The following is a 140,757-nucleotide window of genomic DNA, read 5'->3' as shown; positions in this document are numbered from 1 at the left end:
GCAGCTGCGTATGAAGTTTTCCGACAGCAAGTATTTTTATGAACCTTGGCCAAAAGGCAGCAGGTAAAAGCCAACAAAATGCACGCATGACTGCAGCGAAAAACTTGGCTCAAAGCAAGTGGAAGAGTTGCAAGGGATGAGTGTGAGTGGTGGGATTTATAGTAGCTGTGTTTAAGCCAAGTTAAGAGCTGCCTTTTTAGAGTACGGGAAGTTGCCAGCCTATAGGTAGCTGCTTTAAGCCAGCAGTACTCTCTGACTTTGGCAACAAAATCAGCTGTCAGCTTTTTAGCATAATCTCAGTGTAAGCCTTTAAAAGACAGCTACAATCATGAAATCAGTCAACTGATTTAATTAGCCAAAGAAGTGTGAGAGATAGGTTAGAAAATAATTTTAAAATTTAAATTAAACAAAACCGGGAGAAAGTTAGAATAAAATTTAAAATTTGAATTCAAGCAAGGAATATAGAACTCTGAGAAAAATCAAGAATAAAATTATCAAGATTTAAATTCAAGAAAAGGCGGACAAACAAAAATAAAATTTAAAAATTTTAAGTATACGAGTATGTTAAAAAAAAGGGATACAAATTGTGAGAAAAGCTGAAAATAAATTTAAAAATGTTTATTCCCGACTTGGGAGAAAGTAAGGATTAAATTTGAAAATTTTGATTAAAAAAAGGGAGAAAAACTCAAGAAAAGGGGGAAAAACTCAAAGTAAACTTGTTAATCATTGTCAGACAAAGTACACTCAAAAAAAAAATAGTTACTTTACTATGACGGAATGTTGCTTTAATGTAAGCATTATTCTTGAAGTGTTTGAGCCATTCCAGTTCGATGGCAATTCATTAGATTAATGGCGCTAATGGGCTGGTAAACATTGCCGCAAACAATGCTCGAACAATATCAACAACAAGAGCAACAACAACAGTAACAGCAACAGCAACAACTTTATTGTCAGCATCGACAGAACGCGCCAAATATTAATAATATTAGCAACCAAACAAATTTGATAAGCAGCTAAACAGCAGAAATTAATGAGGCCAAGAGAGGGAGAGAGAGGGAGAGGAAGAGGGAGACAGAGGAGCTGCGAGTCATCAGAGGCAACAACGACCACCCGCAGCGACACTTCTCAACCCTCGAACTGCACCCCTTTCCCCTCTGCCTCTCCACACACAGTTCACACTGCAAACAGTCATGGCTCATGCATATTCATTCATTAACTGGGCTAAAACAGCTGCTGGCATTTAGCAACAAAAAAAGAAAACAGCGAACTCAACTCGCTCTCAACTCTTCTATTCCCTGTTCTATATATAGTCAGCTCCTATACATACATACATATACTTTTAGCAGTTGTTGTTGCCTGATATTTATGCTGCCATGTGTTGGCCTTGTTTACGCGCCGTCATCTTTGTGTTTGGTTTGGAATTTGAAATTTGGTTTTTCCTATTTGTTTGCATTTCATTGACGCAAAGGTGTTGCTCGTGAAACGAATTTGCAAGGGAAATTAATTCATATGCTCGCTGCTGAAACTGTTGCGCGATGTCCTTGGCAGTGAGAACACAGCATAGAACATTCGAAGTTCAGGTAGTAATACGCATTTAGATCCAATGTGGCCATCTATCATCAAAGTGCTTGTAATGCACATTGTCCCACGGGACGTATGCGCAATGTTCGGCACTGTTGGCGGGGGTTGAAATCAAAAAGGGGAAAGAGAGTGGGCCATGGGCTACCTAAGAGCTTTGAGCATCCAGCCAAATCGCTTCGCACAACAGCAGCTGTTACAGTGTATACGGGAAAATACATAACTTATTACTCATACGCATTGTGCGCCCACTTATGCAGATGTCTAGCTAAAACAGCAGACTCACATTCTCCTGCTCTTTGTTTACAACTCTCTTCAATGTGCGGGGGTGAATTAAGTATTCATGCAGTCAAATAAATATTTGAACTTTGTTCTAAAATGCGAGTATCTGTCTTAAGTTTACAGCCAAATGTTTTGTTTTGACATTCAAATACATATGAGAAAAATCAGCAAGAATTGCTTTCAATTTATAATAAAAACGGATATTATTATATATTAGCAGAACAAGAACAATATATAGCAAGAGTAGTTTTAATAGCCTTTTTAAACACTTATAAGTTATAACTGCGATAAATACGGCAGTATTTACAGCAATTCAGTGTTGCCAGCTTAGCTTATTTATTGCCAGATCGAGTATATTTAAAAATGTTTAAAAGTTTTTTTTTTAATTAAAGAAATACAATTATATGACAATATTTTGTATATTTAGCATTTAAATACAATGTGTTTAAATAAATATAAAGTGTTTTTTGACATCTATATATTTAATTTTTTCTTTAACCAAATTTATTTTTGAAAATTCTGGCAACACTGCAAATCTTATAAGTAAATAAACTGCAAATAACATTTATTAAAAATATGTTTTCATGCTATTTGGCCAATTTTTATTAACCACAAGAAAAGCTATGCATAAATGTTGTCTAAAATCAAAGGAAAATCTTTTCTAGTTGAGCTATTTAAATGTACTCTTTATTTTAAGATAAACATCAAGGTTACTGACCACAATTCGACCACAAGACCATCCATATTTCTGTTAGTTGAATATTCGAAATACCAGAGAGCGATTTATCAAATTAAATTCACAGCATGAACAAAAGGGATGAAATATGAAAGCATGTCGAAGAAACGAGGGGGAAAATTGAGAAAACAATGCAAAAACAACAACATTCATAATTAATAGCAACAACAGACAAGAGCTGAACATTTTGTTTAACTTATAAATTTGTTAAAACAAATCAAGCCCAAAGATACGAGTAAAAGATAACAAAATTGCCAAGGCAAATTTTGAATGAATATCGAGTGTGATGTGAACGAAAAATGCCGAGATATATGAGAGCAATAAAATAAAGGTAAACACATGCAGACTGAACAGAAACATTTATGAGTTTTATGAAATTCAAATGACTGGCAATCTAACAGATACGAAAGTATCTCTGACTTGCAGGTTAAGCTGCGAGCAGAAGCTGAAGCTGTAGCTGGCTGACTTACTAATTTGCGACATGATCAAGTTAACCAAGCCAATGACAAACAAGCGGCACAAACAGCCCCCCAGACATTAAGCGAAGCAACAGCAGCAAGCGGCAAGTGAAAGGAGGCAGGAGGCAGAAACAGGATGCAAAGCAACAACGGCAGCTGCAGTTGTTGTTGCTCATAACGATGCGCCGTGGGGCAAAGTTAACCCCACCTGACTCGGGCATCGTCTCCTGACAACTGCCAACTGCCAACTGCCAACTGCATTATTGTACTTATGAATGCATTGTGCAAAAAAAAAAACAGCTGCATTTCTTGCTGCTTATACCCTGTAGCTATTTAAAATTGCACAGCAGGAATTCAAGCAATTTTAAAATACCTGCCAATCAACATATTTTAGCCTGTAATTCAACAAGTTGTTCTTAAATTAAAATATATATATATTTTTACATATTTTATAAAATTTTTTAAATTTTTTGTAAAAGGAATTTACAAGTTCAGCACTCTTTATTGTTTGGAGCACTTCCAATGGAATTTAAGCAAATATTTCATAATGAACTGTTGTAAAAAGGGTAACTGCCAGTACAGCAGTGTTTTTTCTTTAGTGTTATTTTTACTGCTTACACCTTCTAGGCATAATATGCTTTATATAAAGCAGCAGTATAATAGCAGAATATATACTTGTAAAAGGACTTGAAGTTTATTTATTTATTTGACGTGTAGCAAACGAAGGCTGACGATAAATAAAATAAAAATTTAAAATAAAATTAAAAACAAGTATTATATATTATTTAAATCTATTTAATTATTTGTTTTTTATACCTTATGTTAATTAAAAGCTGTCGAACAAAACTATTTTAAAATGTAGCAATATTATTTCAAATTAACAATAAAGTTACTTATACTAAATTAAAAAATATGATTAAATTAAAAGTTTAAGTACAAATAATATATAAATATATTTAATTTTAAGTTGAAACTTATCTATGCAAGCTTAGATATAAAATAAATTTTAAAAAAGTTAAAACTTAAAATTAAAAGGTAAAAATGTTAAAAATTCAATAATAATTTTCTCTAGTTTAAAATCAACTGCACTTCAGAACAAGAAGAGAATTTGTTAGGTAAATAATATACATTTCAAAAATGTTGTTTTCAAATTGAATTAGATTTCTTTTCAAAAATGTTATAATAAAGCTGGGTATTTGCCAGTGCAGTAGATTCTCTTCCTATGCTTTTTCCATTGTTTCGTTTGTTTGTTTGTTTGTTTTGTTTGTTGTGGCTATGTCTGTTGCTGTACTCTCTGGACGATGGTTTAGGTTTGGGTTTAGGTTTAGGTTGCTGTGCATTGTTTTTGCCTGTGTTTGTACATTGCTTTGGCTTTTGTTTGTCCTAAGACCATTATCCTTTATGCGTTCCATATGCTGGGCACAATGCACTTGCCTTGTCTCTGCCTTCCCTTTCCTTCTCTGTCAGGCAATCTCTTCCTTTCTGTTGGCAATCTGCATATGACTCTGCATATTTAGCTTGAGGTCTACGACTGTAGCTTGCTTAAAGCAGCAACAATAAGAATTTAATTAAAATTAAATTCACTCACTCTTTCCCCAGTGTTGGTAAATTGCACTTAAGTGCACACACGGCGGCTGTCAATGGGTGTCCTCTTGTGTCCTCGACAGGACACTGAAAATGCAACTGCAACTGCAGCTGCAACTGAGAGCAAGGTCTGAGACACATTCTAGCCTCGACCATGTCAAGTGCTGATTTGGCATTCAGCCAGCTATAGTTATACCCTTTCCCCGCCATATCCTCCCATCATGAGTCTGTCCAAGTTGAAGGCAGTCTAAAGCTGAAACTGACTCGTCATTGATTTTTGTTTTGCCATTTTCAGCACTTTTTGCCCATGTTGCCAATGGCATTTAATTCATTCGCTGTCTGACCCACTGACTGACCTACTGATCCACTCACTGACACCCGGAACCGTTCTTATTTCTCATTTATATGGCCAACTCATTTGCATGCTTGCCAACAAATTTCATGTAAACAAACCAAATAAAATTGTGCAGTTTATTGTCGATTTTAATTTTGATTTTGTTTAATTTTCAGCTGCGAATTTTTATTGACTCGCCACAAATTTGTGGCAGCCACTAATTTCCTAGTTGGCCTGCATTCAAGTTAGACGTCACGCGCGTTGCCAACAGTTCAAGGACATGGCCCAAAGGATCCTCTCGAACTCCTCTTAACTTGCCACATGTCAAAGGCAGGCAAAATGGGAATTAAGACTCTGTCTGGGATTAGACAAAAGCGCCAAAGAAACAGATTGGAATTGTGAAAGTGAAAGTCGAAGTCGAAGTGGAAGTGAAAGCAGTGTTCAATCTGTGCGTGTTCTGTGTGCCAAATGAGCCACAACATTCCCCTCCCTTCGCTTCTATCTTACTTTCCCCTCTCTCAATGCTTTATAGCTAATGAGGCAAAGCCAATGTTGTTCTTGTTATTGTTGTTGCCGCTGGTCAGGCAAAATTTCATGAATAAATTAACGCACTCAACAGCTGATTGGATTTGTTCTTTTAAAGCCCAATACCATGCAACATTCAATTACTAATTTTAGCATTTCCTAATATTATAGTATAGTATTTCTATTGAATATGTTATCATTGAGTAATGACTGTTGCTGCAACAACATGACATGCCACACAACTAATTAGTGGCGTGTTCTGCCAAATTAGTCACAGATTAAATACAATGGCCAGTTAGATACAGAAAATCCATTGATTCGAATAGCAGGCAAATCCAACAGACAGAAACAGGTGAACAACCAGATGATTCTCAGTATTTGAAAGGGATACAATTATGAGCAAGATGGATTTGTTATAAGGGAAATATACTTGAAATTAATGAGAAAATTAAGCATTTTATCAATGTCTGATTTCATATTGCATAGTTAGGGTTCCACTTAAATAGCTGTAAGGTATTTTAACGTAAGCTGTAGTGGAATTACATTCAATAAATTAACTCCTATTAAATATTCAAGTGGACAGTAAAATAATTGGATTTTTTGTGTTAAATGCAAAACGAATCATCTAAAAAAAATTATTTGTTAAGTGGATGGAAAAAATGCTGTACTAATAAAGCATCGTCACTGTCCACTTGATCCATACTTTCCCTTGACACTTTATCGAAAATTTCAAACTCTCATAACTTTGCCAAAACTTAACCTATTTGCATGCGGAATATCACTTTATTCATTATTTGATCTCTAAATTGACGCTGCATCAAAATTTGAGTAACTTAAAAAATTTAATTTTTTGGTCATCACTGTCATATTATTCCATACCCTTGCCTTGACACTTTATCAAAAACTTCAAGCCCTTACAACTTTGGCAAAATTTAACCGATTTGCATGCGGAATATAATTTTGTTCATTATTTGGCCTCTAAAATGATTCTTCATCAAAATTTAATTCACTAAAAAATTTCATTTTTTTTCCATTTTTTCCATACTTTTGCCAAGAAAACTAAGTAATAAGAAATGGTAGCAAATAATTCCGTAAGTAGTGCTTTTTTAGTTCAAAACTAACTAACTATAAACTAAGGTATGAGACTTCCCACTTTTCTAGTGGCTTATAAAAATTGTTCTCTAAAAGTTTGCGTACACATTTACATGTATTACTTAAAGAAAAAGTTCATTTGTTGCCTCTTCAATTCCGAACAAGTTTCTATATTTAATAATTATAAAAAGCTTTTAACAACTAAAAATAGTAAAATTAAAAAAAAACACTTTTTAGTTAAAAGAGTGTTTAAGATCGTGGGGATTAAATAAAAAACTTTAGCCGACTGTAGAAGTTGATTCTATAAAATAATTTAATCTTCGTGTAAGTACAATTCAAGCAAGTCTTATCCTCACTTTTAACACAAACATTAAATTGCTTTCGGCTCTCTTACTGTTTGACTATTTTACTAAGATAAAATACTGTATTTAAGCTTTGCTGAAAGTATGAAATTGCAGACGCCTTTTGCCAACTTTTATCCCAATTGATGCACATTTAGTTGGTCAAAACTTTTAGCTCAACTTGCCACACCTGGCAGCACAAACACACAGATACATACAGATAACGCATATGTATATGTAGTACAACTGAATAAAGCTTTGTAACCTAATACCCAAAATATTCATAGTCGGCTGAAACACACACAAAACCAAAGCAGGTAAAGCCAGTGCTGAAAATGGCAGTCGCAGCGGATAAACTTTGTGTTTAACTAATTGCTGCTACTAACCGCAGACAGTGCCACGCCCCCACTGCCACTCATGCGCCTCCCTGAAACCGCTGAGCTGAAAGTGAAACTGGTTTGGTTGCATTTTTTGGCAGCGTGCAAACTAATTTACTAGCTCATTACGTATACTTAATAATTTATAGAATTCATATTAAGCATACGCAAAGCTGGCCACAAGCGCTGAGCGGCAGCAACACACTCACACACAATATTACGTGCCACAACTGACATTAACCAGGGCTGACAGCAAACCACAGCAGAGACCCTTGTTAAAAAAAAAATTTGGTTACGCTTTGGCCTGAAGCGTTAGGAAGAAATGGTGCCACATGTAGCAGCAACAACTTGCAACAATATTAAATAATTAAGTGCTTTGCTACTGCAGCTAATGAATAAAACAAATGCCAAAAGACTGAAACCACTCAACCACCCACAAAGCAACAACGCAGTCAACTTGACCCACAGCTGAAATGAAGAATGAGAATTTATGTTATGTGCGGCATTTTGGCATACCTGTTAAGTATGCAGCTCTTTATACTTCTTTAGCTCCTTTTCCAGTTTCTTTTGCTTCAGTTTCTCCTACTGCTGCTGCGTTTCCTCCTTTGATATGATTATTTATTTGTACATTTTATATGGATTGAAGTACGGCCTTGCAACATTTGTTTTTCTTTGCTGCACGCTCCAATGAAATGCGCGTTTAAATGAAAAATATCTCAAATAATTATAATAAATACTTTATGGGGTCTTTCCCCATTCATGACACGCCCCCTCGCAACGCCACGCAAAGTGTTTTCTTATTTGTTGCTTTTCTGTTTGTTTTTTTGGGCTGCGTGAAAACGGCAAGACTTTCCTTTTTCCACACACACACACACACCCGCGCGTTCTTTGGGAAAAGGAGAATTTAAATTCAACTGATTTCTTGCTGTTGTCGCTTCAATTTTGTTGTGGTTGCCGCTTCGGCTTGACAGCAATTTTTCTTTCTTTTTTCTTCATTTTTGTGGCTTTGCAGTTTTTTTATCTGTGTCCTTTTTTATTGTTATTTTTCATTTATTTTGCAATGTAAATTGTAAATGCCAGCTGCAAAATTAACGCGTATTTTAACAGCATTTTCGTGTGAAATGTCAAAAAATTGCTACCATTTAAGCTCTGGCCTATAAATATTAATCATACGCATCGTTGGACTTTATGACGTTGTTCTCGGAAGCAACCTGAATGTCGCAGCAATTACGCAAATCAAATTAATTAGTTGCTTATTAGTTTGACCCACTGTCAGCAGTAAATTGCAGCCCAGCAAAAAAAAAGGGCAGAAGGTGAACTTTGACACCAAATGAGTTGCAATTTGCATACGAAATGGAAAGCACATAAAATCGCAGACAGACAGACAAACGATTGTTTTGATTGTTGGCTCATAAACACGCCAAAAGCCCATCAATACACACTTCCCTAGCCTCTTTCCCTTATCTTTTTTCTAGCTCAAAACAGGCAATCAGGCATGTGGCTTCAAAGCGAAATCAGCGCAAATCGAAGCCAAATTAAAAATGCAAAAATAAAGCATAAACAACAAATCAAAGAATGAAAATTGAGCGATGAGAATTGAGAACTGACTGGTTTTGATTTCGCGCCCGGCAAATGAAGCGCAAAATTAGAAAAATGTATAAAACAAAATACAAAAAAAAAAGAAAATAAAAATAATAAAACAGAAAAAAAAATGTGAAACAATTTGCTGTTTCGATTTGTTGTTGCTGCCACTTGAGCCGGAAGTGCGTCGAGCAGCAACAATGCCGCAGGACCTTAGAGGATGCAGCAAAGACAGCCCGATAAGCCAGCGAGCGTAAGGGAGAGGGAAGAGGAAAGAGTGAGTGAGAGGCAGGTAGGCAACAGGATGTAGGTTGAGTTTCAGTTGCCATTGTTATGACTGCTGTAATACGCTTTGCTAGCAGATTACAATGTCTGATTACTTTGTTATTAATAAATACAAAAGCGTGCAATACACACACACAATCACACTCACACACACACACACACACACACACTGGCTGAGCGACTTACACACACAGCCCGCGGCCAACGGCGCGTATACGCGTTTTTATTATCTATTCTATGTGCTGTGGCATTGTACTCAAAACGTTTATTAATAAACTGCGCTGTGTGTGTGTGTGTGTATTAGTGTGTTGTGTGTTTGTGGTATCTACATGTTTGTAAGACCGTCAACACATAACAAACAACAACAGAAACAGCGAAAGGTAAATGCAGTTTTGTTGCCAATGTAAATATACAATAAATTGTATTCAATTTCTAAGCCACAAATATAATATTGCTATTATTGTTTATCAATGTTATGTTCATGTTATTGTTGCTTTTGGCATTGAGACGATTTGTGTATTTAATGTAACATTTAATTTGATTTCGTATGCAACATTTTGCACAATTTAATTGCATTTTAATTGCTTTTGTGAAAGTCTAAAATGGAATTCGAAGTTTCAATTTAATTGAGCGTAAAATCTTTTTTGATTACTTATACACTTCTTGCAGTGAACAATTAAGCGTCAAAAGTTATGCGTTGAAATTATTATGAAATTTATTTTACATTTGTTTTAAATCTTTATTTAATTTTCGTTTTTTTCTTAATTCGGTTTTATTACATTTTAATACACAATTGTTTATCTTCCATTTAAAGCAACAAATTATAGTTTTTATAATGCAATGTTTACACTTTTCAATTATTGTTTTTTTTTTAAGTAATTATGAATTTATTTTTTTTTTTATCAATTTTATTTAACTGTTTTTGTAATATTTTTTTTTTATTACATCTTACATCTTACAATAATATTTTAACATTTGTTTTAATTATTTTAGTTGCATTTGTGAATTTTTAAAAACATTTGTATTTATTAAATGCTTTGTTTATTTAAATCATTTAAATATTTCTTAAGTTTTTTAATTTTTTGCTCTTTTTGTTTGCACTTTCAAGTTGTTCAATTTACTGCTCTTAATTTATAAACAATTTGCTTGATCATTTGTCATTTTCTCGGCTCACTTCATGCCGCACAATGCCTACTTCCGCCCCTCTCAGAGGGAAGGGGGCATTTTTTTGGGTATATCATTTGTATCTATTGCCAGTTGATTTGTTTCTGGTTCTACCTTTTTTTCAAATGCCACCCGTAACGGCTTTTCACTTTTTACTGCGTTAACGTGTTCGTTGGTTTTTGCCCGTTTGGTTTGCATTCGCTTTCGGCCACGTTGAAACCGCAACTGAGTTGAATTTTCCGAAGCGTCGGCCTTTTATGCGTTTTTCCTGTCGTCTTCGTTGAATATTGAACGGAAAAGCGACGCACACGGAAAGCTTACACTGAAAGCTTTCCACATTCAACCAGTTTGTTCAATCTTTCAATGTGGCATGTTCAATTGCCACTGTTGCTGTTGCGACTGTTTACAGGTGTTTGTTTTGGCCCGAATTCGTTTTATGGCGGCCATAAACAGCCCGAGGGGACTGCAGTAAAAGCTTATTTCCTTGTTTTCCTTTTATACTTTTTCTTTTATTTTCCATTTCTTGTTCGTTCTTTTTTTTTTTTTTTTTGGTTACGGGTCGCTAACCGCAACACTATGCTTTTGTGGTAGCTGTGTTGCAGAAAACTGTTGCCACTTGTTGCGCACCCTTCAACTTGCCCCAAAGTAGGCACCTGGCAACTTGTAAAAACTTTCCTAAGACTTTTTTTTAAAGTTTGATTGTAGATTTATAAAATTTATAAATAATTCAAGAGCTGGCAGCAAAAGGCAATTTATACTTATGACTTGACAATGACTACAGAAAAACTAAAGAAAACTCATCTATTCGGGAAAATAATGCAGTTGAAATACTCTTTAAGAAATTGTTAAATAAAATTTTAAAACAAATTAGGGTTTTTGTACTCCAGTTAAAGCTTTATTCAGGATAGAAAAATATTAGATTAAAGCAATCAATATTAAGTGAGGAGTTAGAATTTTTCATTTATAAACAAATTCTATACTCTAAAAGAAACAAAAATTCTGATCAATCAAAATTAAATAAAAGATTAATCATCGTTTCAGAGTAGACCTAGTTAATGCTACTTATAGACCAGTTAAAGCCTCAGTCAGGACGTTACACACTTAACAACAAATTGACAATGGCCAGTTTAAATTGACATTAAAAGATGCTGAAAAATTAATGGAGCAATCGGAAAATTGCTGAATTATTGAAAGAAAATGGAATGGGACAGAAGGGTAAAAAACGGAAGGCAGAGAGTGGACTCCAAAGTTGGCTAATCAAAATATATATGCGGGCAGGGAACAACAAGGAAAACAATAAAAGGGACGACATTGTGTCAACAAGACGCAAGGCGCTCGTCCTGTTCTGTGTGTCCTGACAGGCGCAAGGATTGAAAATTGTAAGCGACAACAGACAAATCAATTGTGTAGCCACACAAGCAAAGGAAGACAGCGCAAGGACGACACGAAAACCATCCTGAATCCTGATGATGATGATGAGGAAGCTGTTGCTGCCGATATGGATGTGTGTGTGTGAATGTGAGTGTGAGTGTGTGTGTGCGTGTGTGAATGTTGATGGGAATGAGCATGAGGAATCAGCGGCAGGAGCTTGAATGTTGTGTCTTGTGTGCGTGGTCGACGTGCGGCAAACAGAATGAAAACATTTTTCTAATTTCCTGTCATCAATATCAAATGAAATGTTATAACCACGCCCCCACACGCGCCCCCTTTTGATAGCTTTCCCCGCAGACAGACAGCTATCTAATTGAGTTGCTGCCACATTCAATGTTGCAAGTGTGCGAGTGTCGCGAGTACACTGATAACAATTCGTCGTCTTAGAAAAATAATTTTTATTTCTTAAGACAGTTTAACATAAGAAGAAAAATAAAATAAATTAATTTTTATAATAAAGATGTTTTTTCTTAAATTAAGAATTATTATCAAAAATTTTACACTCTCATAACTCAGCCAAAACTTAACCGATTGTCATGCGGAACATCATTTTGATCATTATTTGGCCTCTAAATTGATTCTGCATTAAAATATTATTAATTTCAAAAATTTATTTTTTTGGTCATCACTGTCATATTTTTTCATAAATTTCCATACCTACCCCTTGACACTTTTTCAAATATTTCAAACTTTCATAACTCAGTCAAAACTTAACCGATTTTAATGCGGAATACCATTTTGATCAGTATTTGGCCTCTATTTTGATTCTGCGTCAAAATCTTAATTATCCAGAAAATTCGATATTTTGGTCATTACTGTCATATTTTTCCATACCTACCCCTTGACATTTTATCAATAACTTCAAAGTCTCATAACTTTGCCAAAACTTAACCGATTTTCATGCGAAATGTCATTTTGATCATTATTTGGCGTCTTTTTTGATTCTGCATCAAAATCTTAATTACTTAGAAAATTAAATTTTTTGGTCATCACTGTCATATTTTTCCATAAATACCCCTTAACATTTTATTAGAAACTTTGAACTCTCATAACTTTGCCAAAACTGAACCGATTTTCATGCGGAATATCCCTTTGATCATTATTTGGCCTCTAAATGGATTCTGCATCAAAATATTATTCATTTAAAAAATTAAATTTTTTCTTCATCACTGTCATATTTTTCGTAAATTTCCATACATACCCCTTGACACTTTTTCAAATATTTCAAACTTTCATAACTCAGTCAAAACTTAACCGATTTTCTTGCGGAATATCATTTTGATCATTATTTGGCCCCTACATTATTTCTGTATCGAAATTTTGAAAGAAACTATAATTTTTTATTAGTGTATGTTTAGGAATTTTCTTTATTGCAAGCCTTCAGCTGAGTAAGAATATGTTATGTGTGGTGCGGTTTGTGGTGCGTTATTTTGGTGTGTGTGTAAAAATAAACAACAAAAGTTGGTTAACAAAATTCGTGAGTTTTGGCTTGCTTAGAGGCGCAGTCGGCGAATGGCGCGATAATGATAACCATCATCCAACAAGGCAGCGGACTCCTCGCTATGTGGCAACGCCTCGGCAACCACCGCATTGTCATCGAGTGGTGGCAAGTAGGCTTCAACGGGTGCAACATTGAGAGTCAGATCTGGCACGGTCTCTGGCGTTTGATAGTGATAACCATCATCAAGTAAATCGCCAGCTCCTTGAACAATATCCTCATGTGTCTTCAAATCAAGAGGCGCCTCTGTTTCCGGCTCCGTTTGCTCTTGTTGCTGTGGCGCCTCCGTAGGAAGCTCTGTGGTGGTTGCTGCCTCATCTGTGGTGACCTGCTCTGTGGTTGCCTCTGTTGTTGTTGTTGCTGCTGTTGTTGTTGTTGTTGCCGGAGGCAGATACTCGTTGCTCAGTTTTGGCTGCTCCACAGGTGGCAAGTAATCGCGTGGCGGCTGCAACACATGCGACAAGCTGGCCGCATGCTGCTCCACTGGCGGCAAGTACTCGTGACTCGGCAGAGGTGGCAACACCACAGGCGGCAAATACTCTAACGGCAAGTGTGAAACATCTCGTTGCTGTCGCAGTGTTGCAGCATTGACGCCAACAACTGTTGCCAGCAGCAGCAACAAGCCAACGGGTTTCATATTCAAATGCTAGGCAGTCAAAGTCAAGTTAAAGATACAGCTACACAATTGAAGATACAGATACTTACCATCTTTGAAAGCTCTTAAAATTGGAGTTGTTGCTACGTTTGTGGGGCGTTGCGTTATGATGTTGCTGTTGAAATATCGTAAACTATTTATATGAAAAATTAGCAAGCGATTGCCAGCAAAAGTTCGAAGCCAAAACGAACGCGAACATTGCAATCGAACCGGAATCTTAATTTTCGGTTTCAGTTTCAAATTCAGTAACAATTGTTATTGGAATTGTTGTTTATCTTTCATTAAACACACTTAGCGACACCTTCCGCAATGTTGAAGCGGCATCTTCAAACCTGTTGCAAGTTTTTAAAGCGATCGTCGTGTTGTGTTCGATGTTCGATTGCTCGATTGCTCGATTGTCCGACTGCTCGACCTCTAATCGCATTTTGGCCACTTCAATGCCATGGTCATTGGCATTTGAGTGAAGACAGTGACTAGAGATGGGTATTATTATGATAATATGAGATATTTTATGTGGGAAACGATATTTAAGTAAAAATTATGACTGTTTTAATAATTTTTAGATATGTTTTGACGAAATATTGATTTAATATTTATGTAAATGATGTAAAAAGTAAAGAAGGAAAATTAGACCAATCAAAAAAAGTTATTTTATTTTGGAAAATAAGTTTTGTTTTTAATTAAAAATATATCTGCTTGGATTTTATTGTCTTATTTTATTTTTAATTTATTACAGTATTTTTACTATATTTTGTATTTATAAGAAATTTGTCAATTAAATTATTTAAGTTGTATATTTTATGTGCTTTTTAATTTTATAAAATGTTTTCTTTATTTCGATTATTTAGAGTACATTAATTCTAATATTTATTTTATATTATTTCATTTACCTGATTGATTTATAACGATCCAATCAATGGGACATGGAAAATATATGTTCCAATATGATATTCAATGCGATATTTTTCCTACATTAATATCGATACTTTAATGCTCATACCCATCCCTAATTCTATCTCCAGCATCTGTTTATCTATTTATCTTTTGCCTTTGCTCTGTTTGTCTCTGTTATTATGTATTTTGTTTGTCTATTTGTTTTACCTGAAGAATATTTCGCACTCAATTTAAAAATCTGTCAATATTACTTTAATTATTGCTGTTGTTGTTGTTGTTGTTGTTGGTATTAGTGTTGTGTGGTGCGAGCCACATTCTACAAACACGTCGCTGATCTCTGAAGACCGCAGCGAACTCTTAAGACTATTTTCAATGTCTAGCAAACAATTGAAATTAAAAATTCAATTTCAATGTCAAATGTAATTTTGGTGTGCAAGGCCCAAAAGAGACAACAATTACAGCATGTTGAATGATGCAGCACTTCTTTGACTCTCGGCTAAGAACTGTCGATGCGTCACGAGGCGACTCTAAATGCAGCATGACGTGGCAATTAAATACTTATCACACATACGCCACGTTGTCTCTTTCACTCGCTTTGTGTGTCTCTTGCTAAGCGGCTTAAGGCAACAGCAACTAATGAAAATCAAAATCATTTTCCAAGAAAAGGGCACAATGCACACATTTTAATTTCAAATGCAATAAACCAATTTAAGCTGTCGCAAAATCCGTTTGTGCCAATAAAAATATTAGTTCTGCACACACAGAAAAACACAGTCATTGATCAATAGAATCTACCTTTTACTACATACAATTTCTCATCAACTTATATAAATATATATATATAAATCTATATATCTTTATCTTTGTATGATTTCCGACTTTATTTTCAGCGCGTGGCGAGCAAACAAACAAACAAAGCTGAAAACAAAATATATAAAAAAAAAGTAAAAATAAATCCAAATGAAAGCAAAAGCGTATACCATTTTTACAGTACTTCAACATCATCCCTTCTTTCCCCCTCTTCCCTCTTGGCACTCACGTTTCCTGCACAGCTCGCAACGTAGTCAAATTCAATGTAATATCTTCTTCTTTTCTCTCTTTTTTTTTATTTTCGGCTGGATTAGTAGAAATTGAAAATGCTGGCGCAAAACCGAAACCCGAGTTGAAATTCTCTACCTGCCGCTAGCTGTCTACCTTCTCTACTCCCTCTTCCTTTCTCTCTCTCTCTCTTATTGCTTAATAGAAAAGCAAAATATTTAGTTTGGAATTTTAACTAAATAAGCGGCGCTTTGGCATCGACATGGATGCTGCCACAGATTTATAAGGGAGGAACAACAGCAAGGGGAGCGAAAAGCGGGGGAAAACAATTGAGAAGGCTGAAGTTCCATTGATTCCGAATCGAATCGAATTTTACAATAAAATCCGCGATGAGTAAACAAGAAATGTTTGACCAATTGCAACTGTGACCAGCTGAACAACAGAAAAATACCCGAAATGTATGCAACAAAGGGGGGGAAAGGGAGGGGAATATGGAAAGGGGGGCTTTGTGATGCACATCAACAGAAAGAGCAAATATGCAGACATTGTGAGCGGTGAAAATCAAATAAGAATTTGTGAGCCACTATGTTAATATGCATTTGGATCTAGATCAATATTTTTTAAAAAATTGCAATCTAATTTTTCTTAGTATAATTCCCTTAATAAAACTTATGTAGGCCATTTGTTGAATAAATATTATGTTTAATATTTACTGAATTTATTAAAAGTTATAGAAATTATTTAAGCACTTAAATAATAATTAGTTAAAATTACCTTTTTTACATGCCGTGTTATTTTAACTTTTTAGGCAAAATCTCATCAAATTTTAATTTTTTCTTTACAGTACATAATATTTATAATTAGTTATTTTTAAATATTAGTTTAAATAACCTTTTTTACATGCCGCGTTATTTTAACTTTTTAGACAATATCTAATCTAATTTTAATTATTTTTTAATTATGCGCATTCTTTACTAACTATTTTTATATATTCAAAAAAAATTATATTTATTTTTTCAATTATATACAATTATATTTATGATAAAACATTGCCTTATATTGTATATATATTTTATAGTTATTTCGAGTAGACTTACATTTAACTTAAATTAAATGTTGTAATCCTGAACTAAGATAAATAATATGAAAATTGTCGTAACTAAATAAATAAATAAATAAGTTTATAATTAAAATCAAGCTCTTAAAGCAACAATAATTATTAAATACAATTACTTAATGTAATTACTTGAGTCACTATACAGCAATAACTTTGATAATTACAATTCCACACACGACAATTGACTGGCTGAGTTGTCAGTTAGATAAGCTAGATATTATCTGGCCACTAAGCAATCTCACCTGTGATTTGCATTGTCCTCAGTCACAGGGATCATTTGCATTCACAGCGATAACTGTGAACATGTACTCCTTGTTATATTTGTGGTATGTTGTGCGAGTGTAAGCCAAACAAAATGTAATCACTTCATGCAATATGCAACAGTTGTGGGGCAGTCAACAAACAGGCAGCAAATTAGACGCAGTTCACCTGACTGTCACCTTAACACATTACGCTCCAATTACGCGTCCAGCTGCTCACCGAGAGGCAAGAGGGTAGAAGGGCGGAAAGGGGTGTGGCATGTGGCATGCGGCACGCGTGTACTCTGTGTATAAAAACATATGTTTGTTTGTGTGTATCACTTTCTGCATAATAAAATCAGTCGCAGCTTGTCGTTGAGTAGTTGACTGTTGATTCTCTCTCACTCACTCTATCTGCCTCCTCTGCCTCTGTCTCTTTTGCGACTTAAGCTGCTGCCACACAAAGGGGCACAAAATGCAATGCATACTAAACAGTGAGGACAAGAAGTTTGTGCCTCGTGTGTTCAGTTATGCAACAGCTGCCACATGAGTTGCATCCTCAGCTTAAGTCAAAAGCTATTTGCATGCCACACACACACACACACACACACACACACATACAAAGCTTAAGCTGCCTACATAAAAAAAAAACCGCGTCACATGAAATTTAATTACAACTTAAAGGTTTCCCAGACTGACGAGCCAAAAAAGACCCTAAAAAATGGGACCTAAATTTTCTGGCTGCCACAGCTTATTTATTATATTTCAGTTGGCGTTGATTTGCCGAGCTTCCCTTTGCTCGACCATTTTCTCGACCCATTGTCAAAGTCAATTTAATTGTCTCAATTACGCGCTAAACGCCGCATCTGACGACAACTTGCAACCCGTTAAGCCGTAAACCTTTAAGAACTCCGGTCCGGGAGCCCAAATCAAGCCAAGGTCAGGCCAGGCAGTGCTTGAGAAATGGCAGAGACGCAGAAACTTCATTGAAGTCTTTGCCACCTTCAAAAAATAATCAAGTGACTTACTAAAAAGTTAACGCAATTTTGTGGCAACTTCAAAAGTTTCCACTCAACTCTTTTGCCCCCCTCTTAAGAATTTATTAATCGACTGTTATTGTCGTTGCCGCGCACATTTTTACGCTCAGTTGCATGCAATTCGTGGGCAACGGGACACCCTGTATTTGAGCGAGAAATGAGCTTTAAACTGTGACGCATTTACTCAGCTGCTGTGCTATGCGGCGTATACGTAATTTACTTGCTGTTAATTAAAAAGCAACAACAACAGTGCACACACAGCTTAGTTACACCCACACACACATATATATATATATACATAGCACAGTTCAGCTGTCATTTTGATAATTTTACACTTATTTGCGCTTTATTTTCGACGCCAAATAATCTAAAATTCTCCAGCGAAAATTGAGCAACTCATGTAAATTTTTTATAATCAAAAGGCAGTTTTAATAGCAGCAAAAGGGCTGAAAATGTAGACAGGGGAAAAATGTGTAGCGTGCGTTCACAGCAAAATTGTGTTGTGCAAATATAGGAAATTGTGCAAATATTGAACGGAAATATCCTGCGGCTTTGGGGGCATCCTATGTGGCACGTGCTGCCAGCATACGTGCAGCAGTGGGCGTGGCCTGATAGAGGGGCGTGATTGAAAGCCGCGTGGAGTGACTAAATAACTGGCAGCTGGGCAACTTTAATACCCTGCAGTTTGTATGTGTTTGTAAGTAAGCTCTTGACCGCATGAAACGCTCATTTTACTCCTTTAAGCCACAAAAGCTTTGCCCAGGGTCGAGTGTGTGTGTGTGTGTGGTTGTGTGTGTGTGTTAATGCTAGCGGTTGACGTTTATAATTTTACACCGAAACTAATTATATTAACTTGAGAGCAAAGGCGCTCAACGGAATCAGTTTATGTAATGCATATGTAAGTGCTTGCTGCCTGTGTGTGTGTGTGTGCGTGAGTGTGTGTAGATGTGTATATATGTGTGTGTGTGTGGTTGCGCTTTTGCTGCTACATAATAACAACAATGGCACTTGAATGTAATATCCAATTAAGCTCAATTTAATGCGCAGCGAAGCAAACACAAAGAAGTTCAACTCCAAAGTGGACATGGAGTACAACCTAAGAGTAGAAATAAATAAAACAGGGAGTGGAAGGCATTTCTGGAATGGGTCATAATTGGAACTACAAGACAACGACAAGCATGCTCTGAAAATTGCCCAGACATTGCTATTAACCATTATATAAGTATTTATTGTATTGTCTTTGCAGGCACAAGGTAATTACACTGCTAGAAATGTGCAGAAATGTGGCCGCATATCCTGAAGGCACCCTGTACCCACTCTGTAAACACCCGATAGGCACTCTGTATACTAAAAACCGATTGAAAAAAATTCCAAACTGTCTGAAAAGTTCAACAAGCGGCTTTATTGTTATGGTTAATAAGCCACGGCCACGTTTTATCTTTCTGTGAACACCCTGTATGTAGCCTGTGAGCATCATTGCTGTTTTTGATGTAGAGTAGATGCATATTTTTTGATAAAAGGCTATCCTTTGACTTTAATAAACTTACTTGCACCCTGTATATGCCTTTAAAGACCGTTGGGACACCCTGTAATTATTGTGTTTCACCTCTTTACGCGCTCTCCTAATAAAAGTTGAACATATGGTGGTATGGACACATTCTAAAACAAAAGAATACTTAAATTATAATATATTTTAGACAGCAAGTATGCCGTAGACACCCTGTATACACCCTGTAAAGAGCGTACGTCACTTTGCAAACTAATTAAATCGACAACTGGTGCTAGGCTACAATTTTAATTGAAAGCCATTTGGCTTCTAACAACTACAACAAACAAACTGACAAACAGTCAAACAAACAATGAGAGAGAAAAAGAGCTAGGGAGAGAGAAGTCTCACTCTTCAGCTTGCCAAGTGTCGTCCTGTATGTCCTCGCTGTCTGTTTGCCACTTAAATTGAATTCGAGGCAAACGCCGCCGCACGAAACTCATTTAAGCGGCACGGCAATTGTTATTGTTGCTGTCAATTGTTGTAGTTGGCACAATTATTTCATATTATGTACCAAAAAAAAAGAACTAAAGCAAGAAAGAGAGGGAGAGAATAGCGTGAAAATGTAAATGCAAACAAATGGCGAATAATTAAAAGTAATTGAAGACGAAATAAAAGTGAAATTTCAGACGTCTGCTTGATTTGGAAATGGAAACCTAATTAAAAAGCATAAATCGTTGAATACCCCCAGGAATTCACCTTTCTTCCCCTCAACTTTGCTGCTGCTCAACTAATTGAAATGGAGTCATTATCCTGTCTGTGTCCTGTCCATTGAACTTTGCTTAAGAAATAAAAGAAAGTGTGCTTGCAGCTTGCAGCTTTCAAGATATTTTGAATGTAAATTGTGAATTAAATAGTCACAGCAAAGCAAAGTTGCCTCAACAGGTCAGCCAAGGGTCGTGCTACCCCTCCCCCTTCATTCCCTCTCTGAGTCCTTGCCTTGCGCAAAACAAACAGCACAAATAAAGCAAATAAACAGACAAATACATACACAAAACTGACGAAACGGCGAAGCAAACAGAAATCAAATTGTTATTGTTATTGCTGTTGTTGTTGTTGTGCTTGTTGTGGTTGTGGTTGCTGCCGCTGTTGACCCTCGTTGTGCTGTGACCGTTTTTAGTTGGCATTCCTTGGCATTTGTATGCTTATTTGTTTTCATTCTCATTTGTTGTGGCAGCAGCTTCTTTCGAATGTTGCAACGCAGCAACATTTTTAGCCCCTGTTGCAGAGGTGTCTGGGGAAATTAACAGCGCCTCAGGTGCGGCCACATGACCCTGCCACCTCCCCCCCCCTCTCCACTTTCCCTTTTGATTTTTAATGAAATATGACTTTGTAAGGCGGCAACAGTCAAACCATCAAAGTCAACCGCAAGCAGTAGAATATTGCGCATACGCAACGTTGAACAGCGTTTGAAAGGCAAACGAGACTACGAAAAATTCCATAAGCAACGAGTTAATTATTACAACTGACTGCACAGCTAATTGGAGTACCGTTAGAACATAAGGATTAACTGCCAATGGCTATATCCTTTGTACTCTACACTCTCTTCATCATTGTTTTTGTCATATTTTCAGCATTTTTATTATATTTACTCTCTGCATTATTGCCATTTGCATCAACGCACTTCCGAGCTGTTCCACAAATAGACTGGATAATAACAGGACATTGTCCTTGTCCTTGCTTCACTCCACTTAAGCCTCTTTTCATAATTGCTTAGCTTCGATTTTCGTTTTTATTTAACACGCATTTTCCGACTGCGTGAACTGAAATTGAATTTTAAATATGCATAGACACAACACTTGAGCCGCTGGGCGGCGGCAGGTGGGCGTGGCTCTCATAGAAGCCTTGGCAATGCCATCGATTTTCGTCTCCATTCGATTCGACTCGTTTCGGCTTTTAAAGTTTATAAATATTTATGATCCCTAAAACATTTTCGTTTGCTTTAACGCAGAAAACTAAATGTACTCAGTTTATTGGAACTGCGTTGCATTATGAATGCTGCAAGGTGTGTTGCATGCGGCATACTAATTTTAAAAATGGCGTTCTTCTTTTTCTATTAAAATTTCACTTTGGTAAGCAAAAAAAACATTTTGAAAGGTAATTTTAATTTTGACTTAGCTATATTAAAAGTCAATAAACTACAATACTTATTTATTTTCAGTTATTTAACTGCCAAAAAATATATTAAGCTGTTTTTTATCACTTTTCAGACTTTAAGTGACTTTAAGAATAATTCGTGTCAACTTAAAAATACTTGCAGATATGCAAATCACATCAATCACTTCAATCAATCAAATGTGCTACACAGTCAGATATAAATTTATAAGATTTTGCGCCTAGGCAAAAGCGTAACCGGAAACGGAAACGGTCTGATGGCATTTGCTGCCTCACAATTTTCAATCGCAATTTTTGCTATTTATTTTCACTGACAGCTGTTGAAAGGGAAACGTAACGAGTGGGGGAAATACTTATGGATTTATATATTATGATGTCAGGTTGTGTTATCATTGCTCTTCGCTCCTAGCTCATCAATTTTTCAATAGCTCCTGTCAGCCTAAAGTGACTTGTGGCACATTAGCTGTCAGTCTGTCTGTCAGTCTGTCTGTCTGTCTATCTGACACATCAGCAGCAAATTTGAGGCGTGTTAACAAGCCGTGGCTTAATTAAAGCTTTCACTCTAACAGGTAAATCTCAGTTTGGGGCTTTAGACTTATGTGACATTCGAAATGGATTTAAATGGAGCTGTCAAGTCGTCAGACAGACTAGTGAAAATTTATAGCTCAATTAATGAGTTGAGCAGCGTCAACGCTGCGTATGCGCAATGCGACAAATTGAATGATGGCAAATGCATGTCCTTAACAAATTTGTTGGTCCCAAAAAGGATTTTCATGTAGCAGCTGTTCTCGCGTCTCTAAAGAAGCAATTTAAATTTCGTAAATAGATTTTGGCAATCGATACGAACGGAAAACGTAAAAAAAGGCGCATGGAAAACCCTTTTGTTGAGTTGTTTCTTTTGCGCTCCTTCTTTGCTTGTGCCTATTTAATATATATAAATATTTTAACTTAATAAATGCGGCAGCAAGCTGTTTGGCGCCTTCGGAAACTGCCTACAACTTGGACAAGTGCTGAGCACACAGAAGCTACGAAATTTACATAAACTTGGACAGCAACTCAGTTCAATTTCTGTTCAAGGATTTGTTTTCGTTTGGCTGTCCTTTCGCAAACATTTGCAACTTGTAGTCAGCGCCGTGGGCGTCACAGTTCTTTGAGCCAGGGCTCAGTTGGTTAAAGAGTTGGCCAAGACAGCAAAATAAAGGAGCGTCTAAAAGAGCAGCTAAGGTTAACTCTACAGCGGATAATGGTCGATGAGCTTTTGGGAGCTTCTTTAAGCTGTTGCCCTTTATCGCTTCAACAGCAACAACAACAACAACAACACAAACTTATCGATAGACAGTTGTCTGCCACACTATGCGAAACATGTAAATTGAACCTCAAACTGGCAACACAACAACAACAAAAACAACACACAAAGTTTTGTTGCCCGAAAATGCCTAACAAAATAGACATAAAGAAATCGCTTTTTAAATAAAATCACAAGTCAAGAGCCGCACAAAAATCAATGAGGCACGCACAATTTATGGCACAACAGATTCAGTGTTGTTGTTACTGGTAGTTATACCCCGTACAATACTATAGAGTGAAAAAATTGAAGTGCTTTGTATTTACTTTTGATTTATTAACTGAAAGTCAACAAAGGTTGTCGAGGCCAGACATAATTCTAAGAATAAATTTAAACAAAAAACTTTTAAAGCAAAGAGAAATTTTTAATTTTTTGTTAAAATAATTCAAATATTTTATAAAATAAAACTTATGTGTGAAAAGAAACATAAGAAAACAAAAATTAGAAAATTTACTAAAATTTTGTGCTTTTTTTGTGTTTTTTTTAATCAATCTAGATGCCGCAAAAAAAAATGTACACTTCTATATAACTGTCAAAACTTCAAAGAATTTTTTGTTTTATATTTACAAAAAGTATTCAATAACTATTATAAATAACTGTAAGAATAATAATCAATTTATATTATTATATTATATTATTATTATTATTATTATTATTATTATTATTAATATTATTATTATAGAATAATGATAAATTTTTATTAAAATTAAGAGTGATAAAAATATATTATTTTGTTGATGTATAAAAAAAAATAGAAAATTATTATTATTATTTTAACAAAAATTCTCAAATAAGTTTGATGGAATAAATGCTGTTAAATAATTAAAAAAAAAGTGATTTTGTTACCTATTCCTAAATGAGGAATACTTAAAACAGTTTTGTTCCCTAATTATATGTGCTTCAAGCAGATGCACAGGGTATCTGCCAGTCCTGTTTCAACTGTACTGTCTGTACTCGGCTTGTACTATAAATTATTCTCGCGCTCACAAGCCTAGACACATAAAATATTGCACACGAGTGGCTTTTAGGAGGGCCAAGAGGAAGACTAAGCAAATGCCAAATGAGATGCTCCAAGCAGCAACAAGTCGCAGTGGAAAGAGGAAAAAAAGTGTAGCCTACTTTCAGGCAGCATAAAGCGCAAATGTGCGTGGCGAGCGGAAGTTGTTGCCGCCTTTTAGGCAGCCAACAAAACAGATAAAAAATAAGAGAGAAAGAGATAGATCGAGAAAAAGAAGAGAAAGAGAGAGGAACAGACATGGAATGATTTACTTGCAGCTCTTACGCGTTTATTAGATTACTTGGAGAGTTATGGTGAGCAGCTAAATGGAGAGAGGGGTTAGTGGAAGAGAGAGAGTAGAAAAAGAGGGCTAATCTAAGAGGGTGTTATATGTAAAAGAGTGTTGTTGTGTATTTTTAACTAAACAACAACGTGTTATTTCAGCTTAAAGCATGGCAGCTTTGGTTGCTGCCACAGCCACGCCCACAAGTCAGCCCACAATTGTCATTTGGCTTTATAAATTGATACAGTTCATTAACAATGCAACAAAAGCCGCAGCAAAAAGCACGATGTTCTCCTATTTATTTTGCCGAGTGTCGAATTCAATTTACAAATTGGCTGTGGTGTGAATGTGTGTGTATAGGTATACAGTCAGTGAAAAAAGTTTTCGACAAAATACAAGTGCACACAATTGTTCTTTTATTTTCAAAAATTGTTAAGTTCAATAAAAGTTATTTTTCTATTTTTTCATAGAAGAAATAAAATAAAAATGCATAAAAAATATATATTTTTGAAATTGATAAGCTTTTTGTTTTGTCAAAATATTTTCTTGAGCAACTGTATGTGTGTGCGTAATTATGCTTATGACTATTTAATGACTTTGCTGTGCATTGTATTTAAATTCCGATTTTCGACAGCAGTGGAAAAATGTAATCAATAATTAATTTTCGCAACAAGTTTCTGATTGCAATTTGATAGCTGTGCAACCAATTCTGACAGCCCAGAGTCAAACAGATTTGCAATGCATATTTGAAAATGTTTTAATTAGTTTAAATTTTAAATGAGTTGTTTACCAGACAAAGAGAAAGAACAAAAAATCATTTTAGTATTTAAAATAGAGGCCTATAAATAAGCGTAGCACTTCCGCAGCACTTGATATTCAAGTTGACAGCAAATTAACACTTCAACACTGAACTAAACTACTTGGCCAAAATCAGACAAAAAAAGATGGCCAAAAAAAAGAAGGCAATAGACGCTAGAAAGGTCAAGCAGTTTGGCATGTTCCTCTTGACATTGCAGGCACAACAAAATATAAAACTAATGCAAAGGCAAAAACTTGATAGACTTTTGGCTTAAACAAGTGGCACTTCAATGCCCAAGAAAAAGGCCAACAACAAAAATGTGTGTGTGTGTGTTGTCATTTTATTTTTTTTGAAGATTTTTAATTAAGTTTGAAGCCAAGTCGAAGTTGGAGACGCAAAAGCAACATTGAAACTGAAGCTGAAATTGAAATTGAAACTGGAGTGCTGTAGACTCAAGTGTTTTCAGCTCCAAAGTTTGATTTTGGCTATAAATTCAGCGGTTTGCCAGAGCAAAGGCATCAAACAGTCCAAGCAACTTTTAATTGCAAGACGCAAAATCCCAAAAAAGGAGAAAAAAAATCAACAAGAAAAATGGTTAGCAGGATTGTAGCAACAGTTGGAGTACGGAATAATTTCATTTTTAATTCTTTGCAGAAAATCTTCTCGCTTGGAGGTATGCTCACTCTTTCCGCCGTGGCCAGCGCCGCTTTGGCTGCTCCTCAGGGCTCTGCCCGTCTGACTCGTGATGTCTCGGAGTTGCTGGATGCCAGTGTGATGGATTATGTGCCACCGGCCACGGAGTATTTACCTGCGGATGCTGCCACCGAGTTGCCGACTGCTGTGCGTGGCGATGATGGCTACGAATATCGCACGGTGCGTCGCCTCAAGCTGCGTCTTCGCAATCGTCGGGATGTCTCCCATTTGAGCGCACGCTACTTGCCACCGCCAAGCAACAACTACTTGCCACCAGCTGTGGTGCCAACACCAGCAGCTCCTGCTCCTGCTGACGACACCGAGGAGATTGTCTCCGCCGTCGAGCCGAAGCTGGCCCGTGAGTATCTGCCGCCCGTTGAGGAGGCTGTGGTTAGCACCGAGGCACCTGCTGTCGAAACGGAAGCACCAGCTGTCCAGGAGGAGCTGCCGCAACCGGAAGCCGATGTCCGTGTTGTGGATGTGCCCACAGCAGAGCTACGTGACGATGGCTACCACTATAAACAGCCGGAGGAGATGCCCGCTGAGCTGAAGGAGGCTGCCAAGGATTACTTGCCACCTCTAGGTGCCGACGTTATGGCCGAGGGTCCCGCCAATGGCGAGAGTGCTGTCCTCACCAAGGATGGCTATCAGTATCGCGCCATCCGTCGTTACAGATTCTGATTGAAATGCATCCCAAAGGCATTTCCTTTTCAATTTTTGAATTTATCTTTTGTTGATGTTTTTTCTTGAATAAAATAAAATCTTTTGCAATTTGAATTATTTTTATTGGAAATTAAAAGAGTTTATATAATAGTTTTAGTTTATTTATCTCCATTAATCTTTATAAACATTAATGACAACGTGATAGAATTAATGTTATTATAAATAAGATTATTCTTTTTTGATATCGATAAAAAGAATAAGTAAAGTTAAATATTTCTTTATTAAATTATACATCACACATATATAAATATTCTTTTAGAAGTACAGATAATATAACCTATATTCTGCTTTTCTCATTGCAAAATATTTATTTAAGGTTTAAGTAATACAAGAATAATTAAAATGAATGAAATATACAAAAATAAATATACTGAGCTTAATCATATTTTTGCGATCCAAGTATGCTAATATATACAAAAAATTAAATATAAAAAACTGCAGAAATGATTTAAAGCTCACTTTAACTTAATATACGATATATTACAAAAAAAACCTTTAATAATATATCATACATAATCTCGTTCCATATTCAATATTCGTTAAAATTCCTCAGCAAAGTTGAGCATACTTTTTTAAAATAAAATCAGAGTTTTTTCAGTTAATTAAATCGGCGAAATAAATAACGAAACGAGCATGCAGAACAGCTTTCAATAAATTTATAATGAAATCGACTGGAATTCGATACTAAAAAATAAGGAATAAAATATCACACACACTCGTAGCTTCCGTAATAAAACCAATTTCCATGTAATCTGAATTTATTTGCACATAACAAGAACAAAAAAGTGTTTTATCTACCGTATAGCAAAGTTTATTAATCATTTTGATAACTTTCAGAGTAGTTAACTTTTATATTTAGCACTTTATGTGCAACTAGTTATAGTTGTGGTAGTTTCACATTACGTATACGCAATGTGTGCAACGTATTTACGTTTTCCTTTGCTTTCACTGGCACTTGTTACTTAGTTTTATTTTTGGGACTAAAGTTTTTGGTAATAAAAAAGAGTCTTTAAATGGAGCCGCCAATTAGTGCAATTTCCCCTCTCTACTCCCCACTGTAATTCGATCTGTGAATCATGTCGCAGATTCAGGGATATTTTATATACAAGCGCCAGGACTCAACTGCCACATGTTGCCATGGTCGCCTTAAAGGCTTAATTAATGCACTTGCGCGTTAATTCGACTCAACAACAACAGCAACAACAACAAACACAACAACATTAATTCAGCACTCAAGATAAATTACTTGGCTTATTGCCGCTTGCCTCAGTTGCCTCATCTGCTGCTGTTGCAGTTGCCGCAAAAAGATTCCCAAAGAGAGAACACAGATAATGGAAAGCTTAACGTTTTCCGCACATTCCCCCCTTCCTTTTCCAACCCGCATTGGCTGCAAGTTTTAATTATGAAATCAATTGCATGAAATTCAATAAAATTTGCGCTTTTTCAAAGTGCGAAGAAAAAACCAATTGAAATTGGCGTTGTACAGATTTCAGTACTCAATTTGTAAGTAATAAAAGCCACAAAAGTTAATATATAACAAATACACACACACTCAAACAGAGACAAAGTTATTTATGTCGAAATAAACGTTAAACAACAGAAGCGAAATACAGAGAGAAAGAGTAGAATTGACAATGAAAGAGGCAAGTTGGTTACAGTTAGGGTATAAAGAGAGTTGTGGGAAGAGAGGGAAGTAGCAGAGGGGTACAATCTAGAGAGGGGGACAGCAAAAACTGCCACTGACAGCCCGCTTATTGCATATTAAATTGCGTGTGTCGCAAAAATGTCAGAACAACAACAGAAATCAAAGCAACAAGCAGACCAACAACAATGAACAACAACCAACAAACAGCAACAATGACAACCAGCAACCAGCAACAACAACAGCTAAAACATTTTCAGCAATCATTTAAGAACTAGCCGGAAGGACTTTTGCAATTGTATGTGTGTATGTGTGTGCCTTAAAATATATTAATAAAATTATATAAGTATATAAAATTGGCTATTTGTCTGAAAATTGTTTAAAATTGTATTTGTATTGTGTGCGGTAATTCCAGCAATCGATTTCTGTGGAATTTCCATTGCATACTTTCAGGCGAGCTCTTTAAAGTGCTGGAAAACGCTGTGAAAACGATTTGCGGAATGTCAACGTTTGTCTTTCTTTGACAGCTTCAGTTATTCAACTTGTGCATATTTTGATGAAATTAATTTCTGCATTATAGTCTCAGCATGTCACATACATGAGTATTAAAAATTCACACACACACACACCTATGCAGCTCTTTAAAATGAACAAAAATCACTGCAGGCGTTTTGTGTTGTGGAAGTGTGTGTGTGTGTGTGTGTGTGGGAGTGGGAGTGTGCTCGTTATTCTTCACCAGCTTTTTAATACTAAAATTGTTGCACTAACAGCGGTTATTTAAGTTTTCTTAGCTCTTTTGTAACGCTATAGCTTACTGATTTATGTGAACTTATCTGATCAATTTTTATTGAAACTTGGTACACTTAACTTTTTTCTATAAAAGCTACAGCATATTTAGTCAATTCTTGTTTTGCTATGTAAAATATAATCTTATCAAATTTCACCAAAATCGATCCACTTATCATATAAACATAATTGTTATGGCTATTTTAGTTGACGTTTGAATATTTTCTTTGGCTTAGAAGATATCCTAAGCATATCTAAATAATTGTATGAGCTGAATATCCTTATTAAATTTGATCACTATTGATTAGAACACTATATCATATAAAAAAAATTATTAATAAATAATTAATCACAACATTCACAAAAACTAATATTAAAAAATAATTTTTCTATGAAAAACTTTTGTAATTTAACAGATATCTAAATTAATATAATTTCTTAAGACATTTTCTCAATAAATTAAAGCTTAATGTTATAGAACTGCTGTAGGATCTTTCTTAAAAAAACTTTACTTAAACCGTTTTAACTTAGGAAAAGTTTCATTAATCTAAAGAAAATGAATTTATCTTTCATACATAGGGTATCAGTTGTTTATCTTTAGTAATGGCTATATTTTTGTTTTTACGTCCTGCCGCTTGAGGTCGCTTTAGAGCTCTATAAGCCGTATACGCGAGTACTTACGGTTTAAACATGCTTTGTGCTTTAAAATACGTTTACGAGACACTTGAGCATCGCCTTTGATGGTTGCACGTTAATCAGTGGCATGCATAGGACTATTTTGCAACCTGCCACATGGCGTGGCAGCTTTGAGTTTCCCACTGTCTGCCTGCTAATTGGATGCCAAAAAATAGCAGCATACAAAATAAAGAGATAGCAATAATTTAGCATAATTTTCACAGGTCTTTTAGCTTGTTGCAAAATGTCTATGTTGCGCTGGAACTTGCCACATATTTTGTCGCGAGCGGCAAGCTCATTTAATGGGGAAATGTAAAGTAATTGACATTCAAAAAATATTTTTAAAATAAATATATTAAAAAAGAGCATATGCAGCGACAAATATTGTTAATATCAACAAACATTTTAAATTAATTAAAATGAGAGAGAGAGACAAAAGCCAAAAATAACAATAATAGCAAAAGGTGTTTTGTTGTTGTTTTTTGTTTTTGTTTTTCCCTGCTCCTTCCTTGCTGCAACATGTGGCATGCTACAGTTGCTGTTGCTGTTGTTGTTGCTGTACAAGTACATAGCCTAAATCCAACCTCAAATTACACAATTTTGTGGTCTACCTATTAATTTATAACGAACTGACTGAAACTGTAGCTTTAAAGGTGCCCAAAAATGTGTCGAAATGAAAAATTGTGTGTTTGCTCTTGCCACATGAGTGTGGCAATGTGTGAGTGTGTGTGTGGCAAAAGAAAATGTTATTTATGCTGTGTGAAAAGCAGAGCTGAAGTCAACATAGTGCAAAACCAATATCTCCTTCAATTTTAGTCCTTAGTCCTGTCAATATGCAGATGCCTTGTAATTTGGACAGTTTTCATTATTTTGTCGAATTTTTGAGCCGCAATTAGTAACCGTAACTGGATTTCAGCTCAGCCAGCTTTGGTTGACCAATTATGTAATCAAAAACCTTGTAAAATTTTAACTGAACATTTTCTTTGTTATGGCCGTAAGCCAACAGGCTGTTGTTGGCCAGGCCCAGAGTGAGCCTAGTGAAAGCCTAATAATTAACCATTTACCAGTGCGAACTTCAAAGCCAAGGCCAGCTTCTATTTGCACACACACACACACACACATGCAGCAGCAGCAGTCTTGGCTCAGCTTACAGGGAATCTGTTACCTGTTAACTGACATTGCCTTTTGCCTTTTTGGCCAAAAAGCATGCCTTTTAAAGGCGCAGGAACCAGGAGTTTTATGTGGCAAGCAGCAACCTTCATTTGCAGCTCCACAAAATTGCTTATTCATAGCTGACTGCCGACCAAATGAGCGGCCATTAACTAAATCCACGACTGAAACTATTCGCCCCGAAATCCTTATGGCCAAAATGAACCCAGGAATGGAATGGAAACAACTCTGCAACAGACAGGCAACTCTAGGAGCATTGGCCCCATTTCAGCATAGTTCTGGTTGTACTTTTAATTAGAGGGTATATTAAGTTTGTCCAAATGAAAATGGTTAGAAATGGTTAGACAGACTGTATATAAAGTTGATAATTTTCTAACTACTTATCGCATGTGTATTAATGTTTATATTAATTAATTTTTTTTTATTTAATGTCGACTAAAATCTGTATACTGTAAAATGAGAAAATAAGATTTTAAATTAGTAATTTTATTATTCTTGTTATTCTGACTCAAATATTTTTTATCTGAATCGATAAAATGATGATATCTCTATGTCCATTCAGTTTTTCATTTAAACTAATCTTTAGTTTTTTATGTAAATTTTTAATATCCAATATTCCGAATTTATTATAAGTTTCTTTTATTTTCAGCCGATTACTTTTATTTCGCATAAACTTTAAATTTTTAATTTAAACCAATTTTAAATTTAATTAAAAATTTTTAATCATTTTTTCTAATCTGTTTTTTTAAGTATATAATTTGGTATGAAGGCTTTTAAGATGCAGATTATTTAAAGTTTAGAACTAGTCTCCCTTCCCCGAAAGTTGAATAATAAAATGAATTGACAAGCAGGGTGTACTGCAGTCGAGCACACTCTCCCAAAATCCTTCCTACTTGTTACACTTGAGAATTGTAAAGTTTTGTGGTAAATTTTCGCGTTAACTAACAGAATCTGAGTATGGCTCGATGCCAGACACGCCCATTGTTTTGTTTTTTGGGGGGAGGCAAATAACAAAGCTGATTTATTCACTTGTTTCAACTCGGCGGCGAGTTCATAAAGCGGGAGTATTAACCTAATGAAAACGCTGCTGGATTGACCCTAAAATGGGACCAGAGATAACAACTTGCTTTGGGCATATAAACACGTACGCATAGAAGCCCTCTTCCCTCTTCTTTTTACCCGCCTCACGTCTAAGTAACTATAAAGCACTTTGGGTTACAACCTCCACCCATTTTCAGATACAGACAAATTTAGACACAGGCAGAAAATGGAGTCAGGTTTACGCTCACGTGGACTTGGACCCTTGTTGGGGGTTGAATGGAAGGTTGGGTGGCATACGGGTCAAAGTTGAGGTTGCCTTGACAACGTCCAGGCGAACAGCAGCAACTACGAAGTGAAATAAAAAACGCATATTGCGTAAAATTCGATGTCAAAAGGTGGGGCAAAGTCAGGTGCTTGTGCGGCACTTATGAGTGGCACTTAGTCTGCTCTAATACGCATCATTAGAACATTTAACAGGAAGCACGTGACGGCTCAAAATGGTTGTCCAACGTCAAGAGTCAACGCCTATGCAAAAGTCACAGTTTTCCCAATCTCAAAAGATTTGTCAAGTTAATTCTAAACCCAATTTTGCCATTGAAACCAAATACGCATAAGCCTTTAAGGCTAAAGAAACAAATGTATTGAATTTAACGAGGTTTTCTTGCTAGCTAATTGGCCAAGACTTTCAAAATCCAAGCTAAGGCGTATTTCAATATGTTTTCACATATATTTCATATTCTTTCCTCTCACATTCATCAGCATTAATCTTCATTTGCATTTAAAAAGACGCGCCAAGCTTCACAGCGTTGCCAGATCAAATGTACAACAACGCGCATTCTGGCAGTCACAGCGACGGGATTTGTTATACATATCGATACCTTCGCAAGCGATAGTCCGCCTGCAGCAATAAATCGAAATCCCATTTGAATTTAAGCAAATACTTAGCAAATTTCAATCCCAAGCAACAAAGATTGACAAAGAAATATACGAACTTTTTCTGAGATTCATTTAATTGCATTATTTAGAAAGCTATTTAATTTGTACACCTGTAGTTAGCTAGAACAACAGCTGTCTTCGCGCCGAACTGATGCGTCTGCAATTGACTGGCATCCTTAGCTAAGCAGTAATTCTCTCCTGCAACCTGTTCCCATCCCAGAAATGACAGCAGCGCTGTCAATAGAAGCAAACGCATGACTGCAAGAGAGGAGAAAGTGAGCAAGAGCACAAAATTCAATTGGTGCAGTCTTTTAATAAAAACAAAAAGAGTAAAACTGAGGAAATAAATCGGGAAAGATGATAAAAGACACTCCGACAATAGGAATACCCATTGCATACCTTCAGGAGCTTGTATTGATAACAAAATTACATACAGGTGTGTTCTACAAATCTCTAACAGCGCTAAAGCAACCCAAAACCAATGGTGTTCTATAAGAAACCATTGCTTTCAAAGGTCTATAAAATTCTTAAGAAAGAGAGACAATATTAAATATTTAATAAATTGAATTAAAATATTTTTAAATTGAATAAAATTGTATAAAAAAAATAAGTTCGAAAATATGATATCTCTAAAATTTTAGGAGCAACAACATTTTGAACGGTTGTTAACAAAACATTTCTGTTCAAAATATTTAGAGATTTCAGGAAAACACCTGATAAAAGGATCTGCACCACGAAAAGGAAGGCGGTGCTGTAAAGTCTTTTACAAATTTCCGATTCTGCACATAAAAATACATATGGAAAGGATCGTCAGATTCCTCAACTCCGACAACAACGCCTGTGATATGAACTATACTCAAGTTAAGTTATTACAGAATTTGCATACCTGGTTTAAGCACTTTAACTTTATTTTAAGGATTTTTTAACCGTTTCGCGCAAACACTCTTCCGCACTCCCTTACACTCACTCAACCGAACGCGATCGCGTCCGCTGTTCAACTGACCTGACAAATGGGTGGCGTACGCATATATAGTTGCGGTCGGCCACCTAGGTTTAAAATACATCGCAATACCGACAGCTCGATTTTCGCGGAGGCGATTATCGAGTACTTATGCTTGATCGAGTACTTCACTCGATCATAAATTGTTCTATCGAGTTGATTTAATCGATTTTTATGAAAGATCGACAGCTCACGGGAGTTGGTTCATCATAGTTAATTTGCAGAACTAAGTGATCGAAGGGTCTGTTAACCGGGGACTGCTTGTTTCAATATATATAAAAGCACTTTAAAAAAATTACTTTTTTTTATAGTTGTTTCGTGCAACTTTCCTATTCCTAACCCAAAAAATGTCGCCACAAAAAAAAAGATGAACATTTTCTTAGATTCGTTTAATTACATAGTTTATAAAGCTATTTAACTGTTACATCTGTAATTAGTCGTCACAAGCAGAGTTTAATAATTAATTGTGTAATTAGAAAAAGGTATGTGTAGATTTGTGTCTTAGCATATCGCTGTGTGGGATGTGTGCTTGTTAAAAGTAGAAAAATTTACAATAATCGCAAAAAATACTCTTTTACTCGCGGCCATATGCAAAATGTTTTCTTTGCTTCTTTTTTTTTGGTACCAACTTTGTACATTACATATTAGAAAACTAAACAATGCAACAGCGACTGTTGCAAGATCATTAATGCATTAAGTAAACAATGGCAGCCATCAGTGTAGTGGCCAGGAACGAAGTCTGTCCGGCAATCGCTCCAGATCGGCAGTAGTATTCATCACAGTTTGCCTGTGCTATGGTCTTGTACTTTTCTAACACAGCCGACCAGTTGCAGAGACCAACTTTGCACCAATCGAGCTGCACGGCATTCTGATTGAGGAAGAACACGACCTTCTCCTTCTCCAGATCCGCGGGACATTCGTATTTCACAGCCACAAAGTTGGCAGCAAATGGACCCAACAAACTTGTTTTCCAACGGCGACTTGTCATCGAATTGTAGTTGTCTGCACGCAGTGGAACATCATCCTTGTTGATTCCCAGCGCGGTTAGCAGCGTCTGCAATCCCGTCGAGTGGGCAAAATAGGCCACAACATGGGGCGATACTGGACTGCTTAGACGGGTCAACATATCCTGCACGGCACGACAGTTAAACCGTGAATTGTCCTCAAAGCCATAACCCGAGCCATAGTAGTACTTGAGATCCTCGGCATATTCCATCACGGTCACGTGCTCTGGAAGGAAGGCGGCACACCAGACACTCGTGCGATCCACTTGCCAGGCCTGCTCATAACGGCACATATCGAACATCAGCTTGATGTCCTCCTCGCCCATCATCTTGAAGCTGCAAGGATAAAGCATTAATAAGGATCTGCAAGAGTCTTTGGATAGCTATGGAATTTTTAATTTCGCATTTTGAGCATTGTCCTCCAAATTAATGGTACTACAACATTTTACGAACACTTATTCTTTGTCAAAGTATTTAAAATACAATATTAATTATTAAAAAAAAATGACGCATTTAAAAAAAAAAACTAGTTTGCTATCAGATTTTCCGTTTTTTTGCGTTCTTAAATTTTTTCCAAAATTTAATTTGTTAACTACATTTATTTTCAAATTTCCCAATTACAAGTTTTCTAGTTTTGTCATAGTAATTTTTTAAATATGGCAAATATGTTTATATAAAACGTACCCTAAGCGGCGAGCAATATCCGACATGGTTTGATTCCACAAGTTACTCGAGCGATATTTATGGTACTCGGAACCCACACCCTTGTAGTTCTTGTCCTTGAAGTCCTTGCAGTAGTCGTAGGGACGCAGCAGCAAATCCTCATCGGGTATATCAGCTGCGGCGGCCAGCTTACTCTCCCCAAAAAGACCCTCGGAAAAGCCCTTAAAACTCTCCATGGTGCGCTGTGTGTCCGTGTGACGGAACTGCAAGTGAGATATAATATTAGAGAGGGTATTACATTATATAGGGTATGACTAACCAGATAGTAGGTATCGTTGTACCTACTGGGCAGCACTGTGGGATAATAGCGTTGATATAACTTCGCTGTGCCGCGCAGATCGTCATAGCCCTGACGGGTCAGATGCTGCTCCATGTCCTCAGTAATACTGGCATTCCATTTCCACATCTTAATGGCAATCAAATCCTCTTGACATAGAGCATCCGTATCCGGTTTTGTCCTCAACTCGCGATAGTTCCTGACAATCAAATCACGCAGCTGAAATAGGGCAAATTACATTGGCATTAAAGAGGTATTTATTTATTCGTAAGTAATAATAAAGAAAATGGGCTTTTTAAAAGATTTCAGTTAAAAGCCTCCACAATTTTGGAGAATGCTATCTTTTGGTTGGTTTAAACTTTAAAGGCTCGAACAACTTCAAAAGTTCTTAACTTTGGCAAGACTTGACCGATTTTCAAGCGGAATATCATTTTGATCATTATTTGGCGTCTATTTTGATTCTGCATCAAAATCTTAATTACTTAGAAAATTCGATATTTTGGTCATCACTGTCAAATTTGTTCATACCTACCCCTTGACACTTTATCGAAAATTTCAAACTCTCATAACTTTGCCAAAATTTAATAGACTTTCATGCGGAATGTCATTTTGATCATTATTTGGCGTCTTTTTTGACTGTGCATCAAAATCTAAACTACTTAGAAAATTTAATATTTTGGTCATCACTGTCATATTTTCCATACCTACCCCTTAAGACTTTATCAAAATCTTCAAACTCTCACAACTTTGCCAAAACTTAACCGATTTTCATGCGGAATGTCATTTTGATCATTATTTGGCGTCTATTTTGATTGTGCATCAAAATCTAAACTACTTAGAAAATTTAATATTTTGGTCATCACTGTCATATTTTCCATACCTACCCCTTAAGACTTTATCAAAATCTTCAAACTCTCACAACTTTGCCAAAACTTAACCGATTTTCATGCGGAATGTCATTTTGATCATTATTTGGCGTCTATTTTGATTCTGCATCAAAATCTAAACTACTTAGAAAATTTAATATTTTGGTCATCACTGTCATATTTTTCCATAAACACCCCTTAAGACTTTATCAATAACTTCGAACTCTCATAACTTTTCCAAAACTTAACCGATTTTCAAGCGGAATATCATTTTGATCATTATTTGGCGTCTATTTTGATTCTGCATCAAAATCTTATTTACTTAGAAAATTCAATTTTTTGGTCCTCACTGTCATATTTTCCATACCTACCCTTTAAGACTTTATCAATAACTTCAAACTCTCACAACTTTGCCAAAACTTAACCGATTTTCATGCGGAATGTCATTTTGATCATTATTTGGCGTCTATTTTGATTCTGCATCAAAATCCTATTTACTTAGAAAATTCAATTTTTTGGTCCTCACTGTCATATTTTTCCATACCTACCCCTTAAGACTTTATCAAAATCTTCAAACTCTCACAACTTTGCCAAAACTTAACCGATTTTCATGCGGAATGTCATTTTGATCATTATTTGGCGTCTATTTTGATTCTGCATCAAAATCTTAATTACTTAGAAAATTCGATATTTTGGTCATCACTGTCAAATTTTTTCATACCTACCCCTTGACACTTTATCGAAAATTTCAAACTCTCATAACTTTGCCAAAATTTAATCGATTTTCATGCGGAATGTCATTTTGATCATTATTTGGCGTCTATTTTGATTCTGCATCAAATTTAATTATTTTTGTAAAAAAAATTATTTTTCTCTATATCATGGGTTCGATGCTAAGGGTCCCCCCTTTGAAATTTAGAAAATTGAAAATTTTAAATCTCAAATTATCACTTTTAATCAACTCCTTATATCGTTGTATGTATAAAACAACACTTTAAATTTGATTCAGAGACCTTTCATTTTTTTGTAAAAAATCATGTCGAATCGGACAAAAATTTTGGGTTGTAAAGAGATTAGATCAAGGGTTCGACCAACTTCGAACTTGCATAACTTTGTCAAAACTAAACCGATTTTCAAGCGGAATGTCATTTTGATTTTGGTTTGGCATCTTAATTCATTATGCATTCAAATTTTATTAATATTGTTCTAATAATTTTTTGTATTATTTTAAATCATTTTAAAATAAAGCTTAGCTATAAATCTAAATAGTAAGAAATTTTTGATTTAAATTTAGAGTTTGGATGATAATCGGGAAATAAGAAAGTTGACTTACTTCTTCCAATCGCGGAGCCTCCTTGATGGTGTTTGCCGTGGGCAGTCTGGTGCCATGTCTATGGAATATCCACATCTTTTTGGGCTCACAGTTGGGCACCTGATACTGCTTGTCAATGTTGGTGCTCTTGACAATCTGATAGGCCGTCTTCGAGCTGAATTGTCGCGTCTGCAGTCGCTCGGAATCCTTGCCAAAGCAGTAATCATTCTCCGCTGCATCAATCTGTTCCCATCCCAGCAACGCCAGCAGCGTCGTCAATAGAAGCAGACGCATGACTGCAAGAGAGAGAACAGTGAGGAAGGACATGAAATTTAAGTGGCCGAGCCTTTAGTCGATATCCTTGAACTGTCGTCCGAGTTTTTCCCAGTGTCATATGTGAGACAGGTGGGAAAAGGGGGAATGGGGAATGGGGCGTCAATAGGTGTGGCATTTAAATTGCTCTGCCAGCGTCTGCCAAGGAGTTGACTCAAGACAATAAAGGAAGGGCCAGTCCCTTGACTCTGGCGGAAATTCTGACGAAATTTCCGCATAAGGAAAATGCCAACACACATTCACACACACACACACACACACACACACACACACACACACAAATACACACTGCCATAGAAATTAGGCTAATGATTTTGCGACTGACAAATGACTGCAGTTTTATACCAGCTTTACCTGCTGTCCTTAGTCATCATAAGCGCCACCTCGAATTGGGTCAAGATAGTCAAAGGGGGTTGATCATAAAAACGCATGTAATGGTTCAATTTGTAGCCCGCATCCTAAATTGATTCATCATCAATGTCTCCCCCTTCCTTTCAATGTTGACACAATGCTCATTTAATTGACAACTTTGATGTGTGTGTGTAATTCAAAGCAAGCCAAGAGTTTATTCAACTTTACAAAAAGTTAATTTGTGTTAAATATGAATTTCAAGAAATTGTTAACTTCGTTAAGCCCGACCAAGGGTCAAAAAGAAATGGCCATGGCCTTGTAAGTACTCAAAACAAGTTGACACCTAGACTTTCAACACATGCCACGCCCACAGTGTGCCAACAGCCGCCACATTCGGTATGGCAGGTCTCCTGACACTTATCTACTTCACCGACTGGCGCCTTGTCACCAACTACATTCCCCTCTATAACACCAAGTACCCGAAGGAGCCGCAGAAATGAGGCAAGCAGCGGTAAGTGCCACAACATGTGGCAACATATTCTATTCCAAATGTATATTCTAACATATCTCCCTATCTTTTATTTCAGTTTCCCTTGTTTTCTAATTTTTAATGTCTCCTACAATTTGTTATCGTTTCGTCCACGTTTTATTTGGCTTCTTCTGAAGGTCTACCAATTGCACAAATAAACAGTCGGATTTTTCCAAAATATACAAGAACTGACGCGTATGTCTTTTAAGAGAAAATGCATTTTGGAACCGCAATGCAAAAGTAAATAAATTGTTGCTAAATCAAAATAAACAAATTGAACACAACAACAAAATGCTTGTAATTTTAATGCTTACAAAAATAGCACAATATATGGATTAGATCGAAGTGAAAATACTCTGGGTAAAATGTATTGAGTGAAAAAAAGTGAAAACTCTATAAAATAAATTAAAATTTATATGATATACAAAAGGTATCCGCTTAGTATTATGATATATCGTAACTACAGCAATAAGTAGCAACTGTACCAAATTTCAACACTTTTTATCTAAGGAGAGCCGAGTTCGCATAGCACAAGTGTACTAAAAGCTGATTACAATGAGCTTAGCTTATTTATTTATAATGATATCAAAGTAATATCTTAAGTAAAGCAAAGAGCAGCAAGTGTACCAAATTTCAAAAATATTGATTCAAGGAAATCTGAGTTCACAGAGCACAAAAAGACTAATTGATGATTATAATGAGCTTAGCTTATTTATTCATAATGAATTCTAAGTAATATCTTAACTAGAGCAAGAAGCAGCAAGTGTACCAAATTTCAGAATAAATTATTCAAAGAGAGCTGAGTTCACATGGCTCCAATGAACAAATAGACCATTATAATAATTTCAGTTTATGTATATAGAAGAAATCTCCAAGCTGTTTAATATTGCCTATGGCAAACAAGCTACCCTATATTAACAAACACTTGCAGGGTATGCAAATAGTCCGTGTTGAGGGCACATCTGCTGCGGCAGCCTCACATCTCCTGTCAGCGTATTGTTGTTTACAACTTTGCATCATCTTCGCTCAACGCTGAATGCAATTGTGCAACTTGTTGCGCCAGTGACGTCAACATGAGGCATGACAGAGGTACAGACTTGGAAAGAGGGATAGGGACTGCGAGGGGGAGACGCCCTAAGTGCTGCTGGCAGTTGCAATTAACTTAAGCAATTTTCTATTTTCAATTACGCACAGATCGCACAATCAACAGGCAGCTGTTTAACCGAACCCCCCTTTCTCCCCTTTGGGGTATAAAAACTTCAAGGCCATCTGCTGATCTTGCCGATCTTGCAATCTTTTCCACTTTTTTATATTGAGAAGTGAATTCCAAGAGCGTCGCATCCATTAGATACATATTCCAGTGGGTGGGGTTGCTTATGTAATTGCACAATGTAAATTCGCACGCTACCCCCTGCCCCTCTTAACCCCCTACTCGCTTTTCTTTAACCCCCAAAACCCCTTTAAGTCGTTCAGTAGTGCAATTGAATGCGTCGCCTTTGTTTTCTCAATGTGAAATTAAAATTCCAATTTGACTGCCGTTGCCAGTTTGCTTAGCTCAGTTTATCAAACCACCCACCACCCCACCCGAGGTCCCCTAACCCCTATCATTCCAACCACCAGTTTTTCAAAAACCGTATTTTATTTTTAGTTATTCGAAATTTTATACATTTATTTTATTTGATTTATGATTTTATGTATGTTTTCATTCTTTCGCATAACGTACGTGACATTCGCTAATTTCCCGACTAGTTTTTCTCTGTTTTTCAGTAATTTGAAAATTGTTGCCCTCGTGCCGGTTTTCCGCGCGTGTTTTCTCAAGCGGCAAGTAAATCAAATACAGATTTTCAAAATGCCACATCAAATTTGCGCACTTCATAAAGAGGTTTGGCTATAGAAATGGAACTGCCCAGTGTCCAAAAACCCAAAATAAAAATTAAAAGTTCAAAAATACCCTGTACGCAGCACAAAGATTATATTGAGCGTCTACATAAAAATTTAAATAAAAGTTAAAACAATTTTAAAGTTTACTTGGTAGAAAGTTGCAGAGAAATTAAAACAATATCTACTTATAAATATTATTTATAGACCTTTCTCCTCAAGTGCATAATACCCTATTATCAGTTAGATTTACTGGTCATTAAAAGTCATATACAATCATAATTTAATTGATTTGTTCTGAATATGCACAGATTGACCCCAAAACAAACTCCAATCTAGATAGATCATTGAACTGTGCTCTAAAATTTTGCAGCGTTACGCCATGTTGCAGTTGCTTCAAGTAATTTTTGCTGCCAAAAGGTGAATGACAAACACGCAACAGGCTGGCACGCGTTTCGGGCGCGTTTTGCTGGCGTTTTAAAAACGCCAAGTGTCAAGAAATAACTCGTGAATTGGCAAGAGATTAGAAAAATCATTAAATATATAGCTAGCACTATCAAAAGTTGTGAAAGGTGTTTGATAAAAGACGACAAATGACAAGCTGGCAGTTGACAGGCGTTTCTCAAGCGTTTTTGCTGGCGATTTTAAACGTAAGATTTTTAAAGATAACTGATACATTATTGTGTTGTGGTCAAAACGATTAGATGGTATTCAGAAAATAGTGCTAGCTAATATAACTGTTAATGTCAAATAAGCCAAAAATGTAAACAAGAAAACAGGCGACTAGCGAGCGTTTCGGGCGCGTTTTCCTAGCGATTTTAAAGGAGATTAGCCGAGTAAAAGCGGCTCAATTGACGAGGGACTGCCAAAAATCGCAGCTAGTCTTTAGAAACTACTTAAGTATGTTGTGTGATATTGAACATTACTTTGCACATGAGTGCAATGCATATTAATTAGCGGAAATATGCAAAGGAAAAAGAAAAGAGGAAGAGAGGAAGTGGAAAAACGGAGACTAACTGACATTGCACAGTGGCCAAATTAGCATAGTAATGATGCTCCAAGAGCAATTCACAAACATGGAAATACACGCAATAAAGACGAGTCTACCGACGGATCGGAGACTCCGGACGGAACAGTCTCTTATTTTCGGGGCGATGTCTATGTCTAGACTCAAAGTTAAAAATTCGAATGTGTCTGGTTAATATTCAAGACGGGGGACAAAGCAACCTTTGGGAATCGATGGAGAACTTTGTCTTGCGCATTTTAAATTAAAGACTGCGTCAGAAAACATTTCCCAAATGATCAGTTTGATCTTCGGTCCGAGCATTAGACATTTAATTTATCACTTGTACGAGTATTAACATTGATAGGCCCGGCAAGAAGAAGAAGAAGAAGAAAACCTTCCCCCCCTTTGCCGCTTTTCCTCACCGACGCGCTCTTTCTATTTTAAATTATGTGCATAGCTCTGACCTTAAGGGAATTTACAGAAAAGATAGCCGAAAGTGTGTGAGAAAGGGAGGGAGGTGTTGAGAGAAGAAAGTGAGGAGCATAGAACATTTCCCCACACATATTTTGAGTGCTGTTTGGAATTTTGTAAGAGCTCTTTCAGACACATTGGAATTCGTGTTGATATTATGACTAGAACTTGAAATATATTTTGGCAAACAAAGCTGCCTGCGTGTGGAAAATACTTAAAAATAATCAAAGACAAAACAAAAAACAAAAACTACTTTTGACCGGGTTGTTTTTTGGATTGTGCCCAGTCTTTGCCATGATATTTGAATATTAAGTAATCCACATTAAAAATGGAAAGCGCTGTCGAATTGTTTGACATCAAACACTACTTTTGGCAATATTCAAAAAAAGATCTGAAGCAAGCTATACCAGAAACAGGAGGGGGGTATTGTCTTTTGGTTAAGGTTAAGTGCAACAACTGCAACGGGGCCAAAAAATACTCAAATCATAGCATCAAGATCCGGCAAATTTTTGACAAATTCTGCAATTTATTTAATATAGCTGAGCTGTGTGGAAATACTAAATATTAAATAGTAAATATTAATTATATGTATGAATGACGACAAAAATGAAAACTATGGAGGCTGTCCACACACATATCAATAGAGCTGAAGAAAGCGAAAATTAATGTTTCTCAGCTGCGAGAAAAGCTGTCAGAATAAATCTTCTCAATTTGCAGGTGTGCAAGGAATCGAAAGAAATTATTAAGATATTTCAAATTTAGTTATAAGAGAGCTTACATAGCAATTTTCAGCACTCTAACTTTGGTAGTCTCTGAGTTCACAGAGGTAGACCTGAGCAACGATACTATGTAAGCTGTTTGTTAAGATATGTAAACACTGTAAAGGTGCGAAGTTGTCTGTGACTGCCTATTACAAACAATTGAACAATATTTACTATTTTAACTCATCTCTACTGAGTACAGGGTATAGCTAGAAATGACAGAGTGGAACCTTTCAAAAACGATTAAGAAAAAGTAAATAAAATCTAAAATAAAAATAATATATATATAGAATATTGAAAGGAGAACGTAACGAAAAAATTGACAAAAATGAATTTATTAAATGAGCTTAAGACAGAAAAAATTGCTTCTGTATATATAGCGTTTATAAATATTTTCTTTTAAAAAGATTTTTTATACAAAAAGACACGCTTATTAAAAATAATCTTGAATAGAGGCAAAGTCGTTCTTACATCTTAACTAAGTACAGGGTATAACACAAAATTACAGAGTGGAAATTTTAATGAGCGGCAAAGAAAAACAAAGTCAATACACGGGCCTATAACCGGTTTTTTCCAGCGCCTACACAAGTTGTTTTTCATTTCAAACAAATTTTCAGTTTGCCGTTGAAGTTGGCCCAAAAGCGGGTCGAGATCAGGTAGACCAGGTAGCTTAACAAACGAAGCGTCAACAAAAAGTACGAGAATGTGTGTGACATTCTTCAAGTTACATATTTGGTTGACTTTGGATTAGCATGAGGACGGCATTATTTAATGAGCCACAAAATGGAGCGTGTTTAATTAGTTAAGCTACCTATCTAAATCTGTTTATGGTGCGAGTCGCGTGCCACAATCCCAGAGGCGAGTCATAAATCTCAGAACTGTTTACCGGGTTTGAGTTTGCGAATACCGGAATGTTGTTGGTTAAAGCTCCTAACTTATCTATAGTAGGTGTTTTAATTGTCCGAGCATTGTATGATGTACATAGTTAAGTATTTGATTTGAAGATTGCAAGTGGGTTTAGTGAATTTGTTAATTCATTTGAGTGCCAGCTAATTATTTTGATTGCGAGTCAAGTTTGGCGCGTTTAAAAACGCGTGCAAAACGCAATCAGTTATTTGCAAGATTACTTTTGTTGGCTGGCTGGAAAGGGGGTGGAAAGAGGGGTATACCTTAAACCAGCTGTCAGTTGGCAATTGTTCAACAATGTTACGTCAACATAAGTCTCAACTATTTAGAACCAATTGTTTGGCTGTCCTAAAGCCGCAGATCAGTGAACTCAGAATGGGAAGACGCGACTTTATTTGGATTCAAAAGTTTCCAAGTCAGAATCGGTTCTCACGCTGCGTGGCTAAAACAAAACAAGCAGATAGCAGAAAGAGGAGAAACAGCGGAATTAAACGATTCCCAACTGATTAATGTGGCCTCCCATCAAATTTCAGCGATTTTCATTCATATGCAAAACGTTGGAAAACTCTTAAACAGGTATTGAGGTAAGCATTTTGTTGAGCTCATCACAAAAGTTGTTTTCATTATTATTGTTGTTGTTGGCTAAATCAAATGTCATGTCAATACGATTCTAAGGCGTATCATGTTTATTATATAATAATTTCTACACGATTATAAACATAAGTCAAATAAAAAAGCACAAACTGGTTTTATTTTAATTTTTCCTTTTTTTTTTTGGCTTACTGCAACAAATTTATAAATACTCGCAAACAAATGTCGTTTTACGTTTTGTGAATTAATTACAAATTACAAAACAATAGATAGCAAACATATATGTATAAATTAATGGGTAATTCAATTAAATTGTTTGCACTTGGCGGCTGATTGAAATCATTAACGGCAAATTAAATGAGAATAAAAACAACGACACAATTATAGAAGTTTTAACTGTTATAAATAATGTTATGATTATGATTAAGTATGTAAGCCCACACAGACCTATTGAATATTTGAAATGCACTTGAAAAAACGTAGTTTGTTTAATGAATTTCTTAACCGTTTCGCGCACTGGCTAAACGGTAAACTGTTGAAGTTGAAACGGTTAAACAAAGCGCACTCTCTACACTGAACCGCACGCGAACGCGTCTGCTGTGAAACTGACGCGACAAACGAGTGGCGCAAGCGTTTATAGCCTGACGTGCTGAGAGAGTGCGAGAGGAGAGAGCAAGCAACGAGTGGACGCTCTCTCGAAGAATGTTTTGTGTGGGAGAGTCTGACGCAAGCAGCGACGCGACGTCAGCTGCAGGATTCATTGCAGTCGCAGTCGCAGTCGACGCTGAACTATTGTCTTGATCCTAAATGCAAAGTGCGACCAGACTATTAATGATAATATATTAAGTATATATTAATTAAATATAATTTTAGCGCTGATAAGTGAACAATGGCGTGAGAGAAAGGCAGACAGACATATCAGTCTAGCCTTACAAATGCTATTAATCACAGAGATTGTCAATATTATATGTAATTTGTTTGAAGGCACTTCAATAATTATCACAGATTATTTTCTGCGTAATGGTTGATCGAGATACTTTGGTACTTGAAATTATCAGGAATTATAAATTTTGGCTTATTCGACACTTGAAAAGTGTTAGCGTCATAGGCGCTTCTATATCTATCAATATATAAATATAAGTGTTTTGGTTTGTTTAGGCAAAGGCGTCATTAGGTAATTCCTTATCCGACTCCATGCGTAGGAACTGCTCCAAGGCGAGCTCAAAATTCCAATTGGCCTCCTCTTGTACAATACGTGTACACCATCTGGGACGCAGGCCAGTTATCTCCTGGAATAGCAGCAATTTATGCTCCTTGACATCCACAGAGTCCTCTTCATTCTCATCCTTGACTGTAGCTTCATTTGGCAACTCGGAAAACTTAAAGGCATCCCTTTCCTGTTTCTTTGTGGGATTCATGATGTTGAAGCGCTCATTAATGATCTTCATACGACGCACTCTCTTGCCAACACCCTTAAAAGTAGAAAAGATTTTAGATATAATGTTGAGTTAAGAATTCACCTACTCACCAATCCTTCCGCTTCCACTTTAAGCACAAATTGTCTACTGAAAGCCATTAAAAGATCAGGCTCATCGCGCATTAATCCTGTCACATTAATAATGGCCAACTTGGCGTTGTAGTGCATCACATCCGTCTGCAGCGAGACATAATCATGGGTAACAACTGGCAGCTGCATGAGCACAGCTATAATATCATTAGCACCAACATTTACTCTGCAGGTGTCCAGCGAGTTCTTTAAGAGATTTCTGCTATGATAATTGTACTTATTGATACGCTTGAAGAGCTCATTAGATGGACGATTACAACGGTTGATGTCATAGCTGGAAGTCAGCGTAAATAGGGATTTATCTGTATAATATTTCATCATATTGACGCGTTGATCCAACTGCTCGAATTCACGTAGAAAAGGTTTCAGAAATAGTTCGCCTGTTAGCTCATAGGCAGCTGTATCGCATAGGAAATCTTTCTGGGGCGCCAATCCTGGTTTGCTATTCAAATCGACATCATCTAGCTTGAGCAGAGTTGGAAATATTGCCTTTACCGCCTTGATATACTCGCTGGGCAGACTATACTTTCTGCAAACGGGATTTCCATGAAGACGCAACGATTTCAGCGGCACATCTCCAAGTGAACTTATTTCCGAGAGGTCATTTATCCAGTTTTGACCCAAATCCAGAGCTTGAAGACTGCTCAACAATGATAGCGAGCGTAAATTATTGGCACTGACAATCTTATTATTGCCGAGACGCAGATCTATGCAGTTTCCCACGAACTTGCGTGAGGACATCCTCAAAATGCTGCTGAGCACCTTGGGAGAGCTCAAAAGGACAGTCACATTCTCCAGGCCATCTGTCTGCTGGAACTGCTCCAAATTGAGCACTCGATTAATGGCATTGAAGCGCTTTTGCACTGCCTGCTCGATGCATTGCTTGGGGTCGATGTGACCCTGCTTAAAGGTGCTCACATTCATGCGCAGATAGTAGGGAATGGTCCGATCGTAGTTGATCTCCTGCACATCGCCACTTGTCACCAGCTGCGGTATTTTCAATTGCAGATTTTGCATCTGCACCAGATGCTCGATCTGATCAAAGCAACTGCGCACAAGAAAACGATGTTCACCACCATCGAACTGCAAATGGAAAAGATTGAAAATATTATAAGATTAATAAATCATTCTAATTTCAAATATCTTTTATAAAAAATCAACGAATAAAATTGAAATATAATAGGGCTATCAAAATGAAAAATTGTTAAGCAAAAAGAAAGCATCAACTCGAAAGTTAAAAATAAGAACAAGTAAGAAATCCAGAAAGCAAGCAAGTAAAAAATCTAGTTCATTAATATTAAGATTAAATAGACTTGATTTTCCTATAAGTAAGTAACATCATTTTTTAATTAATTTTCGAGCTATTTTCAATAACGGTTAAAATTTTAAGAATAGAAAATAATTGTTTTTTTTGCTAGTTAGTTTTAGATTATCTCTTGTTCTTTTTCAATAAATTTAATAACAATACTAGGCAAAAGTGAAAAATCTTCATCAAATGTTTTTGAAATCGCTCATTTTTCGAGACATATCTTTTTATTTAGTGCTGCTTTAATATTGTCTTCTTAATAATATATTTTTGAATACATTTTTTAAATTTTTAATTCGTAGCAACAAGTTTTTTAGTTCTGTAAATCTATTTTTTCTAAAAATTTCTTTAATTTTTATATTTTTAATAAAATTTCTTATAGAAAATTGTTCGTACAGCTCACCTTGTAGTAGCAGGGATAAAACTCGCTTTGGCCAGGATCCAGCGAAATGGAGAAATAGTCAAAGATCAAATCCTTAGTAAACTCGCGCTGCGTATCAGGAATCTGTACATAAAGATTGTAAAATATAGTTGATGTAACAGCAAAGTAATCAATTAAGACCCACCAGGAATGCATGCCAGTCCAGACTGTTCCTAAACTGAGCTAGCGTCGACTTATTAGTCCAGTCAATCCTAGTGCCATCGCACTCCACATCCACCTCATAGTTTAGTGGAGTGTAAGTCTTGTACAGCTTGTCGAAAGGAATTCCATCCTGTAAAACACAAGTCAGTTAAGTTATCAGTACCAATTGCTTCAATACCTACCACAATTTGAAAGTTTTTTTTCAAGGGCTCCAAGCAGTCGGGATACTGTGACTTTTTGGTTATAGGATTATCAGCCAGCTTCAGTTGCTTAGCGCGAACACGCTGCAGATCCGTGCAAAGACGCACTGCAGAGCTAAGCTGCAAAATGGGAACAGTTAAGCATTAAGAGAACACTTTCAAACTGACGGCAACTCACTCGATTTCCACTGAGATCCAGCATTCCATAGTCAACATCACCAAAGAGTTTTAGTGGACCCAGGTCACTGATTTGATTCTGGGCCAAATTAAAGCCGTTAAGAGCACGACGACGATCGTCGTTGTTGTAAATGGTTGTGCACACAAGTTGCAAGGTGGCCAAATTGGATAAACGCACAATGACATTTTTGAAATAAGGATTGGCAGTAAAGTTGCTTAAATTTAGCACACCTCGCACACCTTCAAAAGTCTCCAGACTGTCCATGAGACGATCGATTACCTGTAATCATAAAGCATTTAACTGTTGTTCTCAAAGATAGTTTGGTTTCTCGGAATATCAAAATAAGGGCTCAATTTTCTTAATCCTATTTTTACTACGAAAAATTTCTAGTTCTTTAAGATATCTAAACCAACCTGACAGAATCTACATCTGGGTTTATCTTATACATCCTGACCAAATTTGGTTTAAATCGGTTTACTATATCATATAGCTGTCATAGAAACGCTCGATCAGAAATAATGTTTTAGTATGAAAAACTTTTATGTTTCTTGAGATATCTTAACCAATCTGGGCATCAAATCTTCGGCATGCCAAACACCAACTAAATGCCTATACACAGGGTATCCTGCTGTCGAGTGCGCTCGTTTACCTGTGAAATGATCATAGGTGGCGAAATTTGACTGCGATTGTAGGCAGCTGCATTCAGGGAGACGGACAGGTTGAGTTCGCTGCCGGAGGACACCTTAATGCTTAGGCGACGTTGGAAGAGCTTGTCCAGCGCTGCTTTACAGGTCCTGGCCAGAAAGGTGTCCACATGATGACCACTCTGCAAAAAGTCAACAGAATGAAATTTAAATATGAAACACAATAAATTAAATAACTTAATCTCACCTGATAGTTTACGGGAAAGAGCTCCTCACCTTCCACAGCTCTAAAGAGCGCATCCACTATTAATTGTTGCGGATTTGCACTAAAATTAAGAGCACCTTCATGATGTACACAAAACTCGATCCAATTCAAGCCGGGATTCCCGTCATACTGTTTGCACTTGTAGTACTTCTTTGAATCCCTGTAGTCGACCACAATGGGTTGCGAACGATCGCCAAAGTCGATGATGCGTGCCTGTGCTGCATTTAATCCATTAATAATATGTTAATTTTTAATTTAAATAAACAATACTCACAGCGATGTCTATTGGCGTGCATTTTAACCACCTCTGTTGCCAATTTAGCTATTTTATAGCTAGATCTAGCTGTTGCTCGTTATCATCAAAATTAATCAGCTGCTGAAAATCACAATTTAGGAATACCCTTTTAAAATGCAGCAATCGATAGCGAACTGCAGCTTAAAATGTCGCTAGTATTTCGATACATTTATCATTCTCCAAGAAATACAAAATTTATGAATTAACACATTATTTATTATGCTTAATGTCTAGGAACCCAGAGTCTTGCTCTCTTTTGGAGATAATTAAAATTGAAATTACTTCTTGGCTGTCTTCTTCTTGGCGCTGCTCTCCTTTTTGCCCTGATATAGACCCGTATAATATCCGGACATGTACCAGGCTGTCAGCATGGCAACAAAGTCCTGATCCGGCTCGGCATCCATGCCACCGGATGGACTGAACATGGGCGGCACCAGAGGCATTGGCGGCATGGCCAATCCGCTCAGGCGGGAACCCGAAGACGACGCCTGTTTTCCTTTAGCCACAGTGGACTTCTTGAAGGTCTTGGAACGTTGTGCCTGTGGTGCATCCTCCACATCTGGCTGATTTGCGGATTGTTCCACCTGTTCGCGACGCGCCTTGCTACCCCAGGATGGCAACAGATCGGATAATAGAATCTCCTGCTCGTTCTCATAGCCCACATAGCGCAGCACACAGCTGGCTTCCTTCTCATCAATGGACACAATAGTTCCCTCGTAATCCAGTCCATCTGTGTATGTGGCGCGTGCAAAGTCGCCCACTTTGAATGACGGAGGAGTTTCCTCCAAAAGTTCCATGTCGTGTTTTTCTTCTTCCTCACTTTCCTCACGGCGGTTTGTCGAGTCCGCAATGCGATGAGCCAACGTTTCCCGGGTTAGGCTTACCGAGTCATCGTACGCCTTGATCAATAGGCTATCGTCCCATTTATCTTCTTTATCCGCAGACATTTAAGTTTAATTCCTCTCAATTGGTTTTTGAAATTCACAAATTGCATATGCTTTGGCGTCTGCAATCGATGCTATCGATACATGCATGGCGAGCAACAGAGTTGCCAACTTCAACTTTGGGATGCTGATATTTTGAAAATATTATTATTATTTTGATATGAAAAATTATTATATTTACTTGATATTTTAGACATGTAAATATAATTTAATTGAAGTGCATATCAATTGTTTTTTGAAATGCACAAATTGTTGCTATCGATGTTACCGATAAGTAAATTGCCTGTAAGAGAGCTGCCACTCATTACAAAGCACCTTCGCTGTGATTGGTAAAAAGAAAGAAGAGGAAGCGCAAAAACGAAAATCATTCTCAATTCGCTGCTTGTGTTTTTGTTTCGAATCGTAATTATTGTGTAAAAAAATGGCTACAGTTGAGACACTCTACAAGGAACTGACCGTTGAGTGGGCAAAGCGGCCGCCAAATACGCCCAAATGTGGCCAGTTGCTGGATCAGCTGAAAGTGGCGCTGGTCAAGTTGAGTTTTCTGCCCACCGACGGCGCCGATGCCCTCAACTCCAAGAAGCAGTTGTTGTTGGCGCGTTCCGTGCTGGAGATTGCCGTGGAGCACAGTGTGCTCAGCAAGGATCTGCTTGCATTCGAGCGCTACATGTCACAGCTGAAATGCTACTACTACGATTATGCGAGAATCATCGGTGAATCGGACAACAAGTATAAATTGCTGGGACTTAATCTCTTGTATCTGCTTTCTGGGAATCGTGTCTCTGATTTTCACACCGAACTCGAGCTACTCTCGGTGGACATAATACAAAACAATCAGTACATTAAGCCGATTCTGGCGCTGGAACAATATATCATGGAGGGACGCTACAACAAAATCTTCCAGGCCAAATCCTCAATGCCCGCCGAGGTCTACAATTATTTCATGGATCTGCTCGTGGAAACTGTGCGCGATGAAATCGGTGCCTGCATTGAAATGTCCTACGAAAAGATATCGGCTAAAGAAGCCGCCAAACGTCTGAATTTGAATGTACCCAACGAGATCAAGGCATTTGGCGAGAAGCGACAATGGAAACTGGAGGGCAATGGAAACTATAGTTTTACAGATCGCAGCATTAAACCGAAGGAACTGCTGCCATCTGAGGAGCTGGCCGAACAGGTGTTGAGCTATGCCCGCGATCTGGAGATGATAGTTTAAGTGCTAATCATTGTAATTCTAATAAATAATAAAGTAAATCAACAATAGTTTGTGGAAATAAGTATTTAAGCGTTGCCAGATGTGCGCAATTTCGTATAGATTCTCAATAAATTGCATGCTTTTGCTAATGATAGCTTGAGCAACAAAATCATTTTAAATTTAATAAAAAATAAAGTTAAAATCAGCAGCAATACAGTTTTTATTTATAAACAATTTTTTTTTATAAATCTGGCAATAAATATGCAAGCGCTGCCAGACGTGCAGATATATCGCTTACAGCAATGTGTTTGTGCAAAGCGATAGTTTTAGTTTGACGTAAGCTCACATCACTAATTTGTGGGAACGAACGGGTCGAAAAGAAAAAAAGTCGCTCGCTTGCGATAAATATTAATAAATTTCAAACGAGGGCAACCGCAAATTAGTTGAAAATCAACGCAATGGCCTGCACTGCTAGCAAGACGCCTCTGTTGCGCGCTATCTCCGTAAGTTTAAAGCCATTGTCACTTGCAACTTAACCAACAAATCCAATGCAAATTTCAAGTTGTTCGAATCGTGTTACGTAAAAAGTAAAGTTGCAATTTAGTTGTGTTATTAATGCAATGTTGTTGTTTCGATTGATAGAAACGGGGATATGCCGTCTGCCCACGACTCGTTGGTGATACCTCTCCCATCAGCGTCAATGTGCTGGACAATAAACTGGTGGTGGCCACCGCAGATGCCTCCGTTCCCGTCTCGCGTGTCTCGATTGTGCTGCGGTGAGTTGTTATCAATTACTGATTGGAATGATCACTCATTCATCTGTTTCCAGTGCTGGTTCCCGTCATGAGGCCTATGATACGCTGGGTGCCTCGCATCTGCTGCGCCTCGCTGGCAGCCTGAGCACGCAGAGATCTTCTGCCTTTGCCATTGCCCGTCACATTCAGCAGGTGGGCGGCACCTTGACGGCCTGGGGAGATCGCGAATTTGTTGGCTATACGGTGGAGACGACGTCGGAAAATGTGGAGACGGGTCTCTGTTATCTGCAGGATCTGTTGCAGCCCGCTTTCAAGCCCTGGGAGCTGAAGGATAACGCCAAGACACTGCACAATCAACTGTATGCAGTTACCACAGAGGTGTGCATCTATTGACATCATGTAATCCCTGCAAGCAACCAATTATAATGATTATATTTACAGCAACGCGCTGTTGAGCTGCTCCACAAGGCTGCATTCCGTCGTGGATTGGGCAACTCCATCTACATCCCACGTTTCCAGCTGGGCAACATCTCCAGCGAGAGTCTGCTGCACTATGTGGCCAATAATTTCACTGCCGGCACAGCTGCCGTTGTGGGCGTTGGCATTGACAACAACACCTTGTCCGGATTCGCCCAGAATCTGCAGTTCCCCAACGGATCTGGCAGTGGCAAGAGCCATGCTAGCAGCTATTACGGCGGAGATGCACGCAAGGATACGTCCGGACATCGTGCTGTGGTCGCTGTTGCCGGCGAAGGTGCTGCTGTATCCAACCAAAAGGAGGCTTTGGCTTTTGCCATTCTTAATCACGCTGTCGCTGGTCATCCCACCAAGTACGGCAAGCAATCCGGCATCTTTGGCGAGGCTGCCGCCTGCGCCGGCGATGCACCCGTCTCGGTGAAGAGCCTGAATGCCAGCTACTCGGATGCGGGTCTCTTTGGCTTTGTCGCCTCTGCCGATGCCAAGGACATTGGCAAGGCCGTTGACTTCCTGGTGCGTGCTCTCAAGTCCGGTTCCATTGCCGAAAAGGATGTGAACCGCGGCAAGGCGGCGCTAAAGGCCCGCGTCATCTCCAGCTACGCCTCCGATAGCGGTCTGATCCGCATGATCGCTCGCCAGGCTTCCCTCAACAGAACCGTGCTGGAAGCCGACGCCCTGGTGGCCGCCATCGATGGCATTTCAGTGCAACAGGTGCAGGCAGCTGCCAAGAAGGTCGCCGGCTCCAAGCTGTCCGTTGGCGCCATCGGACACTTGGCACATGTGCCCTATGCATCCGACTTGGCTTAAACCTAGATAATCTTGTAACCCGTAACCTGTTAATGTAATTTAATCCATGCTGGAGACGTCTAACGAAATAAACCTGTTGGAATTAACGATATCGATTCAATTTTACAAGTTTTCAGTGCGAAAAATCGTTCGGGGGAAGGCACTTAATGTGAACATGGAGGACCAAATAGATTTAAAACTGTTTGGAAATTAATTTACTTTAAAAATGAGTATGAATATAAAAGAGGAGCATTTTTATAACTTTTCCATACTTATAAATGCTTGGGGAACATTTTTAAAGGGACCATGGAGTACGAAATGGATTCGAAATAGAAAAGGCTTTAAGAATGAGAAAAATTATAGAATATATTAATTTTGAGTGCTTTTCAGTTCTCGAAAACTCAAAATACATTTAAAGTGGACATGGAGGACGAAATGGATTTGAAATTTGTATCTTCGAATTGATTCTTATTTTAAGCATTAGTTAAATGATAAAATAGCTTAATAGTTTATTAATTTGAGAACTTTATATCTGTTAAAATACACTTTTAAAGTGACCTTGTAGGACAATCTACACAATTTAATAAGTTTAACTATAAGATTAAATTTGATAACTTTTCATTGTAAAAAGTAAAGATAAAATGACAATGGAGGACACTTTTAGAGATATTTGATAATGGCTTTTAGATCAGATTGATGAATTGAATTGGTGGGCTTGTCAAAAAATTTATTCAACAGTTTGGCATAATAAAATCTTGTTAATCAGAGGATTATTAAAACATATAGGGTCAATATACGACCATAATGAGCGTATTTTGTATATTAATATATTATTTGGAATCAGGCAGTTCACTTAAAGAACTGCAGACACGCGTACACTGCAAGAAAATGTACGAAATTTGCATAGAGACAAGTATAACACAGAATATATATATATATATATATATGTAAATGTATATATGTACAGATTCGCTCATTCCGCTAGAGCAATATGGTCACAATGATGGCTATAAAGAGTCCAATGATGACCAGCCAATATCCCCAGGTGCTGTCGGTTCTATTTATTTGGCCAATACCTTGGGTTTCCCGCTGCAAGCCGTTGTCCACCCGATCCATGGTGTTGGACAGGTTATCCAGAATAGTATTCTGGGTCTCCACCTCGTTGCCCACCACAATGGCCATGTCACGCTGACGTCCAATGGTTCTTGATAGCGCCTCAAGGCCACGATTCTGTTCCTCCAGAATTTCCGCCTGCATTCGCTTGAGGGACTCCACATCTGTGGGTCGACCTGGAGTTGCTGCTGCTGCGGTTGCACCCGCATTTTGCCAAACTGAGCCGCTAGATGTCGCCAGTTGATTGGCACGCGTGCTGCTGGTGAATTTCAACTCAATCTCGCGCAGCTGTGAGGTGAGCTTATCGAAACTGATGCGTCGCTGCTGCAGTTCCGTCTCCGGACTCGTTTCCCAGGTGATGGCATTGTTTAGCACAACTTTGAGGCGGTTTACATCCTTGCGCAACTGTTCCAGGCCAGACTCTATGCTGTTGGTGAGCTTCACATATTCTCTCGAGGTGGGACTCGACTGCAGCTGTCGTCGCTCATTCAGCTGCACCAGCAATTGATGCCTCAAACGCTCGCAGCCCTCGTATTCGATATCCCTGCGGAGAAATTCGTATGGAGTTAAAACCAAAGCAGCTATTGTTATCGTGGCTGCATACCATGAGTCATGATCCACCAGCGACATTTTCGTTGCGAATCTTTATCGCGTCCCGTTTAGTACATTTCTTAAGCGCCTTTAGTGGAAAAATAAATGCGTTGTTTTTCTTTATTGTTATTCCACAGCCTGCCAACTCGTTTTATGTTGCGACCTGACTATTGAAGCAAGCTGGCAGCACTGCACTGCATTTGTAAATCAGCTGTGCCGTCTCAACACTGACGGCCAAACTGCCAGCACTGATAAAAATAGCAAATTTAAAAATGCAAAAAATTCAATAACAAATTAATAAATTCAATGAAAATTTAAAATTCGAAATACGATAAAATTAAGGTAAACATTTTAATAAAGGTTTAAAGTTTGTCAGCCCTCGAGAAGAGAAGTTGGAAAATGTTACTTTTTCCAAAGGAACAAATTTAATTTTCGCATTTTTAGTAAGAATGGCGGATAAAAGAATACGCTATATTTTAAAAGGGCAAACAAATATTACACATAAGTAAGCGGATTTTCGAGATAAAATTGAACAGGTGATTCAAATTGAGCAACAAACATAAAGAACATGTTCGCTCATTGAATTCAAAGAGCAACTCTTTTTAGTTCGCTCACTCATGAACTAGTCTAATTGTCCATCCCACTCTCGCTCATACAACACAGATGTAAAGTTGTTTACGTTATAAATAATTGCGTGCTGTGCCGAGTTGGAATACGTTCTCGGTTCTAAGGAGAATTTGAATTGAATATCACCGTTAAACGTTTTTGAAATTAACGCAGTGGTCTGTCAAGTGATTTTGACAGTTCTGTGAGCCGTTAAAATTAACACGAAATTGTTACGTCACATGGCAAATGTGTGTGTTGTTGTTATGTTGATTTACCACAGTGCAGCATAAAAGTCGCTACCTTTTTTTATAGACGGCGACGCGCGCTGCATGTGCACACACACATACGCAATAGATAAATATACGCACATACATAGATATATTTTGAGTGCATTTGTAAATGTTGCTTGTGTGAGAATATTTTTGGGTGAGAGGAGGTTAAAAAGTAGTCGGTGCGTAAAAATTCATGTGTAACTGTCGTTGTTTTTGGGGAGCCTCTCATATTCACTTGTAATTGTGATTCGTAGGAAGTAAGATCTCTAGTAGTGTAAAAATAAAAATAAAATAGTGTAATTCATCTTAAAAATCGGAACGCAACATAAGAAAACAACAACAACAAGACAGACACCCGCAACCAATCAATTGATAACATTCATAACCGTTAACCAATTAACCGATTAAGCGTCGTCAAGCATCAACGATAACCGTTCAACGTTCAACGTATTGAGTAATAAGCAAATAACGTAACCACAACTTCGTTACCCGTTAAGTCGTTACGTACAGAAGGCGCCCTCTATCATTTTGTATATATATATATATATATGTGTGTGTGTGCGCGAATGCAACAACAACAGGAATTTCATCAAAGCTCCAAGACAAATGCAACGATTTGGATAACGGTGAGTGTGACAGCTACTTTAATTTTTTGGCAATTGCTTATGGGGAAATGGAAATGGAGGGGAGAGGAAGAGGGGGCACAGTGTGGCAAATGTTCTATGCAACTCGTTTTTCCAGAGTTTGAGGAACACACGCAGCACACATGTGTGTGAATGTATGTACATATGTATGTTTGTGTGTGTGCATCCAGCGGAAAACGTGTATTTGAAAGAAAAACCAGAAAATCGAAACCGGGAATTGGGTCAGTATGTCAAACGCGCACAACATGCGCTAACAGAGGCAGCGACAGCGGAAGAGAGGGGAAAGGTGTTTGCCTGTTTTAGCTCTAACTCTAAACCTGGCTAAAAAACGAGTTACCGATTTGTTCTTTTCAATTTAGTCAACACTTGACGGCTAGAACAAGCAGCCAACCAACAGACCGAACGTCTGTCTCTGTCTGTCGTCTTTCCCTGTCCGACCGGTGGCTGCCCCGAAACAGCATCCAAATGCTACCACACATGCATACAGTTGTCTGTTTGTGTGTATGTGATTACATGTGCTCGTTTGTCTGTGTGTCTGTCTGATTGTCACTCGCGCGTGGTTTTTCTTTTGCTAACCATTTCGTTGCGCTCACTCTCGCTCTCCCTCTCCCTTCTGCTGCTTACTTACTCTCCCGCTCGCTCGCTCGGTTTTTCGGCCACTCGCCTCAGTTGATCTTGCACTCTGTTGACGACAACGCTGTCGCTGACTGCGACGTCGACTGCGACTGCGTTAACGCATTTACCTTGAGCGCGCCTGCACTTGTCACGTCGCACAGTGGGGCCATATCTTAAAAATCATGTTTATTTAGATATTTTAAAAATTTAATAGAACAATTCCTATGCTTAGAAGGGAGTACGGCCAACCGGCTGATTTAAGCCTTAGGGAGTCCAAGTTACATATACATTTCTGTTTCTGTAAACAAATCATAAAATTAAAATTATACATTTTTGACATATTTTCTTTTGTAAATCATAATTTTATATATTTGGTTAACTCAATTTGTATTCATTTCAATTGATAAAATTTTAATTTAAATAAGTTAATTAAAAAAAAAAACTATATTTGTCAGTTAATCTTCAAAGAATTATCCATCGGATTAATTTTTACAAACGTTTCCCACTGTGCGTTGCTTGTTCGCTCGCCCTCCCTCTCTCGCACTCTCTCTCCGTCGTTAGGTTTTCTTATTGGATTTAGTAAACTTCTAAAAATGAAGCCAACACCTTTCGAAACACTTAACTTGGCCAGTTAAGCGCTGTCCGCTTTTCATGTTTGCTAATAAAATTATTACAATTTATCCGAGTGCTGCTAATGCGTTTTAAGGTCGAAATCCGTTGACTCTACGCTCTTTTAGCCTGCTTTGCTGACCCATTAAAACGTCTTTCACATGATATGCGCCATTTTACATTTCGCGCTCCATTTAACAGTAGTCAGCAGGGAGCAGAGAGAGGGGAAAAGGGAGCAAAGGGAGTAGGGGAATAGGCTGAGCTTACTGTTGATTTCATGACTTATACTCAAGTTATTTATTATACAAGTGAAGCTAAAATCTAACAAGTCAGCAACTTAATCGACTAGCAAATACTCTACATACATATGTATGTACATATAAACATATATTATTCTATATTCTCAAGATCGCCATATTCGTGCACAAATTGTTATTTATAGACTCGTCGCTGTCCTCCTCTCACTTTCCCTCCCACTGGCATTGCACAACTTTATTATGCCCTTTTCAGGGAGACAGAGAGAGGTATAATAACACGCAAGGCAACATTTGCTCTATTTAAGTTTGCGGGTTTCAACAAGGAACTCTGCTTCCTGTCGCCCACGCACATAGCAAAGCTCTCGCTCTCACTCTCACTGCCACTCTCTCGTCTATTTATTTCGCTGCGTTCTCTTTAAACAAAAGAGAGCGAAAGCTGCTTTTCGAGGGATGCAGCTTTGTTCTATGATTTTTGCACTTAAGAGCAAAAAGTGGCTTTGACTTTTTTGTGATGACATTGTTGTTGTTATAGTGAGAGTGAGTAGGGTGTAGGAGTGGGAGTGAGAGTGGGAGGACATGCGGCACACATTTGCATGTCGCTCTCCCGCTCTGACCAAAGCATGCGGGATACGAGCGAAATGTTAACCTATATAATTTTTTGTTGCTAATACGATGTATGGGCCACCTCATCCCACCTCCCACACAATGAGCATGACGATGACGGCGACGTCAACGTCGACGTCGCTGCCGGCTGCTGTTTGTGCTGGCAGTTGAAGGTTCTTTTTTTTTTAATTTAAAGCATTTTTTTTAAGGCGACGACGTCGTCGCGACAGAGGAAGCTTTTGTTGCTGTCGCTGTCGGCGTCGCTGTCGTTGCTGCTTTTGAATTTAATGTTAAGTATACGCATCAGTGAACTCAATTTAATTATCATGATTGTTTTTGTTTTTCTCTCGCTGTCTTCACTGAAAAATTCAAATTTTCCAACTTCACACACACACACTCACTCACACGTCCGGCGGTTTTCGTCGTCGTTTCCAGCCAGATTTCCATCATGGTGCTTATGTAATCGAGAACTTTACAAAAAATGAACAAAAATAAATAAAAAAAAAACTACGTGAAGTTGATAAAAGCGCTGGCCATAATTACGTGAGTACGTTTGCATGTGTGTGTGTGTGTGCACGCCCTTCGCCCATTTTTTATCAGCACGTTATTTATGCGCCTACGCCATGACAGATAGAATAACAGCAACAACAATGAGAATTTGAAGTGCAGCGTAGCGCAAAGAGAAAATAAAACTGCCAGTTGCTGCTCTTATTGTTATTGTCGTTGTTTTTTTTTATAGAAGCCAAAAGCCCAAACGAAAAGCAATTAAGTCGCCATGGCTCATTGCACAATAAGCAAAGAATCAAAAAATCGGAGAACGCACGCAGCGGCAGCGGCAAACATAACTGTGTTTGCTTGGCCAGCCATAGCGCACACGGACGTTGACAGCGACGTCAGCGTCACACACAACTCTAAATGCCAGCGAGAGAGCGAGAGCGGGAGTGGGTGAGTGGGAGAGTGGAAGAGCGGGAGCGCGCTAGAGTGGGAGTCTAAAGCGCGAGAGTTAAAGCGGCTATAGTTATTGTTGTTGCTGCTGCTGCTGCTTAATAAATAGGCCAAATATGTAATATCGCTAAAATGTGCTTATTGTAATCTTTTTCACACACACACACAGACGCAGTCACATGCATAACATGCTCTCACACGTGCATTGCATCCCTCGCTACGCTATACGACAACAAAGAGCGCCAAATAGCAAAGAGAGTGCACAAAACGTTTTCAAATGTAACGAAGCGAGAGCAGCGACTGCGAGCCGAAGCGAACATGAAACGAACTAGCATTGCTCGCTGCTAACGTTGGCGTCGCTGTTGCGTCGCTGCTGTGCGCGCTTTGTGGGGGCCCAGTTGGTCGCGTTTTCAGTCGTGTTTGGCTGAGTCGTTGTTCTACCGTCGTGATTGCAACACTTCTGCTTCTGCCACACACTCTCGCCGTCATATAGCCGTCGCAGTTTTCACGTTTTTTGGTTTTTTGTTCAAAGAGTTCTCTACGTGAACGTCGGCGTCGCAGTCAAACAGTCGTCAACGTTGTCGTCGTCGTCGCAGCAGCAGCAGCAGCAGCAGCAGCAACTCGTACGTTAGACGACATTTCAGCGTGTGTGTCACTGTGTGTGTCATGTGTGTGTTGTGTGTGTGCCAGTTTTCGTGCGTTCTGTGCTGCAACAACAAGAAAAACAACAACAACAACAGTTAGCATACAAACTACAATCGTGTTTAAAAATATAAACTGCGTTTTTTTCGCCAAAAAAGCCATAAAAAATAAGTTTTTAAAGCATTTTAGCCTGGTCCTAACAAGCCCGACAAAAGTCAACGACAGCAGCAACAACAACATTAAATAATAATAATAAAAATAAAAAAGTACTATTTCGGCCTGGCCAAGACAAGAGTCGGCCTGGTTAGAACCCAGGCAAACGGTTTTCGCTGCCAGCGACAAAAACAGAAATCAGCGGCCAGGCACAAATGCATACAGTTGGTCAAGAAAGCGTTTTGACAATATTCAAAATTTACACAATTTATTTTCTTACAAAAAAATACTATTTTTGATAGATTTTTAATTTATTTCTTAAGAGAAGAAACATGTTTTTCATTTAATTTAACTTTCCATAAAATAAGAAATATATTTTTCATTTAACTTAACTATTTTTACGTATTTATGTGCATTTTTATTTTGTCAAAATACTTTCTTGACGAGCGGTATAAATTCATATGAAAATTGTGTGAGAACGTACTTGATTTTGGGTCTATACTTGTTTTCTTTATTGTTGTAATTATAGTAGTAGCTGTTGTTGTTGTTGCAGTTGCCATTGTTGCTGTCGTCGCTTTGGCGCTGTTGGCAATTTTCGTTAGAAATACAAATATATATATACATATGTATATGAGCATAGAAATAACACGAAACGGCAAACGAGAACGCGGCAAATAGGAAAATAGGAAAGAAAAGCTGGCAAGGAATAAAACACATTTTATGCGTGACACACAAAATTTTTTTGTTTTCAAATTGTTGTTGTTGAATTGAAACAATTTTTGTGTATACCAAACAAGCCATCTTGCCAACTCTACCTCTCCTTCACTCCATCGTTCCCCTCTTGCCGCTCCGCTCTGCCGCTATTGGCCAAAACGCTCACATTCCCCCGGCACAGCAAATAGTCACAGAGCCATCGACGGCTCTCTTTCCTCTTTCTCTCTCTCCTCGCTCCTCTCTCTCGTTGTCATCGTCCTCGCAGCGTCGTCCCTTGTGTGTTGCCATTCGTACACGTTGCGTATACGTAACGTAATGGCCATAAACAACAACTATATACACACACACACACACAGGCAACTTGGTATCCATTATACCCTTACAATTTGAGAAGAGCTCTCCTCTCTCTTTCTCTCTCTTTTTGCCCCTCGCTCCATCGGTTTCTCTTTGGAGTTTCTCGTATGCAGAGCGCATAGAAATTTCGTTCATTTCACGTTGGCATTTTGACTGCCCTTTGATGAGTTGATAAACGAGCCCGAGATTATACCCCCACCCACTCTCTTAGCCAACACTAATACACACACACGCACACACACTCACTCGGTCACACACACACACACACACAACTGACCCAATAATGTGTGATAAAATTTGAATTATTATTTACTAAATTTTCAACTTTTTAAAGCGCACGCGTTTCGGTACAACAACTACAATAATAATAATAATAAAAATTATAATAATAATTATAATTATAAACAAACAAGTTGAAAAGGTGCTAATATATTTTTAAGCAGCCAATAAATATTTGGCTCAAACAAGGCCCAAATATTTGATATTATTTAGAGCCCAAAAAAAAAGAAAAAAAAGAACAACAAAGTGTGGAAAGTTTTCAACTGCAACAAAGAGGCGAAACGGAAAAGCCAAAGGAAAAGCAGCAGCAAAAAAAATAAGGTAAAAATGTGATCTAAAAATATTTTTATTTTTAGTTGCATTCCGCGTTGAAATACGCGCACAAATCAAAAGTCGCATAAAGTCTGAGCTACACGACAAAATGAAAACGCCAACAGATTTTTCAGATATATTTTACAAAATAACCCACGCGGTCTCTGCGACATCATCGTCGACATCATCAGAGCATCGAGAAGAAAATCGAAATCTTCTCAGTCCCCCGACTGACTGACTGTTGTCGTTGCCTTTGCCGTTGTTGTTGTTGTTGTTGTTGTTGTTGTTGACTAGGAAACGTGTCGCCAGGGACCCCGGGCGGGACGACAACGGCGGGCAACGTTTTCTCAGATAAGGGGTGTGTCTGTCCGTCTTCCAAATGAGCTCAAATGTGCTTACAATTTGGTTTTTTATAGATTACTTGCCGGAAAAAAGTGAGGCAGAGATCTGATTAAGAGATGAGAACTTAACCAAAAAGGTTTTCCGCTTACAAATTCGCTCAAGTTATGAAATTAAACGAAGTAATACAAGGAATTAAATTCGACTTATTGTGAACCAGACAGATATGAATTTAGCTTAAGCCATTTTAAGTCTGTAAAAATTCTTGAAAATTCTTTTGCAAAAATTTTATGGATTATAGTCAAAAAATATCAAATATCTAAATGAACAATATTATGATGCAGAATCAATCTAGAGGCCAAATAATGATCAAAATGACATTCCGGAAGGAAATCGGTCGAGTATTGAGGAAGTTATGAGAGTTCAAAGTTTTTGATAAAATGTCAAGGGGTTGGTATGCAAATTATGGATAATATACGGCTTATAGTCGAAAAATATAAAATTTTCTAAGTGATCAAAATTGAAATGCAGAATCAATTTGGAGGCCAAATAATAACCAAAATGACATTCCGCATGGAAATCAGTTGAGTTTTGACAAAGTTATGAGAGTTCAAAGTTTTTGATAAAATGTTAATAAAGTCTTAAGGCGTAGGTACGGAAAAATATGACAGTGATGACCAAAATATCGAATTTTCTACATATTTTAAATTTTGATGCAGAATCAATTTTGAGGCCAAATAATGAATAAAATGATATTCCGCATGAAAATCGGTTCAGTTTTGGCAAAGTTATGAGAGTTCAAAGTTACTGATAAAATGTTAAGGGGTTGGTATGCAAATTATGGATAATATACGGCTTATAGTCGAAAAATATCAAATTTTTTAAATGAACAAAATCATGATGCAGAATCAATTTAGAGGCCAAATAATGACCAAAATGACATTCCGCATGGAAATCGGTTGAGTTTTGACAAAGTTATGAGAGTTGAAAACTTATTATAAAATGTTAAGGGGTTGGTATGCAAATTATGATAATATACGGCTTATAGTCGAAAAATATCAAATTTTCTAAATGAACAAAATTATGATGCAGAATTAATTTAGAAGCCAAATAATGATCAAAATGACATTCCGCATGGGAATCGGTTAAGTTTTAATAAAGGTATGAGAGTTCAAAGTTTTCTAAAAAATGTTAAGGGGCTAGTATTCAAATTATGGATGATGAACGGCTTATAGTCGAAAAATCAAATTTCTTAAGTAACGAAAATTTAAATGCCGAATCAATTTGGAGACCAAATCATTATGAAAATGATATTCCGCATAAAAGTCGGTTGAGTATTGACAAAGTTATGACAGTTTGAAGTTTTTAAAATATTGTCAAGGGAGTTTTAACAAAGTTATTTTCAAGTTTTTCAATATCATTCAGTACGTATTTCCGAGTTAAAATCCTCGTTTTCCTAGGCCCAAGGCCTCGTTATTCACACCTGCTAAGAAGCACCCTGTAAATAAATCTAAAATTAAATGCGACGCTCTGCGGTCGTCTTCAATTTTCATTGCTTTGTCGTTGTTGTTACTGTTGTTGTTTTTGCTGTTGTTGTTGCCGTCGCGTCGATTCGTTTTGGTTTTTTGCATCTTGTCGCTAGGCCGCAACGTCAAATCTGTGTTACTTTAGAGATTTTCTAAAGTACTTAAGGTATGTGTGAGTAAGTGTGTGTTGAGTGTGTGAGTGTGTGTGTGTACCATATATGTTTTCATTTAATTTTAAGCCAAAAAGAATCTTTTTCTTTATTTTTTTTGTCTTGGCGCTCGTGCCAAAAAATAAGTCGTTGATGTTAGCTGAGAGTTTTGTCGTCGTTTGTGGCGACATTGGCGACAGCTGTTGAGACTGCAGGGGTTGAGGTTAAAGGGGGTGTAGAGGAGGGTAGGGGGCGGGGCAGCTGACACGCCCCGGGAGCTGTTTGCTGCCATTGCGCTGTTGGTCATAAAAATAAAATGACTTCGAGCTGTTATCGAAACGCTTTTCGGGGGCTATATTTGAACTGCCACACAAAACGGCATAAAACTTATATACAATGTATGAAAAAATATGTGGAAAATAAAGAAAAATCTGTGCCCAAAAGAACAACAAATAAAAACGTAACAGTTGCGCTGCTCGACTGTTGGATGCCTAGTAACAGCCTTTAGAATTGAGCAGCAGAAATGAAATAAAAATTTTAAAAATAAATAAAATTTAATTATTCATAAAAATATTATAAAAATAAAAAGAGATCGGATCGACCGGACCAAGCTTTCGCATAGATTTCTGCTATAATAAATTTTTAAAATGCAATTAAAATGTTTGTATATGTTTGTTGTAAAGAAAATGTACTTAAAAGCTTTTTACTTTTTTGGACCTAACATTAATTTCCACAACTTTGCTCATAGTGAAAACCTGAATAGGTTGTATATTTCAATTATCATTTATAATTATTAACTGATCGACATACAATTTTCAGCATACGTGCATAAAATAGCATATATTTCGTGCTCCAAATCTCAGGGATGTAGCTTAAATATTGCTCCTGTTATTACATTTCTAAATTTGGAATTTTTAAAACAAACCTATTCGGCGTGCACAACAGGAGGTATAGTCATCAAATTTGGTTGCTCCAATTCTACGTTTTCATACGAACAGACGGACATTGTCACAAACCCATAATCCCGTATACCTCTTTTTGTACTGGGTCAAAAATGTATGCCTAAAAGCGCTTAAGTTATGCGACTTGTTTTTCCCGTTTTGGGGCATAACTTTGACTTTCAATTGCTGGCAATGATCCAGGAAAATGGCCATGCTGCTTTTCTATATTCTTCTTCTCTGCTTTTCCTCTTTCTCTGCTACTTCTGGGTCTTTCTAATGTGCCCAATGAACTTCAGCTGTGCCCACGTTGAAATGGTCAGCAAATCGGGCCAAAGTGACCCAACTGTTTGCACTGTAGCGTGCAGCCCCTGGTCTTTGAATCTCGTACCTGCACCTATAGCTATATACCTATACCCATATGCACCCACCTGGCCAAGCGACCTAATATCCATTTTAAGACCATAAATAGACCGTTAAACGCACTGCGCTAGTTTTGTTTTGATTTTTCATTTCGCTTTTTAGGCTCTGCGGGTTTTTATTACGGGCTATAGCTATAGACAGAAATGCATAGTTATAGGCCCAATTAAAGCGCTTGAACTCGTCTCTCTTTCTATTCTATTCAATTCATTCATTTTTTACTACACAACTCTCTCACACACAGTCACACACAGTTACACACACAGCCACGCTTCATTCATGCATTCAAACAAAAAGTTAATATTAGTTATCTGCATATTTTCACGGTTTCGAATCGCGCTGCCCACCAGCGGATACACACACACACACACACACACATACTCACACTCGATATACACACTCACACTCACTCACAGTTAGTTGCCCGTTGATGTGTGTTGAGAATTGTGGCAGCCACCTGACCAAATTTTCAACAATGCTTTGCGGCAACGTCAACTTGGGATTAGCAATAGATGAATTGTCTAAGTGCTTGTCTATAAAGTGGCGGCTACACATAGAAACTACAAATTCTATAAAGTGGTAATTGGGTTAGAGCTATAGAACCTAAACGCAATTTATGAACATTTTGATTGATTTAAATGTGAATAAAAGTTTCTATTATATATTTATATATTTGAATTTAAACCAATTTTCAATTATTATAAATAAATAATTTATAATATATATTATAATAATGCAAACTTTGTAGTGAAAAGAGTGTAGAGCACTCTAATCAATCAATTGCTTATCTCGAATCTTAAGTATTCTTTAACTATGTAAGTTTGATTTTTATTATACACTCAGCAAAGAAATGAAGATTTCTCAACTAAGTTTTTTTAATGAGCTCATTATTTTTTTTCAAAAATATTTACGCAGAAGAGATTTAATGATTTAAATATTAATGGTAAAAAGTCTTGATTTAAGTCAGAGGCACACTTGTTTTATTACTGATTTATGTTCAAATCATAATCATTCTCCGTTTTCAATTCAAAAACATCTTTATCTACAGATAAATAAGCATTTCCGTGCGAGTTTTCGCTCTTTCTCTCTATTTCACAATCTCTCTCTGTCTGCCTCTTTCTTACACCCTATTTCTCTCTCGTTTTGCCAATTTTTAATGTTAAATATATTCATTATCTATTGCGATCGCATCTTTTAACCGCTCATCTCTATTCGTCTCATTCTTGCTCTCCTGTTGAGTTTCCGGTTATATGGTATTCATAATTAAGTTATTCGTTTGCTGTTGTTATTTACGATATTAACCAGCTGCGCAAATGACAACCAATTGATCTGAAAATAGATGAAAATTGTATGATAGTGTAATTAACTCAATTTTTCACATTGTTTACTCGATTATTTTTTATATTTTGTTTGTTTTTTATTGAAGAGAATTTTATTTGGTTTCTGGCTATGTATGTGAATCTTTATTTGTAGACTGCTAGAGAGATATGTACATATACAGTTGATCAAGTAATTGTTTTGACAATATATTAAATTCTAAATTAGTTTTCTTACTTTCCAAAATTTTATTATGAGATTAAGAATTATTTTTAAAACTATCATTTGTTACTTTAAAATATTCCCAGGGTTCTAAAACCTTTGATCTTTCTCAAAAACACAGGCAATGCCAAGTTAAACCAGCTAGATTATGTATAAAACGCATTTAATATATATGCATATTTTAACTTTACTTTTTATGTTCGTTTTTATGACTTGCAACTTTTCGCCCCATGTGGGTGGGAATTGCATGTGTGTGTGGCATCTAAAACTGCATTTCGACTCTTTTAAAACTAATTTGCATAACTTTATTTTCGTATATTGCATATATGCATATGTAAGTATGTATAATATACATATATGTAAATATATATATTAAAGCAAAATTTCTTGTCGCACTTTGTAATTAGATTTCTCACTCTCCGAGCTTTTTCTTACCACAAATCGCAACAACTGGGCCACAACAGGCCACAGTCGAAAAGACGGACAAACAGACGGACAGACGGACAGACAAAAAGGCGGACAGTCGGACAAATAGCTTGCTAAATAGTTGAGGCGCAAATTTGTAACGAGCCAAAAAACGATGCCATTTGTTGTTGCTTTGAAACAAAAGCGAAAATTTCTGTCTAAAATGTTGCAGGTGAATTTCGAGTGGCATACAAGGAAGGCAAGAGTGAGAAAGGGAGGGGAGGGGAACTGGGGTGACGTGTCTATACATCAACGAGAGTTTGACAGAGATGCAAATGCGAAACAGAGCTACAGTCGCATTTCTTGATTGAAGTGCAAGCGGAAAATGCAAAAGGAAACAACAGAGAAAGAGAAGGAAAACAGAAGAGCAGCAACAACAGCTAGAGACGCTTTTGATGACGTGCTCAGCTGCGCTTTTTTCACTTTTACACACGCATACAGCCACAGCTAGTATTGGCGTCTTAGCTATTTTATAGCTAACTTTAGATACTTTTTAATGGCAAGCTTTTAGCTAAATAACTAGCTATCTTTAATTGTTAGAACTTTAAAATACTTAACAAATAGTCTCTGTCGAAAATAGATTTCTAACTTTAAGATAAACATAAGAAATAATAGTTTTGTCAAGCAGGTTTTATTTTAGATTTTTTTAAAGCTATTTCTAGCTAGATTTTTAGATCAAACGAGCTATTTTAGCGCCTGAAGCTCTGCCAACACAGACACCCACAGCTCATCTCTCTTTTTCGCTTTTACTCTCTATTTTTTTTCTCTCTCTTGCATTTTTGCATTTTAATTTTTATGCCTGGCCTAAGAAATGAAAACCCAGGCAGCTGTGTCTGCCAAAATAGTTGGCAGCCCTTCAAAAAAAAGTCATGCCTCCCCCATCCCTTAACTACATCTCACCCCTTACTACCCCTCACAAACTACGCAACTCGCTCAAGTCACACTTTTAGGCCATTTCTTTTTGCACTTTATGTTTGTCTTGTTGCCGTTTTTACGTTGCTTTTTCATGATTGCATTTCTGGCTCTTTTATAGCTACCTCCTCAACGCTTCCCCCAGTCGCTAATAAATTTGCATATTTTGCCGCTTTGTCAGCAGCACCAGCAGCGGCACCTGGCGCCTTGAGTCACATTAAGCATACGCAGCGTGTAACCCAAAAAATAAAACACTACAAAAAAAAAAAATAATCAAACCTCTGAATCGAAATTGTTTTTTAATGACTTAATTTGAAGCAGCATTTAATAGATGTCCCTGGGTGTATCAAATACCACTTAAATCCTTTAAAGAGGGTGAGCAAATAGGGGGTGCAGCAAGGGAGGTAGAAAGGGAGGAAGGCGTGGCTTATGCTAGCTAAAGCCATCGCTCATACGCAGCGTAGTCTCTGGCAATAAATCATCTGCCAAATGCTGGGCTAACTTTTCAACCACATAGAGGGGGTGGGTATATAGCAGGTTGTCCTTTTGCGTAGGGTGTGTGTGTGTGTGTGTGTGACAGATTTTTGTGTACATTTTGTTGAATATATATTGATTCAGAGTGAGGTCTTCTTAAAGTTGCAATGCTGTGCAAATATTGGAAATACCAATACAAATACGCAAGTTGGACACACACAAATGTGTGAGTGTGCAGAGTGAGAGGGTAGGGGTGTTACACATACATAAACACACACACACACACGAAATAAATTTAACGCTGCTGCAGAAGAAAAGTTTCATTGTTTCACATCACACATCAACTTTTCGCTTACGCTTTGTAGTTTGTCGTTTCCCTCTTTGCTGCTGCTGTGAGGATTATGGATTTTTGTGTGCCACACACACACACACACACACACACACACAAGTAGGGGATAGGGAGATTGCTACAAGCAGCTTGGCAGGCCATCAATTTTGGCCCGCTTCTGTTGCTGTTGTTGCTGATGTTGAGGCATCGTCAACGTCTCGTGTCTCGCGTCTCGCGTCTCCATCAAGCCTCATCATAATGATGCTTGTCTGTTGGTATGTCTGCCACAGTTATTCCAGTCCCCCTTCCTTCCTTCCTTCCTCTTTCCGCCTTTCCCCTGCCTCTATCTGTTGGCTACAATTTCCTTTCACTTGACTGACACCCAAAGCAGCAACGTCCTCGTCCGCGTCCTCGTCACAGACACACACACACACACAGCATACTTACTAACTCATACTCACACACACACATATACCGCAGTCACTAACTCACACTCACACATCCACAAGCATCTCAAGGATTGTGTAACATATTTCTGGCCCCTTTTGTTCTTGTATTGCGCCTTTTTTTCACTTTTTATACCCGTTACTCGTTGAGTAAAAGGGTATATTATATTCTTTTTAGCAGGAAGATCCTATAATTTTAATTTTTTATATTTTAAATAAAAAAAATTAACTTTTTTTCATTCTTAATATTCCTTTTATTACTAACATTGATCCTACTAAATCGCATCAAGATCGACTAATCAATACGATAGTAATGACTGTTTAAAATTTCTTAGAAACGCCTCAAAATATGCAGTACTTTTTTTTAACGACAGTAATTTTAACACCTTTATCGTTTTAGATTAAAATTGAGTAACGGGTATTTTTCAGTCTGACCCTTTCACCAACAGCTTACTTGTTTGGTCATGAGTTGCGAGTGGAGGGGGTGTTAGGTGAAATGGCAGCCACTTCCGGCGCGCTGTCAGTCAGCATCTATGTGTGTGTGTTTGTGTGTGTGTGTGTGTTTGTGTGTGTGCCATTTTTGCGCTTTCTCACATTACACTTGACTTGACTGCTTGCCTGTCTGCTTGGCCGCAACTTCAATTGACCTTTGACTGAGTGCACTCTCCCCTGCCGCCTTTCAACCCGCTCTGCCAAGTGATTCAGCCGTTGTTGGCCCGCATTTTTTGGACAAGTTATGCGGCAGCACGCGCGCTTTCTTTGCCAGGGATTTTTGCTTTTTAGCCTGTTTGCTTTTGGGATTTGGCCCGAAAAAGAGTTAAACTCTTGAGCTTTTGGCTAATTGTTCTTATGTGACTTACATACGCTTATCAGCTTGTCGCCAGTTTCAGCTCATCTTTCTTCTCTCTCTCTCTCCCTCTTTCTTTTACTCACTTTTCTTTGCTCCTTCCTGTTGTGTGTTTGAGGCGTTGCTTCCTTCCTTTCCTCCTTTTACATTGCGTTTTCTGTGTCAGCATTTAAGCTTTTATCAGTCTTTGACTATCGTTTGCCTTGGCTTTTCTTTACCTGCCTCTCTCGCTTTCTCTTCCTCCTCTGTTTCTGTATCCTCTGCTCTTTATGCTCTGCTCTATCTCTGCTTGTTTTATTTCGGCAAGGACACGCCGTCAGCACACACAGGTGAGCATTATTTCACTATTTTTATCTAGTCTCGTGTGGGCAGTTTTAGTTTTCACCCTTAGGGAGTTCGCATAGTGGTTGGGGTGGAGTGAAGGGGTTGGAGGGGAAGGGGTGGCTCCTTCTTTCCTGTCTTTTTACCTCTGCTATCTGTGTAGACTCAAGCGCCCACATTTTGCCATTTTTATAGGTCAAATGTTGCACTCGTTACCGTCTCTCTCCTCTCTTTCTCTCTCTCTATTTCCTTGCTACTTTCATTCTTTTTCCTTGGCACTTCTTTACTTCGTTTCCCGTCTGATTATTCAATAGTTTGACGCTTACTAATTGCATTGCCCTAATTGCCCATGTTGCGCTTGAACTGTGCCAAAATACAGAATAAAAAAAAAAGAATAAAAAAAATCGGAAAAAAAATTGTTGGCGCTTGGAATGTTTAAATGTTGTTTTGGGGCAGCTAACGGAATTGTTGCATGGTTGATTCTGATTTCGGTTGCCCTGCAGCCAATCAAATGCTGCACATGAAGGCTAAAATACTTGCACATGTATCTGTGTATCTGTATCTGTGTGTGTGTGTGTGTATCTGTAGTCATATTCATGTGGAAGATGGAAACTCATTTTGATTGCATTTCCGAAATACTTATTTGATGAGCACAGGATTGTGGAATTGCGGATGAGCTATTCATATCGATATGTTACAGTTGGGCAAAATCGATTACATATGTTTGGTATTTGTTTGTTGTATCTACAGATTGTTGATAAATACATGCAAATAGGTCTATAAAATGCTGTAATGACTGTTTATAACTCCACTAAAAGAACATTTACTGCCCTTAAATAGAGCAGAGATAATGCTATCGATATTTTTGCCAGATAACTTCAAACCCTTTTATAAATAAATCATTGTTATTAAATGATTTTTTAAAGTACATTAAATTTATTGAACCTTTCTAATTAATATATTAAATTTATTGAACCTTTCTAATAAATATAAAAAATTTATCGATCCTAGCAAACAGAGCTATACATGCTATCGATTTTGTTTATTTTAACAACCTCTTTTACATTATTTGAATAACTATAAATTATATATGATCATTAATCGATTAATATCATATGTATTTTACTGTCGATTATAATCAATTTTATATATTTATGCACAAACTTTCGATAATATTAACTATCTATCAGTACACATCGACTAATTCTAAAATTACTTCTGCACACTGTATCGACAGTCACAGATTTGCACCGATTACGACAACGAGAAACGATTAATAATCGAGCAAATAATGAATGTTCAAAATTAAACAGTTTAAACAATACTTACATACAATATGAAGCCACCTTCGCTTTACTATCGATAATTAATAGTCGTTAATCGATAACACCGTCAACTCTTTTATAGGTTATGGCATAGTCGTTTATTTTGTATTTATTTCGCTATGTGTGTTTGTTATTATTAAATTCTTTCATGGTTCGTTTTCATTGGCATGACGCGTGCTATTTTCGCACGTGGAATTTTGCAATAATGTCGAGTGCTGGCACGGTGTTTGGTTTTCGGCGATGTGGTGAAGGGTGGTTGGGGGCGGGGCAGGTAAACAGACAATGGAGGTGATGTGGAAGAGAGAGGGGGGGGGAGTTGGTCGCTTGGCTGCTGTTGATTAAATTCCGCTGATAGCATTGCCGTTGTCATGTTGCTGTGATTTTCCGGTTGACCTCTGCCAAACGTTGCAGTCGCTGTCGACGTCGCTGCCGCTGACGCTGCCAATTTCAGGGCCTCTTTTGATGGGCATTTTAATAATGCAGTTGCTCATACAATTTAACGACTGCTCTACGAGTAAACGAGTGATAGAGATAAAAAGAAAGAGAGAGAGAGAGAGAGAGAGGGAGCGAGACAGACTAAGAGATTGTATCTTTATATTGGCCAGAGCGTAAATGAAGTGCGCTTCAAAATTTCATAATATTCTTGTAAATAATTAAAAACTCAACACAATCTTTATGCCTCTCTTCCTATTCTACCTCTCTCCCTCTCTATCTGCCTTCCACTACCACCCCTCTACGGCGCATTCCCCTCTGCTTTTTGCTGCTTTTTCTATGATTTATGTCAGGGGCACTTAGAGCAAACCGTTAGGAAAAAGCTTTTACTTGGCGTAGTTTTCACTTTTTTTTCTCCCTCTCTCTCCCTCTCTCTTTTAGCAAAAATAAATATGTGGGTGTGCGTGGGTGTGTGTGTGTGTGACAGAGCTGCTCGAGTTGTTTTCAACGTCTAAATATAAAAAGCAAAATAAAAAAAAATTTGTGAAAATGTTGAAAAACATTTTGGAAATGTGACGCGATTTAATGAGAGAAAGATGTGCATGCTGTGCGTCTTTATAGATACAGATACATGTATATATATCTTTTATAGCATTAGCTTATAGCTAAATGCGCTTATATTTAGTTGGATTTTATGTTGATTTATGCGAATTTATAATTTATAGTTTGAGATACTTTTTGGCAAGCGAAATTGGCCCAAACAGTGAGCCATAATCACGTGTGGACACACATTAGTTAGCTAATAAAAAGTATGCATATAAATACAGTTAGTCAAGTAATTATACTGCAAAGAAAAATAAAGTTTTTCTTGTTAAAATAAATCTTAGAACAAATTGAAGGATAGGTTTTAGAAATTTTTATAATTTAAAAACAGATATATAAATTAATTTTATTTGTCAAAACAATTACTTGAGCAACTGCATATAAATTTATCTACTTCTATGGAGTGTTTGTAATCGATAAAACGCTTCCAATTTGGACTTAAACATTGTTAATGAAAATATAATTATGTTTTCATTGGTATTTTGTGATACACACGAGGCGATAAGCGAGGCGCCCTCATGATAATTGTGTGTGGAAAGCAGGCAAGAGGCGGAAGAGTGGTCGTGGCAACTAGAACACGTTGAACATGCAAATGCAACATGAAACATGTTTGTAGATACATCAATTCCTTGGGCAAACATGTTAATGCCTCGACTAATTGAACTCAATCTCTTTCAGTCGCATTCTCTCGCTCTCTCTCTCTCTCTCTCAGTTGTAGCTATAGAGCTGTGTAGCTTAAGTATCTGTGCATCTATTAGATACATTATTTTGGCCATTTCATTGTTGACAGTCTGCCGCAGCCGTTGTTGCCGTTGTTGTGTTGTTAAATTTAAACACTCTGTGCTATTTGGTTGCCGTCTTGTGTCTCAGTTGTCGCTTTGTTGCTGCTGCCTCTGAAGGTGAATTTATGGCGCACACATGTCGCTAGAGACGAAGCCAGAGACTACCTCCGTTTCTCTGTCGCATTCTCTGTCGAGTTGTTCCCTCTCGCTTGTGACATATGTCGGCCCCTGGGACAAAAATAGATGCATTTCGTTATGTAGGGGGCAATTTTTCAGAGGCAACAACACGACACGAAGATCATCGACTCTTCTCTCTCTCTCTCTAGAATTATTACTTTTCTAACTCGCTCTCTTTCTCTCTCTCTCTCATTCTCTTTACAGATTTGTTTAAAAATATAGAAAATATATATATTAAAAAAGAAGAGGAGCAGAAAGACGCGCCTGGAAAAGCGGAGACACAAAGTAAAGACGTCACATTAGTTATAATCATTAACTTTGTTCTACATGCATGCGTGTTAGACTATACAAGAAGACAATAGACAGGCACCACTGAAGCAGCAGCAACAACAACAACAACAACATCACCACCACCACCACCACCAGCAGTAGGCACCACTGCAACCCAACAGCGCACCTTTGAGAGAGGCTTCTCTATTAGGAGATAGAGATTTTTCGTGCTCACCCAAGTTTGGAGAACAGCCTCAAGATTCTGCCCTTTGGAGCCAATTTTCGTCTGGAGACGACACCAGCCGAGATGCACAAGATCGCAGCTGCCCCACCGGCGGCCACAGCGCCAGCTGGCACACTGGAGGCGCCACTGGCAGCGCCCAAATATGGCACACTCATACCCAATCGCATCTTTGTGGGCGGCATAAGGTGAGTTCTTCCTGTCTACATAAATATAGCCCATCTATCTATATGTCAGACAGGTCAAAAATCTATAGAAATCTATAAACGCTAAGTAAATCGATTAAACAATTTTTTTTAATCCCTTTTCAGTAGCACTTTATTATCCAGTTTGCATAGTTTTCTATTTTAAAAAATATACACAGTCATGCCCATTTTAATTAAATTTTTTTTCCATTTAAAATTATATTTTATTTTTAAAAGGAACTTTCAAGTTGTAATGAATTGTTTTTACAGTTTTTGTTTCTTTTTGGGTCTTATATTTAATTTGCTGTAATCTTTATAAGTTGTCATTTGTTCCAACACATGAATTTAATTATTTTGCTGCTATTGACGAATAAAGTGTTTTATTGATAAAAAAAAAGTTTATCATTTTGCATTCATAAGCCTAAATTGGTTGATTTTGAACGTACGTAGTATGTATTTACAGAAAAATATTTATTCATTTATTTGTGTGACTCATCATTAAAATTGAGCAAATGGAACAGATTTTATATTTTTTCAGAATAAAGATCTAACATTTTTAAATATATTTAATTAGAGTCGGTCTAGAAATTGTTATTAAGTATACAAAAATGTATTCAAGTTTATTTTAACAATTATAATATAAATATTAAAATTAAATTCAATACTGAAATTCTGTGGATATTCTGAGGAGTCTAAAACTATAGTTTTAAAAATATGAGCAAAAGCACTGGAAGATTAGATTCCTTATTAATAAAATTAAAAATGAATTAAATGTTATTTAGTTTCAATTAATTTGTATATTAACTATTGTTAATTGAAATTTATTAAACTTATTTTCCTGCTTCCATTGCAGCGGCGACACCACCGAGGCTGATCTGACACGCGTCTTCAGCGCCTATGGAACCGTGAAGAGTACAAAGATCATTGTGGATCGCGCCGGAGTCAGCAAGGGTTACGGATTTGTCACATTTGAGACGGAGCAGGAGGCGCAAAGACTGCAGGCGGATGTAAGTACCGATTGTTTACGCTAATGTTGCTAATGTCGCCTGTGTTTAATTTTTTCCATCGACTTATCGATTATCGATTATTGTTTTATACGATGCGCTTTGTACCGGTAAAGTCACACACAGACACACACATACTCACTCACAGTTTAATCACCATACTACACTAAAAAAAAAAATACAGCAAAAAAATACAATACATTCTGAAAGTATGAAACGCTATAATGTGCTCCGATCTTTTAGGGCATTACCTGACCCTGTGTGGTGAGGTGAGGTGAGGTGTGGTGTGGTGTGGTGAGCTGCGGTGCGGTGCGGTGAGTTGTGTATAGCAACCACCTCGAGTACTCAGAGCCACTCAACCACTCAGTGACGTCGTCCACACCCACAACTGCTGATCTCTCCTCTCTCTGTCTCTCATATTCAATATGAATGAGTGTACATATATATATATGTACTCGATATGTGATTTATCGATGGTATCGACGGTACGAACGGCACTTTTGTAATTCTTATGTATTTCTGTATTCTTCTAATTGCGTTTTTGTTGAGTTACGTTTCTCGAGTTACGTTTCCGTTGCGTTACGTTACGTTACGTTACATTCTTATCATATATTATGCCAACACACAATTCACATACAATCCACACACACACACAATCCACACACAATCACTTAACATAGATTTTAGTACGATATCAATTGCAAGTCCTTGTAAATGCATATATACATTATATATATAAATAATTGATAGCTCGCTTTTGCGAGGGCTGTCCCATTAATTTCTTGTATTTGTTGTTGTGCGTAAAAACGTTGCGTGTGTGTTTCGATAACAACACCCCTCCCATCGATGTTTATCGATAGGCCAACAACTGATTGTTGCAAAGTTGAGTTCGTTCTTTTTTTTTTGCACCGTTTGTTTTTAATACGTTTACCAGTTTTGCTGCAATTAAATAAATAACTCAATTTTTAGCTAATTACATAATTATTATATGCCTCAGCTCGGTTCTAGACTAGACCATAGTGCATTTTGATATTTAACTTTACGTATATATAAACTATTCATAAATATATATATACAGTATGTCAAGTAATTGTTTTGACAAAATGAATAATATTTGGTAAAAAAACTCCTTGTTTTGGGTTAGTTTCATTTTTATTATTAAATTTTTTCTTAAAAAAAATAGAAAAAGATACAAATAAAACATTTTTTCATTTTAAATATTGTAAAACCTTTCACTTTTGCAAAAAGAAGTATTTTGTTTTGATTTTTTTATTTATGATATTATAATATATTTTATTCTTTTTTACTTTGTCAAATAAGTTACTTGTTTAACTGTATATAATTTCAATTGATTTAATTTCTATTTTTATTATAAATTCCTGATTATCTCGGGGGTTGCCATAAAAGTTCATTGTACGCGCGGACTTGGGGGAATATTCAGCGGCAATCAATCGCTCCCAGTTGGCTAAAACCCACACAGCTGCGCTGCCAATGCTGATGTTGACCAAGTCGGGTAAAAGCGGGTTTCATTCTTGCCTAAATAAAGTCAAGTTCTGTGATTGGTTTTCGAAAACTGAACCTTATTAGAAATGAACTTGTGTGTTTCAAGCTGCCTTTTTGATTAAGCATTGCATAACACAACAGCAGCTGTGTTTCTCTCTCACTCTCTCTATTTCTGTCTCTCTTTGTCTGCTGTAGGGCAGCTCCTTTTGTGTGGCATACATTAAGTGAAAAAGTTTTCCACTTGTCATTAAATGTGCATTGTTATTGCGCTGCTGGCATTTTGCACATTTCTCTGTGTGTTGCACGCATACACATTTGAATTTCTCTCTGTGTATGTGTGTGTGTATATATAAATATGTACTTGTGTGTTTTGTGCTTGTGTCCTTAGTAAACGCCTCTAGGCAACAGCAACAACAATAAGATTTCTGCACACAATGCTGCCAACAGCCGTGGCATCGTTTAACGAGATTTTAATGTGCATACAACACTCACACACACACACACACAGCCATATATATACCCCTACAATACACACACATTATACACACATGTCTAAACATTTGCACTAATTAAATTTCGGTTATCAAAAGTTTCATTTGTTACCAAGTTTTTAAGCCACAAACTGCCAAATAGAACGTCCAAAGCCTTGACAGCCTATAGCCTACAGTCCTACAGCCTTGTAGAGCCTCTTTTTAGAGTCCACAGTTTAGTTTACCTTTTAGCTATTCTCCTCTCACTTTTCTTGTAGTTAATTAGCGTGCTATCTCACTCACTCACACCCTCACACACACTTACTCGACTCATCTATTGGTGCCTCTACTAACAATTGTGTCTCTGTTTTTTAATAGCGCACTTAATCCACACTATGTCATATGAAAGTATGTCAAGTAATTATTTTGACAAAGAAAATTTGCATATTTGGTTTTTTATTTTAAAAAATAGTGCCAGCTATAGCAATTATTATTATTTTAAAATATAATTTATAATACGATACTCAAGATATTTTTTTTCGTAAAAGAAATCCAAAAAAAAAACCTCATCACGAGGTAAAAGTCTAGTGACGAAAGTCTAGATGCCCCAAAATTTTTGGTATCCAATTTTAAGACGAACAATATTCAAAGTAATATATACATTACAAAAGAATAATAATTATAGTTAAAAATAGAAATAGTTCGTCACTAGCGCGGACTACCGTCCGCAGTGATTTAAATCCAAAATACTTAATAATATAATGATTTTTAATAAGTTTTTTTTATTCATAATGATCAATTTTAACTATTTTTTTTATTTTACTATTATTTTAAAAAAAAACTAACCTTTTTTTTATATTTAAGTTATGGCTTTCTTAAAGGATTAAATTAAATAAATTCTAAATAACCAAGAAACTAATATTTTTTTAAATGAAATACTTTTTATTTGTCAAAATAACTAGTTGACTAACTGTATAATTAACACTTACATACACCGCACACACACACACATACACACACACTCCTACAGCACACTTCAAAGCTTTCTGTCAATAGCAAAATTGAAATGTAACTTTGACTTCGTTTTGGGTCAAAATGCGTTTATTAAGGCGCATTGCCAACTGACCAACTGTCCCTAGAGCTGACGGAAAGGGCGAGAAAAGCTGGAGGGGGGAAGGAGGACCATAACTGAGCGTCTTCTTGTCCTTTTTGTGTCGGTGTGTGTGTGCGAAACAAAAGAGCCGAGGATATGGAAGCCCTCAAAGGGTTCTTAATTAAATTCAGCCAAGACAGTGGAACAGAAGTGGGTCTCGGGCTGTGGCCGCATCCCCCTGCATCCCCCTTACAGCACCCCTCCCCTACATCCAGCAAGCGGTCTTACTTCAATTCTCGTTTCATCACTGTGGGTCGGACGTCTTTTGTTATGGACGTCTTATCCTTGTGTGTGGACGTCTTTTATACTTTTGAAGGGGCGTCTGTTTGCCCTGCAGCGGTCAAAGGATACGCCAGAATGGCCTAAAAGAATAAGAAAATATCTAGCGAAATGAGTAGAAGAAAGCAGAAAAGAATGAAATGTAGGCCTCGAGTCGTTTAACAACTTTAAGGGAAAAAAGCAGCAGCAGCTGTTGTTGTCGTCCGCAAACATTTGCTTAGGACATTGAGAGGTTGATGATGGTTGAGGCGGAGGCGGAGGCGAAAAAGGGGGAGGGGCGTGGCTTTGTGTTGGCTTTTCATGCATTTCAAGTGCAAATCGCTGCGGCTATCAGCGTCTAATTGCCAATTAAAGATAAACTGACCCATGTACACGGGCATAACAGACAGTTGCGACAGCTCTTAGATTGGGAAGACCATTAAATGGCTGACGGAATTGGCGTAGACTAGAGATGGCACTCTTAAACGATAGTACTTGGAAGCTATCGAGTGTGGGTGACAATAATGAGAAGGGAAAGTAAGAAAAAGCGGTTATTTTCAACGGTTTATAAAAAATTTGATAGAATTTGAAGCTATTTTGGACTAAGGTTGATACTTTTATCGAAAACAAAAATGAATTGTTAGATTATTCACTAGAATTCATGCTTTAATGAAATTTTTTAGCAGTAAAAGAATTTAATAGAACATAGTTGCATACGAAATAAAGGCTTTTTGACAAAGCAACCTCTCTTAGTACCTAAAATACTTTAGCTCTTTTTTTGTAGAAAATTTTAATAAGCTAGCTACTATAATTTTGCAACTTCTGAACTTTTTATTTTACTTAGGCGTACTAGCTTAGGTCTAATTAGAAATCAAGCGATGTCGACTAGGTGGCAACCTCCGTCAAGTACAGTACAGTCCTTTTAAAAACACTAGTTAGACTGATATGGCTGTATTAGAAATAAATTAAAGTTTTCGATCAGGTGGCAACATCGTTCCAAAACTTAGAACAGTGAGGTAGCTTCTTGTAAATTAAGTTATTAATCAGCTAAACTATGCAACTAACAAGTGTCAATTGACAATTTCAATTTTGAAGGTTAGTTTTTACACAATTTAACTTTTGTTTGAACTGTACATTTTATTTTGATTTTTGACAATATTTTGGTGTTGGCGTTATGATTAAATTAAAGTTGTTATTTGAATTGTTTCGGGTGTGTTCGTTTGATAGAAATAAATTGATGAAATAAGTGCGAAAACTGAAAAAAAAAACTGAAACAATAGCTTGTTTTAAAACGCTTTTCTTGAGTTGATTTATTATTCAAGTTAAATTTTACATTTTTTATGTGTTTATTTTATGAGTTTTGTTGTTGATTTGTGTGCCGCGAAATAAAAAACAAACAAACGAAAATAAACCAAAACCAAAAAGCAAATAAAACATTGTTCATTTCGATTCAATTCGAGCTGCAGTACATGACATTTCGTAATAAACAATAATATAATTACACACATACGCTATAGATAATATACACACACACACACACATGCATACATAATCGTACTTTTTTTGGTAATGGTTTTTTTTGGCTTGGCACGTGTTTTTCTTCAATCTGTTGGCCAAGTTTTTTGGGCTCTGAAACCAAAAAAAAAAATAAAATAAAAAGCAGATAGAAAAACTGAAAAGTTCAAGTAAATGTTGAATACAAAAGATGCCTTTTAATTAATATATACATAAATAATTTTGTTGTTCTTTTTTTTATTCTTGAGAATTTTATTATTGATGCTGCTGCGTTCGATTTTGGATTTGAATATGAATTTGAATATTTTCCAATTTGAATTTCGTTTGGCATTGTCTGTTGATAATGCCACACACACACACACACACACACACACGTTAAAACAATTTACACTGAGTGACAAAGTTCTTTAACAGTTTTCTAATGTATTTGCTCATCACTACATATTGCTTTTTCTCTCTTTCTCCCTCTCTGTTGCTCTCTCTTTCTCGCTCTCAGGGTGAGTGCGTTGTGCTGCGTGATCGCAAACTGAACATTGCGCCGGCTATCAAGAAGCAGGTGAGTTGGGTAAAAGATACAAATCTATCTAGCAACTAGAATGCAGATACATTGATTTTCCCCCCCGAATTGTAATTTAGCCAAATCCGCTGCAATCGATTGTGGCCACAAATGGAGCCGTTTATTATACCACCACACCGCCGGCACCGATCAGCAATATCCCGATGGATCAGTTCGCTGCTGCCGTTTATCCGCCAGGTGAGTAGTTATCGATAGCCGAACGATAACGATAAAGATATCGCAATATCATCTCTGGCCTTAGGTTTGAGTTCACTTATTTTTATAGCGGCCCCTTAGTTCGATTTAAATCAATATTTTCTTTTTTATATTCCATTTTTTACTCTCTTTCTTCTTCTCGTAACACAAAAAATAAAAACATCATCAACAACTACAAAAACAACAACAACAACAACAAATAAACAAACTTTGTTTCGCCGGACAAATTAATCAACACTAGTTACTGACTTTACAGCCGCTGGTGTGCCAGCCATCTACCCACCTTCAGCCATGCAATATCAGCCATTCTATCAGTACTACAGTGTGCCAATGGTAAGTGAAAAAATACATACAAAAAAAAAAAAAAATTTATATATATTGTATACTTATTAAAAATGGGATAGAAGCTCAAATTTGGTTTGATTCTTTAAAATTAATTTATGATCAAGTTTTGTATATTGTATATTCGTTAAAATTGGAATGGGAGTTCCGAAGAAACTACTCGTCAGAATATCAATAACACGTTAGGATCTCTTCTCTAACTTTAAGGTATAATCAACTTTTGTTTTCAAACGTGAGCTAACGAGATAAATTAAAGACTATTAAGTAAATACCAACAGTGGAAAATTAATATATATTTTTAAGTACGGAAAAAAAATGTGTAGAGGATAATGTTGAGCTCTAAATAATTTGTGCTATACAGAAGTTAGGATAAACATACAAAAGTTGTCTATAAAGGAGAAATTTAAGAAAACTTTGCACATAGAAAAACGAAAAAGTTTTAGAAAATTTTTCTATTCAAAAGTTCAAATGTCGGCAAGATAAAATAAGTTGGGCTATAGTTTGAGCAGTTAAAGTATAGAATATACCAACTATCCTATAATTCAGCTATCGGTAATTAAGATATCGAGATGTTGGGCTATTAAGAAGTTGAACTTAAGTAAAGTTATTCTTTAGAGAAGTTAGTCTTATTAGAAATTATATACTACTTTAAGATATGTATGCATATATATATATATATCAAATTTTATGCCTTGAACATTATTTCGGTAGATACAGTTGCCGATAGATGGCGCCAATTAAAATTCCTTTAAAATTTACTATAGTTTATTTTTCTTAATTTGTATTTTTCAACACTATAAACTAATTTGAATGTCCTTTTCTATTTTCGTTCACAGAATGTACCCACCATCTGGCCTCCAAATTATCAAGGTAATTAAAGCGACGTTTCTTCATCGTCTTGCTCTTCTTGTTCTTCTTCTACTACTTCTTACACTGCCTGTGTAGAACACCGCTTGCATCACTCTTTCTCTCTCTGTCACTCTCTCTCTGTATCTATCTATCTCTATCCTTTAGCTTGCATTGCTCGCAGTAATTGCTGTTAGTCGTTTTACCGTTATTATTGTAGTTTTCCACACACCTCTTTGTATACGCTTTGTTTTCTTTTCTTTCATTCTTTCCTTCGGTTCTTGCTGCACAACAACAACAACAACAACAACTATAACAACAACTACAACGCGGTTAAAGGTTAAATAAAACCATAAAACAACAACAACTAGTAGAACAACAACAACCAGAACAACAACAACAACAAAACAATTTTTCGTAGTCGCCAAATTTTACGTTGAGAGCTGCCCAAAACAACCACAACAACTATAACAACAACAACCACGACCACCACCACAACAACTACAACTACCACAACAATCATCAGTTGAAGCAACAACAACAACAACAACAACAATACAGCTGCCACAACAACAACAACAACAACGATGCTCTTCGAACTCCCCTCGCACTACGCAAACCGCTAAAAAAAAACTCGACAGTTGCCCAACAACTACAAAAACTACAGCAACAGAAACAACAACAACAACAACAATTAATTAGTTTTAATTTAATTGCTTAATTTATAATTTATAATATTAGTTTATATTAATTTAACACTCACACTCACACACACACACACATACGCACGCTCTAGGCGTCAATTATAATTGATTAATAATTAATTAATTAAAAATTATTAGTGAAATGCCACGCCCACATACGCTTTTGTCATTTTAATAATAGGAACTGTATAGGAGCATTATTTTGTATACATTTTTCACTTTTCACTTTTTCCTTTCAATTTTCATTAGCTAATTATTTTTGGTGGCCATTTGAATTAATCAATTTAATTATGTATTTTGTGTTTTTGCTTGTTGTAGCTATACACAAACACACACACATATATTTATGTATAAATATATATAAAAATGCATATGTAGTAGTCACACACAGATACACACACACACACACACTGGCAGTATTGTTGATGTATGTGTTTTGAAAATGTTCTTCGACTGTTTCTTGTAGGCATTTATCCCTGTTAACTTTGAGGATGCAGCAACAACTACAACAACAACTACGACAGCAAAAACTACAACTACAACAACTACAACATACTGATGCTACTAACTACAACCACAACAAAATTACAACTACAACAAAGCATTAATAGAATTTATATAAAACATTAAACAGCGGCAGCTGCTACCAAAAAAGCAACAACATCCACAAAATTGTAGCTACACTTTCTATAGATACTCGTATATAGACACATAGATACATAGATACAATAACAACCAAGGACACACACAATCACACATATACCGAGAGTATAAGCAGCTTATGTTTTCAGTTGATAGAACATGGCCAAAAGAAGCGTATGGGGTAGAGGGAGGGGGGTTAAGGCTGACTGTTCCAGTCGAAACATGAAATAATGTGCAATTAGCGTAGGTGGGTGACTGTAGAGAAGAGGGAAGAGAGGGGGATTAAGAAGAAGAAAGATTGATAAATGAAAGTTGCAAAAGCGACAAAATGTTGCAAGCAAATAATGTTGGGGGGGAAAATTGGGAAAATGTAAGACGAAAAACAACAAATTGTAAATGTGAGAGAGAGCAAATTATTTATTAAAGCAACCCACTGCAAGCAGCAAAAGAAAGAGAGAGAGCAAAAGAGAGAGAGAGAGAGAGAGAGAGGGGCAAGCAGTCAATAAGCCGATAAAGTGTGTAGTAAAACAGGGTGGGGAATAGAGAAAATTGGGGGCTAGGGGGCGGGCAGCAGCAGAACGAAAAATTAAAGACATAAATTATGCATAAATATTAATTTATATGAAGTACACACACAACACACACACAAACACACAAAAATATTATATACATAAATGTAACTGTAAATGATAACGGTAACTGTTATACACATACAGCAATACAAAGCAAAAAAAGAAATGTAACTAAGTTTAAAAAACATGAAAGAAAAAAATATGCAAAAAAGCAACAAAAAAAAAATTACCACAAAACAAACCGCAGCACAAAGCATGCGCACACACATACACACATACTAATACATATATAAATAAATAAATACATATATATATATAAATATATGAATAAGTTATATAGAATGCAAATATTTGTAAGCCAAGCAAAAAGAAGAAAGCAAAATATGTAAAACTGAACGAAATTGTAGTCTTAAAGCAAATACTGAAGAAGATGACGAAATAAAAGTAAAAGGCAAACAAAAATTGATAAACTAGCATAAAAGAAACGAGAAAGATAGCTGAAATAAGCGACAAGAGAAAAATAAACAAACCTATACAATAAAGATATTCAAAATATGCTAGCTGAAAAGAGCAACAAGTATGAAAGTATATATACAAAAAAGAAACCCACACACATACATATACAAAAACATATATATACATATAAAATATATATATACTAAATATATGCCTAGTACATAGCGAGACTATTCAAAAAGTAAAGTAAGAAAGTAAGAAAGAAAAAACACAACAAAAGATTAAAAAAAAATAACTAAAGCAATACATACACACTCAATAAGTGTGTGTTACACGAGTATTTCGCTAAATACCTACATATAAAAATAACTTAATAAAATACTAAAATACTAAAACTAAGCAAAAAGTGAAAGAAAGTAAAAGGTTAAAAAAAATCTCTGCAGAAAAATATTGTTTTGTTTTCCATTATTTAAAACTCTTTTTGTTACGAAACTATTGTTAAATCTTGGCAAAAAAACGATGCAAATAACAACAAATTATTTAAAAAATTTTTGCGGAGGCTCTGCTGCAACTGGGGGCGGGGTGGGAGTGGCAACGTTAGCATTAGAAAAAAATCTAAACAAAATTGGCAACAAACAAGTGAGATACAAATGAAATTATTTACATATATTTGTATATTGAATTGTATTTGCCTTAACAACAATTATTTGACAACTCACACACACACACATATGCATACATACTCAACACACACACACACTTATATACAAATCGAACCCAGCGGTTTCACAAATTACCTGCAAATTGAAGCAGCTTCCCCATTTCCACTCCCCACACGTTGCCAACGTTGTCTGTGCAGCCCGCCCACCTGCCACGCCCTCAGCGGCAGTTACTTGGACTTGTTGACAAATTTGTTAGGTTAAAAAACTAAATTGTTGCATAGTTAAAATATGAATGAAAAAAAAAACAAATTTTTAAATCGAATCGTAACAATAATTAGAAATGACAAAACAAAACAAAACAAAAGCGAATGAAAATAAAAGCAATAATTGAATAATTTATATGCTCTAGTTGAAAACTACACGCACACACACACAGATACACACTCATACTAATACACTTACACATGGGAGTGTACTTAAGCCAGTCGAGGGATTTTAGTTAGTTAAATTATTCAGTTTTGTTTCAACTTAAAAGCAACAGACGAGTGCAAAGAAAAATGCTGTTAGCAGACCCAAAACACACACACAGATACAAACGCATACATACACACAGATACACTCACACAGACACACCTACAGGATAGCAACTAATAAATCCAAGGCATAACTTAAGATATATACGTGATATTTTGAAAAACAAAAAGCAAAAATTCATAAATAAATTGTTTAGGTTAAACAAAAGAAAAACAATAAATAAAATTTAAAAAAATTAAAAACGAAATATGTAGTATATATATATTTAAATATATATATACAAATGGCATAATTATTATGAACATTTTTGCTGACATACATACAAAATGAATAAGATAAAGATAACGATAAAGATAAAGATAAAGTTAAAGATAACTTGTAACTGTTTGTAACTCAATTTATTGTCTGACTCGAGGGAAGGTTCTTAAGTTTTTACTGATCGCAGTAAGCAGATTGTGTCCCATCGTCAAATCTATTAAGTTTATACATGCATAAATGAATGAATATATATATAGTGAATATTTATATTGTATACTACATATACATGCATAAATACATATATATAAATATATATATATATACATATTAAAAATGAACACAAATTAGTCAAAAGCAGCAAAAAGCTAGAGAAACGTGAAAATGTAAGAATTGAAAAAGATGAACAAAAAATAAAATATATATATATATATCATAGCAAAAGGCATAAAACGTAAGCATAAGTAAAAGAAAAATCAGAAAAGAAACAGCAAATATATATACATATATTTTAAACTAAAAAAAAAAAACTGAAACGTTTTTAGTGCTAAGTAAAAACCTACCTAAAAAAATAATAATTAAATAAAAACGCAGCTCTAGTTCTATATAGAGCACACATATACATACATATATATATACATATAATTATATAATTAACAAGTGAACAGCGACATGATCATCACAATTATTTAACAACTATATAAGACACAAATTATAATGCGAGAAAAGAGCTAAAAGAAAGATAACAGAAAAAATAAAACAAAACAAAAAAAAAACAGCAGCAACAATAAAGCAACAGCTACTTAAATAATTTTTAGCAAAATGCAAAACAACACAACAGCAACAACAATTGTCTTAGTATTATTTATTTGATTTTTGATGTTGATGATTTTTAAATTTATTTTCTATTCGTTTGATTTATCTATATGTTTTGAAAACTGTTTCAAGTAGAAGCCCAGCCACCGATGCAACATCATGCTCCGCCGCATGCCGCTTGGGAGTTCGACGATGGCAGCAACAACAACAATCGCGGCAACAACAAGAGCAACATTTCGGTGACCAATTGGCGCATGTCCATGTAGACACCAACAACAACAAACCAGCAACAAACAACAACAACAACATCAACATCAACACCATCACATGCAACACAAAAAATAAAGCAGAAGAATGTCAAGACAAAAGAAGACTTGCCAAAATACAAAAGAGAAGAAAATATCAAAAAAAAAAGAAGAAAAAAAAAGAAAAAATAGCAGACAACATTCTACTACAGATATGCGACCAAAGAGAAGAGATGGAGGATCAACAAAAATTGGCATGCACACTTTAAAAATAGTTCCTTGATTTTTTTTTCGTTAATTTGTTTACGAGTTCAAATTGTTCTATAGTTTTCGTATTTCGTTTCTATTGTTCGATGTTTTCGTTTATAAACTAGAATTTCAATACGGGCTGCAGTTGCAGAGTTGCAGGAAGAGCAACGACAGCAGCAAAACTGAAAATAATATATATAATCAGGATAGGCAGCAACAACAAAAGCAACAGCAACAACAGGAGAAGCAAATAGCACAATTAGAAGAAGTTATAAAAGCAGGACAACGTCGTTTCCCTTGATGAGAGAGAGATAAAATGAGAGTGAAAAGCACACAATCTAAAGTGGGGGAAAGAAAACCAAAACAAAAAAAATCTAAAACCAAAGCATATCCAAACTTCTTCAGAAATTCTTGAGACACCCGTTATGAACAAAATAACAGTATAATACCATCCCCCTATAAGAAAATAATCGTCATCGCCATCCAGACCAAGTCTTGCTATCCTTTGTCCTTTGATTCAACTGTAGCCCTAATGATGAATTCAATTCAAAAACAACAACAACAACAACAGGATACACCTGATGAAGTAAAAGAAGAGAACGTTTTGGCCAAATGTTTCGGGTTCGGTTACCAAGCGTTCCGATTAGTCATTTTTATAAATATATATATATATCAATATATATATCTGCACATATGTAAAAGGTCTGCATTTAACATTGGGCCACACTTTTCAAAATTTTTAACGTTTCTTATTATCTATGTACTTTCGCACTCAACCTTTTATGGCCATATAATTGCGACTAAATTACGTTTCCCATTTCTGTGTGTGTATATGTATTAGAGGTTTTTTTTTTCTTCTAAATTTACAAGTTACCCTCCAATTTTAATAATTGTCGAACAAATAAATAGAGAGCCCGAAACGAAAATCCATTTGAGTTTTCTTTATTTTTTTCTGTTGATTGTTAAAATATTTTAAATTATTTTATTATTATTGTATTTCTTTATTTAATTTTGTTGTCGTTTAATATACAACACAAGCACACACGCTGCGTATGCGTAATATACGCAATTACGTATACGGTGAGCGGCAATAAACTGTAGCATACTTTCAGGATGCATTCAAGTGAAACGTGCAACGAATCTTTTGTGTAGCATGCAACAGGCTGACAAGTCTAGCAATTTCAGAGAATTATACGATTTAAATAGTTGAATTAAACGGTTGTGTCAAATTAGCTCTAATATTACTTCAAAAACACTCAAAGCAAACAAAAAAGAAAAGCATAAAGAGATGGAAATTAAAGCAATGAAATGCGAATTTTCGGTTAATCCGAAACTTAAAATACTCTTGCAGTTAAATGGATAATAGTTATAGTAAGGTCTGTTCACATACATTTAATAGTCGTGACGACCCGCTGCAAGGGTATTGCGCATACAGTCGAGCGCCTACTTAGCACCTAAACATATGCATATAGACATAATTGTAAATGTACATATAAACATATACATACATATATAAATATACATATTTATATATATGAAAAATCAGCCTCTATATAATCTGAATGTAGTTCAATTATAATTCTTATTATTTATTTGCTAAACTCGTCTCTTAAACTCTCACAACTCTTCCGAAGAGGCGCTACAAAATGAATATAGTAATAAACTAATTAATATAGATCTATATACTTACAATATATATATATATATATATGTATGCGTGTAACAGAACAATATCTCGATGGCGTCGTAAAAGATAAACAAATATTTATATATATTAAATGAGAAGTAAATTAATTACAAAAAAATACAAGTCAAATCGTTTTTACATAAGAAAAAATGCATTTTTAAAAAAAACGTCTACGTGTGAATTGAATAAACCTTATATACTACATATACATATGTATATATATATATATATATATATATATATATATATATATATGCATTTTAAATATACATACATACGCACATATACAAAAAAAAAGCGCGCGTGCGTTTCGCACTTGATTTAAGGAAGCTGCAACCACCTTCAACCCCTAACCCTTAAACCCACTCGCCCTTGCGTTGAGAGTGTATGTGTGAGTGCGTCAATGCCTGTGTGTGTGCGTTAAAACGTTTTTTGAAGTAAAATTTAATTTACACAAGACTGACGCTAAAAAAAAATAACTAAAAAAAATATTAATTAAAAAAAAAGAGTTTACGAATTTTTCAAATGCCACACACAGGTGTCGCTCGTGCAGCAAGTAACGGTTAATGCGGGGAAGTCGAGGGGTGAATGGCTAAGGGGCTCTTTGATGGTGCAAGTGGTTCAGACAGGCAGTCAAAGTTTGTTAAATGGTTTTATTATGAAAATGACGAAGAAGATGAAGGATTTGATTTTGCAGTTGACAGTGAGCGAGCGCGTTTATATGGTTATATTATATTGTATTTAATAAATGGAAAACCTGAGATATATATTATATATATTTATATTTACAGAACAAAAGTAAAAAAAAAAAAGAAAACAGAAATGAAAGAACAAAATATACAGTGTTATTTTTATGATATTGTACTTATTAGTCGAACAGCAAAGTTTAAACTGGGCAGCATATAAATATAAATATTAATATTAATAATAATTACTACAAATTATACGAGTCGAGTAATGCATAAATATAATAGAGCAATATTATGATAGATAAAAGACACCCTCACAACCATACACAAGAGAATGTGATTAACACACAGACATACAACACATACACATACACATACATTCAAACTCTGAGATAGTCCTAATCAAATATTGTAAATTCATTGAAGAATTTTTAAGAGAACTCGAGAGGCGCTGCTGTTTAACCAACCATAAACTAAGTGAATAATGAATGAATTCAATTGAATACCAATTGACTCGTTAATTATGCATATGAGTAAAGTGGCTGGCGCTCCACTCCCTCACCCTCTCTCCCTCTCCCACCCCATTTTTCAATACAGAATACAATAATAAACGTGCAACGAACTCTATAAGACAAATATTAGATGAGCGCACTGCGAAACCCAAAAAAATAATAATAATACACACTCACAGGTGCATTACATAAGTATATAGCAAAAAAAAGGCGTAGCTTGAGGGGAAGGAGGCGTGGTGCATATTTTAGACGCCTTCCCACCCTCTAAATGGCATATGTAACCTATTATCATATTAGAAATTAAATCGTTGTTAGTTTTAGTTGAGGCAAATCCCACGCACACCCCACTGAAATAAAAATAAAGTTTCATTTTTATACAATACGATTTTTTGGATCATTATATTTATATATATTGTCAGCAAGAAGTTTTTTTTTGGAAACTTTCTTATATATATATACTTATATATAAGCATAGTTCGAGGCAGTTCGGGTGTGGCAACAACTACAACAAAAACAACAAACATATGGCAAATGGTGAAAGCAACGTTTAAAAAATATATATATGATTGATAGGTTGCAAAAATGGTTTATTCTTTCATGTTGTCAGTGGAAAATGTGAAAAATGGCAAATACTTATATAAGTACATACATAAAACATATAAATTGTAGCTAAAATGGTTTCATGTAAACGAAATTGTTGAGTATTTTTAGTCAAGACACATATGAGAAATATATACAAACAAAAACAACAACAACAAAAAACAGATGAAGAAAAAACACGAAATGAATTTATTATTATACTTATTGTAACATTTGATGCGATTCTATATATTCTGGAAAAGTTGTCTTAAGCTGAAAAATAACTGAGCTGCCGTTGCAGATTATATATACAAAAGAAATATATATATATTTTAATGATATTCCTTTCTTGCCTTCTGCTGACATATAACTATTACTAAATCTAATTTCAACTCAATTTCTCCAAAAAGTGTGCTATACTTATTTAAACGATTTTGATGTGAAATTTAAATATGAAACGGTTCTGTTTATTATTAGATTTTTATTCAAGCTTTTTTTCATTTCTCTCATCTATCAAAAATGCCGAATTTTTGTTTGTAAATCTAATAAAATTGCACATTGTGCAGCTGAAGTAAATACACACACACCATCACACACACACACACACACACGATCACAAGTAGCGCCCAGTTAATGTGCTATATGGTAAATGCAAATAGAGAGATTAGCAAAAACAATATAACTTCTAGATAAATTATACCTTTTAGCTAAATAAAAAAATATAAGACACGAATGAACACGAAAATTGTATCCAAATTCTTCCGTACGTCAGACAAAAAAATTAACGAAAGGTCTAGCTAAAAATTTACCACACGATAAGAGTCTATATATACAAAAGATACATACAAATACATACAAGTACATAAGATATACATATACATATATATATATATATATATATAAATTATACCGAGCAGCAAAAATGTAGAGACATGAAATACGTAAAACATATGAGAAAATCAACCCAACACTTAAATAAACAATAAACAATAACAACAATAAACATAGAGGAACCAGTTCAGGTTCAGTTACAGTTACAGGATGGACACCAAAAAAAAATAAAAATAAAAAAAAAGTAATTACAATGAACTAGATCTTGAAATATCACAACTGATCTCTGCTGTGTTCTATGTTAGGCAAGATACCGAACTAGAGGAGTAAATAATAATAATTATTAAATATAATAAATATAATAATAGTAAACAAAAAGTATTACATTTTCGAGCTGCAATATTTTTTAATCAAAAACCAAAATAAAAAAAAAACGTAAAAACAAAAAAAAAAAAGATTAAAGATAATAATTAATATATATTTTTCTCTTTTGAGATAAACGAAAAGCAAACTGTTTTCGATGTGTGAATTGAGTTAGGCAGAAAAACGACAAAAACAAAAATACATAAAACATATTCCAAGCATTAAAAAACCAAAGAAATACAAGAAAAAACAAAACAAATCTAAAAAAAAAAGACGTCACAAATTTTTTGTGTACTTTTTTGCGGTCTTTATGTGTACAAGTCTAAAACTTCCGTGTGCAAAACGTAAAAATAAAAGTAAAAAATAAAAATCAAGTAAAGAAAATCGAAAGAAAACTACACAAAACAAAACTACACTACACAACAAAAGCAAAGCCAGACACTAAGCCCAACTGAAATTGTCAAATATAAAAAATAAAAGTAAAAGTAAAAAAATCTATATGAATATATATTTAGATAACTATTATATATATATACATATAAGTATATATATATATTATATACATGTGTGCAAATTATTCAAATACATAAAAAAGGTCTCTATATATATATATATATTTAGTAACAATTATAAAGAAAGGCAAAAACGGATACGTAGTACAATGGCAAGCGAAATATGAAGTATATAGAAAAAACATATTAAATTCAAATACAAAAAGTAAAGAACGAAAAAATGTAAGGAAGGCAAAAAATAATTATTTATAAAGGCTGTAATTTTAAGTAAACGATTAATTACGATACTTAAAGACAAGTAAAAATTAATAATAAATGAAAACAAAAACAACGTAAACACATTTCACCCACGAAGAGAAGAATTATATTAACTAAATGCTAAATACTATACAAATTAAGTACGATCGATATCTAAAACGAAATTATAAACCTAAACATAAAGGCAAACATGAGTAACACACAACAAATACGAGTAACATCTAAACACTATGAAGAAATCACACACAAATACAGACATACATACAACAACAACAACAGAAATAAACCACAATTAATGAAACCCAACAACAAGAAACATCAACATAAATAAATGAAATATATATGAGAGAACTCAATGTATGTAATAAATATAAAACTAAATAAAATACATAAATAATTAAAAAGAATTCAATTTGAGTTTATTTTGCAGATGCTGCTTTATTAGAGCTATAAACTTTTGACAATGTTTCGAGAGTACAAAGATTTTGAATAATATGAATAATATGAAAAAAATGGAATTTTTTAAGTTACTAAAATTTTGATGCAGAATCAAATTAGAGTGCACATAATGATCAAAATGATATTCCGCATGAAAATCGGTTCAGTTTTGGCAAAGTTATGAGAGTTCGAAGTTATTGATAAAGTCTTAAGGGGTAGGTATGGAAAAATATGACAGTGATGACCAAAAAATTCAATTTTCTAAGTATTTAAGATTTTGATGCAGAATCAAAATAGACGCCAAATAATGATCAAAATGACATTCCGCATGAAAATCGGTTAAGTTTTGGCAAAGTTATGAGAGTTCGAAGTTATTGATAAAATCTTAAGGGGTTGGTATGGAAAAATATGACAGTGATGACCAAAAAATTTATTTTTCTAAGTAATTAAGATTTTGATACAGAATCAAAAAAGAGGCCAAATAATGATCAAAATGATATTCCGCATGAAAATCGGTTAAGTTTTGGCAAAGTTATGAGAGTTCGAAGTTATTGATAAAGTCTTAAGGGGTTGGTATGGAAAACTATGACAGTGATGACCAAAAAATTGAATTTGCTTAGTAATTAAGATTTTGATACAGAATCAAAATAGAGGCCAAATTATGATCAAAATGATATTCCGCATGAAAATCGGTTAAGTTTTGGCAAAGTTATGAGAGTTTGAAGTTATTGATAAAGTCTTAAGGGGTTGGTATGGAAAAATATGACAGTGATGACCAAAAAATTTAATTTTCTAAGTAATTAAGATTTTGATGCAGAATCAAAATAGACGCCAAATAATGATCAAAATGATATTCCGCTTGAAAATCGGTTAAGTTTTGGCAAAGTTATGAGAGTTCGAAGTTATTGATAAAGTCTTAAGGGGTTGGTATGGAAAAATATGACAGTGATGACCAAAAAATTTATTTTTCTAAGTAATTAAGATTTTGATACAGAATCAAAAAAGAGGCCAAATAATGATCAAAATTATATTCCGCATGAAAATCGGTTAAGTTTTGGCAAAGTTATGAGAGTTCGAAGTTATTGATAAAGTCTTAAGGGGTTGGTATGGAAAAATATGACATTGATGACCAAAAAATGCAATTTTCTAAGTAATTAAGATTTTGATGCAGAATCAAAATAGACGCCAAATAATGATCAAAATGATATTCCGCATGAAAATCGGTTAAGTTTTGGCAAAGCTATGAGAGTTCGAAGTTATTGATAAAGTCTTAAGGGGTTGGTATGGAAAAATATGACAGTGATGACCAAAAAATTCAATTTTCTAAGAAATTAAGATTTTGATGCAGAATCAAAATAGACGCCAAATAATGATCAAAATGATATTCCGCATGAAAATCGGTTAAGTTTTGGCAAAGTTATGAGAGTTCGAAGTTATTGATAAAGTCTTAAGGGGTTGGTAAAAATTTGACAGTGATGACCAATAAATTCATTTTTCTATAATTAAGATTTTGATACAGAATCAAAATAGACGCCAAATAATGATCAAAATGACATTCCGCATGAAAATCGGTTAAGTTTTGCAAAGTTATGAGAGTTCGAAGTTATTGATAAAGTCTTAAGGGGTTGGTATGGAAAAATATGACAGTGATGACCAAAAATTCAATTTTCTATAATTAAGATTTTGATGCAGAATCAAAATAGACGCCAAATAATGATCAAAATAATATTCCGCTCGAAAATCGGTTAAATTTTGGCAAAGTTATGAGAGTTCAGTTATTGATAAAGTCTTAAGGTTGGTATGGAAAAATTTGACAGTGATGACCAATAAATTCATTTTTCTAAGTAATTAAGATTTTGATACAGAATCAAAATAGACGCCAAATAATGATCAAAATGATATTCCGCATGAAAATCGGTTAAGTTTTGGCAAAGTTATGAGAGTTCGAAGTTATTGATAAAGTCTTAAGGGGTTGGTATGGAAAAATATGACAGTGATGACCAAAAAATTCAATTTTCTAAGTAATTAAGATTTTGATGCAGAATCAAAATAGACGCCAAATAATGATCAAAATAATATTCCGCTCGAAAATCGGTTAAATTTTGGCAAAGTTATGAGAGTTCGAAGTTATTGATAAAGTCTTAAGGGGTTGGTATGGAAAAATTTGACAGTGATGACCAATAAATTCATTTTTCTAAGTAATTAAGATTTTGATACAGAATCAAAATAGACGCCAAATAATGATCAAAATGATATTCCGCATGAAAATCGGTTAAGTTTTGGCAAAGTTATGAGAGTTTGAAGTTTTTGAAAAAGCGTCAAGTCCGTCTCTATTTCTCTGCGTCTGTTTTCCTTATATCAGTTGATTTTAAATAATCGTCTGATCATGAATAATATTGATGTCATGTCGTGATCTTAATGCGATGACGCATGAGTGTAAGACCCCTCTCCCTTTCATTTTCCCTTTCCCAGCAAAAACACACAATGGACTTGTTTTCTTTTTCACTATAATTAACTACTTATATTTATAGTCTCGTATTTTATTTGTTTTTTTCTGCCACTTGTTGTGGCATGTGCTGCACATACTTGCGACAGCAACGTTCAGTTTGATATAATACTTAAATAATAGAACTCGTAACTAGATGTATGGCCTCACGTGCGTCATGGATGGACGGTCGTCTATTTGTTGATAAAGCTGGGGGGTTAGGCAACTAATTGAGAAGACGAACAATTAAGGCAATGGAAACTTGACTTGAGGTTTTGGTTAGCAGTGTTGTATTGACCGAGAGTTAAATGCTTAAGTAAGTAAATTATTGATAAATTAACATAAAATATGGCTGGAATATGTGCTTCCTTGTGCGTCCATTAACGCAGCTGCCTCACTGGCGACGACACCACAGACTAAAGGGGAAGCATGCCACCGCCCAAAGTTGCCGCCGCGTTGCAAACCTTGCCAATGTTCTCCACATAGAGACCGCGACGATTGAGCAAACTGTGAATGCTGCGCAGCTCCTAAAAAATTCAACAATGGGGTTTAAAATTCTTAGAGGGAGTACAGTGGTTTACAAAGATCGCTTACTAAAATCAAGAAGATTTGTCTTAAATATATAATTTTGAAAATTTAACAATTCAAAGAGTAAATACTAAAATCATGATATTAAAATTAAGATGTTTTCCTTTTTAGTGAAGCTTTGGATCTCAAAAGTTCTACAAAAAATATAGAAAACCTTCAAATTTTCACTTTTCTAGAAAATTTGAAATAAGTTTAAAAAAATATTATATTTCTTAATGGATTTTTTGATTTAAATTCATAGTTTTGAAAATGCACTTAGGAAAAAAATGTAAAAAAAAGTGAAAACATCACTTTTTACCAGCAAATCTTATATCTTTGGTTTTTTTTTTCTTAAAGTTGTCTTGTTATTAAAAAAATAAAATATTTAAAATAAATATTACTAATTATAAAAATCAATCTTTTTTTAAGTGTACCAAAAGTTTTTTTTCTTATAATTTTTTCTCTAATCTAATTTTAAATTATTTTCTTACAGTTTTTTACTTAGTAATTGTTGCTTTCCAAACTGCTGCTAGTTGTGCATAAATAAATAAAATAAAAATAATTAAAACTCACATCAGAACTTAAGCCCAGGCGATTGCGTGATAGGACCACAGTGTAAATGGAGCTCTTGACATCATTGCCACAGAAGGTCAACACCAAATGATCATTGACCGCCTTCACCACCTGCACAGTGCCCGAGAATTGAGTGTACTTGTTAAGGGTGACGAGGGAGCCACGTTGATCCCCAATGTTGGACCAGATGCCAGGTGAATCTGTCGTATAGTTGAAGGTATATTCCACATTATTATCCCGCTCGCTCCACACCAGACGTAGATACTTTGTGCGCTGCTGTTGCAGTTGCTGTTGTTGCACATAATCATCACGATCCAAATATTGAGGTGTGGTCGAAGCGCGTCCGTAATTGATTTCATTTTGATTTGGATTTGGATTCTGATGTCGATTGTTATAGTTGTTATTGTAGCCATAATTGTTATTGTTATTATAGCTATTGCTATTGAGAACCTAAACACGCAAATTTCACATTTGAATACACTTTGATATAGATAAGGGAGAGATAGAGAGGGGAAGCCCAAGACTCACCTGCTGTGTCACATCTGTCAGGTGAATGATAACACACGTATCGTAATCGTAGACTCCAGGAATATCTTGACTGTGTATAACAATCTCACTGCCATACCAGAGACCCATCATCTGTGTATAAAAATTGTACAGATAAACGCGAATTATAAGCATGCAAGGTTACCATCGATCGAGGTGTTTATTCTATCTGACCTATACTCTGTTGAGGTAGGCATAAAATGGGAATTGTTTGAATCGAGTGACTATAATATATAACTGAAACTATGGCCCAAAGAATATCTTGGAAAAACTCACTAAATCTAAGTTGAAATATATATAAAATAGATTATGTTTAAACATTTTACATCCCTACCCATATTATAAATACTCTTAAAAATTAACTGACGATTTTTTTTTCAATGAATTCAAGTTTTACAAAATTCTGTAAGTCCAAACCAGATAAAGGAGTATTTTCAAAATATATAGCTGGTATAGGAATAATGTTTACTATTGCATATCTTAAGTATGCTAATTATTTGTAAACAGATTTTTTTTTAAATTAGCTAACTGTATGAGTTATACCAAATACATTGGATTCCTATGAAGTTTTTAAGTATTCAAATCTCATCGGCTATAGAATATTATTTTTGTGAATTAAACAAATACTTCAAATGCACATCCTACCCTTAACTGGCACTCCCAAACTACTTAAGATCCGCATAAGCTAACACGTATATGGTATTAATATATAGATATAAATGTACGATCTACACGATAAATACACATACACTAACGTATGTCTGTAATGTTCTACATTTTTAGCAATTTGGATTTGCATACGAATGCGACTGGAACTGGTACAATTAGAGACCCGCATGAGGTCGACTGACTGACTGACAGACGAAACTGTGAGTCGCCCAACTGACTTATTGACTCATTGATTAAATGATTGACGAACTGACTGTGGGAAGATGACCCAACATACATTAAAGTATACCCTTCAGCTCACAAGGGGTTAATTAATACAAATGAGTCTTAATTCTATAATGTCTGTACTCCATAAATTCCTTGCTTATATGCCGCAATCCTCAGTAGGACTCACCTGCTTCAGATCCACATTGGCTTGATGAACGTTAACACAACGTACGGCGGCATTAATGCGTTCGCTGCTTGTGCTCGAATCATAGCCATAATGATCATAATTATTGCCAGCACTGTAGCACCAGCAGATGCTGAAGATAACAAAGAGTGCCGAGTATTTATTAATCATGATGTGATACGAGTTATCACTGCCGATAAACCTTGAACCGTTAACCGTTTGAGCTCAGACTGAACTGCGCTTAGTGAAATCCCGCAAGCGAATGTAAAGCTAACTATCCCTCAGCTATCAACTGAGCTACTGAGCTACAAAGCGAACGCACAAAGAGAGCGAACGAGTGAGTGAGTGAGAGTAATTTAACGCCATCTTGTAAGTGCACTCTTTTGCTGCCCAAAACAAGCGAGAAGAAATACAATGAGAACAAGAACAAAAACAACAACGATATGTAAACGCTGCGTAGCCGCGTTGATCATTACTTAATTAAATTAATTGTTGAGCTTTTAATGATCTACTCGCGCGTGCAACGCCCGCACAATGCGAGCGTAAACTCAATATCCACCTAGCTTGCTCTCTTTTCCCCCCACAGCATACACACTCCTTTTTCAATTGAGCACGTACATATGTTTGTTTGTATGTGTGTGCGTATGCATGTTTTGCTTGAGCTGACCATCAATTGATTGAGCCACAGAACTGAGTAAATTTCGCTCGCTAAGCCTTGGGGAGAGAGAGAGGGAGAGAGTGCGACATGAGTCAGCTGTCGGAACTTGTGAATTAAATTTGCTTGTTATTGTTGTAATGGCTGTGCGTTTTATTAGCATTGATTATGCGCTTAAGCTACACTGGCGTCCCACAAAACATACCGCTCAATTAAAAATTAGGCAACGTAATAATAACCTATAAATTAATTACAAATTATTAACTAAAAAATATTTAAAACTGATATAATTTGTTCATTATTATAAATGATTTTAAAAATGGTTCGTATGCTTTAATCTAAATAAAATAAATAAAAATTTTCTTTTAAATCATTATTTTCTTGATTTCCATTATAACAAAATAGTAATAAAAGTATTTGTCAAGATTTATAGGTAAATATTTAAATTAAATTATTAATTTCCAATTATTTTATTTACACACATACAAAAAAAAATTGAAAATAATAATTTTGATGATTTTACATTTGTTTTGAATAAAAATGGAAAATAAGATATTCTTTAGCTCCAAAAAAACTCCATCTAAAATTAGTAAATATATTATTTAGCTTTAGATCCAGATAATATTTATTTCGATTAATTTTTTAAACACGAACCTTGTTTTTGATCTGTGCTAAAGATCACAAAAAATTCGCATAACATTTTTTTATTGTCTACTTTTAGGTGCTACATTTTATTTTTGAAAATTGCTGAGTGAAAACTTAAATGAATAAGCTTAAAAGGGGAAGAAAGGGGGGCTATTTAAAAGCGCTGCAAGCTTTGATTGATCTTCTCGTAGATCCAATCGATATAGTGACAGACGCGAACATAGACACCAGGTCGATTTTGATAACCGCAGTGTTGTCCCTACGATATGATGCCGTACAGTGTCTCACCATCTATGAAGGGTACAAAATTTGATTAACTGCAATAACTTCAATTGTAAATTCTAATCAAGCTTACACTCATCGGAGCAGACAAGCGGACCACCAGAATCGCCCTCGCAGGTATCCACGCTCTCATCCATGGAGCCGGCACAGAACATGCCTAAGGTGTTAGTATAGTCAATCAATCAATCAATCACTTTAAAATGCTAGACTTACCCTCAGTCATGGCATCTCCATAGACATTCAACTGCTTGCAGGTGGCATCTGGCAAAATGGGCAATTCTGCTGCTCTCAATTCCTGCGCTGGAGCTGAAAGATAAGTGATTTTAAATGTATAAAAAAAAAGAAGGAATGTCCAAAAAAAAATTTAATAATTTTCTACATTTTTCTATAATTTTCTTAACTTTCATTCCTAACGCGAAATTACCTATTTGGCATACAGTTTAAAATTGTTATTTATTGTCTTATATCCTTAGAAAATATTTTAGTTTTAAATTGAAATAATGAAAAGTAAATATTATCATATGGCAAAAGTGAAAATATTCTAAATATTCTGCGAGTTCTTAAAATGTTGTTTTATAAATAATAGCTTTATAAAAATTGGCAAACATTTGGTGACTCTAGAAAAATATTTTTAGTTATAAATTTAAATAAATAAATAAGTAAATATTATCATATGGCAAAAGTGAAAATATTCTAAATATTCTGCAAGTTCTTGAAATGTTGTTTTATAAATAATAGCTATATAAAAATTGGCAAGAAATTTGGTGACTAGCTCTTATAGTCCCTGAGATCTAGGTGTTTATATGAGAAAAAATATGAAAAAAAATGTTTTACTCACTTGATACGCCTGATTTAAAGATCCCCAGCCGGAGATGGTGCACGTGCGGTTCTCAACCAGAGGTGCACCATGTTCCGGCAAACAGATCGGCTGCACATAATCACTGAACTTGAGTGGCGTCTTTAGCACCACCACGGCAATGTCATTGTTCATGTGAGTGGGTTGGCGGAACTTCTCGTGCGTGTACCAGGTATCAATGAACGAATCCACCTCGGAGTTCTCAGCAATGTTGGCATAATGATCTCCCACTCTCACAAAACCACAATTAATGAAACCCAACAACAAGAAACATCAACATAAATAAATGAAATATATATGAGAGAACTCAATGTATGTAATAAATATAAAACTAAATAAAATACAAAAATAATTAAAAAGAATTCAATTTGAGTTTTATTTGCAGATGCTGCTTCATAAGAGCCATAAACTTTTGACAATGTTTCGAGAGTACAAAGATTTTGAATAATATGAATAATATGAAAAAAATTCAATTTTTTAAGTTACTAAAATTTTGATGCAGAATCAAATTAGAGTGCACATAATGATCAAAATGATATTCCGCATGAAAATCGGTTTACTTTTGGCAAAGTTATGAGAGTTGAAAGTTACTAATAAAATGTTAAGGGGTAGGTATGGAAAAATATGACAGTGATGACCAAAAAATGCAATTTTCTAAGTAATTAAGATTTTGATGCAGAATCAAAATAGACGCCAAATAATGATCAAAATGACATTCCGCATGAAAATCGGTTAAGTTTTGGCAAAGTTATGAGAGTTCGAAGTTATTGATAAAGTCTTGAGCGGTAGGTATGGAAAAATATGACAGTGATGACCAAAAAATGCAATTTTCTAAGTAATTAAGATTTTGATGCAGAATCAAAATAGACGCCAAATAATGATCAAAATGATATTCCGCTTGAAAATCGGTGAAGTTTTGGCAAAGTTATGAGAGTTCGAAGTTATTGATAAAGTCTTAAGGGGTAGGTATGGAAAAATATGACAGTGATGACCAAAATATCGAATTTTCTAAGTAATTAAGATTTTGATGCAGAATCAAAATAGACGCCAAATAATGATCAAAATGATATTCCGCTTGAAAATCGGTTAAGTTTTGGCAAAGTTACGAGAGTTCGAAGTTATTGATAAAGTCTTAAGGGGTAGGTATGGAAAATTATGACAGTGATGACCAAAAAATGCAATTTTCTAAGTAATTAAGATTTTGATGCAGAATCAAAAAAGACGCCAAAAAATTATCAAAATGATATTCCGCATAGAAATTGGTTAATTGTTCTTGAAGTTATGTGAGTTCAAAGTTTTTGAAACAGTGTCAAGGTCCTCTCTCTTGTTCTCTGTGTCTGTTTTCCTTATATCAGTTGTTTTAAACTATTTGTCTGATCATGAATAATATTGATGTCATGTCGTGATCTTAATGCGATGATGCATGAGTCTAAGACCCCCGTTCCCCGCTCCCCTTTCATTTTCCCTTCCCCAGCTAAAAAAAACACACAATGGACTTGTTTTCTTTTTCACTATAATTAACTACTTATATAGTCTCGTATTTTATTTGTTTTTTTCTGCCACTTGTTGTGGCATGTGCTGCACATACTTGCGACAGCAACGTTCACTTTGATATAATACTTAAATAATAGAACATGGAACTAAATATATGGCCTCAGGTGCGTCATGGAAGGACGGTCGTCTATTTGTTGATAAAGCTGCGATTATATTTCTGCATCCGTACGCTCTGTGGCGCCACTGTGCTGCGATCGAATTCGCAGGTCTTGTTCGTCTTCAGCATGCGGGGATTTGGTCCGGCGGAGGTGCGCCAATAGACCGTTTGTACGGCATTACGGCCGGCAATGTAGCGTGAGGTGGCACCGACCAGATAGTTGATTTTATTTGCGGCAGACATGTTTGTTGTGTAAGTTGCAGAGTTGCAAGTACTTGTAGTAAACTTAAGTTCCCTTTTTTTGTTTCTAGCGACACGAACTGTTCAGCGCCTTTGACGAATCGTTACTGTGTTTTCATTTCCCACAAGCATCAGCTTTTATAGCTCAACTGCTTATCAGATACTTTTGGTTTTGTGTCTAGCCGCTTATCAATTTCAAAGTTATTGTTTGGTTTAGCTCGTAATTAATTGATTAGTTCATTTTCCGGACTTGTGCAACTGCGACTTGGCTGCGACTTCTTTTGTTTACATTTGGCAAGCCCCATTAAGCATGCCCACTGTACAGGGTATCTAGATGGACACTGCACTTTTGCTAGACATCCATGTGCACAGCTCAAAGTACAAAGTCGTCATATATGATGCAAATCAAAATCTATATATAATATATCAGCTATATTTATAATATATATATAGGCTGAAGCTGACGTCAGTAAATCGCGCACGATTGACATAATTTACGCAAAATGCAAATTCACGCGATAGTCAAAGGTCATCGCGTAATGCGGAGCTACTGAATCGGGAAAATAAAGGGACAGCTGCACATGCCGGGCACATGTCCAACAACAGTTGAGATCCTTCCACTGATTGTCTAATTACAAGTAGGGAATAAATATACGTGTATACGACAGTTGTTCAGCTGGAGAAACATTATAGAACTGACTATAGTCGTCTATCTGAAAGAGACTTTCACTTTGAGTTACAGCGATCTGTACTTTACCTTACTGTAAAATAAAATTTATCGAAACCTTTCAAATATTACTGTCAACAGCTGTGCCACAGTCTTCTTTTATACACACAAGTAAAAAATAAAGTAATATCTTGATCTATGTTTGTATAATGCAGTTCCAATAACTTTCCATGTGTTTTTAAATATAAAGTCATAATTTTCCAACATTAGTTTTCTCATGATCACAATGATAGAGATCAATAATTATGATAAAATGATAAAAAAAAATTGTGTTATTAGATTTCAATCCTTTTGAATACCTTAAAATATGTCTTAGTAAGTCAGACCTTGGCGATACATAAAACAAGTTATCTATATTGTTATAAAATTATACATTTTGATTCAATGTATAAACCCCTTTGTTAAAAAAAAAATTCTTTCAAGGAAAATTCTTAGTTTTGGAACAAAAATCATTTTTTGGGAAAGGTCCTATATATAATAGAAAGAATACCATATTTTGATTGTCAGACCACTTGTCTAGGAGTTTCCCTCCCAAAGTGCCTTTAGAGTTTCTTTAGATATTTATGTATTATATTAAACTCATAAACTCAAACTGACTAATCGAATGCAAATATTATTATTAGATTACAATTCTTTTAGGAAAATTTTTAGTTTGGGAACAAAAATATTTTTTGAGAAAGGTCTAAGAATTTTCCTCCTAAACTTCCTTTAGAGTTCTTTTATATATTCATGTATTATCTCTTAAATTCAAACTGACTAATCGAACTCAATCACACCTCCAACATACTCGCATTAAATCATCCTATGACCTAACCTACAGATCTCTAGACTCCCCGGACAGCTGAACACGGCGTGCTCGATGCCTTGGCATTTCTTCTATTGTACATATATATAATATATATTTTAATATACTGCACATGTGCTGTCTACGTGTGACGCTTTGTTTTTGTTTGCCTGCGCTTATCAGTAGTCATATATGAAATGTAAGGGGCATTACAGGGTAGTAAAAGGGGCAGAAGAAGCGATTCACTTAGTCTGTTTTCAAAACAAAACGTCAAGAAGTGCAACTGGAGCGTTGTAAAAAACTACAAAGCGTGCGCGCAAAAAAGCCATTAAACAAACAATAATAGCCATTATAAAACAATACAAAAAAAAACAAGAAGAAATTAAAAATAATAAGTAAATTGTAATCATAACAACAATAAATGCAGGCACTTGAAGATCAAGGGTGCAAGCTGACTATACAACCCCCTACCCCTGTGCAAAGGGTGTGGGTGTTTTCACTGATAAGTGACGGCGCGTTGTCTGTTAGTGCTCGATGTAGTCAGAAACTATAGAATTATAACATGGGGAATATTTTTGGACAAAACTTTTCACATGGAAAGCTGCGGCTGCCGTTCGTCTTGTTTACGAATCTTTAGCTGAAAGTGAACCGCGTTAATGGGCAATCAATTGACTGATAAGCTGGCCAAAAGTCGGGCAACTCACAGAGGTACATAACCACAAAAAAAAATATCAATTTAGTATAAATTTGGGTATGCACGACTAGGTGATGCTTTATTATCAAAAGACTCAGCAAGAGTTAAACCCTGAATTTTTCCAATTCTTTTTTAACTCTATAAAATAATAAAATTACAAAGTTATTAAATGTTTAGATTTTTATATGAAATATTAGAATTTTTGTTTTAATTAAAAGAAAATATATATGTATAATATTTAAAGAAAAACTGGTCCAAGTTTTTAATTATAAATTGTAGAAATCCAACTTCTAACTTTTTATTATTTAGTAACTTATATTTTGATATTTCTGTAGAAAAAAATCCAGTTAATTTTTGATTTACGCCTCTTTTTTATATATTTTGCTACAGGGTATAATTTATTATCAAAGAAAGTCTTTACAAAAATTAGTTCAGCACTCAAGGATATTTGCACCTTGTCGCGTGTGTTTTGTTACTCGAAGATAAGGTAAATTGTAAAGATTATAAACTCAACTAGCAGACTCTGTGCCAGCGGTTACCTAGCACTGATAAGCGCAGCTGTAGCTTGATAAGGCTTATCATAATCATCTGCTAATGAGCAGAGTGCGTATAAGTTTTAAATAAAAATAAATGTTGCCTGCTTTCAGGCGGTCGTGGGAATTAATTGCTGACCGGAAAATGTTGTGTTAAGCTTTTTAAACGAGATGTTTGTCTAGAGTTGCTAATTGAATTAAAAGCGCATTTAACGCCTACAAGGCATTAGCCTTAGCTAGACTAGTCATGCTTTTTTTTAAGGGGGGTTAGGCAACTAATTGAGTTTAATTGAGAAGACGAACAATTAAGGCAATGGAAACTTGACTTGAGGTTTTGGTTAGCAGTGTTGTATTGACCGAGAGTTAAATGCTTAAGTAAGTAAATTATTGATAAATTAACATAAAATATGGCTGGAATATGTGCTTCCTTGTGCGTCCATTAACGCAGCTGCCTCACTGGCGACGACACCACAGCAGCAGCAGAAACAGCAGCGAAAGTGACAGCGAAAGGGGAAGCATGCCACCGCCCAAAGTTGCCGCCGCGTTGCAAACCTGGCGAATGTTCTCCACAAGGAGACCGCGACGATTGAGCAAACTGTGAATGCTGCGCAGCTCCTGAAAAAATAGAATAATGGGGCTTAAAATTCGTAGAGGGAGTACACTGGCTTTAAAAGAACGCTTACTAAAATCAAGAGTGTTTGTCTTAAATATATAATTTTGAAAATATAACAACTTTAAGAGTAAAATACTAAAATAAGTGATATTAAAATCAAGATATTTTCTTTTTGAAGTGAAGCTTTGGATCTCAAAAGTTCTAGAAAAATTCACTTTTCTCAAAAATTTTTGAATAAGTTAAAAAAAAATTATATTTCTTAATGGATTTTTTGATTAAAATTCATAGTTTTTTAAATGCACTGAGGAAAGAAGTGCTAAAAATAGTGAAGACATCACTTATTACCAGCAAATCTTTTATCTTTAGTTTTTTTTTTCTTAAAGTTGTCTTGTTATTAAAAAAATGAAATATTTAATATGAATATTACTGATTTTAAAAATCAATCTTTTTTTTAAGTCTAACAAAAGTCTTATTTCTTATAATATTAGCATACCCCAGATTTAATTTTAAATTTCTTTTTTTACAGTTCATAATTTAATTGTTAACTTAATCTTTCCATACTGCTTCTAGTTGTGCTTAAATAAATGAAATAAATATAAGTAATACTTACATCAGAACTTAAGCCCAGGCGATTGCGTGATAGGACCGCAGTGTAAATGGAGCTCTTGACATCATTGCCACAGAAGGTCAACACCAAATGATCATTGACCGCCTTCACCACCTGCACAGTGCCCGAGAATTGAGTGTACTTGTTAAGGGTGACGAGGGAGCCACGTTGATCCCCAATGTTGGACCAGATGCCAGGTGAATCTGTCGTATAGTTGAAAGTATATTCCAAATTATTATCCCGCTCGCTCCACACCAGACGTAGATACTTTGTGCGCTGCTGTTGCAGTTGCTGTTGTTGCACATAATCATCACGATCCAAATATTGAGGTGTGGTCGAAGCGCGTCCGTAATTGATTTCATTTTGATTTGGATTTGGATTCTGATGTCGATTGTTATAGTTGTTATTGTAGCCATAATTGTTATTGTTATTATAGCTATTGCTATTGAGAACCTAAACACGCAAATTTCACATTTGAATACACTTTGATATAGAAAAGGGAGAGAGAGAGGGATAGCCCAAGACTCACCTGCTCTGTCACATCTGTCAGGTGAATCATAACACACGAATCGTATTCGTAGACTCCAGGATTATATTGACTGTGTATAACAACCTCACTGCCAAACCAGAGACCCTTCATCTGTGTATACAAATTGTACAGATAAACGCGAATTATATGCATTCAATGTTATCATCGATCGAGGTGTTTATTCTATCCGACCTATACTCTCGATGCAACTCTGTTAAGGTAGGCATAAAATGGGAATTTTTCTAAACGAGTGAATATAATATATAACTGAAACTATGGCCCAAAGAATATCTATCTATCTATCTATTAGCTTACTGTATGAGTTATACCAAATACATTGAATTCATATGAAGTTTTTAAGTATTCAAATCTCATCGGCTATAGAATATTATTTTTGTGAATTAAACAAATACTTCAAATGCACATCCTACCCTTAACTGGCACTCCCAAACTACTTAAGATCCGCATAAGCAAACACGTATATGGTATTAATATATAGATATAAATGTACGATCTACACGATAAATACACATACACTAACGTATGTCTGTAATGTTCTACATTTTTAGCAATTTGGATTTGCATACGAATGCGACTGGAACTGGTTCAATTAGAGACCCGCATGAGGTCGACTGACTGACAGACAGACAGACGAAACTGTGAGTCGCCCAACTGACTTATTGACTCATTGATTAAATGATTGACGAACTGACTGTGGGAAGATGACCCAACATACATTAAATTATACCCTACAGCTCACAAGGGGTTAATTAATACAAATGAGTCTTAATTCTATAATGTCTGTACTCCATAAATTCCTTGCTTATATGCCGCAATCCTCAGTAGGACTCACCTGCTTCAGATCCACATTGGCTTGATGAACGTTAACACAACGTACGGCGGCATTAATGCGTTCGCTGCTTGTGCTCGAATCATAGCCATAATGATCATAATTATTGCCAGCACTGTAGCACCAGCAGATGCTGAAGATAACAAAGAGTGCCGAGTATTTATTAATCATGATGTGATACGAGTTATCACTGCCGATAAACCTTGAACCGTTAACCGTTTGAGCTCAGACTGAACTGCGCTTAGTAAAATCCCGCAAGCGAATGTAAAGCTAACTATCCCTCAGCTATCAACTGAGCTACTGAGCTTACAAAGCGAACGCACAAAGAGAGCGAACGAGTGAGTGAGTGAGAGTAATTTAACGCCATCTTGTAAGTGCACTCTTTTGCTGCCCAAAACAAGCGAGAAGAAATACAATGAGAACAAGAACAAAAACAACAACGATATGTAAACGCTGCGTAGCCGCGTTGGTCATTACTTAATTAAATTAATTGTTGAGCTTTTAATGATCTACTCGCGCGTGCAACGCCCGCACAATGCGAGCGTAAACTCAATATCCACCTAGCTTGCTCTCTTTTCCCCCCACAGCATACACACTCCTTTTTCAATTGAGCACGTACATATGTTTGTTTGTATGTGTGTGCGTATGCATGTTTTGCTTGAGCTGACCATCAATTGATTGAGCCACAGAACTGAGTAAATTTCGCTCGCTAAGCCTTGGGGAGAGAGAGAGGGAGAGAGTGCGACATGAGTCAGCTGTCGGAACTTGTGAATTAAATTTGCTTGTTATTGTTGTAATGGCTGTGCGTTTTATTAGCATTGATTATGAGCTTAAGCTACACTGGCGTCCCACAAAACATACCGCTCAATTAAAAATTAGGCAACGTAATAATAACCTATAAATTAATTACAAATTATTAACTAAGAAATATTTAAAACTGATATAATTTGTTCATTATTATAAATGATTTTAAAAATGGTTCGTATGCTTTAATCTAAATAAAATAAATAAAAATTTTCTTTTAAATCATTATTTTCTTGATTTCCATTATTACAAAATAGTAATAAAAGTATTTGTCAAGATTTATAGGTAAATATTTAAATTAAATTATTAATTTCCAATTATTTTATTTACACACATACAAAAAAAAATTGAAAATAATAATTTTGATGATTTTACATTTGTTTTGAATAAAAATGGAAAATAAGATATTCTTTAGCTCCAAAAAAACTCCATCTAAAATTAGTAAATATATTATTTAGCTTTAGATCCAGATAATATTTATTTCGATTAATTTTTTAAACACGAACCTTGTTTTTGATCTGTGCTAAAGATCACAAAAAATTCGCATAACATTTTTTTATTGTCTACTTTTAGGTGCTACATTTTATTTTTGAAAATTGCTGAGTGAAAACTTAAATGAATAAGCTTAAAAGGGGAAGAAAGGGGGCTTTTTTAAAAGCGCTGCTTGATCTTCTCGTAGATCCAATCGATATAGTGACAGACGCGAACATAGACACCAGGTCGATTTTGATAACCGCAGTGTTGTCCCCACGATATGATGCCGTACAGTGTCTCACCATCTATGAAGGGTACAAAATTTGATTAATTGCAATAACTTCAATTGTAAATTCTAATCAAGCTTACACTCATCGGAGCAGACAAGCGGACCGCCAGAATCGCCCTCGCAGGCATCCACGCTCTCATCCATGGAGCCGGCACAGAACATGCCTAAGGTGTTAGTATAGTCAATCAATCAATCAATCACTTTAAAATGCTAGACTTACCCTCAGTCATGGCATCTCCATAGACATTCAACTGCTTGCAGGTGGCATCTGGCAAAATGGGCAATTCTGCTGCTCTCAATTCCTGCGCTGGAGCTGAAAGATAAGTGATTTTAAATGTATAAAAAAAAAGAAGGAATGTCCAAAAAAAAATTTAATAATTTTCTACATTTTTCTATAATTTTCTAAACTTTCATTCCTAACGCGAAATTACCTATTTGGCATACAGTTTAAATTTGTTATTTATTGTCTTATATCCTTAGAAAAATATTTTTAGTTTTAAATTGAAATAATGAAAAAGTAAATATTATCATATGGCAAAAGTGAAAATATTCTAAATATTCTGCGAGTTCTTAAAATGTTGTTTTATAAATAATAGCTTTATAAAAATTGGCAAACATTTGGTGACTCTAGAAAAATATTTTTAGTTATAAATTTAAATAAATAAATAAGTAAATATTATCATATGGCAAAAGTGAAAATATTCTAAATATTCTGCAAGTTCTTGAAATGTTGTTTTATAAATAATAGCTATATAAAAATTGGCAAGAAATTTGGTGACTAGCTCTTATAGTCCCTGAGATCTAGGTGTTTATATGAGAAAAAATATGAAAAAAAATGTTTTACTCACTTGATACGCCTGATTTAAAGATCCCCAGCCGGAGATGGTGCACGTGCGATTCTCAACCAGAGGTGCACCATGTTCCGGCAAACAGATCGGCTGCACATAATCACTGAACTTGAGTGGCGTCTTTAGCACCACCACGGCAATGTCATTGTTCATGTGAGTGAGTTGGCGGAACTTCTCGTGCGTGTACCAGGTATCAATGAACGAATCCACCTCGGAGTTCTCAGCAATGTTGGCATAATGATCTCCCACTCTCACAAAACCACAATTAATGAAACCCAACAACAAGAAACATCAACATAAATAAATGAAATATATATGAGAGAACTCAATGTATGTAATAAATATAAAACTAAATAAAATACATAAATAATTAAAAAGAATTCAATTTGAGTTTTATTTGCAGATGCTGCTTCATAAGAGCCATAAACTTTTGACAATGTTTCGAGAGTACAAAGATTTTGAATAATATGAATAATATGAAAAAAATTCAATTTTTTAAGTTACTCAAATTTTGATGCAGAATCAAATTAGAGTGCACATAATGATCAAAATGATATTCCGCATGAAAATCGGTTTAGTTTTGGCAAAGTTATGAGAGTTCGAAGTTATTGATAAAGTCTTAAGGGGTTGGTATGGAAAAATATGACAGTGATGACCAAAAAATTTATTTTTCTAAGTAATTAAGATTTTGATACAGAATCAAAAAAGAGGCCAAATAATGATCAAAATGATATTCCGCTTGAAAATCGGTTAAGTTTTGGCAAAGTTATGAGAGTTCGAAGTTATTGATAAAGTCTTGAGCGGTAGGTATGGAAAAATATGACAGTGATGACCAAAAAATGCAATTTTCTAAGTAATTAAGATTTTGATGCAGAATCAAAATAGACGCCAAATAATGATCAAAATGATATTCCGCTTGAAAATCGGTTAAGTTTTGGCAAAGTTATGAGAGAAGTTATTGATAAAGTCTTGAGCGGTAGGTATGGAAAAATATGACAGTGATGACCAAAAAATGCAATTTTCTAAGTAATTAAGATTTTGATGCAGAATCAAAATAGACGCCAAATAATGATCAAAATGATATTCCGCTTGAAAATCGGTTAAGTTTTGGCAAAGTTATGAGAGTTCGAAGTTATTGATAAAGTCTTAAGGGGTAGGTATGGAAAATTATGACAGTGATGACCAAAAAATGCAATTTTCTAAGTAATTAAGATTTTGATGCAGAATCAAAAAAGACGCCAAAAAATTATCAAAATGATATTCCGCATAGAAATTGGTTAATTGTTCTTGAAGTTATGTGAGTTCAAAGTTTTTGAAACAGTGTCAAGGTCCTCTCTCTTGTTCTCTGTGTCTGTTTTCCTTATATCAGTTGTTTTAAACTATTCGTCTGATCATGAATAATATTGATGTCATGTCGTGATCTTAATGCGATGACGCATGAGTCTAAGACCCCCGTTCCCCGCTCCCCTTTCATTTTCCCTTCCCCAGCTAAAAAAAACACACAATGGACTTGTTTTCTTTTTCACTATAATTAACTACTTATTTAGTCTCGTATTTTATTTGTTTTTTTCTGCCACTTTTTGTGGCATGTGCTGCACATTATTGCGACAGCAACGTTCACTTTGATATAATACTTAAATAATAGAACATGGAACTAAATGTATGGCCTCAGGTGCGTCATGGATGGACGGTCGTCTATTTGTTGATAAAGCTACGATTATATTTCTGCATCCGTACGCTCTGTGGCGCCACCGTGCTGCGATCGAATTCGCAGGTCTTGTTCGTCTTCAGCATGCGGGGATTTGGTCCGGCGGAGGTGCGCCAGTAAACTGTTTGTACGGCATTACGGCCGGCAATGTAGCGTGAGGTGGCACCGACCAGATAGTTGACTTTATTTGCGGCAGACATGTTTATTGTGGAAGTTGCAGAGTTGCAAGTACTCGTAGTAAATTTAAGTTCCCTTTTTTAGTTTCTAGCGACACGAACTGTTCAGCGCTTTTGACGAATCGTTACTGTGTTTTCATTTCCCACAAGCATCAGCTTTTATAGCTCAACTGCTTATCAGATACTTTTGGTTTTGTGTCTAGCCGCTTATCAATTTCAAAGTTATTGTTTGGTTTAGCTCGTAATTAATTGATTAGTTCATTTTCCGGACTTGTGCAACTGCGACTTGGCTGCGACTTCTTTTGTTTACATTTGGCAAGCCCCATTAAGCATGCCCACTGTACAGGGTATCTAGATGGACACTGCACTTTTGCTAGACTTCCATGTGCACAGCTCAAAGTACAAAGTCGTCATATATGATGCAAATCAAAATCTATATATAATATATCAGCTATATTTATAATATATATGTATATAGGCTGAAGCTGACGTCAGTAAATCGCGCACGATTGACATAATTTACGCAAAATGCCAATTCACGCGATAGTCAAAGGTCATCGCGTAATGCGGAGCTACTGAATCGGGAAAATAAAGGGACAGCTGCACATGCCGGGCACATGTCCAACAACAGTTGAGATCCCTCCACTGATTGTCTAATTACAAGTAGGGAATAAATATACGTCTATAAGTGACAGTTGTTCAGCTGGAGAAACATTATAGAACTGACAGATAGACTATAGTGGTCTATCTGAAAGAGACTTTCACTTTGAGTTACAGCGATCTGTACTTAACCTTACTGTAAATTAAAATTTGTCGAAACCTTCCAAATATTACTGTCAAAAGCTGTGCAACAGTCTTCTTTCATACACACAAGTAAAAAATAAAGTAATATCTTGATCTATGTATGCATAATGCAGTTTCAAAAACTTTCCTTGTGTTTTTAAATATAAAGTCATAATTTTCCAACATTAGTTTTCTTATGATCACAATGATAGAGATCAATAATTATGATAAAATGATTAAATTTCAATTCTTTTAAGGTAATCATACGTCTGAGTAAATCAGACCTTGGCGATACATAAATCAAGTTATCCATATTGTTATAAAATTATAAATATTGATTCAATATATAAACCCCTTTATTAAAAAAAAAATTCTTTTAAAGAAAATTCTTAGTTTTGGAACAAAAATCTTTTTAGGGAAAGGTCCTATGTATAGAAAGAATACCATAATTTGATTGCCAAACCACTTGTTTAGAAGTTTCCCTTCTAAAGTGCCTTTAGTCTTACTTTAGATATTTATGAATTAAACTCTTAAACTCAAACTGACTAATCGAATGCAAATTTAATTATTAAATTACAATTCTTTTAGGGAAATTTTCAGTTTGGGAACAAAAATAGTTTTGGAGAAAGTTCCTATGACTTGTATAAGAATTTTCCTCCTAAACTTCCTTTAGAGTTCTTTTAGATACTCATGTATTAACTGACTAATCGAACTCAATCAAACCCCCAACATATTCGCATTAAATCATCCTATGACCTAACCTACAGATCTCTAGACTCCCCGGACAGCTGAACACGGCGTGCTCGATGCCTTGGCATTTCTTCTATTGTACCTTTATATAATATATATTTTAATATACTGTACATGTGCTGTCTACGTGTGACGCTTTGTTTTTGTTTGACTGCGCTTATCAGTAGTCATATATGAAATAAAAGGGGCATTACAGGGTAGTAAAAGGGGCAGAAGAAGCGACTCACTTAGTCAGTTTTCAAAACAAAACGTCAAGAAGTGCAACTGGAGCGTTGTAAAAAACTACAAAGCGTGCGCGCAAAAAAGCCATTAAACAAACAATAATAGCCATTATAAAACAATACAAAAAAACAACAAGAAGAAATTAAAAATAATAAGTAAATTTTAATCATAACAACAATAAATGCAGGCACTTGAAGATCAAGGGTGCAAGCTGACTATACAACCCCCTACCCCCGTGCAAAGGGTGTGGGTGTTTTCACTGATAAGTGACGGCACGTTGTCTGCTAGTGCTCGATGTAGTCAGAAACTATAGAATTATGACATGGGGAATATTTTTGGACAAAACTTTCCACATGGAAAGCTGCGGCTGCCATTCGTCTTGTTTACGAATCTTTAGCTGAAAGTGAACCGCGTTAATGGGCAATCAATTGACTGATAAGCTGGCCAAAAGTCGGGCAACTCACAGAGGTACAATACCAAAAAAAAAAAATAGCAATTTAGTATAAATTTGGCTGTACACGACTAGGTGATGCCTTATTATCAGAAGACTCAGCTAGAGTTAAAACCTGAATTTTTCCAATTCTTTTTTAACTCTATAAAATTATAAAATTACAAAGTTATTAAATGTTTAGATTTTTATATGAAATATTAGAATTTTTGTTTTAATTAAAAGAAAATATATATGTATAATATTTAAAGAAAAACTGGTCCAAGTTTTTAATTATAAATTGTAGAAATCCAACTTCTAACTCTTTATTATTTAGTAACTTATATTTTGATCTTTATGTAGAAATAAATCCAGTTAATATTTAATTTACGCCTCTTTTTTATATATTCTGCTACAGGGTATAATTTATAATCAAAGAAAGTCTTTACAAAAATTAGTTCAGCACTCAAGGATATTTGCACCTTGTCGCGTGTGTTTTGTTACTCGAAGATAAGGTAAATTGTAAAGATTACAAACTCAACTAACAGACTCTGTGCCAGCGGTTACCTAGCACTGATAAGCGCAGCTGTAGCTTGATAAGGCTTATCATAATCATCTGCTAATGAGCAGAGGGCGTATAAGTTTAAAATGAAAATAAATGTTGCCTGCTTTCAGGCGGTCGTGGGAATTAATTGCTGACCGGAAAATGTTGTGTTAAGCTTTTTAAACGAGATGTTTGTCTAGAGTTGCTAATTGAATTAAAAGCGCATTTAACGCCTACAAGGCATTAGCCTTAGCTAGACTAGTCATGCTTTTTTTAAGGGGGGTTAGGCAACTAATTGAGTTTAATTGAGAAGACGAACAATTAAGGCAATGGAAACTTGACTTGAGGTTTTGGTTAGCAGTGTTGTATTGACCGAGAGTTAAATGCTTAAGTAAGTAAATTATTGATAAATTAACATAAAATATGGCTGGAATATGTGCTTCCTTGTGCGTCCATTAACGCAGCTGCCTCACTGGCGACGACACCACAGCAGCAGCAGAAAAAGCAGCGAAAGTGACAGCGAAAGGGGAAGCATGCCACCGCCCAAAGTTGCCGCCGCGTTGCAAACCTGGCGAATGTTCTCCACATGGAGACCGCGACGATTGAGCAAACTGTGAATGCTGCGCAGCTCCTGAAAAAATAGAATAATGGGGCTTAAAATTCGTAGAGGGAGTACACTGGTTTTAAAAGAACGCTTACTAAAATCAAGAGTGTTTGTCTTAAATATATAATTTTGAAAATATAACAACTTTAAGAGTAAAATACTAAAATAAGTGATATTAAAATCAAGATATTTTCTTTTTGAAGTGAAGCTTTGGATCTCAAAAGTTCTAGAAAAATTCACTTTTCTCAAAAATTTGAAAAAAGTTAAAAAAAAAATTATATTTCTTAATGGATTTTTTGATTAAAATTCATAGTTTTTTAAATGCACTGAGGAAAGAACTGCTAAAAATAGTGAAGACATCACTTATTACCAGCAAATCTTATATCTTTGGCTTTTTTTTCTTAAAGTTGTCTTGTTATTAAAAAAATAAAATATTTCAAATAAATATTACTTATTTTAAAAATCAATTTTTTTTAAGTGTACCAAATGTCTTTTTTCTTAATATTTTTGCATAACCCAGATCTAATTTTAAATTGTTTTCTTACAGTTTTTTACTTAGTAATTTTTTATTTCCAAACTGCTTTTAGTCGTGCATAAATAAATAAAATGAAAATAATTAAAACTCACATCAGAACTTAAGCCCAGGCGATTGCGTGATAGGACCGCAGTGTAAATGGAGCTCTTGACATCATTGCCACAGAAGGTCAACACCAAATGATCATTGACCGCCTTCACCACCTGCACAGTGCCCGAGAATTGAGTGTACTTGTTGAGGGTGACAAGGGAGCCACGTTGATCCCCAATGTTGGACCAGATGCCAGGTGAATCTGTCGTATAGTTGAAGGTATATTCCAAATTATTATCCCGCTCGCTCCACACCAGACGTAGATACTTTGTGCGCTGCTGTTGCAGTTGCTGTTGTTGCACATAATCATCACGATCCAAATATTGAGGTGTGGTCGAGACGCGTCCGTAATTGTTTTGATTTTGATTTGGATTTGGATTCTGATTTCGATTGTTATAGTTGTTATTGTAGCCATAATTGTTATTGTTATTATAGCTATTGCTATTGAGAACCTAAACACGCAAATTTCACATTTGAATACACTTTGATATAGATAAGGGAGAGATAGAGGGATAGCCCAAGACTCACCTGCTCTGTCACATCTGTCAGGTGAATCATAACACACGAATCGTACTCGTAGACTCCAGAAATAGCTTGACTGTGTATAACAACCTCACTGCCATACCAGAGACCCATCATCTGTGTATAAAAATTGACAGATAAACGCGAATTATCAAGGTTATCATTGATCGAGGTGTTTATTCTATCCGACCTATACTCTGTTGAGGTAGGCATAAAATGGGAATTGTTTTAATCGAGTGACTATAATATATAACAGAAACCTTGGGCCAAAGAACATCTTGGTAAAACTTACTAAGCCGAAGAGTTAATATATATAGAAAAAATATTATGTTTAAATATTTTACATCCCTACATATATTATAGATACTCTTAAAATATCTTATTGGAATAATCTGTGTTGTTTACTATTACATTTCTTAAGTAAACATATTTATAAAAAATTAGCTAACTGTATGAGTTATGCCAATATTATTGGATGCCTATTAAGTTTTTAAGTATTCAAATCTCATCGGCTATAGAATATTATTTTTGTGAATTAAACAAATATTTCAAATGCACATCCTACCCTTAACTGGCACTCCCAAACTACTTAAGATCCGCATAAGCTAACACGTATATGGTATTAATATATAGATATAAATGTACGATCTACACGATAAATACACATACACTAACGTATGTCTGTAATGCTCTACATTTTTAGCAATTTGGATTTGCATACGAATGCGACTGGGACTGGTTCAATTAGAGACCCGCATGAGGTCGACTGACTGACTGACAGACAGACGAAACTGTGAGTCGCCCAACTGACTTATTGACTCATTGATTAAATGATTGACGAACTGACTGTGGGAAGATGACCCAACATACATTAAATTTTACCCTACAGCTCACAAGGGGTTAATTAATACAAATGAGTCTTAATTCTATAATGTCTGTACTCCGTAAATTCCTTGCTTATATGCCGCAATCCTCAGTAGGACTCACCTGCTTCAGATCCACATTGGCTTGATGAACGTTAACACAACGTACGGCGGCATTAATGCGTTCGCTGCTTGTGCTTGAATCATAGCCATAATGATCATAATTATTGCCAGCACTGTAGCACCAGCAGATGCTGAAGATAACAAAGAGTGCCGAGTATTTATTAATCATGATGTGATACGAGTTATCACTGCCGATAAACCTTGAACCGTTAACCGTTTGAGCTCGGGCTGAACTGCGCTTAATAAAATCCCGCAAGCGACTGTAAAGCTAACTATTCCTGAGCTATCAACTGAGCTACTGAGCTACAAAGCGAACGCACAAAGAGAGCGAACGAGTGAGTGAGTGAGAGTAATTTAACGCCATCTTGTAACTGCACTCTTTTGCTGCCCAAAACAAACAAGAAGAAATACAATGAGAACAAGAACAAAAACAACAACGATATGTAAACGCTGCGTAGCCGCGTTGATCATTACTTAATTAAATTAATTGTTGAGCTTTTAATGATCTACTCGCGCGTGCAACGCCCGCACAATGCGAGCGTAAACTCAATATCCACCTAGCTTGCTCTCTTTTCCCCCCACAGCATACACACTCCTTTTTCAATTGAGCACGTACATATGTTTGTTTGTATGTGTGTGCGTATGCATGTTTTGTTTGAGCTGACCATCAATTGATTGAGCCACAGAACTGAGTAAATTTCGCTCGCCAAGCCTGGGTGAGAGAGAGGGAGAGAGTGCGACATGAGTCAGCTGTCGGAACTTGTGAATTAAATTGTTATTGTTGTAATGGCTGTGCGTTTTATTAGCATTGATTATGCGCTTAAGCTACACTGGCGTCCCACAAAACATACCGCTCAATTAAAAATTAGGCAACGTAATAATAACCTATAAATAAATTGAAAATTAATATTTAAAAAATGATATTTAAAATGAAAATAATTTGTTCATTATTATAAATAAATTAAAAAATGGATCGTATGCTTTAATCTATCTTTTAAATCATTATTTTCTTGTTTTCTATTATTACAAAATAACAAAAAAGTATTTGTCAAAACTTCTAGGTAAATAATTAAATTAAATTAATAATTTCTAATTATTTTATTTACACACATCCAAATATGGAAAATAATAATTTTGATGAATGAATAAGAAACATTACATTTGTTTTGAATAAAAATGAAAAGTAAGATATTCTTTAGCTCCAACAAACTCCATCTAAAATTAGTAAATATATTATTTAGCTTTTGATCTGTGCTAAAAATCACGAAAATTCGCATAACATTTTTTATTGTCTACTTTTAGGTGCTACATTTTATTTTTGAAAATTGCTGAGTGAAAACTTAAATCAATAAGCTTAAAAGGGGAAGAAAGTGGGCCTTTTAAAAGCGCTGCAAGCTTTGATTGATCTTCTCGTAGATCCAATCGATATAGTGACAGACACGAACATAGACGCCAGGCCGATTTTGATAACCGCAGTGTTGTCCCCACGATATGATGCCGTACAGTGTCTCACCGTCTAAAAAGGGTACAAAATTTGATTAACTGCAAAAACTTCAATTGTAAATTCTAATCAAGCTTACACTCATCGGAGCAGACAAGCGGACCGCCAGAATCGCCCTCGCAGGCATCCACGCTCTCATCCATGGAGCCGGCACAGAACATGCCTAAGGAGTTAAGATAGTCAATCCATCAATCAATCAATCAATCATACCAAAATGGTAGACTTACCCTCAGTCATGGCATCTCCATAGACATTTAACTGCTTGCAGGTGGCATCTGGCAAAATGGGCAATTCTGCTGCTCTCAATTCCTGCGCTGGAGCTGAAAGATAAGTGATTTTAAATGTATAAAAAAAAAGAAGGAATGTCCAAAAAAAAATTTAATAATTTTCTACATTTTTCTATAATTTTCTTAATTTTCATTCCTAACGCGAAATTACCTATTTGGCATACAGTTTAAATTTGTTATTTATTGTCTTATATCCTTAGAAAAATATTTTTAGTTTTAAATTTAAGTAAATCAATAAGTAAATATTATCATATGGCAAAAGTGAAAATATTCTAAATATTCTGCGAGTTCTTAAACTGTTTTTTTTATAAATAATAGCTATATAATAATTGGCAACAAATTTGGTGACTCTAGAAAAATATTTTTAGTTTTAAATTTAAAGAAATAAATAAGTAAATATTATCATATGCCAAAAGTGAAAATATTCTAAATATTCTGCGAGTTCTTAAAAATTTAATTAATAATAGCTATTTATAAACTGGCAACAAATTTGGTGACTCTAGCTCTTATAATCCCTGAGATCTAGGTGTTTATATGAGAAAAAATATGAAAAAAAATGTTTTACTCACTTGATACGCCTGATTTGATGGATCCCCAGCCGGAGATGGTGCACGTGCGGTTCTCAACCAGAGGTGCACCATGTTCCGGCAAACAGATCGGCTGCACATAATCACTGAACTTGAGTGGCGTCTTTAGCACCACCACGGCGATGTCATTGTTCATGTGAGTGGGCTGGCGGAACTTATCGTGCGTGTACCAGGTATCAATGAACGAATCCACCTCGGAGTTCTCAGCAATGTTGGCATAATGATCTCCCACTCTCACAAAATAGGCGCCCTTCGAATGACCGTAGAGACAATGGGCAGCGGTCAATAGATGGCGCTTGGAGATGACGACAGCTCCACACCAATGACTGGAGATTCCACCACGTCCACGTGTGCGTATGGTTGCCTGCCAGGGATGGCGACCACGTCGTGCCACACTGCCCTTGACCACACGCTGCTCGGGATGCGCAAACTCATCGATCAGGTCATCCTTGAAGATGCCACAACGTCTGGGAGTGCGCAGAGCCTTACTCGATCTCTCCCACAGTCCAATATCGGAGAGACTAACGCCATTTCCAGTGCCAGAATTATCCGTGCTCGTCGGTTGCAACAGGGTGCTCAATCTCTGTTGTCTCGGACGTGGTCCCACGGTGCAGTGCAGACTCACATCCTCGGTGTGGTTGCAGTTGTGCTCACCCCAATTCCAGTGATTGCACTTATCAATGCTCGTCTCATTGCCAGCACACATTACTTGATCCAGCCAGATGGGTCCCTTGCCGGGTCCAAAGATATTTGCCTCTATTCTCTGTAGAAGATTGAAAGTTATAGATCATTTATGACTATCAATGACACCACTTACCGGTGTTCCATAGTAACCCAAGGAATTGCAGGCAACCTGCGCCGCCTTCATATTAAAATCATCATCGCAAACGCTGCCCCAGACGCCATGGTACTTCACCTCCAATCGTCCCTCATTCGGGCTGCGTCCTCCCTCCAAACGATATTCGACGGGTGCCTGGAAATTCAGATTTAAGTGATTGTCAATAAGTCCTCTTAAAATTTCCGAATACTTAGAAAGATTTGATTTTGTTGTAAAGACTTCCCCCTTTAAATTTTTGAAATTTTAAAAATTTTAGATCTCAAGTTTTTACTTTTAGTCGACTCCTTATAGCATAAATAGTATAAAACCACACTTTAAATTTGATTCTCAAACCATTCATTTTTCTTTTAAAAAATCATGTCAAATCGGACAAAAATTTTACAAAGGTTCGACCTACTTTAAACTCTCATAACTTTGTCAAAACTCAACCGATTTTCAAGCGGAATGTCATTTTGTTCATGGTTTGACCTCTCAATTCATTCTGCATTTAAATTTAATTAGTTTTCTAAAAAAAATTAGTTTGCTCTAGATCATGGATTCGATGCTAAGGGTCCCCCCTTTGAAATTTTGAAAATTGAAAATTTTAAATCCCAAGTTTTCAACTTTAATCGACTCCTGATATCGTACTTAGAATAAAACAACTCTTTAAACTTGATTCTGAGACCTTTCATTTTTCTGTAAAAAATCATGTGAAATCTGACAAAAATTTTGACTTGTAAAGTTGTTAGATCCAATGTCTGGCCAACTTTAAACTTGCATAACTTTGTCAAAACTAGACCGATTTTCAAGCGGAATGTCATTTTTATTTTGGTTCGGACTCTAAATTTATTCTGCATTCAAATTTAATGAATTTTGTAAAAAAAATTATTTTCCTCTGGATCTTGGCTTCGATGTTAATGCAAGTTTAGCATTCTTATAGAGCATTTTCTGAATTTACGGCATCCCCGGATTTCAACTTACCTTACAAACGGCATCACTCTCATCCGATCTATCCCCACAATCTGCGGTATTATCACAGACAAAAGCAGGCGGTATGCACTCCTTGGAGGTGTGGCACAACCACAAGTCGCTGGGGCACTTCAGCAGTGGAACCTTGCAGACAACACCAACCACCTCATCGACACCACAGTTGTGAACACCCCAACCCTTGAAGTCGCAGTCTTTTAGTTGCGTCTCATTTCCGCGACAATTAACGCCATCCATGGCATAGTTGAAGTTACGTTCGGTGGGTTCATAGAAGGAATTGCCACGCACCTGCGCAGCACCCATCTTGAATCCCAGCTCGTGGCAGACAACATCAGCATCTCGGAGTCCAAAGTTGTCATCGCAAACGTAGCCCCATTGGCCTTTGACTGGGTAAGGAAAAAGATTGGGAAAGTAGTTTTTAGTCTTGGCAACTTCTATATAATCAAAAAGTGAATATGATTGATTTTTCAAGATATTTTAACTACTATAGATGACTCTATAAAGATCTCAAAACTTGAGTGTGCCCTAGATAACTTTTGCTTTCAGAACAATTAAATTTAAATTCAATTTTTGGAACTGATTCTGACTTGGTTGGCACTTTGCGAATCACTCGAATCATTCGAATTATCTGTAACAATTGAATCACTCGATTCATTCGAATAACCTGTATCATTCGAATCATTCGATTAACCCAACATAACATATGACTCTTTTGAATCTGTATCTCTCACTCTCTCTCTCTCTCTGTCTGTCTGTATATCTGTCTGTCTGTCACTCGAATCATTCGAATTATCTGTAACAATTGAATCACTCGAATCATTCAAATATCATTCAAATCATTCGAATCATTCGATTAACCCAACATAACATATGACTCTTTTGAATCTGTATCTCTCACTCTCTCTCTCTCTCTGTCTGTCTGTCTGTCTGTCTGTCTATCTATCTGTCTGTCTGTCTGTCTGTCTGTCTGTCTGTTTATTCCTCTCTCTTTTTTAGTTTGATCAAAGGTTAATTCTGATTTTTTTGACATTTTAAGAATTTGTAAACTCACCTTTGACCTCAACTCGACCCATATGAGGACTTTCGCCGCCTGTCAAGCGCAGTTCGTAGCCCAAATGGTCACATTGCTGTTCATCCTTGCGATTGCCACAGTTGTTGACGCCATCACAGACCTGCGATCGTTTCACACATTTGCCAGATCCGCAATCGAACTCACAGGGTTCATCAAAGTTGCTGCGAAATTGAATCTCTAGTCCATGTGGTGTGGTAGCTTCGGCATTTGGATTCGGAAAGAATTCTTCTTCCGGCTCCTGTTCCTGCTCCTGCTCCTCTTCCTCTGCCGGCTCTTGCTTAGGTGCCTCCTCGAAAGGATTGGGCAGATTGGGATGCAGGCTATGATAGCGACGACTGTGTTGGTGTTCGTGGTTGTGGTGGAAATGATGGTGATGCTGGTGCTGGTGTTGGTGTTGGTGGTAAGGATGATGGGGATTGTGATGATGTTGCGGCTTATCGAACGGATCGGGCATATTCGGATGACGCAGATGGAACTCACGACTGTGACCCTGCGTATGCCAATTGTGTGGATTCGGATTGGAATTTGAATTTAGATCGGTGCTGGTTTCGACATCCACTCTACGGGTGCCTCTCTGAAAGTCAGTCGTGTCATAGCCGGAAGCGTACGTCGTGGGATTTTGTGTCTGCTCAGTTCGCGCCGTTTCACCCGCATCTGGAACAACAGAGTCATCGTCAGTATCGTCCAAGCTTGCCTGTTCGCCCGCCACAATCAGCTCCACATCATCGTCGGGAGAGTGCAGAGAGTGTCCGTTTCGACTTCGAGGCGTTGTACGGGTGGTGGGACGAGGGGTAGTCGTTGTCGTTGTCGTTGTCGTGGTCGTGGTCATTGTGGGAGGCTTACTGATAACCGAAGCTATGGCGGATTCGGCACGTTGTGTTAAATCTTCCGGCGCATTGCCGCTATGATTGAAGTAGGGACGCAACATAAGACGCAGTGCCTCCCCGAGAGCTACCTTGGAGGGGACTTCCTCTTGGGCTTCCTCTTGGGCTTCCTCTTGGGGCTTAGTACTCAGCGTTGGATTGTAAAACTCATGCTTAAATGGCGGTGGCCTTAGACCACTTTTATCAGTGTTTGTGGTCGGCGATTGCTCCGAGTCCACATCGTCGAACGCCTGCTCATCGTATTCCTCCTGGACATTGAACGGATCGGGTGCACGAGCTGGCACCTTATGCCAGGAGGCATTACGCGAGTGCGCAACACCAGAATAGGGGCGACTATAATGGGGATTACTCGGCTGCTGACCAAGCGGGGAGTTACTCAAGGTTGGATATATGGGAAAAGTACGCAGATTGGATTGCGTTGAAGTAGTCGTAGGGTTGGTCGTAGCCTCAGAGGCAGGCGGAGGTGTGGGCGGCTGCAGGCCACCATAGAGATTGGATTCATCAAAGGGTTGGGGTTGGGGTTGGGATTGGGTGCGATGCACATCTGGAACTGGAGGTCTAAAGCTGGGCTGCTGCGCTGTCTCGCTGGGCAGCTGATCCCGTTGATCAACAGTTGTTGCTTGGGGATTGTAGTCAAGGTCTAGAGCACGCTGTCCTGGCAGGGAAGGGAGTAAGCCACCAAATGGTTGCGCTCCATTTGCATGCGGCTGAGGCTGAAGCTGTTCACGGTAGGTCGGTCTATGATTAGCTGGGACAGAGGGATCATAATCAAGGTTTAAGGGCTGCTGTCCGGGTAGGGGGGAAGCAGGGGTTGCAGCGGTAGGCTGTGGATAATCTTGATCATAAGTTGGCCTATGATTAGCCGGCATGGAGGGATAATAATCAAGGTCTAAACGTCGCTGACCCGGCAAAGAGGAAACAGGAGTTGAAGGAGTAGGCGGTTGTATGTCATTTGTCCGAGAAGGAAACTGTTCAGGGTAGCTAGGTCTATGATTAGACGGCAAGGGGGGCTCGTAGCTAAGATCCAAAGGGGTTTGTCCGGGTAGGGCAGAGGGGTGATGTGTGGAAGGCAATGGACGCCAGTCATTTGACGGCGCATTGTCATCGATTCTGCGACTAAAGTCTCGACGTGACCAAGTCTGAGGCTCATCCACGGGCTGGGCATAGTAGACATTGCCCGTGGTCGATGCAATTGGAGCCAGTGGTGCTTTATAGATTGTGTTTGTGGCAGGAGACTGGGGATAATTACTCTTCGGCTGCAGAGATCCCTCCACATAGAGCACGCTCTGTGTGGGCGCCTGATGGTTGTAGGAGCTGCCCTGGCCGGACCAGCCACTAGGATGTGGCTGCTGTTGCTGGTTGAAACCAATGCCAGCGGGACGTTGCATGTTCATGTTGCTCCAGCGATCGCCAGCGTTAGTGCTCGTCGTTTTAATGCCGGATCCGCTGGCATATTGATCGTAAGCCTTTGGCTCGCGATGATCTGAAAGAGATGAGGATCATTTATCAAGGGCAAGGCTAAACTTTGATAGCTGGAATGTTAGTAACCGTGACGCAGATCTATCCAGCCATACGAGCCCGAACTTGGCTCCACAATCGGATCGATCAACCCCATCTGAGGCACACAGATCCGTTGGGAGATGCTAAAAACCATATCGTTGGCACACTCAAGAATCTCCGCTTGCGACCTCTCGGGGGAACAGCTGATGAACTTATGGGACAAGGTTGGATGCTGGTAAGTGCCCGAGAAGCCAACGGGACAGAAGATAACGTGTGATCCTTCATGGAGTTGCTGCCACCAGTCATAGAAGACCTTTAGCTCGCTGCTTAGATAAACGCGATTGGAACGTTGCACCTGCTGCTCCGGTTGGCAGCTACGTAGCGTTAGACTGAAGTGGTATCCTTGGGGACAGCTGTGGAGACGCCTCTCACCCGCCTGGCAGCTCACATACTTTGTACAATCGAAGGGATAGACGTAATTCCCCACAGCATCCAAGGGGCATGTTGCGACTGGAATGCAAATAGATCGGAGGAATTCAAGCCTTTGGCATACTTATGCTCTCTCGGCTAACTCACATGACAAGGGTTCCTGGCTAGAGAACCTGGACACGCGATCAGTATCCGGTACAAGCTCTGCTAACATGCAATAGCCCCGGGAAATACTGAAGAAATCGCCGGATGGACACTTCTTAATCTCCGACTTATCCGGTATGCAATAGAAATAGCTGCTGGCATCAAAGGGATGAGCGTAAAGACCATAAACATTGGCGGGACACATTACGCCTAATTCAACCATCGTGGGGGTTGGGGGATTGGGTAACATGCCATAAGATCCTCGATTATTCTGAGAGAACTCGTGTTGCGTCTCCGTTAGATACTCCACACGATCATAGGCGCTCTCCAACTGATCTCTGGCCACACAGTGTCGCTGGGAGATGCTAAAGACTTTACCCAGTTCACAGCTCTCGATCGAGGTCTGCTGATCGCGGCAATTCAAATACTTGGTACAGTCGAAGGGATGCAGAAAGTAGCCCTGAGCATTTGGCGGGCAGGTTACAGTCATAAGTTCCTGCATAAAGTTGTCTAAAGAAGCGAGGATCAATAGGGAACAATAAAGAGATTGAGCTGACGATCAGCTTACTTGACAATTGAACACTTGTGTAGGAATAATCCAAGAACTCATGCAAGTCAAGCTGTAGTCCTGTCGAACAAGTGTGCCTGGAGAGACTGTAAAAAGTGCCAGGTGGACAGGTCTTCAGCTGCATTCTTCCATTCTCGCAGGACACAAAGTAACCAGCATGGAATGGATAAGCGAAATTGCCCTGCAAACTTTGTGGACAGACTGTGAGCGAAGATTGGATGGACTGGCTATTTATATAGCTATCCGACAAGAACTTGACATGTTCACTTCTAGTCAGTTGTCCAAGAGGACGACAAGAGCGTTGAGTAAAGCTGTATGCCATGTCCTGATCACAACTGTGAATGGACAACGATCCATCGACAGCACAGTGCACATAATTTCTGCCATCAAAGGGATAAAGGTGAAGTCCATTGATACCCGCCGGACAGAGGGTAAGTACCAAAGCTGTGAGAGGAGCCCGTTAACACTGACAGTTTGAACCCGAAACTATATCACTTACAATTCTCGTGGCTAATTTCCGATACGGTAAAGCCTACATAGTCGCTGGGGACTAGCTCAGCTTTGGGCTGACAGGAACCCTTCGATATGCTAAAAACGTAGTTTCGAATACAGTTCTGGATGGCCATCTTATTGTTCCTACAGCTAAGAAACTTGGTCTGATCGAAGGGATGCGCAAACAGACCCTCGACACCAACGGGGCAGAGGAGATCGTTCTTTGGAACAACTAAGAGGGAGCATAAGGATTACAAAGGCAGCAAGCAGGCAAAGCGAATGAGAAGCAAAAGATGAGAGAGATAACCCAAATGAGAAGCAGATGAATCAAGCAAAGCAGAGATCAAAAAAGAAGCACGACTTACAAGAGATGTGATCCCGAAGTGGATTGACTCCAACGTAGACACAGCTAGTTGTACGGGTATTGAATATCTCTCCCGATTGGCAATCCTCCACAATGGGTTGCACGCCAATGCCACATCTCAGATACTTCCGATCATTGCTGGGATGTGGACGTAGACCACGGAATCCTTCTGGGCAATGAAAACCAGAATATTGAACTTCAAAGCCACCAAGAGATGTTGTCATATTGTTCCTTAAGCTCCTCGTTCCGCAATCCACACGATGTATAAGGTCACAAACTAGAAGTGTTGCACTGAAAGCGAAGCCAGGTGCACAATCCTGCACAAAATGCGGTCCAGGAGGACAGTCAAGGTATTTGTTGCAATCATAAGGATGTGGATAATGTCCCTTAACGCTGGATGGACAAGATATCTCTTTATTTAAAACTCTTTCATTGCTTCCGGACTGCTGATCCTCTGCCCGCAGATTGTCCTGAGAGAACTCGTGTTGCGTCTCCGTTAGATACTCCACACGATCATATTCGTTCTCCAGCTGATCTCTGGCAACGCAATGTCGCTGGGAGATGCTAAAGACTTTACCCTGTTCACAGCTTTCGATCGAGGTCTGCTGATCGCGACAGTTCAAGTACTTGGTACAATCGAAGGGATGCAGAAAGTAGCCCTGAACATTATCGGGGCAAGTAATCGTTGTAAGATCCTGCAGAAAGTTGTCTAAAGGAACGCGGATCAATAAGGATCATGAATGAAAAGATTGAATTGACAATCAGCTTACTGGACAATTGTATGCTGGTATAGGCATAATCCAGGAATTCATGTAAGGCAAGCTGTTGTCCTGTCGAGCAACTGCGCTTGGAGAGACTATAAAAGGTGCCTCGTGGACAGGACTCCACCTGCAGCAGTCCATTCTGGCAGAGCACAAAGTAGCCCGCATTGAAGGGATAGGCGTACTTGCCCTGTAAACTGCGAGGACAGGCTGTCAGTGAAGATTGGAAGGCCTGGCTATCCGTATAGCTATACAAGCCAGTTATAACCAGCTCCGACAAGAACCTGACACGATCGCTTCTACTCAGCTGTCCAATGGGACGACAAGCGCGTTGAGTGAAGCTATAAGCCATGTTCTGACCACAGCTGAGAATGGACAAGGCTCCTCCGGCAGCACAGCGCATATACTTGCCCGCATCATAGGGATAAAGGTGAAGGCCATCGGTGCCCGCCGGACAGCGGGTAAGTATCAAAGCTGTGAGAAGAGCAGGTCATCACGGAGAACAGAGAGCGGGCAAGTCACTTACAGTACTCATAGCTGATCTCTGAGACAATATAGGCCACATAGTCGCTGTAGATCAGTTGTGACTTGGGATGACAGTAACTCTTTGATATGCTGAAAACCTGGCTAGGAGCACAGCTCTGCACGGCCACCTTGCCGGCCTTGCAATTAAGATACTTGGTCTGATCGAAGGGATGCACAAACAGACCCTCGACACCGTCGGGACAGAGTAGATCGCTCGTACGCACCGCTAAGAGGAAGCATTAGGATTACAAAGGAAACAAGCAGAAAGGCAGGCAAGCAAATAAAAGGCCACTGAAAGCGAATGAGAAGCAAATTATGAGAGAAGTAACCCAAATGAGAAGCGGATGAACCAAGCAAAGCAAAAATCAAATTAAGAAACTCAACTTACAGGAGTAATGTGCTTGGTTTCCTTGGCTAGAAACACAAGTTAAACTGTTGCTATTGAATACCTCACCCAACTGACAATCTTCCACAATGGGTTGCACCCCAATTCCACATCTCAAATACCTATGGGGATCATTGGGATGTGGTAAAAGACCTCGAGTGCCTGGCGGGCAACTCAAGCCAGAAGAATGTCCAACCGTTTGTTCTGAGATTGTGTTAGTTAAAGATTCAACTATATAAATTAATCATACGCACCGTTGTCTGTTTCAGCTGCATTAAAATGATTATCGCCGCAAAACACTTTATGTTTATAGTCACAGATCCTCATGGTTGGACTAAAAGCGGTGCCAGGTGCACAATCTTGTATAGTAGTCTGTCCATTGGCGCAGTTCAGGAACTTGGTGCACTCATAGGGATGTGGTTGCAGTCCATTCACACCAGGAGCACACTTGGGCCCTCCATTCGGCTGCTGCAAGCGTGCGGAGCGAGCGGGTTGAGCGGGTTGAGCAGATTGAGCGAATTGAGCAGGACCTCCACAGGGCACTTTGTTCTCATGGTCGCACACAAGGGTTAAGGGATGGAAAGCTGTGCCCGGTCCACAGCTCTGTATGACCGGACGTCCCTCATTGCAGTTGATAAAGCGATGGCAATCGTGAGGATACGGTTTTAATCCTTTAAACTGGGCAGGACAGGCTGAATCCCGCTCATAGATCGGGGACTGTTGCTCTTGAGCTCTCGAGTTGCTTCCATAAGTCGACTGAGCTGTTGATAACCCGCTGTCATAGTAACCTCCAGGTTGATAAGCGCTCGTTTCATTCAGCTATCAAAATCGCAATTATAAAATACACATTTTTTAAAAATATTTTATAGTACAAATTACTTATCATATATAAATTATAGATCGGTAGCTCAAATGAAATCCAAATATTTTTCTAATAATTCAAGAAACAAAGAAAATATACTAAAACTTAAATTAAATTAAGCTGAAAAAATCGTCCGATGTCTTTTCCTAATTTGAATTTTCTTATTTGTAATTTTAGCTTCCCAACTATGTTTATCTAATTTTTGTTTTCAAATTTAGAGATTCTTTAATTCAAGTGAGCTTAGGATATTCAAAAAATTTAATGATAGTTCCATAAGTAGAAAATTTAAAAATCTATATACAAAAATGTGTTATAGATTTGAATCATTAAGAAATTTCCTGTTTTCCAGGAATTGAACCAGTTCAAAAAAATTTAAAAATCTATATACAAAAATGTGCTATAGATTGACATCATTAAGAAACTTCCTGTTTTCCAGGAATTGAAACAGCAATTAAAATCAATTGAGCATGAAACGCAATACTTACGATCAGCACCAGAAGAAGTGCCAATCCCAGGCACTTGAATCGTTCAATCATTTGCTATATATATAAAATTTAATATATTATATACAATATATTTTCACTTCAACTGATAGCGACAGTTCGAAAGTAAGTAATATAAGCAGATTAGGCGCGCGAATTTCAATTTGAGATGTTTTACCGCTGAGGTTCAGACCTCGACTGATTCAACTTGCCACTGAAATAATCAAGTGCCGAGTCGCGAGTCGAGTCGAGTCTCAATCTCAATCTCAATTGGGCTGATAGTCGACTAACTGAGTCGTCTTCGTTGATGGATGCTGCAATTGAATGACGCCTTATCGGTCAGAACAATCTTTAGACCTTTTTCAACCGCTTATCGTTTTGTTTTGATTCCATTTGTTTACACAATTATGCTCTGTGTTTGTGGGGGTTTTCTCACAAAAATTTATTACTAAGAACGATGAGTCGACTTGACATTAATTTACAATGGGACAGTCAGTGGACTCTCTTCAAACTTAGACTAGACTAGACTTCTAAATAGATTTCATTTGGTAGCTGTCTTATCAGCCGGCGTCTCATCCAAAAGTCTAGCGCGCTTTTGTATCTTTAACCAGAGCTGATCGTAGGGCTGTTCCAGCTCTGTTGGAGTTTTAGGTATGCCCACCGCACGTCGTACTTCCGGTGCGAGTAGCAGTAGATTCTGTGCCAGGCCAAAGCTGCTGGATGCCACCCAGTAGACGCACAATGCCGAGGGCACAGTACATGCCACAGGCACCATTACAACACTCAGGCCACGAAACACATTGTTGGCAATGCTCTGTAGACGCGTAGCTGGACGAGTACGCGTCATGGACTGCACCTCAATGATGGCCAGATTGATGAGGCCCAATGTCACAGGTAGAATATAAGAACTGTCCACAACCGTGAGGTTTGGTATCCAGCCAAAGCCGCCAATCGTCATTTCCGTGGCAATAATTTGTGCTTTCAGCGCTGTTGGATCTGGCAGCAAGTAAACCAAATTGCGCAAGGCAACCGACTGGAATATCCACAATGGTATTTGGCCCCACAGCACAATCACAGTCTTCATGGGATGACAATTGTCCCGCACTATGAGATTTTGCCACTGTTTCTTGATCTGCAATTGCAATAAACATTAATTGTTGGTCTTTACCATTGTTTGGACGCAAACAAACCGAGCGCCTGTAGACGATTGTCGTTTGTTTGTCGCTCCACTTGAACTTTTGCTTGGCCATTGCCGCCTCACGTTTCAGCTCCTCGACTAAAGCCGGCATTTCCAGCGCTATCATCTCAATGCGCGCCGTTATCTTGTGCTGGTAAATTGTCAATGGCAGCGTAACAACGCTGCGGAACAGAAACGTGGACAGCACTATAGATGCACACCAGGGCAATCCGCTGTAGTCATGGATTTGGGTCAGTGCATCCTGCATGTACGCCACAGGTGTGCTGTTTGAAAGTGTTTGCCAGAAACCCACAAGGCCGCCGGCATTGGACAGTTGGGTTGTTGCCGTCGTTGTTGCTGCTGCTGCAACTTCTGTTGAGGCCTGGCGGCGTTCCTGCCAGTTGACATTTGTTGTACTCGCCCGTAAATAGCCATATTTACAGGCTGCAACCAACTGAGGTCGCCTGCAAGTTGCAAATAGTTGCAACATTCTTTAAAACAGCTGTTTATTACCACATTATTTACACTGTGGCCAAGCCTGCCAGACCGTTTGTTCTTGCGGCATGACTTTTAAAACAAGTTGGCAGCACTGCTACATTTTTAAATCAGCTGTGCCGTCTCAGCACTGACGTCCAAACTGCCAGCACTGATTAAAATTGCCAATTTAAAAATGCAAAAAACTCAATAAAAAATGAATAAATTTGATAAATAATTAAAATTTGAAATTAGATAAAATTAAAGTAAACATTGTAGCAAAGGTTTGAAGATTGTCAGCCCTCGGAGAGACAAGCTAGCAAATTTAATTCTAAAATAAATTAACAAAAAATTCAGAAAATTCTAAAAAAAAAAACCTGCAAAAATTTTAAAAATTCTAGCACAAAAAATAATATTAAATTGAAAAAAGGTAAAAATTCCGAACACCTTTATTTTTAAATGTACATATTTTTTGAGTAAAAAAAATCAAGCCAGATCAGAAATTTTTACTAGATGGGCAACCCTCGTCAACCCTACAGTGCTGTTTGTTGTATCTTCTTAATTGGTCGATGTTGCGTCGTACTATTCGGCTGCACAAAAAAGTAAAATTAACAAGTTCTCAGTAAAATAAACGGATTTTTTCGGGATTAAATAGTTAAAGTTATGAATATACCCCAGTGGCAGACAATACCAACGCTGGTACTAGAGCAAATATTCGACTTTCTTGACTCGCGAGACCGCAGAGCTGCGGCCAATTGTTGTTGGGCATGGCGACAACATTTCTTTCAAAGACGGTAAGCTCACAACAATAAATATAAAGTATTTTTAAAATACACATAACTTACGTATACATCACAAATCAAAAGTGTATAAAAACATAAATACATTTTTTTTGTTTGTGTGGCGATTTTCGCTTTTTGCGTCTCAAACAAACAAAATGACGCACAGCTGTTCCCTCTATTAGCTGCCTAGCGGGACGAACGGGGACTGACAATTGTTTTCTTTTTTTCCCCCTTTTTTTGGCAAGCCTTGAAAGACAACAAAGCAAAAACATTTATTAAATACGTGTAAATAATAATCAAAGCGCGGACACTCACACAGCTGCACATTGAAAATGTTGCTACACACAAACACACACACATACAAACGCATAAACACTTGTACACACAGCTGATATTGCTGTCGATGCTACAGTGGGTGTTAAAAGTTGTCGTACTAGCTTTGCAACAGTATACTGTTATTTTTTGAGAAATTTTCATAGTTATGGGCGCAAACTCAATTTAAGTGTTACAAAACAAGTGCTTGTCAACTTTTCTTGCTCACTGTTCGTCACGTACAACGTTGAAAAAATAAAAGTATTTTTGTTAATGCCATTTGTTTGACTTTCGCCACAATACAACCAACAGCTACTTTAGGAACTTTCGCTTTCACATTGACGTGGCACAGGATGACCAACTGTCGTTCTTCCATCACAGCATGTCCAATCTGGCCAAGGAGCTGGTTATAGTCTTCGATTTTCACAATGCGTTTCACATTCAAAAGATTCGTGGGCTGCTCTACAAGTAAGTTTCTAAATATATACGGTTAGTCAAGTAATTGTTTTGACAATTTTACAAATTTACATATTTTATTTAATATGAAACAATTTCTTGATTTTTTAATTTTATTTTAAAAGTTTATTATTCTTCAAACAATAAAACTAAGATACATTGGGTTTAATACTATTTTTATGTCAAAACAATAACCAGACTAGCTGTAAATGCTATTGTCCTTAATTCTTCCTTAATTTCTTATAATATTAATGATCATTTATGCAATCCTTATCAATAGAGCGGCACGCTGTGATAATATTCGAGCCTTGCGTTTCCAAACCAACAATGTGGGCCTTGTGGCTCCTGGGAATACACACAGCGAGCTGCTGGTGGCCATAGAACAGTAAGATATCTATATATATTCAATTAAAATTATTTATATATTAACATTTATCATTCACTTTGACTCAGGTGCTTTGTGGAGCCGCTAAAGATGTTTCTAAGTCGCAAGAATCAGCCATGTCAGACATTGGATTTGGGTGCCATTGAAGCGCTTACGTATTATGGCCATGACTTTCTCAAGGCCATGGTTAAGCCACAGGAGCTGCTGCAATTAACGTTGGCCAGCATTAAATACGATCCTAATCATTATCCCATACTGGAGTTGGACACAACGCTGCTGCAGAAATGTGCCTCTCTACAGGTGCTCTCCCTGGACTATGATACGCTCAGTGACGAGCTGTTGCACACTATACAGGTGCTGCCACTGCGTAAGCTGCTCATTGTTGTCCATGGCTTGGATCGTGATGAGCACGCAGGAGTATCGGATGCTGCCTGGGCGAATTTTTCAATGCATTTCACAAATATCGAACTGGTGCTAACGCTGGTGTACGCCTATGAGGCTGTTGAACTGTTGGTCAGTCGCATCGTTGGCGATCACATGCCCGTCACACACATACGCATTCTGTTCTGTGAGTTCATGAGCCACGAAGCTGTTGACGGTATGTCCATTGCCAACAGCGACACACTGCGCAGCATCTATTACATTGACTCGGGCAACAATCGCGGCCATAGCAATTACTTAAGCAACATCCGTGGACAGGATGCCTTTGTCATGTTGGCCTGGCGCTGCAAGCAGCTTGAGGAGATCGTTGTACACGGCCATCCAATGGATCCGCATAATCTTCTAGGTATTGCACGCCTGCGCAGTCGTCAGCTGCGACGTGTGGAAGTGTCCCAAATCAATTGGCCAAATGGTGAACCGCAGTGCGCCTTTAATGATGTGAGTATCTCAGATATTTAACAGAGATTCAGTTTAATCGAAATGTACTTTGCTTGCAGGAAATGTATAAGCTGTTGGGACAACGATGGACTCTTCTGAAATACGATCAGCTGCCGGCTGCTCTTGGTGATGGTCCTGTGTATTGTGAGGAGCGGGATGAGTTCGTCTACGAGTTGTTGCGTCGCGATCTGACGCTTTAAAGCACAAAAAAAGAAGAAAAAAAACTAAACAAAAAAACCAAATATCGAATTAAGCAACGTCATGCGAAAAGCAACATCAACAACAATTAGAGCAAAACAACATGACACGTGATCAAATCGAGCGCATAGAAATTTGTAGCGTTTAGTAGACTAGTTCAAAGTTAAACAGAATAACAAAAAAAATACGAACACACGAAAGTAAAAACACAACTAAAAGATAAATCAATCAATAGACTTTTCGGTTAAGTTATAAAACAATTTTGATATGCAACATTCAAAGAACTTATAATTGGCGAGCCTTTATACAACTTAACAATATTATTCTTGACTATGTTTAACTTTTGTAAACTAGAACTTTAACTTTTGTTCGGCCACACAGCAAAGATTGAAGAAATGTAAGCGTAAAGGCAAAAGAAAAAGACTTGAACACTTCAAAATGCAAAAGCAAGCGTTAATGCGAATTGTAAACAAAAACAAACAAACAAACAAAACGATCTGTTTGTTGTAAACAACGTAGAAAAACATCAATTAGCGAATATAGGGAAAGTGGGTAGGGGAGATGGGAGAGAAGAAATAGATGAACATCATTTTATAAGCAACAACAACTGTGATTTAAACAAAATGCAAGCAAAGCAAACGCAAAGCCAGTTACAGCAGCAGTAGCAACAACAAAAAAAATCAACAAGAACAACAGCAAACAATTATTAAGCAAATTGTCTAGTTAGCTAAGTTAGCTAAGTAAAATATAAACAAAAACATACATGTGTTGAAAATGTTTGTAAACCAAAAGCAAAACAAAAGAAATCGATAAAATGACCAATATCAAATTGTTAGCTCAATCAATTGGCAGATACAAACAAATTGTTAACTTTTGTAATATGAGAAATATGTAATGTGAAATTGGCGCTAAATTGTGATAAAAAGAAAAAATATAATAACAACAAATGTAACGACAACAACAACATGACAAAACGTACAGTCAGCCAATTATGAATATCAATGCAATTGGTTTAAATCGTACGCAAAGCGCCATCATTTGTGTAGTCTTCAAAGTGATATTAGCAGCTTATATGTAAAGCAAACAAACAGCATATTGTAAACAACACACGTCTATATATACATACCCAAGAGTATATATACATACATAAGACAATTAACTGACGTGTGTTGTCAACTTGATATAAAAAAAAAACGAGACATGCGTTAGCCAGAATCTAAACAATCCAATTCGATAATGTAAAACCGATTTAATCAATCAATTATCCACTTGAGTATTTTGTAGCAACAGGCATTCATTTATACAATCATCTACTATATTTTAATTATGTTTGCACAAAATCAAATGACAAACAACTAAAAAATAAAAGCAGCGCAGTTAGGATAAAACAGACAACTGTTGTTAGGATAGTTGCCTCGAGCACGAGAACAACAACAACAACAACAAAACGGTACCTGAAGATCACTTTGAGCATTTAGCTAACAACTCACAAACAAATGAGGAGAATTGCTCAAATTAAGCTATCTAACAAAATAAATTTATTAAAAAAACGAAAGACTGACAACAAAAGCGTTGCAATTGCTCATTGCTGGAGCCGAGGCAACTATTCAACATAGAACAACAACAAAAACAACAAACAACAGCAGCGATCTCAATGACAACTCTTTAACACTATTCAAAACTAAAACTATGCATGTATTTTTGTTATAAACTTCAATAGCGAATATTAATTTGTAAACAAAAGAAAGATGAGAAAAAAGAGTGCAAATCATGTGTAATAAGAAGCAATCTAAATGTGTGTCTATATATAAATATATATTTGTGTGTGTACATAGTTTATATAAACGAAACAACCAACAAATGTAATTAAGTTAAGCCTAGTACATACCAACAACAACAACAACAACAAGAAACAAACAAAACAACAACTAAATGTGATAAACGTGTCATGCTGCTTCCAATAAAACAACAAACACAAGAGAAGAGCACCAAAGAGTCCCTCAAAATGAAACGAAATGAAAGAATTAAAAAAAAAAACACACATGATAACGCAACTGTTCCAAGCAGATAATTGGCAAAATGTCTTAAATGAAATCAATTATTGTTTAACAATCAATTTAAAAGTATTACAATTTATTCAATGTTAACTGCAAACACTTCCAACGCTGCGTATGAGTAACGATCTTTTTTGTATACAACAACTGCAACAACAGCAACAAAATATACATGTATATATAAATATATATTTTATATGCCATTTATTGTATTTAAATTTCAATGAAAACAACAACAACACTACACACACAACTTTTGTAAATCATTCCACACATATGCAAAATATGCTAACGTATGTATTAAAGAACAACAACATAAACAGCAGAAGAGATAAGAAGAAGGAAACGAAGGCATGTTAGTGAATAAACAACAGCAAACAAAGAAACGTGCATTAACAACAACAACAACAATTATTAAATATATGCAAGTTATGCTTAAAATCATAAGAGCAAAAAGTCTATGAAAGAAAGCTGTGATAAAAACAACAACAAAAAAGGCAAAAAAGAAAATCAACACACAAAGAGAGATAAAGAAAGAGAACCGGAGTAGCAGATAAAGAAAAAGCCAATGCGAAACATATGCGACCAACCAAAGGTTAACAACAACTTTTGAAAAAAGAAATTAGAGCAAAACGTTTACGAACGAGTAGAAAGCAGAATCATCAAAAAAAAAATAAAAACGTTAAACGCTGATTCTAGGGCTAAAACAAGTTCTAATATTATTCTATTGATTATATGTAGTATTTAGCTTAGCAGAAGAACTTAGAAAGACAACAAAATGTAAACAAACAAAACAAAATGCACAAGCAAAACAACTTTAAGCAAGTGAAGTGAAGTGTTTAAGCAAACAACAACATAAAAAAAAATATGAGAAATTTGCACATTAAATGAAGATAAAAAAAACGTAATTATTTTATTTAAAATTAATAACTAAATAAATGTACTATTTTATTTGCTAGCTTTTTAAGTTGTGCAACATTTTAAAGCTTCTATTACAAAAAAAAAAAAGCCAACAGCAATTTTGTGGCATATGCAATATCATAAATTTAAGCAAGTTACGTGAAAAAAGAAAATAAAAATATATATCGGATGTATAAAAAAAAAGTAAAAAATATGAAATGAATTTGAAAGTAGCAATTAAAATGTATTAAATTAAAGCTAATAAAAATCAATAAAAACGTTTCAAACTTAAATAATAATCTTGATCAACTTCTATTAGAAGGTATATTACTTGGTGTTGCGGGGCTTATATATATATTAACTGAATTGTAATCAAACTGTCGTGTACACTTTAATATCAGATGTTGACGCTACAGTCTACAGTGTACAGGACTACAAGATTTCCTTTTAATTTTTTGTTGGCTATGATTTATGCACTCATTTAATGTTGAACATGTTCAATAGTATCAATAATAACTAAATTAAATTAAATTCATAGAGCATATGTCGTCAGACACTTAAATTACGAACATCTACATATATAAACTTGTATATACTACCTACTTTTCAAATTTAATATTTAATTATATTAAAAGCAATGCATATAGATAACCTAAATTATCCCTGAAATTCAGTGACTTTAATTGGTCACAAATTTTGTTTTGAACAGATAGAAAAATGATGGAAAATTTTAAGCAATCTGATCAGTTTGCTTTGGTATAAAATAATCGCAAAAGAGACAACAACAAAGTTTATTTTAATATGCCCCTTATTATACTTATCTTTAAGTCATTTTAAATGCTTTAGATTAGATTTATATTGGCGAAAGTAATTCAAAAAAAAAAAATATTTGAATAGCTCAAACCAATCTCTAAAATTAAGTAAATACTATAGAACAATTCTGTAAAGTAAAATAACATAAAAATGCATCATCGGCCAATGGTAATCTTAATAAAGTGAGAGGGAGGGAGTAAGTAGGCAGAGTTTCGATCAAGTTATGATGAGGCAAGGATATTAAATATGAGACACAACATTGCCTCAAGCCATCGAGACAGACATATCAATTTATATACTTTATTATTGCATACTTGAGGGCGCCAGCAGCAGCTGTTACGCAATCAAAACATCAACAAAAGACGCACCCACACGCACACACTCACACACACACACACACATCTGCGGAGAGGAAATAAATACTTCCGCTTGTTGTTGCTGTGCGCAGTCGCACAAAATGCGAGCTTTTCTCTAGACGTAACAAGTCCTTGAACTTTTGACCTTGTTTTTGTTGCTCCCACTGTTG

General features: G+C 36.5%; 19 protein-coding genes and 1 long non-coding RNA gene across 28 annotated transcripts; 6 read left to right on the top strand and 14 right to left on the bottom strand.

Moving 5' to 3' along the window:
• Positions 1 to 7,887: 7,887 nt before the first annotated feature.
• On the bottom strand, positions 7,888 to 10,561 carry LOC117788252. The gene is made up of 2 exons (XR_004617748.1): positions 10,452 to 10,561; positions 7,888 to 7,982 (listed from the first exon to the last, which is right to left on the bottom strand). It is a non-coding gene; the product is annotated as an uncharacterized LOC117788252 (long non-coding RNA).
• A 2,552-nt stretch (positions 10,562 to 13,113) lies between these two features.
• On the bottom strand, positions 13,114 to 14,357 carry LOC117787969 (leucine-rich repeat extensin-like protein 2). The gene is made up of 2 exons (XM_034626613.1): positions 13,972 to 14,357; positions 13,114 to 13,912 (listed from the first exon to the last, which is right to left on the bottom strand). The coding sequence occupies exons 1-2, from the start codon at positions 13,972 to 13,974 to the stop codon at positions 13,262 to 13,264; spliced, it is 654 nt and encodes a 217-aa protein (XP_034482504.1). The 5' UTR covers positions 13,975 to 14,357; the 3' UTR covers positions 13,114 to 13,261.
• An 11,511-nt stretch (positions 14,358 to 25,868) lies between these two features.
• LOC117788228 lies at positions 25,869 to 26,801 on the top strand. Its single transcript, XM_034626926.1, has 2 exons — positions 25,869 to 25,925; positions 25,986 to 26,801. The coding sequence occupies exons 1-2, from the start codon at positions 25,923 to 25,925 to the stop codon at positions 26,703 to 26,705; spliced, it is 723 nt and encodes a 240-aa protein (XP_034482817.1). The 5' UTR covers positions 25,869 to 25,922; the 3' UTR covers positions 26,706 to 26,801.
• Positions 26,802 to 34,371: 7,570 nt separating this feature from the next.
• LOC117786440 (multiple inositol polyphosphate phosphatase 1) lies at positions 34,372 to 45,616 on the bottom strand. Its single transcript, XM_034624703.1, has 5 exons — positions 45,453 to 45,616; positions 38,201 to 38,475; positions 35,984 to 36,220; positions 35,686 to 35,927; positions 34,372 to 35,337 (listed from the first exon to the last, which is right to left on the bottom strand). Exons 2-5 carry the CDS (start codon positions 38,471 to 38,473, stop codon positions 34,683 to 34,685), a joined length of 1,407 nt encoding a protein of 468 aa, XP_034480594.1. The 5' UTR covers positions 38,474 to 38,475; positions 45,453 to 45,616; the 3' UTR covers positions 34,372 to 34,682.
• On the top strand, positions 39,074 to 39,570 carry LOC117786442 (cytochrome b-c1 complex subunit 10). The gene is made up of 3 exons (XM_034624704.1): positions 39,074 to 39,181; positions 39,237 to 39,374; positions 39,451 to 39,570. Exons 1-2 carry the CDS (start codon positions 39,114 to 39,116, stop codon positions 39,361 to 39,363), a joined length of 195 nt encoding a protein of 64 aa, XP_034480595.1. The 5' UTR covers positions 39,074 to 39,113; the 3' UTR covers positions 39,364 to 39,374; positions 39,451 to 39,570.
• A 227-nt stretch (positions 45,617 to 45,843) lies between the features above and the next one.
• Positions 45,844 to 50,059, bottom strand: LOC117786439 (nuclear RNA export factor 2). The gene is made up of 9 exons (XM_034624702.1): positions 50,023 to 50,059; positions 49,731 to 49,966; positions 49,489 to 49,665; positions 48,840 to 49,118; positions 48,644 to 48,781; positions 48,445 to 48,591; positions 48,282 to 48,383; positions 46,534 to 47,655; positions 45,844 to 46,477 (listed from the first exon to the last, which is right to left on the bottom strand). Exons 1-9 carry the CDS (start codon positions 50,042 to 50,044, stop codon positions 46,160 to 46,162), a joined length of 2,541 nt encoding a protein of 846 aa, XP_034480593.1. The 5' UTR covers positions 50,045 to 50,059; the 3' UTR covers positions 45,844 to 46,159.
• Positions 50,060 to 50,237: 178 nt separating this feature from the next.
• Positions 50,238 to 51,093, bottom strand: LOC117787444 (survival motor neuron protein). The gene has a single exon (XM_034625973.1). It carries the CDS (start codon positions 50,988 to 50,990, stop codon positions 50,322 to 50,324), a length of 669 nt encoding a protein of 222 aa, XP_034481864.1. The 5' UTR covers positions 50,991 to 51,093; the 3' UTR covers positions 50,238 to 50,321.
• A 221-nt stretch (positions 51,094 to 51,314) lies between these two features.
• LOC117787443 (26S proteasome non-ATPase regulatory subunit 8) lies at positions 51,315 to 52,261 on the top strand. The gene has a single exon (XM_034625972.1). The coding sequence runs from the start codon at positions 51,409 to 51,411 to the stop codon at positions 52,201 to 52,203; it is 795 nt and encodes a 264-aa protein (XP_034481863.1). The 5' UTR covers positions 51,315 to 51,408; the 3' UTR covers positions 52,204 to 52,261.
• Positions 52,262 to 52,527: 266 nt separating this feature from the next.
• On the top strand, positions 52,528 to 54,321 carry LOC117787488 (cytochrome b-c1 complex subunit 2, mitochondrial). Its single transcript, XM_034626031.1, has 4 exons — positions 52,528 to 52,685; positions 52,825 to 52,958; positions 53,012 to 53,315; positions 53,379 to 54,321. The coding sequence occupies exons 1-4, from the start codon at positions 52,641 to 52,643 to the stop codon at positions 54,219 to 54,221; spliced, it is 1,326 nt and encodes a 441-aa protein (XP_034481922.1). The 5' UTR covers positions 52,528 to 52,640; the 3' UTR covers positions 54,222 to 54,321.
• A 585-nt stretch (positions 54,322 to 54,906) lies between these two features.
• Positions 54,907 to 56,079, bottom strand: LOC117788673 (syntaxin-8). Its single transcript, XM_034627507.1, has 2 exons — positions 55,918 to 56,079; positions 54,907 to 55,857 (listed from the first exon to the last, which is right to left on the bottom strand). Exons 1-2 carry the CDS (start codon positions 55,941 to 55,943, stop codon positions 55,182 to 55,184), a joined length of 702 nt encoding a protein of 233 aa, XP_034483398.1. The 5' UTR covers positions 55,944 to 56,079; the 3' UTR covers positions 54,907 to 55,181.
• Positions 56,080 to 56,809: 730 nt separating this feature from the next.
• On the top strand, positions 56,810 to 88,464 carry LOC117788749 (protein boule). Of its 7 annotated transcripts, none has more exons than XM_034627599.1 (9): positions 60,852 to 61,078; positions 62,732 to 62,918; positions 75,137 to 75,631; positions 76,482 to 76,635; positions 82,028 to 82,087; positions 82,168 to 82,285; positions 82,560 to 82,636; positions 83,482 to 83,515; positions 88,268 to 88,464. In XM_034627599.1, the coding sequence occupies exons 3-9, from the start codon at positions 75,510 to 75,512 to the stop codon at positions 88,396 to 88,398; spliced, it is 696 nt and encodes a 231-aa protein (XP_034483490.1). In that variant the 5' UTR covers positions 60,852 to 61,078; positions 62,732 to 62,918; positions 75,137 to 75,509; the 3' UTR covers positions 88,399 to 88,464. The 7 variants fall into 7 exon arrangements, with proteins under 7 accessions (XP_034483487.1, XP_034483490.1, XP_034483488.1 ...); XM_034627597.1 differs by having other exon boundaries at positions 82,545 to 82,636; XM_034627598.1 differs by having other exon boundaries at positions 82,028 to 82,096.
• Positions 88,096 to 99,971, bottom strand: LOC117788748. 2 transcript variants are annotated; one of them, XM_034627594.1, is made up of 5 exons: positions 99,730 to 99,971; positions 98,649 to 98,759; positions 98,121 to 98,570; positions 97,391 to 97,507; positions 88,096 to 88,115 (listed from the first exon to the last, which is right to left on the bottom strand). In XM_034627594.1, the coding sequence occupies exons 1-4, from the start codon at positions 99,895 to 99,897 to the stop codon at positions 97,397 to 97,399; spliced, it is 840 nt and encodes a 279-aa protein (XP_034483485.1). In that variant the 5' UTR covers positions 99,898 to 99,971; the 3' UTR covers positions 88,096 to 88,115; positions 97,391 to 97,396. The 2 variants fall into 2 exon arrangements, with proteins under 2 accessions (XP_034483485.1, XP_034483484.1); XM_034627593.1 differs by lacking the exon at positions 88,096 to 88,115 and having other exon boundaries at positions 97,248 to 97,507.
• Positions 99,972 to 101,092: 1,121 nt separating this feature from the next.
• On the bottom strand, positions 101,093 to 112,059 carry LOC117788736 (transmembrane protease serine 11G-like; the record flags this gene model as incomplete). Its single annotated transcript, XM_034627576.1, is given in 6 exon segments — positions 101,093 to 101,207; positions 110,866 to 110,975; positions 111,040 to 111,123; positions 111,180 to 111,272; positions 111,808 to 111,825; positions 111,828 to 112,059. Coding segments are annotated over 6 exon segments (564 nt in total), but the record flags the coding sequence as incomplete, so codon positions are not given.
• Positions 103,661 to 104,167, bottom strand: LOC117788734. The gene has a single exon (XM_034627575.1). The coding sequence runs from the start codon at positions 104,056 to 104,058 to the stop codon at positions 103,846 to 103,848; it is 213 nt and encodes a 70-aa protein (XP_034483466.1). The 5' UTR covers positions 104,059 to 104,167; the 3' UTR covers positions 103,661 to 103,845.
• Positions 107,120 to 109,648, bottom strand: LOC117788732 (metabotropic glutamate receptor-like protein P). Its single transcript, XM_034627573.1, has 4 exons — positions 109,396 to 109,648; positions 108,543 to 108,653; positions 108,017 to 108,466; positions 107,120 to 107,408 (listed from the first exon to the last, which is right to left on the bottom strand). Exons 1-4 carry the CDS (start codon positions 109,561 to 109,563, stop codon positions 107,247 to 107,249), a joined length of 891 nt encoding a protein of 296 aa, XP_034483464.1. The 5' UTR covers positions 109,564 to 109,648; the 3' UTR covers positions 107,120 to 107,246.
• Positions 112,060 to 113,320: 1,261 nt separating the features above from the next.
• Positions 113,321 to 113,831, bottom strand: LOC117788733. The gene has a single exon (XM_034627574.1). It carries the CDS (start codon positions 113,713 to 113,715, stop codon positions 113,503 to 113,505), a length of 213 nt encoding a protein of 70 aa, XP_034483465.1. The 5' UTR covers positions 113,716 to 113,831; the 3' UTR covers positions 113,321 to 113,502.
• A 2,427-nt stretch (positions 113,832 to 116,258) lies between these two features.
• On the bottom strand, positions 116,259 to 119,415 carry LOC117788731 (probable protein phosphatase DDB_G0279461). The gene is made up of 4 exons (XM_034627572.1): positions 119,156 to 119,415; positions 118,175 to 118,285; positions 117,649 to 118,098; positions 116,259 to 117,048 (listed from the first exon to the last, which is right to left on the bottom strand). Exons 1-4 carry the CDS (start codon positions 119,321 to 119,323, stop codon positions 116,887 to 116,889), a joined length of 891 nt encoding a protein of 296 aa, XP_034483463.1. The 5' UTR covers positions 119,324 to 119,415; the 3' UTR covers positions 116,259 to 116,886.
• Positions 119,416 to 120,390: 975 nt separating this feature from the next.
• LOC117788730 lies at positions 120,391 to 131,955 on the bottom strand. Of its 2 annotated transcripts, XM_034627570.1 has the most exons (13): positions 128,788 to 129,025; positions 128,430 to 128,654; positions 127,931 to 128,374; positions 127,366 to 127,872; positions 126,838 to 127,299; positions 125,832 to 126,772; positions 124,385 to 125,801; positions 123,328 to 123,719; positions 122,347 to 122,502; positions 121,512 to 122,292; positions 120,883 to 120,975; positions 120,735 to 120,818; positions 120,391 to 120,670 (listed from the first exon to the last, which is right to left on the bottom strand). In XM_034627570.1, exons 1-13 carry the CDS (start codon positions 129,008 to 129,010, stop codon positions 120,534 to 120,536), a joined length of 5,862 nt encoding a protein of 1,953 aa, XP_034483461.1. In that variant the 5' UTR covers positions 129,011 to 129,025; the 3' UTR covers positions 120,391 to 120,533. The 2 variants fall into 2 exon arrangements, with proteins under 2 accessions (XP_034483461.1, XP_034483462.1); XM_034627571.1 differs by lacking the exons at positions 126,838 to 127,299; positions 127,366 to 127,872; positions 127,931 to 128,374; positions 128,430 to 128,654; positions 128,788 to 129,025 and adding exons at positions 130,712 to 131,276; positions 131,805 to 131,955 and having other exon boundaries at positions 124,385 to 126,772.
• A 259-nt stretch (positions 131,956 to 132,214) lies between these two features.
• Positions 132,215 to 133,505, bottom strand: LOC117787111 (cytochrome c oxidase assembly protein COX18, mitochondrial). The gene is made up of 2 exons (XM_034625553.1): positions 132,992 to 133,505; positions 132,215 to 132,933 (listed from the first exon to the last, which is right to left on the bottom strand). Exons 1-2 carry the CDS (start codon positions 133,466 to 133,468, stop codon positions 132,343 to 132,345), a joined length of 1,068 nt encoding a protein of 355 aa, XP_034481444.1. The 5' UTR covers positions 133,469 to 133,505; the 3' UTR covers positions 132,215 to 132,342.
• A 487-nt stretch (positions 133,506 to 133,992) lies between these two features.
• On the top strand, positions 133,993 to 138,475 carry LOC117786470. Its single transcript, XM_034624750.1, has 5 exons — positions 133,993 to 134,246; positions 134,859 to 135,014; positions 135,283 to 135,387; positions 135,456 to 136,266; positions 136,326 to 138,475. The coding sequence occupies exons 1-5, from the start codon at positions 134,116 to 134,118 to the stop codon at positions 136,464 to 136,466; spliced, it is 1,344 nt and encodes a 447-aa protein (XP_034480641.1). The 5' UTR covers positions 133,993 to 134,115; the 3' UTR covers positions 136,467 to 138,475.
• The last annotated feature ends 2,282 nt before the right edge of the window (positions 138,476 to 140,757 follow it).

Source organism: Drosophila innubila (genome assembly GCF_004354385.1).
Source record: "Drosophila innubila isolate TH190305 chromosome 3L unlocalized genomic scaffold, UK_Dinn_1.0 0_D_3L, whole genome shotgun sequence".
NCBI lineage: Eukaryota > Metazoa > Arthropoda > Insecta > Diptera > Drosophilidae > Drosophila > Drosophila innubila.
The sequence above is the reverse complement of the archived record's forward strand: the minus strand, read 5'-3'. Positions and strand labels throughout refer to the sequence as shown.

Bases quoted from the DNA above. Each gene is read 5' to 3' on its own strand.
- LOC117788731 (XM_034627572.1), bottom strand. From the start codon at position 119,323: ATGATTAATAAATACTCGGCACTCTTTGTTATCTTCAGCATCTGCTGG. The intron at 118,286-119,155 runs GTGAGTCCTACT...TTTTATACACAG, and splicing joins CCAATGTGGATCTGAAGCAG to ATGATGGGTCTCTGGTATGG. The intron at 117,049-117,648 runs GTGAGTTTTAAT...CTATTTTTTCAG, and splicing joins GCCTGGGCTTAAGTTCTGAT to GAGCTGCGCAGCATTCACAG.
- LOC117787444 (XM_034625973.1), bottom strand. From the start codon at position 50,990: ATGTCTGCGGATAAAGAAGATAAATGGGACGATAGCCTATTGATCAAG.
- LOC117788734 (XM_034627575.1), bottom strand. From the start codon at position 104,058: ATGTCTGCCGCAAATAAAATCAACTATCTGGTCGGTGCCACCTCACGC.
- LOC117787443 (XM_034625972.1), top strand. From the start codon at position 51,409: ATGGCTACAGTTGAGACACTCTACAAGGAACTGACCGTTGAGTGGGCA.
- LOC117787111 (XM_034625553.1), bottom strand. From the start codon at position 133,468: ATGTTGCAACTATTTGCAACTTGCAGGCGACCTCAGTTGGTTGCAGCC. The intron at 132,934-132,991 runs GTTTGTTTGCGT...TTGCAATTGCAG, and splicing joins CAATCGTCTACAGGCGCTCG to ATCAAGAAACAGTGGCAAAA.
- LOC117786442 (XM_034624704.1), top strand. From the start codon at position 39,114: ATGAATTTCAAGAAATTGTTAACTTCGTTAAGCCCGACCAAGGGTCAA. The intron at 39,182-39,236 runs GTAAGTACTCAA...CCACGCCCACAG, and splicing joins AAAGAAATGGCCATGGCCTT to TGTGCCAACAGCCGCCACAT.
- LOC117788748 (XM_034627594.1), bottom strand. From the start codon at position 99,897: ATGATTAATAAATACTCGGCACTCTTTGTTATCTTCAGCATCTGCTGG. The intron at 98,760-99,729 runs GTGAGTCCTACT...TTTTATACACAG, and splicing joins CCAATGTGGATCTGAAGCAG to ATGATGGGTCTCTGGTATGG. The intron at 98,571-98,648 runs GTGAGTCTTGGG...TTGCGTGTTTAG, and splicing joins TGACAGATGTGACACAGCAG to GTTCTCAATAGCAATAGCTA.
- LOC117788673 (XM_034627507.1), bottom strand. From the start codon at position 55,943: ATGTCGCTGGTGGATCATGACTCATG. The intron at 55,858-55,917 runs GTATGCAGCCAC...ATTTCTCCGCAG, and splicing joins CTGGTGGATCATGACTCATG to GGATATCGAATACGAGGGCT.
- LOC117788749 (XM_034627596.1), top strand. From the start codon at position 75,510: ATGCACAAGATCGCAGCTGCCCCACCGGCGGCCACAGCGCCAGCTGGC. The intron at 82,097-82,167 runs GTAAAAGATACA...ATTGTAATTTAG, and splicing joins TCAAGAAGCAGGTGAGTTGG to CCAAATCCGCTGCAATCGAT. The intron at 82,637-83,481 runs GTAAGTGAAAAA...TTTCGTTCACAG, and splicing joins AGTACTACAGTGTGCCAATG to AATGTACCCACCATCTGGCC.
- LOC117788730 (XM_034627570.1), bottom strand. From the start codon at position 129,010: ATGACAACATCTCTTGGTGGCTTTGAAGTTCAATATTCTGGTTTTCAT. The intron at 128,375-128,429 runs GTAAGTGATATA...CTCCTCTCACAG, and splicing joins GGAAATTAGCCACGAGAATT to CTTTGGTACTTACCCTCTGT. The intron at 126,773-126,837 runs GTTACTAACATT...CATCTCTTTCAG, and splicing joins CTGGATAGATCTGCGTCACG to ATCATCGCGAGCCAAAGGCT.
- LOC117787488 (XM_034626031.1), top strand. From the start codon at position 52,641: ATGGCCTGCACTGCTAGCAAGACGCCTCTGTTGCGCGCTATCTCC. The intron at 52,959-53,011 runs GTGAGTTGTTAT...ATCTGTTTCCAG, and splicing joins CGTGTCTCGATTGTGCTGCG to TGCTGGTTCCCGTCATGAGG. The intron at 53,316-53,378 runs GTGTGCATCTAT...TTATATTTACAG, and splicing joins TGTATGCAGTTACCACAGAG to CAACGCGCTGTTGAGCTGCT.
- LOC117788733 (XM_034627574.1), bottom strand. From the start codon at position 113,715: ATGTCTGCCGCAAATAAAGTCAACTATCTGGTCGGTGCCACCTCACGC.
- LOC117788732 (XM_034627573.1), bottom strand. From the start codon at position 109,563: ATGATTAATAAATACTCGGCACTCTTTGTTATCTTCAGCATCTGCTGG. The intron at 108,654-109,395 runs GTGAGTCCTACT...TTGTATACACAG, and splicing joins CCAATGTGGATCTGAAGCAG to ATGAAGGGTCTCTGGTTTGG. The intron at 108,467-108,542 runs GTGAGTCTTGGG...TTGCGTGTTTAG, and splicing joins TGACAGATGTGACAGAGCAG to GTTCTCAATAGCAATAGCTA.
- LOC117786440 (XM_034624703.1), bottom strand. From the start codon at position 38,473: ATGCGTCTGCTTCTATTGACGACGCTGCTGGCGTTGCTGGGATGGGAA. The intron at 35,928-35,983 runs GTTAGTCATACC...TCTCACTTGCAG, and splicing joins ACAACGATACCTACTATCTG to TTCCGTCACACGGACACACA. The intron at 35,338-35,685 runs GTACGTTTTATA...TTATCCTTGCAG, and splicing joins GATATTGCTCGCCGCTTAGG to CTTCAAGATGATGGGCGAGG.
- LOC117786439 (XM_034624702.1), bottom strand. From the start codon at position 50,044: ATGCACGCCAATAGACATCGCT. The intron at 49,967-50,022 runs GTGAGTATTGTT...GATTAAATGCAG, and splicing joins GCACGCCAATAGACATCGCT to CACAGGCACGCATCATCGAC. The intron at 48,384-48,444 runs GTGGGTCTTAAT...CTTTATGTACAG, and splicing joins TGGACTGGCATGCATTCCTG to ATTCCTGATACGCAGCGCGA.
- LOC117786470 (XM_034624750.1), top strand. From the start codon at position 134,116: ATGAATATACCCCAGTGGCAGACAATACCAACGCTGGTACTAGAGCAA. The intron at 134,247-134,858 runs GTAAGCTCACAA...TACAACCAACAG, and splicing joins CAACATTTCTTTCAAAGACG to CTACTTTAGGAACTTTCGCT. The intron at 136,267-136,325 runs GTGAGTATCTCA...CTTTGCTTGCAG, and splicing joins CGCAGTGCGCCTTTAATGAT to GAAATGTATAAGCTGTTGGG.